This window comes from Thamnophis elegans, chromosome 16 (assembly GCF_009769535.1).
Source record: "Thamnophis elegans isolate rThaEle1 chromosome 16, rThaEle1.pri, whole genome shotgun sequence".
NCBI lineage: Eukaryota > Metazoa > Chordata > Lepidosauria > Squamata > Colubridae > Thamnophis > Thamnophis elegans.
In genome coordinates, this window is record NC_045556.1 from 17,048,349 (window position 1) to 17,192,527 (window position 144,179).

The window sequence follows — 144,179 nt, forward strand, 5'->3', positions numbered from 1 at the left end:
TGACCTTAAAACTCAAATTTGTCAGCATTCCAGAATTCAATTGCATGTCTTCCGAAATACTATCTAATTTAGATATGAAACAGAATTACGATTTCACTCCAAGGAAAAGTCAAAAAGAAAGCAGCCAGTGACTGGCTCACATTTACAGTAAATCACATGTTCAGATAGACTATTTAATGTGGTTACACACAACTGGAGTTTCTCACAACTGGCTTCCCTGCATATATCCTGCCAGACTCCCAAGTTCAAAGCAGTTTTTATTGTGTCAAATGTGAACTGATCCACGGGAATGAATTGTAGGTGAACTGCACTGCAGGATGGGTTAAGCATTGCTTGACGATCAACAAAAGCCATTTTGGCCAAGGGGATGAGTTCCTTAGATGGCAGAAGAGAAAGCACTGAAATGAAATGGCTAAAAGTGAACGTGATGTTCTTCTATGCTCAACTCTGTGAGATACTGACACAGGAACCCACCCGTATATTGTACACAATAAGGCCAAATTTATGACCTGGTGTGATGCTGTCTTTAAGTCTAAATTAGTGCAAATGAAAGTCACGGAGCAGCTGTTGGGTCCAGAGATTTAAATATTCTAACGTGTGCTCAAAAATACAGATCGGATATCTGAACACACTAGAGCAGAGATGTCAAACTCAAGGCCCAGGGGCCGAATCTGGCCTGTGGGGTGCTAAGATGTGGCCCCAGGGCCACCCTGGAAACAGCGAAGGACCGGCCCGCAGTGCCTCTGCCAGCGAAAACAGACTCCCGAGCTCCATTTTTGGCTGTGACGGCCTTCTGCAACCTTCTGACAATGAGGGTTGCAGGAGGCTGTTGCAGCCAAAAATGGAGCTCGGGAGCCTGTTTTCACTGGCAAACTGCTTGGGCCACCATGGGCACTCCCGACATGAGTGACATCGAGCTGGCCATGCCCACCCGAGCCATGCCCACTCCAGCGAGATCAAACAAAACCCTGAATGCGGCCCTCAATGAAATTGAGTCTGACACCTCTGCACTAGAGGAAACTCCTATATAGCTGCCCCCCTCGAAGGGTAAACTCGCTTTCTAAATAACTTGCATTAGCAAAATGCTTGTAAAATATACCTTGTCCAAAACGTACACAAACCCACTTCAAAATCCCTCTTCTTTTTTTGCTTCTCGGTGTATGTTTTCATGACATGAACAATATGATAGTTCCCTCAACCCCAAGAGACATTTGTGAATAATGCCTTTAAAAACCATGTTGCAATATCTTTTTCTATTTATGCAGGATGAATTTAGTATCAGATTTCTATAAGAGGGATTAGGGAAGGATTTATCACTTTACTATCTATATACATATATATTTTCATATATATATAAATATTGATATATAGATATATATACACACACACATGCACACACAAATGTACACTTATACATTATATATATATATATATATATATATATATATATATATATATATATATATATATATATATATGTGTCTCTCTTGTGTGTATATATTTATAAAACGTGTAAAGAAAGCTTTACTATACAGCACAAAAAAAGGAGTACAATTTTAACAAACATATTCACTACCAGTGAAGGGGACAACCCCTTTTTAAAACACCTTTTGAAAAAATCTGAATATTAATTAAATCCAAAAGAAAGTACAGCATATTGAACAAAATAGTAAATATGAAACAGTGAATACTCTACTAATAAGGACCTCGCCTTTTCTTCTTTTTTCTTCAAGTTGGCGTCAATCCACAAAAATATACTTTTTAATCTGGTGAACGTATAGTACATACGTACTTACACCAAAAGGTGATCATATATTTCAGATGCTATATACACAAAATTTGGCTCAAATTTTAATTTACATAAAGAATATTCATGGCTTATTTTTCCCTAAGGTTCTGCCCGCAATATTTTTTTCCTTCCTCCCCTGAAAATAAAAACAATAGACAAGTCAAAAAATCAAGTTAGAAGTATACGCTACAAATTTAAAAAAAAAAAGCTACACCATTCAACTTTGGCTTGTATAAATAATTCATAGCAGAATGTGTTCAAAAGTACATATATAACTTTCTATATAGTCTTCAAGGGACGTATGGTTTTCTTTAATAAAAAATATACACGAGCTAAAATTGGTTCTCTATATTTTAAAAAAGGTACGATTAACATAAGAAAGCTTTTTAAAACATATTCCAATTATAACTTAATATATTAATTCTTTTTTCTTCTTTATAGATATCTCATAGGCTAACATCTTCTGAAGATTTCATGCGTATTATTCATGAGTCTGTCTCATGTGGTTTAAAAAGAAAAAAAAAAATCTTATCAGACCCAGCCTTGTTTTGCATGTGCAAAAACAGGAGTTTGAGTATGCGTGTTTTTTTTTAAAATAATACCAGCCCTTCTCCATGCATTCTTTGCAAGAGACCCATGCTAAGACTGGGTTAGAGAGAGGTCATCCTATGTACAGTATTGCTTTCTTTTTCTACTGCTCTGCTGCTACAAAGCATAATTTTAATTACAGGAAACCACACAACTGTTAAAAAACACACAGGAACACTACTAGAGGCAGGCCCTGATGGTTCAGCCATCTAACTGGATAGTTTATATAAGGGGAGAACATTTCTTTTGCACTACCAAAAGTCCAGCGTTAAGTGCCAGGTGAGGCCAAGGCCTGCAAAAGGGGGGGGGGGGGGGGGGGGGGGAAGAATCTTCTGTTATACTTGTTTAACCCACAAGGGCATCCACAACCATATAAAAACATTGGTGTCAAGTGCCCAGTTTTTCTTTTTTTGTGTGTCTTTCTACACGTTCACACACATATATATGTATACAAAGATATATATATGCATGTATATGTGTATATATATATATATATATATATATATGATATAATATAATATAATATATACACATATAAATATTTATTTGAGGTCCTTATTTATAAATTTAGATATGTCAGGACTGTTCATGGGGGAGTGGGGGGTAACTCAAAAGCGGGAACCCGACGTGTGGAGAACGGCGGGCCTAGGTCACCCAGGTGTCCATTCTCATCCGCTTGACCGTCGGGCTCTCACGATCTTCTGAATTGGGAGGCCTTCCCAGCCCCACTGGCGAATGGAAGTCACCCCGGGGGTCCTCCCGGTCGCTGCCGTCGTAGGAACTGCTAGAGCTGCTGAGACTATCCACCGGGGAGCGGCCCATTTCTTGCCGCGACGGTTGAAGAGGTGGTGGCGGTTGCTGCGGCAGCTGTTGAGATGCCTGGGGCTGTGACTGGAACGTGGACGGGGTCACCCTTTCTCGGGGAGGTGAAATCGGTTCAGACTTAATGTTAAGATTCTGATTGGTGTTGATGGATAAACTGGAACCCTGGGATAACTGGCTTCCCGTTCTAATTAAAGTCGGAGAGGGGAGAAGGGGGGGAGAGGGAGGAAGAGAGAGAGAGAGAGAGAGAAAGAAAAATCATGGTTTGTTGTGGTTGCTGGAGCCAACATTTAAGAAACCCAACCTTGCATCCAAGTGTTCTGACCTAGGCTTCCCAAGAGCATTAAAACCAACTCTTTGTCCCGATAAAACCTCTTTTATTTAGGTTAAAGGGAATTCCTCTCCAGCAAAGTCCCAGCAAACAGTCTTTCATGAGATTTCACAACTACAGATCTTTATCAGGCTTGGGGAGCTGCCAGGCCGATATCTTCCAAACGCCACTTTGTAGCAGACAATACTTGGCAAGAAGTCAGGAACAGATCTTCACCATAATGAATTGAACTAATTGTCTCCTGCAAACTCCCCTCCTCTTTCGTTCCTCTTTATTCCCTATGGGAAGGGCCATTCACCATCCACCTGTTTTTTACTCCTGAGTCGGCCCTTGTACCTTAGCTGTTGACTTCTCCTGGCAGGTCTGCGCATGCGCGCACATCGGGAACAGGCTCTTAACTATTCTTCTGCCCCACTGATATTTGACTCCAAAGGCTGCTGATAACTGTTGGACGGCTCTGGCCCCATCTCTGCCTCTGACACAGAGCCCTCATCAGAGCCTCAAGGACTGGCCCATGTTCCTCCCCAACCTTCTGTCTTGAGTCTAACACCAGCTTCGCTGGCCACTGGCGGGCCACAACACAAATAAATTAAAATGGAATGGTTGTTGTTTAATTTATATCCCGTCTTTGTTATTTTTTTTTACAAAGAACTCCAGGTGACAAACATATCCTACACACCTCCATCCTCTTATTTTCCCCAATAGCCACCTTGTTTAGTCAGGGAGATGATGTTTGTGTGTGTTTGTGTGTGTGTGTGTGTGTGCGTGCGTGCATATTTGTGAATGTGATGCATTACTAGAGAAGACAAAGGGCAAATGTGACAACATGGAGACAACAAGCCCAGTTCCTCTATAATCCAGTTGTGTTATTTGCTGGATTCTCCAAACATTTTGAGCATGGAGACCTAGTCTTAAAAAAAATCAATTGGTTTGTCTGTCGTATTAATCAATTAACATTAATCAGCAGAGTTGGCTGAATATACTACACCAGGTTGGGTGGACTTATCCCTTAAGACAAAGGATATAAATCAGATTATGATTTAGGGCAGTGTTCATTCAAAAATGAGTGGAGTTCTATCAGTAACCAGCTTTTACTGCCACATATTATATCTCGTATATTTCAAATGAATTAGAATGGGAACAGTAATTGGAAAATCATGTACCTGCATTTTAATCACTTTGAACAGTCAGTAAATGGATGGTTGTAAATTAAGGACTAACTGTAATTTTCCAAATTGCTTTTTAGTCTTTTGAGTCAAAAGGAGTGTATTAAGAATTTTGATTTTAATCCAATTATAGGAAATTGTAAAGAAACTAAACAGAATCTTCTTTTTCATGGCCTCTGGCAATTTACAAAAAATATTATTATAGGCTGCTCCATTTCTCTTGGCTATTTTTTGAAATGAAGAGAAAAATACTGGAGAGTGGCAAGGATTTCCTTTGGAAATTTTAGAATAGAATAATGTTGTGACTCAGCAGCAGCTTGCTGTGAGTTGCGTTGGGATGCAGGACTAATGAGCAGCTGTTGCTCATTAGGGTCGTCTTCTGCAGATAAAAGGTGGATGGTGCCACGCCTTAGTTGCAGAAGTCAACGTTCGTTCGTGGTTCGTGGTGTGTGGTTCATCGTTGCAAGATTCAAAGAGGCACTTGGATAAGTGATTTGCTTTCTGTAAACCTGATTTGCTGTAAGAGCTTTTTGTTTTTGCTTTTGCTGTGTAACTTTTTGCCAGAGACTTTATCTAAGTTTGTTTTTGGGCTCACAGCCAGCTTGAGCCAGGACTGATAAAGATATTTCCTTTGAAGTTCTGTCTGACTGTCGTCTGTGAACGAGCGAAGAAGGGGGGTCAGAACAGAATAACAGATTTGGAAGGGACCTTGTAGGTCATCTACTCCAACCCCCCTCTTCAAGCAGGAGACCTTACACCATTTCTGACAAATGGTAGTCCACTCTCTTCTTGAAAGCCTCCAGTGATGAAGCTCCCACAACTTCCAAAGGCTGATTGTTCCATTGGTTGATTGTTCTCACTGTCAGAAAGTTCCTCCTTATTTCCAGGTTGAATCTCTCCTTGATCAGTTTCCATCGATTGTTCCTTGTCTGGCCTTCAGGTTCCTTGGAAAATAGCTTGAACCCTTCCTCTCTCTGGCAGCCCCTCAAATGTTAGAAGATTGCTATCCTGTTTCCCCTGGTCCTTCTCTTCACTAGACTAGCCATGCCCAGTTCCTGCAACCGTTCATCACATGTTTTAGCCTCCAGTCCACTGATTATCTTGGTTGCTCTTCTCTACACTCTTTCTAGAGTCTTGACATCTTTTTTGTAGTGTGGGGACATGATTTTTCCTTAAACCAGCAAAAATGCAGGAGTTTTGCAAATCATAACTCGGCATTCTTCCCGAGAAAACAACCATGCGCATCCAACTAACTTTACACTAGAAAGTAAGGAACACGACACTGAACTTGAATCAATCCAAACACGATCAGAGGTTGTGGAGTTCCTACTGGGACCAAGATGGCGAATCCAAGGAAGCTGCAAGAATGATCTCCTACTTACACAAGAGAGCTGAGAGCTGCCTGTCCTAGATGATGCTGTTGCCAGGCAGAAACTTGTCCTAATGACAGCATTCCTGGGGAGTTAAACCCCTGCAGGGCTGACAGGTCTGCACTAGTCAAGGAGTAATCTGAAAGCGGAGAGAAAAATATTTTGTATTAAGCATTTGTGGCAAAGTTATAAGGTTGGTTTAAAAAAAAAAAAAAATTCTACACCTCACAGACTGATTGCTAACAGCTAAACAATTGTGAGGTCCTATTTACTGCTTTTGTAGATTGGGTAAATTGGTACAAAGATGCAAGCCAAACTAATTTGTCCCCCATCTCTAAGGATTAACTCTTGAGTTTATTTTTATTTTTTAATTGCTCAAGGAAAGTGTACGGGAGGCTTACTTGAGATGCTGAAACACGGGAAGCCTCTTAAGACCATCTTTCATTTATGAGCAGAGAGTGGATGCAGAGTCCTTGACACAACTCTTGCACAAGAAATTCAGGTGGGCTCCCAGGAGAAAAACCAAGATTATTCCAAAGAGTAACAGGGTCCTGTGAATTCCTTGAAAAGCAAACCCCGGACGGATCGCACTATCCAATTTCTGTTTGTATCTACACACAATTTTGTGAATTGCAAAATAGCCAAGGATGCAAATCTTATTAGCGACATTTGCTCTGCAATTAAGCCTTCAAAAAGCTCTCTGAATAGCTTACAAACTTCAGAAATAAAATTAGTCTCTGCTGCTTTTGGAAGGAGGGAGGGAGGAAGTGAGAAGGAAAGAGACTGGAAACCAACTTGAAAGAATACCAGTTAAGATGCAAACAGTTCAGGAAGCCCATCTGAAGATTAATGGTAAGTCAACTGAAGAATACTTAAAGCTGTTGTCTGATTATTGTTCCAGAAGTAATGGCAAAATGATTTCCCCATCCCCACTTTTGCAGGGTGGGGCCCCCAAAGCCTTATGGAACAGATGTCTCCAAGGTTTGATTCAGGAACTTAAATATTAGGTTTTTAAAATCAGGGCTTAAATAGCTGTCGCTTCTGATTAACATGCAAGAAGTTATTTCACTTCATGATTGTCACTGCTTTTTCTCTCACATATGGAAGGAGAGGGAGCTGCAAACGTTTTTCAGCACTTAATCACTTTCTAATACTGTTTTCTTAATATAACCCTTTGCGTCTTGGGGAAAGAATAGGGATAAAAATGGGCTCCTGTGAAAGAGCAATGATTTATGCTGCAACTTTTCTATCTATTAGTTCAGGGGTCGGCAACCCACGGCTCCGCAGGTGACTCTTTCTTCCCTTTGCTACAGCCCCACAATTGACAGGGCTTTCGGTTAGGACACATAGAGGAAAAAGGACGCTGCGCTAGGAGGAGACTCTATGGTGGGGGAACCGGACTTCAAGTCAGCAGAGGAAAAAGGACGCCGCACTAGGAGGAGACTCTATGGTGGGGGAACCGGACTTCCAGTTGGCTCCAGAACTGAATGGGGGACTTCCCATTGGGACCTTTGTGGCTCTTTGAGTGTTGCCGACTCATGTATTAGTTGATACTGGCTAGGTAGTTTTTTTTTCCATGGGCACATGGAGATTTCTAAGCATGTAAACCAGGCACAGTTTCATGTACATCAGGGGGAACCTTAACATTGGGACTGTGGGATGAAAGCACCATTGCTTCATTTCCCCGTTTCAGAGGGAAGCTGAGGCCACTAATTCCTTTATATAAATTTTCAAAGTCCCCAAAAGTAATTCCTCTCTAAAATATACCAAACCCATCTCATATTTTTCCCCTCTTGTTTAATTGTGTCAAATTCTCAGAGACTGCTTGAACAAGTCCCTGCAGTTTTCTTAGCAAGGTTTTTCAGAGGCGGTTTGCCATTGCCTGCTTCCCAGGGCTGATAGAAAGTGACTGGCTCAAGGCCCCCTGCTGGTTTCATGCCTAAAACAGGACTAGAACTCACAGGCTCCCGTCTCTATCCTGATGGTTTAACCACCACAACAAATGGGCTCTTCCATCATAATTTCCCTCAGCAATATTTACCAAGCCTTTCCCATGTACTACTACATGATTTAGTTTTAGGCTACCGTGATTTTTTTAAATTGTACTATTTGTTACGTGTTGTACCAGATCATTTAATTTAAAATATTTATATTTCTATGAAGAGCAGCACATAATTTTGAGCAATAATTCAATATTTGTGACTTTTGTTGGCAGCAGCCATTCAGAAAATAGAGAGATGAAGAGCCAACAAATGTTTAACTGTTCTGACCTAGGCTTCCCCAGCAGCATGAAGCTGAGTCCTCGTCCCCTTTTATTTGATTTATAGTGAATTCTCATCCAGGAAAGTCCTGGCCCACAGTCTTTCGAGATAGTTCACAATTACCAATCTTTATCAGGCTTGGAGACTGGCCAGGCTGATATCTTTCAGATGCCGCAATACTTGGCAAGAATGCAGGAATGAACTAATTGTCTCCTGCAAACGCCACTCCCCTTTCGCTCCTCTTCTATTCCCTATGGGAAGGATCATTCACTGTCCACCTGTGGCCTTACTCCCAAGTCAACCCCTATTCCTTAGCTGTTCCCTTCGTCTGGCAACACATCAGGAACAGGCTCCAGCTGTTTGTCTGCCTCACTGATGTCTGACTTTGAAGGCAGCTGATAACTGTCAGACGGCCCTGGCCCCCTCTCTGCATGACACAGAGCCCTCATCAGAGCCTTCCCCAGACTCCAGGACTGGCCCATGTTCCTCCCCAACCTCCTCTCTGTCTGAATCTGCTGCCATCTCCACTGGCAGGCCACAACAGTAACTTACCAGTATTGTAAGCTGTAGGCATGGCAGAATAGACCAGTCCTTGTGGGGGCAAGCTTGGAGTTGTCACAGATACAACGGGTGTTGCAAGAGGTTGCGTGGACTGAGAACTATTTAACCGCTGTGTGTTCTGTGAATGGTGACCAGAAAAATGAAAGTGGTCAAACAAAATAAAGATGCATTGAAGTGAATTCAGACATGCACTGGCCAAATACAAACGCTGAAGTCCTATTCTTCCAGTACATTTTTTAAATATTAAATCAATCTCCATTCAGGTAATCAAGCAGCACTTTTTTTTAAAATTAACTAGATAAGAGTCACAGAATTGAAAGGGACCCTTTGGCTGAACACTGGAACAGGGTTCAACTTCCAACTTGATGAATGAATCCAGATTAAAGCACTCATCACAGCTGTTCAGCCTCTGTTTGAGCACATCCATTAAAGGAACTGGGCTCTAATATACTGTTTCCCCGAAAATAAGACCTAACCGGAAAATAAATCCTAGCATGATTTTTCAGGATGCTTGTAATGTAAGCCCTACCCCCAAAATAAACCCCAGTTAAGATTGTCAGCCAGATGGATGCATTTAGTACCGTATTTCCCCAAAACTAAGCCCAAACTAGAAAATAAGCCCTAATGCATCTTTTGGAGCAAAAATGAATATAAAGACCCAGTCTTATTTTCAGGGAAACACGGTATTTTCTAACATTCAACCAGATTAACAGCTAAACACATTTCAGGGAGGGACAAAAATTAAACCATAGAATAGAATAGCAATTTAGTCAAGATGGGGAGAGAAAATGTTGTATTTTGACTCATTCCTATAAACTTTGCCTTCCCAGGGATCTTGTCACATCCAGTTTTGGGGAGAAAAATTGCCAACGAAACTACTTGAATTTAGATAAAATTATCTAAATAAATGAATTTCAAATCCTTTCCTCTCCACAATTTAATTTTTTAAAAAAAAAAATTCCACTCCTTTCAAATTGCTATACTGATGACATCATACTCAATCGGATAAATTGACACGGAAAGTTGATCCATGGTAGAGCGTACCATATTAATATAACAAGGTTCCACAATACTTAAAACCTCTTTTTTTTCTGAGCAGCAACATAGATAGAACCAGTTTTGGGGATTTAATTGCAATGCTAAATGATTTAATTGTCTGGAGGAAGTTTCGTCCCTTTTTTTTTCTTGGCCTGGTATTAAGAAGCTGTGAGGCCACCAGAGGGTGCTCTCCTCCTGTAAATGCTCAAATACAAATTGATGTTTACCCTTGTATAGGAAAACATAGAGCTCATTCAAAATACGTTTTGACATATGTTGAAAAAAACTTAGCAGACATGCCCTTTAACTTACAACAAATGGATCCATGCAATTTGCATGCAAATTATAATTAGGGCATTGTTTATGGGAAAAGAAATGTAAAATACACACAGGCATCGTTTGAACAAATCACTGCAAACCTACAGGTATCCATTTTGTGTTTGTTGGATGCAATTCATGATACTTCAACTACAGTGCCCCAAATTTAAATTGGAAACTATGTGGTACTGTGTAAGTCTTAGCAACTTTAGGATTTGTGGAGTTCGACTCCCGGAATGTCTCACAACAAGGTTGCTTACAATTTTATCCATCGGAAAATATATATCTTGTGACTTGCTAGCAAAACACTTAGCCTTTTCAGATTCTGTCTGTGAAATGGGAATATCTTAAAAGGCTAACAAATAGGAGGTTATGGAGATGAAAAATGTGGAAAGTTTCCTCTCCCTAAGCTTTGCAAAAAAACAAACAAACTATAATTTGACAGAGGACAATAAATGAAAGGACGTTGAAGAAATCCAATTATTTTTTTAAAATGTAATCAATAAGATCATTCTACTACAGATGTTCTTACAAAATGCTCATTATTAGCTACACTCATTTTTGTTTCTGGTGATTTGGTGTGTGTGTGTGTGTGTGTGTGTGTGTGTGTGTGTGTGTGTGTGTGTGTGTGTCAGAATTTTCCTGGATTGTCCTGAAGGACGAACTTTTACCAGGAGAAAATGACAATTGCTGTTCTCTTGTGTGAAATCACTATATTCTCCTGAAATAGCTTTGGATCACGGAGTAGTTCCACTCTTACCTACAGACTAATTCCCAGAAAAAGACACTGGAAGCCTGTGGCTCAGCTCACTAGTAATCTTAATGAAATTTGCCTCAGAAAATACTTTGTCTCCAGAGCTATTTAATTCCTATATGAAAGTGTTGGGTATGCAGTCAGCAGAAGATGCAGACCCCTCTGCATTCCCCTGATATTATTATTCTTCCTCCTCCTCCTCCTCCTCCTCCTCCTCCCCCCCCCCCTCCTCCTCCTCTGTCTGAACCAAGAGTGGTGCGTCCTGATTCCCGGAAGTGTTTCAAGCTCAGAACAGACTGTTTCCCAAGCTTGAAAGGCTTCCAAAAGGACAGCCGGTTACCTTCGGAACAACTGCTTTGACCTTGAAACAACTGTTTCGGAATCGAGCCAGGCATTTCAAATTCAAGACAGTTCAACTTCAAAAGACTATATACACCAACAGCGTCGGAATTGCAGCTGGCCCAGAGAGTAGCAGATACGAGCAACAGGGACTTGGGCCTCCTTCTGGTGCCCTACATTTACCCCTGGGTTGAAACTACCGACTGCCTGTATCTCCGAGGTCACCTGAAAGCGGCTTACGGTCCTCTATAAAGCTTTACAAGGCTTATGACCAAGCTACTTACTGGACCACCAATGCCCAAATAGTCTGCTCCACAATTTATGGGTCATCATCACCACGTACAGAGCATCCTTTATGGGTCTCTCAATAGAGATGTTTTCTCTTCGGTGATAAATTCAGCTTTCTCCATAATGGGTCCCACATTATGGACTAACTAGCAAAGGGAAGTACAATCCTTTGTTCCCTAAGTTTTTTTTATGCTACTTTAGGGGTTCATATTCAATTTTCCCTTGCATTTATTTTTAAAGCACTGATCTACTGTTCCTTATAAGTCACTTCAATATAATTGATTGAATGAAATGGGTGTTTAACGCTTTAGCTTTTCAAAAACATGTGAAAACAATTATGTAGGAAACTTAGCACACTAGATATAATAGACATGATACTTTTGTCTAAAAGCATAAATGTATTATGTTACTGGATGCATTCACAAGATATAGAAACACACAAACACAAAACACACACACACAAATCATGCTGCCATGCATAAAAAGCCCCATATCAGCAACTCATTGGGTTTAGATTAATTGATAAAAAGCATCAAAATTCTTGTTCTCTGTGTGGTTTACAGAGGTTTATCAAGATGCGGATTTGCCGTAATGCTGAGAAGCATTATTTTAGCCGTATTTTTTTTAAGGCTAAACAAAAGAAATTACATCACACATTGTTTTGTAAAAAGTCTTCTTAAGAGGAAGGAAGCCTTTTCCACTAGAAACGGACAGCTTGCAATTGTAGTTTCTTTTTGGTAAACAGGGAATCCCCTTGTGGCTTCCTTCTCTTGTGGAGCATGAAATTAACTTTATCTCCAGCATGGTGAGCTCATCAGGAGTGATGTAATCTCCGAGAAGGAAAGCAGCAGCCACAAGAATCTGTTTCTGTATTTGTAGAACTTGGTAGGCCAAATTGCTCTTTCGAAATGCCAACGTATCTGAGCCATTGTGCAAATAATCATTGAAAGATATATCCCTGATGTTGCTGTTAGAGGTTTGGTTCCAATGTTCCCCTTTCAATTAAAAGGAAAAAGAAAAAGCTTCCCTTGTTTAAGGTTTTTTGATTTCCCCCTAAATGAATTTTTTTCTCTCCCGACAAAGGGAACATTGGTATGGTTACATACACAGTTGACATGAAAGGTCTTCGGATTTTGATGTTTCATACCAAGTAAGAACCCAGACTCACCAACTCCAATTCATCCTCCTCCGACTGTACTCAGCAAATAAGAGGAATAATAACATTACTAAGAATAGATTGTAATTCAGAATGAAAGAGTCACGTTCGGGCTTGAAAAGCTAGCTATATTTAGCCTCGCTAGTATTTCACATTTACATAGAGTATCAGGCATAACAGCATAATTTAAGAAGCCTAAATTAGACAGATTGACAAAGATTTTACCTACAACTGGTCTGGAGCCTTCATAAGCAAACTACTCAACTTAACAAGCATTCCTTTACCAACCAAAGTTACCACAGCACCAAATATAGTGGCCAATGACTAGTCCTTGCACTTAGAACCACTACATCATCCCTAGTCACATGATCAAAATTTGGGTATTGGAAACTGGCATGTCCCGTTACAATGGTTACAGCATCCTGGGCCATGTACAGGTAGTCCTCGACTTACGAGCACAATTGAGTCCAGAGTTTACGTTCCTAAGTGAGAAATTTGTTAAGTGAGTTTTGCCCCATTTTACGACTTTTCTTGCCACCCTTGTTAAGTGAATCACTGCAGGTGTTAAAATTAGTAACACAGTTGTTTGGTGAATCTGGCTTCTCCATTGTCTTTGCTTATCGGAAGGTCGTAAAAGAGGATCACGTGACCTCAGGACTCCGCGTGTCATAAATATGAACCCATTGTCAAGTATCTGAATGTCAATCATGTGACCATAGGGGTGCTGCAATGGTCATAAGTGTGAGAATGGTCATAAGTCACTTTTTTCACTGCCCTTGTAACGTTGAGCAGTCATTAAATGAACTGTTGCAAGTTGAGGACTACTTGTAATCACCATTTGCAACCTCCCCAGCTGGCTTCTAATAAGCGAAAGTCAATGGGAGAAGCCAGGTTTGCTTAATGACCACACTGATTCACTTAAAAACGGTGACAAAAAAAAGATCATGTGACTCACTTAACCGCCTCCTTTAGCAACAGAAATTACCGTCGGAAAATTGCGGTTGCAAAATTTTGCGACCACAAAATTCTCAATTGTGGTTGCAAGTCAAGGACCATCTCTTGCGTTATTCTGACACAGAACATTTAATTTATTATTGTTAGCATAATTCATGTTAATTAGGTTAAGCCAATTTGGCAGCTGGCAATCCCAGATTGCAGGGAGTGCTAAAAAATAAATAAATTAGTGGATGAACTAAGTTCCACTTCAAACCCTAATCAAAATGAGGATAAATAGCAACAATTTGGAAGTTTAGAGCCTGCTTTGTGAGAAGGAGAAAAGCAAATGAAAACTGCATAGCTGACAAATGGTACCTTCACAGACCAGATGGCTCAAGGTCAAAAGTTAAGCTTCAACACCCCCCCACCCTCCCCCCCTAGTAATCTGTCTACCCCTTGAGAAAGTAAAGCCTGAAGTTATGAGTCAATTCTTGGTTCTAGCTCAGATGCTATGCCAAGATTCCAATGCCTTGCATAATTCTTCACTTTTTTCCCTACGAGTGGAAATGTTACATATGCAAAGCAACATACATTTACATTGATAAAAGAAATAAAAGTTTGTCACAGTGCAGACCTGTGAAAGGCCCCTAGTAGCTATAACCTTGGATATCTACCGTACATAAAATTGTTCCGCATTAGAATAGATCTCTTTTCCCACAAGAGATGACCACCGGCTTATCCATTAGAATTCGAAGAATTGAACAAATCTGTGGTGCTTATATCTAACTGGCAACAGTGCTCTTCAAGATTAAGTGCTGGGAATTGGAGATGGGAAATTGGGGAGGGCTCTTGTTTTCATAGAGTCCTGATTGTGAGCCTCCGAGAAGCAGCAAGTTGGCTGCAGTGTGAAACAAGAAAGCAGGGCTACAGATAACTCTGATCTGTACTGGCAGGGGTTTTCTTTGTAGTTTGGTGCATTTAAAATGAACTTCAAATGGACAAGCAAATCAATTGATGCAAACAAAGAGTGTGTGTGGGGGGGGGGAAAGTGTGGGAATAATTTAATAGAGCTGGGTTAAGAAATGTTAGTGCAGTGTTGTTGTTTTTTTTAAAAAAATTCATATTACGTTTCACTGAAGAAGAAGAAAAAAAACAGCCTAGGCTGGATTCCGTCTTTGAAGTTAATCAATTCAATCCCACTTTTTGGATAAAAGGCAAATGAACAAGCCAAGAAAATGAGCAATTAGCAGCATTCACACAAATAAAACAAAGGGCAGGCCACTCCTCTGAGTGCTGGGATTCTGAAAAATTAGACCCTGAAATATTTTTGAAACACGATACTTATCGAGGTCAACCCATGGGGTTATACGTGTAAAGAATGGCATGAATAATACCAAAATATGGTAGATTTCAGAGCAACCACTACTAAGTCATATTCATGTCTAAGAGCACTTTCCCCATATAATCTGCTCCAGGTGGATGCCCAGAATTCTCAATCATTATGGTCAGGTGACGAGACAGCAGAAGTCTAGAGTAAAAAGACTTCTTGCCTTCAACAAAAAGAGGAGATTGGATTAAAAGAGCTCCAAGACCCTATTCTATGTTTTAACTAAAGGTAGTCCTCAATTTACAACAGTTCGTTTAGTGGCCGTTTGAAATTATAATGGGACTGGAAAAAAGTGATTTTTTACATCCGTTTTTCACACTACAACTGTTGAGACCTCTCCATGGACACGTAATCAGAATTCGGAAGGTTGTCAACAGATTCATATTTATGACGGTTGCAATGTCCTTGGCTCATGTGGTCAACTTTCCTGCAACTCACAGGAACCAGATTCACTTAACTGTTACTAACTTAACAACTGCAGTGGGTTTAGTGGTGGCTAGAAAAGTCTAGCTGCAATAGTGGCAGGAAGGGTCGTAAAATGGGGCAAAACCCACATTAACAAATGTCTCACTTAGCAACAGAAATTCTTGGCTCAATTGTGGTCATAGGTTGAGGACTACCTGTTTGAAAACTTTTTATGCATGAATAAAGAAAAGGAGAGAGAAAGCACACCAACTGGCATGGCTCATTTCTCCCTGCAAAGAAGAACTAATCCTTAATAGCAATAGCATTAATACTTAGACTTATATACCGCTTCACAGTGCTTTTACAGCTCTCTCCAAGTGGTTTACAGAGTCAGCACCTTGTCCCAATAATATGGCTCCTCATTTTACCCAACTAGAAAGGGTGGAAGGCTGAGTCAACCTTGAGCTGGTGAGAATCAAGCTGCCAAACTGCAGGCAGCCGGCAGAAGTAGCCTGCAGTACTGCATTCTAGCCACTCTGCCACTACGGGTGGTTAATGATTGGCTATTGAAGGTACCTTCAAATATGGGATCAAAGCAGCCTTTGAGGCAACGTTTTCATCTGTAGAACTGTACTGTTAATCCCTCTAAGAATACAGTCCATGCACAAGTAGTCAAAGGAACATCTTACCAATGGAGGCATCATGCCTTTGCTAGACGGAGGAATGACAACCCGGAGATCTGGTTTGCGACTGTTCATTCCAAGATTGCCCCCACCCGGAGGTGGGGGAGATTTTGTAGGCATCACTTTGCTTAAACCGTTCCCACCACCGGTGCTGCTAAGCAGACCAGGGGATGATCGTGAGTTCACGAAACCGTTTCCTAAGGCGAGAGGTAAAGAAAAAGGGGAAAGGGCGTGAGAGAACTATACTGATGCTTTTGTCAATAAATATACAAACAGGTGATTCTTGTAATTGTTGCTTTATGGGATCTTAACAAAGATACAACTTTAGAGATGATCTTTGGAAACTTCCTCAGAAAAAATAAAGAACAGTACAGAAACTGCCTGCAAAACGACTTTATTTTTCCCTACATTCAATTTCAAGAAGAGGATTGTGATATTCTGAATGTTCAGATGGTGCCCGATAACGACAGCCCAGAACCCACAATTGCACACCCTTCAAAACTTCAAATCTGCAACTCATAGGAGTACTGATAAACAATACCATGTAGGAGAAACAAGTGTCAAAAAATATTAGTAAGTAAAGAGAACCACGCTTCGGGGAATGATACATCAGTTCACGGAAATGGAATGGTGGGTGAGAAGGATGTCCTACTGTCTATTTTTTTTAAAACACAGTATTTAAAGGTTTTTTTAATCAGTCTTACCTAACAAATGGTCTTTCATACTCTCACAGAATTACAGGCCAACATTCCTGCTGGTAGTAGAATTATTATCAAGTCAAACTTGGCTTATATTATCTCTGATTTCTATGGTGCGCCAAGGCACTGCTGCCAATAAAGGCAATGCACAAGACTTGGGACATCACTTTGTAGTTTGCCAACTTTCTAAAAATCCCTTCTAATGAAAGACATTTTAAAAAGTCGAATGGGTCAAGGAGGCTGATAGACAGAATGGGATATGTACAAAAGGGTGGCTTTGGGAAAATGCTTGCCTCCCCCGCAGCAAAATACACAAGAATACATTAAATAAATGTAGTCACCAAATCACCAAACTCTTTGAAGGTATCAAATTTCCTGCTCAGAAAGTAAACTAACTGCTGCCATGCTCCCCCCCCCCCATCCCCAAACAGCATTTATTCAATTGTGGCTTTTTATTGTTGTTCAGCCGTTTAGTCTGGTTTAATTTTGGGGAGGGGGAGAAAAAACAAGGGGAGAACCCCCAGAACATGCCTTGAAAAATGTGACTGATTAGCGACTAAAAAGTACTAACTGTTGCTAAGTGAGAGCACCAAAGTTTAGGGGAAAAAGTTCAGATTACTGTAACCTAGAAAATATTGATTAAGCTGATTAGAAAATGGAACATTCCAAATTGCCATGATACGTTTATACATATGTATGTACTATATTGGATGCTTGAACTGCAAATATTACTTTGTGTACTTGAATAAATAAAAATTCCTGTCACTTGCTAACAAATATAAGTCCAGGAAATACTTTCATAACCCTCAGTATTTGGATTACTGCTGTAACAAGGATCTACGAATATAAAAGTGCCCAGGGCATACATGTTTCTTAATGCAGCCCTAATCCTGGAAAACTGTTTCAAAACCACAGAACACTTTCCTGTATTGGATTGCATGTGCAGTGATAAATAAAATAGAGTCCCAGAATGTTTGCATATCATTCTGTACAAAAAGTTATCTTCCTTGGTTTTATTTGGACGCATACGTAGGGAGGATTCACACAATACTATGTTAAGCATATAGAAAGTTTTTCCCCCAATCAGCCAGTATTTTTAAACATCAAGAACCTGAAACCAACTTTCTCTAATATGGTGTCTTTCAATTATTGCCTTAAAAAGTGAAGTCATACCTAATTCACAGATTAAAATCAGTTCATAAATATTTGGCTCCGATAAGCTTGACAAACACCAGGTTGGAGATTCTTGTATTATCATTATATTGAACCACAGCTGCCCCATGTCTGAACTCAACGACATGCACACTCAATGCTCTAATATGGCTTATTTTGTTTAGTGGCATGTAAGAATATGGCCACCATGAAGTACATGACTCTTCCATTTGTGTGAATCACACTGCCACAGCTTGTTCAACATGATGTGTAATGTCACATGAATCTGAATGGCTTTAACAAATCAGATAAGATTAACTTCATTTTAGGACTCAGAGGTAATACTAAGCAGTAGCAAGTTGGACCCAACAGTGGAAAAAAGGAGACAGAACACGAGCCCAAGCTGTTGAACTCTGGCCTCATAATTTTACGATGAATTCAACCTATGCCCTGAAACTAGCTTGTCTGAGCAAACCGTAGTTAACTACACATTTGTCTATATATGGCTATTACAAGTAACTGTGGTTAATTCAAAACAGAACAAATAATCCAGTGGGTTTTTTGTGGCTGCAGTTAAGAAAAAGGCTGATCTACTTTTTGGCACCTAAACTGTTGTTTACAATGTAAACCTTACTCCCTAGCCCAACCCTTCTTTTTTATGTAGGTTTCTTTTTAACATTTGTACTTTTCTATCTTAGTATGAATTTTAAAGAACTTATCACAATGCATCCCAAATTCTGCAAGGGTCAGCGGAAGTGAACAATAAATAAGCAAACTTGAGAAACACATTTAATTTAGTAAATGCTTAAATGTTACTGGATCCCTCTCCCCAAGCAGTCTCTTTGGTAATTCCATTCATATCTTGTGCTTCTTCTAAATTATGTACTAACCTTTACAATGTTTAACTTTATGCATTAGTTATTATTAATCCTATTTTCACTTTCGTGCATATAAACATCTTAACCATAAGGCTACAATTTCATCTCTCTAAAAGCAACTTTAATTGTACTGTGCTTGTAACTTAGCAACGGCATTGTACAAATTGTAAATAATCTTCCATGTGGAAGAACACAGTGTAATTTTAACTAGTCTAAAAAAGATGGGAATCTGGTCAAACATTTGTTTCTGGCCACACAAACACAAACACTCACACACAGACACAGAGATGGTTGGACCTGAGACAAAAATGAAGAGTCATAGAAGACTGGTTGGCACACACAATCAACTGATAGGCAGTGTTTACATAACACATGCAACTGATTTTTAAGAAATTGATGCTAAGCATCTAACCCCCATCTGTGCTCTCTGTTTGTTATAAAATTAGTTGATGTGGGCAGCTTAGAAAAAGCCATATAGATTGAGCTACTGCATCTACCAGTGCAGATTTTACATATCGTTCCTTAAATTGTCTCATCGTAGCACCCTTCAGGTGTGTTGCCATCTTTCATAAGGACGAGAGAGACTAGTATCTCAGTCTATCATTGTGCACTTCCTTTAGGCTTTAACTTAGAAATTTTGTAAATAGAACATATGGAGCCACCTACTAATTTACAGTCATTTCTTTTCATGAAATGGAGGTGAACATCAGCTCTCTGAAACTTTGCAGTATGGCTACATTTCAACTTCTGAATTTTGAAGAAATGTGATGTATGTGTTTGCACAAGTGCTGCTGGGGAGCCTAGTCCCTTCACAAAATGTTTGCAGTTGATTGCACAAGGCTGCAATCAACTGCAAAGCATGCATTACAAGGATGCTATTTTCCCCTCATTCTAGCCCCCTACCCTGAAATCTCCCCTATTAGCTCAGTTCATCCTTGTTCTCTGGGCCAGATTTGAACATGAGCTCCAAGCTGTAGCCATCTATCGTTTCTCCCAAAGTTATTTTTTCAAAAGGCAATTGGACTTCCTTTTTTTTTCTTGAAAATGTTTCACTTCTCATCCAATAAGCTTCTTCAGCTCTGATTAATGGAAAGAAATAGATGTGGATAGATAGATAGATAGATAGATAGATAGATAGATAGATAGATAGATAGATAGATAGATAGATAGAATAACAAGAGCTGGAGGGACCTTGGAGGTCTTCTAGTCCAATCCCCTGCTTAGGCAGGAAACCCAATACCATTTCAGACAAATGGTTATCCAACTTCTTCTTAAAAACATCCAGTGTTGGAGCATTCACAACTTCTGGAGGCAAGTTGTTCCACTGATTAATTGTTCTCACTGTCAAGAAATTTATCTGTTTTAAGTTGCTTCTCTCCTTGATTAGTTTCCACCCATTGCTTCTTGTTCTGCCCTCAGATGCTTTGGAGAATAGTTTGACTCCCTCTTCTTTGTGGCAGCCCCTGAGCTATTGGAACACTGCTATCATGTCTCCCCTTGCCCTTCTTTTCATAAGACTAGACATACCCAGTTCCTGCAACCGTTCTTCATATGTTTTAGCCTCCTAATCATTTTTGCTGCTCTTCTATGCACTCTTCCTAGAGTCTCAACATTATATTCTTTGTCATCTGGTTGTTTCCTTTTGGAAAAGCACCTATGGGATGACCATCACCTGGATGATGGAGAACCTCCATAGACATCCATTTTTTCGGTGTCTTAAGAAAGCTTATAGAACCTCTTTGAGATCCCAAAGACTGACACTTGCTTTGTACTATGCCAACTTCCCAGTTTTTATGAAGCTGATACACATGTGATACAATGGGTGGAGAAGAGCAGGCCCCAAGGGAACTTCTGCAGAGAAACTGACGCACTTCTAGTTCTCATAAAAGTTGACAATTACCAGGGGGAGAAAATAAAGACAAGCACCCTTCATAGTATTAAGCACTCTGTGTTTGTGTCCCAACTGTCCTCCAGCAGTAGAAATCACCAAAAATCCACCAAACATCCTCTCACAATCTGTTATTATTTGGGGATCAAGGTACAGTACTCTACACAGAATGGAAAAGCTTGTAAGAAAGTAGAGTAATGCCATGCCAGAAGCTTGCAACATCTATTTAGGAAAGCCTGTCTTTCCATTTAAAAGGCCAAATACGTCACATGCTTGCTTCTCTCAGCCAACCTGTTTAAAACCAAGGCCAATTCAATACAGCACTCAAGATCACTAATATTATAGCCCTAACTCACTCAGGAATCTACCAATGAGGTTAATTGTCCATTACAATTTTCTGGTAACATCACAAATCTGTTTATACAGGGGAGTACATTAGAAAGAGAATTTTGGCAGCAATGGATACATCCAATGTAAACAACTGCCTGGAATGTGTGTATTGTTCAGAAGTCTGACCCAGCTCTAAGCAGGGATACCTGAAGCAATCTCCCATTAATTGCAGTGGGGATTTTTTTCAAAGCAAGCGGGCTTATGAATATTTATTCAGCCGTTTGGTTTATTGCAAGAATTACATCAGTGCGCAGAGCTAATCTTTCTTCTGCCCCCCCCCTTTTCTTTCACACTACACCCATCTTTTTCTTTCTGTGAGTATGCAGGCAGCTCACGAGTTAAAAGCTGTTCTGCTTTTGCTTCCACACCCAATGCAATCATTTCCTGAAGCCCTTCTTACAAGGGACTGTCAGTGGAAGAGAACATTTTATACCCTTTCATGGCACTGTAAGACATAAGATCTTTCTCCACTGAATATTCTGTGCAGAGCTTTTAGCCAGGCAGGCAGATTCATCTGACACACTGCCAGAAAGCTAGAGCCATTTTCTAGATAAGGCATCAGCATAGGAAGGACTCGGAACACAATTTATCCTGGACACTCAAAAGATTTGCAGGGCTTCTCTTTTGCTCAGACTTTATGAATTGTTTGCTTAAGTTGCAGCAACTTCCTCACAACACAAGAATCTGCTTGGAGACAGAAAAGTCTCAGTTTTCCAGTACCTGACAAGATGCTCTAAATAGAGGCACATGTTGTTAAAAATAAAAATATCTAATTATAAATTGAATTGGAAGAACAAAGAATGAGATTTTTTTCTCCTTAAGGTTAGGGTCCACAGGTAGATAATGATTGTAAGATGATGTAACTGTCCAAGAGCTTTGTCAAATGAAACTGCAGTTAACCCTTTCCATGCCAACTCTGTCTTGCACACAAGCCAAGCCAATAATCTGCACCTTTAAAGAACAGGTGCAAAAAAGGAAGAATGAAAAGAACACAAACTGTGCACATCTGGATAACTATTTGGAAAATGCAGAGAGACAAGCTTAATCATTCCCCAAAATATGTTTTTAACAAAAGTATATTCGTATTAAAAATAACTCTACTGGATTGCACAGCATTTCTACAAATGTCAGAAAAAATACTTCTTTTCAAAGAAACTTGTCCACCAGGTTAAACCAAATAGCACATATTGCTTACCAGTTATTAGTTATCCCAGAAAGAGGTGTTGGCCTCTAAAATAATTTAAATCCCAAGCCAAAAATAGTAAGAGCTTCAACTATTTATTATCTTCAGTCTTTTTAATATGGTCTTTCTTACTTAATAATCCATTATTAAAGTAACATAAAATTCTATTTCCCACCCTAGTATTTCACAATAAAATTGCAATATATTGCTATATTAAAGAAACTTGACTGGAGAGCTCTTCAGCTTTTAAATGAATTAAAATCTGACCAAAAAAAAAGTGAAGGCATATGTAGTATAACCTATGCAATATAAAGTAATAGGGGAAAAAAGACTTTTACAGTTTACAAATATACCCACTATTAAAACTGATAATTAAATGTTATTTATCATTAAACTGCATCTCTGATTTTTAAAAAAAGGTGGGGGGGGAGGTGCTCCTGAAGCAGTTTGTGCAGTTTGACTAGAATAAAATATCTGGTTCACATCAACACACATTTGCCTGAATAGCTTATCTCTAGCAATAAAAAACCGGGTTAAATCGGAGCGACTTCAAAAGCTGCCTGGTTTTATCAATTTGTTGGGAAGATATTTCTCATGCCATGACATTCCAAATGAAATCACTTGAGACTTTCAAGAAGAGATTGGGCTGCCATTTGTCAGAAATGGTGTAGGGTCTCCTGCTTGGGTGGGTGGGGGGTATTGGACTAGATGACCTAGATAGTCCCTTCCAAGTTTGTTAACCTGAAAAATGGCTGTTTCTTAAGATGTGTTGTTTAGACATAGCAAATGGAACCTTTTCCTACTCAGGCCTGCAGTTATATTCCTTTTAGGATCTTTGGCCTCCCAGACTCTCTCTCTTTCTTTACTATGCTGTTCATTAGTGGGGAATTGGAAGGGGGGAATAGTAAGGAGTAGAATGTGTTTGTTTTCAAAATAAAAAAATCCTTTCTAGAAATCAAGGTCATTCTTTGTCTCTGCACCTCTGCATCTCACCGGAACTAGATGGGTGGAAATGCTGGCGTGGCAGAGGAAGATTGGACCATGTGATGAACTTGTGGGTATGGGGACAAGATCATGAACTTTCAACTGGGTGGAAACCCAGGAAGCTTTCAGATTCAGGTTTCCACAGTTTGTACCAACATGTCTGTCTTATTAAATTGGAACTTTGATGAAAGCTATGCCTTGAATTCTGATTTAATTCTGGATGATATTTGGAACGCTGACAGTAGATACATTCTTCTACAAACATAGAAGCTTTGCTCCTTCTGCCAATCCAAGCCAAAGTAAGAGTGACAAGAGGATCCTTCAAACAGAGAGCTCTTCTAAGTTAACCCCCCCAAAGGCATGAAAGAGCTCTTGTAAGGAAGGGCAAACAATCTACAGCTTTTGAGTATGCCCCCCCCTCCCGCTTACAAAGGGTACAAAGTATATGGTAATGATATAAGAAGAAATGATGATCTTGCCCTTTCATTGATGGAAAAGAAAGGTATTACAAATGAAGGCAAAAATACCTGTCACAGGATAATGTTGCAGGATCCTTGAGTTAGAGTGCAGTATTGCAGGCTACTTCTGCTGCCTGCCGGCTGCCTGCAGTTAAACAGTTCGAATATCACCAGGTTCAAGGTTGACTCAGCCTTCCATCCTTCCGAGGTGGGTAAAATGAGGACCCAGATTGTTGGGGGCAAGAGGCTGACTCTGTAAGCCCCTTAGAGAGGGCTGTAAACCACTGTAAAGCGGTAGATAAGTCTAGGTGCTATTGCTATCCTATCTGGGTCGGTCACCACAACCAGGGGTTTTGTCTTCTGAACTTCTGTACTAGTGCTGGAGCCCATCCTTGGGGAACTTCTCTCTAACAGTGTGTGTGCTAGAGAGAAGTTCCCTGAGGATGGGCTCCAGCATGAGTGTAAAGGCTTGGAAGACTAAACCTCTGGTCCTGGTGACTGACCCGGATTGGATCCTACAATGAAGGTGTTTTCTGTTAATGTAAAACAGATGCATTAATTCTAGTGGATTTCTTACTAGACGCTTGTTTTGGTTTTAACTACTGCCTCTTTCATTTTACCAACATGCTTCTATATCTATCACCGACCTCGAGTGGCATCACTGCCCGGGGAGGGAAGACTAGGGGTATATGTATGAGCCAAACTGACTTTACCTGAACTATCTATTTATCTAGGTAGGCTTTTTCACATGAAATAGATGAAATCTGTTCCTGCTGTTTTATATTCCAAGCAAAGACACAGGTATAACCAAGTAAAATGTAACAGTGCAAAGCATCCTCATACAGGCAGTTCTCAACTTAAAACCATCCATTTAGTGGCCATTTGAACTTACAACAGCACTGAAAATAGTGAACAGTTACGAGCAATGCAGCATCCCCTTGGTCATGTGATCAAAGTTCCGGCTCGTGTCAGCTGACATATATTTTTGACAGCTGTACTCTCTCAAGGTCATGTGGTCACCATTTGTAATTTCCCAGCTGGCTTCTGGCAAGTGAAGTTAATAAGGGAAGCCATGTTCGCTTAACAACCACATGATTCCCTTAACAACTGCAGTGATTTGCATAACAACTGTGGCAAAAAAGGTCATAAAATGGGGCACTTAACAACTGTCTTGCTCAGTAATAGAAATTTGGGACTTCATTTGAGTACCATCTCTACAGAGTTTGCTGGTTTATCTTCAAGTAAGTATTTCATTTCACTAGATTTTAAAATTATTTTTCTTCCTCAAATCTTACAGTTGTAATTAACTCCCTTACTTCATTCACAGGGCTGATGTAAATGTTTATGTCAATTGTTCTGAGGACAAAGATGGCTGGCAGGGTACCAGGGCCTCAGCACTTGTTTAAAGCAGATTGAAATTATCCTTCATCCAAATGATCAAGGAATAATATAACCTTCCATGCAGCAAGGTGAATGATGAGAGGTGACAAGAACTGTACATTGGCAACAGCTGGGGAGGGGAAGGAAGCACATGCTCCTTACTCCTGTTTTAGGGTTCAGCATCAATAAAATATAAAAGCATTTCATGCCATGAAGTGGATTTTAAGCATTATTTATTATCAGGGTTACATTCAGATAAGGTCAATATTTAAATGGAACCGATGAGCTGGTAATTCCAGGAAATGGATGTCTGAATATAGAGTGGGATTCCTTTGGTGGCATTGTTATTATTATTATTTCACATAGCAACCATATGAAAGGCTGGGTTAGTTCTTTCTAATATCAGAACCTATTTGCCTTTTGAATGTGTTAGTGCCCCATCCCTTTCCTATCCAACTCACTCCCAACAGCTGGATGTCAGTGATATTACCTGTCATTGTTCATTGGTTACCAGTTTTGTTTTGGATCTACCATTAACTATTTAAAAGGGGAAGAACTGCACCTTTGCTGAGTTACAAAAGCTAGTAGAATTATCAGTCAGATTCAAAAGTTTGGCTGCCTAATGAATGGTGCAACTAAGAACTCACACAGATTCCCACAAAGCACATTCTCTTCTTCTCCTTCCTTGGTCAGCGTGATGTTTCCGATTAGCATAAAGTTCAGCTCTTGCTGTCTGAAATGTTGTTTAAATTTTAAGCTATAATTTGGAACCCAACAGGGAGTGATAGCTTGTGCAATAAGGATAATAAAAGAAATGGAAGCCTCTGGGCCTGATACTTCTTCCTTATTTGTATCATGGCCACCTGCCTCACGTTGCCCGGTTTATATGTCATACCAACCCAAAATTTGTGATCAGACTTTGCTGAATAAAACATTTATTTGATGGCAAATCATCATTTATGTAATTGTAATCCAGGCTGTAGAGCAAACAATAATGGCTGGATTCATGTCAAATTCAAACCAACCATGTTATAACTTAACAACATGTATTAACACAGCCACTATCTTCTGCAAACGACTACAGCAACTGTAGATGCTCTAACTGAAATCTCATCTTAGTTACATAAGGATTAAACTACCTAAGATAAACTATTACCCCCTCCATGCCTAATTCCTATCTGAGAATAATTCTACTGTATATTTAAAGTTGTTGTAAAAATTACCCAAAGCATATGCAAACACTCAAGGTCCGATTGCTTTTGATGCTTGAATTAACAAACCATTGCATAACCATTTCATGAAGTATAGCTTCAGATATACATAAGGCTCAGATCTAAAATGTGGGTAAAATCAACCAGTTGTACAAAATGCCAGAGCAAGTTTTGAAGAATTCCATTTCCCATGTCTGATGGGTCAAACATAAACTCAGTTTTACATATACATATACATATACATATACATATAGGTAAAGGTTTCCCTCACATATATGTGCTAGTCGTTCCCAACTCTAGGGGGCGGTGCTCATCTTCGTTTCAAACTGAACAGCCAGTGCTGTCCGAAGACGTCTCTGTGGTCATGTGGCCGGCATGACTCAATGCCAAAGGTGCACGGAACACTGTTACCTTCCCATCAAAGGTGGTTCCTATTTTCCTCTTGCATTTTTACGTGCTTTCAAACTGCTAGGTTGGCAGAAGCTGGGACAAGTAACGGGAGGTCACTCCGTTAAGCGGCGCTAGGGATTCGAACCACCACACTGTCAACCTTTCTGATTGACAAGCTCAGCGTCTTAGCCACTGAGCCACCATGTACGCACACACGCACACACATTCCAAAGGACTTCCAACTCTATACATGACCTACAGTAAGTACACCCAAAGACCTGTTTCTGAATATCAATGGCAGGAAGGATCAATCTCCTTCCCAAGAGAGATTCTACGCTCTTCATTCCAGGCTAGCTGATCCTTCACCACCAAGGGATACTAGGAGTAGGCAAGTAATATTGGCAGCAGGTGTTCGTGCCATCTTCCGGTAATTTGAGAATTGGAACACAGATGCCTCCACACTGACTGAAGCAAACAGCACACCTCCCCAATGTCAACAAGTACCAAGGGAAAAAATAATCACTCTTCAAAGTCCAAGCTCACATGAAAGCTCACAGATTCTGTTTCCCTTCACTGATCGCTGCTCTCCTTAATTAATATGTACAAAGTTATGCATCCCGTACCGTGACAAAAACAAAAAGCCACTGGCCCACAAGAAGCACCCAACTATCAAAATGAAGACAGGGAAATGTCTTACAAGAATCAATGGGCTAAACTTTAAGCTACCTATTTTTCAGCACATATACCTATTTTGGTTGCATGTATCCCCAAAAACTTGCAAATCCAAGGCAATCCTAGAATAAGCAAAGGTCTTCAAGAGAAAGAAGGCATTTTGTTGTCCGTTAAAGCTTTGCTTTCTTTAGAAAGTGCCCACATGCCAAGTAATCAGTGGTGGGATTCAAATAATTTAATAACCGGGTCTCTGCCTTAATGACCAGCTGTGTAGGCGGGGCTCAGTGGTCATGTGACTGGGTGGGCATGACCAACTCAACATCACTCACGTCGATGGGCGCTTCAATGTAATAAGGGTTAACCGGAGTGGCAGTTTCTGTAAACAGAGCAATCAAGATTAGGCTAGAATGTTTCCTTCCTGCCTTCCTTACAGGATTAGCCCTGTAAAGTGGGAAAGAAAACAAAAGGAGATTTCTTCCAACAACTAATTTTCCAAACTGCTTAGAAAGTTAACAGCCAGTTTTCCCAAATAGGTGCGAACCGGCTGAATCCCACCACTGCAGGTAACCAGTTGGGCCTTTTGTGATAGTGAAAATACAAAATTTTAAAACTTACCCACTGGACTAGAACCAGTTCCATTTGGCACTGAGAGATCACTGGTGGTCAACATCCCACCTAGTTAAGGAATGAAAAAAAATATGTATTACGTTCCATGTTATATACTGAATGGAGGTAGCACAAGGTGGAATTGGTTGGAAAGAATTTATAGCCTTATCAAATAAGTCTTACCTGCACTACCTGTACTTGGGGGTCTCTGAGGACCTCCAGGTGATACATTTCGATGCAATGAAGCTTGAGGAGGAGTTAGCAGGGTGGGATCTGTCAAGGTAGAGCTTGCTGCCAAGGCTGGGGATACAAGAGAGCTCCCAGGGCTACTATAGTTTAAAGAATTGGGGCTGGATACAGGAACAGTGACCGACATTGAGAAGTTCTGCGGAGGCAACCCAGGCTGAAAAGGGGGGAGGGGGAAAGGAGGGGAATTAAAGTGAGACAGAAAAGTACAACTTTTGAAATCTTAAGTTGCAATCAAGTGTTAAAATACTAGCTTTGACATTTATAAAATACACAGATTTAATTATTTGTTTAATGCAAAGTATTGCCATCTGTTACATAGGACTATTCAAAAGTTTCAAAATTAGTTAAGAGCTTTTAATTCCTTCAAATTCATCAGTTTAGAAATGGCTTATTCAACATTGCAAGTAGGACATGAAATAGGTTAATTGATATTCACATGTTACATTCAAGCAAACATTCAACCAAAACATATTGGCTTTAAAAAAAAGAACCCACAAACAAGTTGTACGGCTACAATCAGAAATATCATGCTGATAAAAGTAGGCTATTCATAAAAATTATCTAATATTTATTTTGTTATTTTTAACAGTTGAACATAAATTTGATTTCATACATTGAAAGTTTAAAAGTTGCCGGGAGGCTAATAAATTGTTAGTGTGTGTTATGATATTGTAACAGTATTTGTGTGTGTGTGTGAGTGAGAGAGAGCAAACATTAGCTTGTGGAAGGAATGTATTTGAAAGAATGTTACACTAAAGTCATCTACACATAGATAAACTTTATAAGCCCCTCTATTTATAATCATCTCTTATGGCTTTCAAATTCTTCCTCAAAACTCATCTTTTACATGAAGCTTTTAGTCCTTCATTTATATATTCCGTTTTAAGTACAGCCAAGCATATAACGATCAAGTTCTCCATATTTTTCCTAGGCCGGGGGTAGGCAACCAGAGGCTCTGGAGTCACATAAGGCTCTTTTATCCCTCTGCTGCGGCTCCCTGCCGCCTGTCAGCTCCACAATTGATAGGGCTTTCGGTTAGGACAGGTAGAAGGAAAAAGGACACCACGTTAGGAGGAGACTCTATGGTGGGTGAACCGGACTTCTGGTCGGCTCCAGAATTGAACGGGGAGCTTCCGGTTAGGACTTTTGTGGCTTTGAGTGTTTAAGGTTGCCGACCCCTGTCCTAGGCTGTATGGGATGTTGCCATTTTAAGGCGCCTACGACAGACATTTTTCTTCTTATAGTCTGTTAAGTATCAGGCATTTGAATGGTACTATGTGTCATGACAAAATTAAGCAACGAATGATTTAATATGTACAATTTGGGTAATTATGTAAATATATGAATGAGGAGTTTAGCTTACAAGGTGCACTAGAGATCCTCCTCCTCTGGTAACAGTTTGTCAGTTTCATGCATTTATTTATTGATCAAATTTGTACAGCCAACCCTCTCACCAAAATCGACCCAACAAAAGTGACTAAGAACAGATCTGTGACATGTTTTTAAACATACATATCCGTATGATTATGAAGTAACACTCCTTAACATAAACAGTTCCTTAAACTAAAAACAATGTTATGGATGCTCTCTTGGAAAAAAAAGAGAATTGTTTTTCATCCGTCCATAGGCCTATGACTTCAGGTCCATGAGGAGATACCACAAAGGTCTATGTATTTTCTAAATTCTCATGAGGGCTAGAAGTTTCTTTACTAAAATGTACTAATTTCCTTGCTTTCCTTGCTGCATTCTACACCAAAGAAGATGTACCACTCAAACTGCATCGCTCAGCAGAATTTACATAATAGGATTATAATGATAACCATTCAAGGGTTTCTACCTCAGATGGACACACCTAAGGCAGGTACTTCTGCTTTTCAAAGCTGAAATAGCCACGGAAGGTGGTGTCACAAAATCTTCTCATGCATGTAACAAGAGCGCAAGGCATACCACAGTACTCACTGCGATTTTATGATTCCGCATCATATTATCAAACTCTTCATTAATTTTTTTATATTTTTCTTCTGTATGTGGCGTGAGCACATAGGAAGTATCAGGGTCTGGGCTGTCGCACCCTCTGTTTTCCTTCTTGTTCAGAGCCTAAATAATGAAGTTAATAAAAAGAATCAACAAATAAAAAGTAGGAGCCAAGAGAAGTACTTACAGGGCCTCGCTTGAAAATAAAATCACTATCTTCACTTAGTTTGCTGAATCTGTCATCCGAGAGTGGGCTGTGCTCAAAGTAATCGTCAGCATCTGGACTCTCACAACCATTAAGGCCTTTCTTTCTTAAAGTCTGAAATACAATTGGAAAATTCACACACACAGGAAATACTACACTTGCCATGTTGTTTCATTTCAACTGCAAAGCTGCATTAAGAGGGCACCGACTGTTGCACAGCCAAAGCCACAGGAATACTGGTTTCTTAACACACTAAAACTTTTCAACATTTGTAACAGAACTATAATTCCCCATTTCCTCGGTAACCATCCCGAATCCCCCCCCCCCAATTTCTGGAATACTTTACCCCCCCCCCAAAAAAAAGTTTAAGCTAATTTAATGGGGAATTAGGAATAATGCATTTCATTATTAGTAGCGGTATTCATCTGCAGGTTAAATCTCTGATGATTTATGAGCATTCCAGTGTTCCCTGTGTCAACTGAACCCATGTCCTAGAACAAGAGTGGGCAGGAGATTGCCTGCCCTCTATCAGGTGGGTACACAAAGGATCGCTGTGCTCTCTGTGCTATGGCTTTAGCTTCAAGAGATCTCGAGCATCAAACAGCTTGTTACAAGACATTCTGTGTTACTCTTCCTTCTGCTTTTATTTATTTTAATGCCAAATAAGTCTGAGAACTGGAATGGAAAAAACAGCAAGAGAACGAGGCTCTTAACCCCTTCCTACCTGCTGTTCACCTCCCCATTCATTATGCAAACTCTTAAGAGAAATGGAACAAGCTATCCTTCTTCTCACTTCTGAGTAGGTAAATAATTGTTCTTCTCACTCAATGAGCGAGAACACTCAATAGGTAAACAGATGATTTCTGGGCTATAATATAATATTCAATAGAAAAAATGAAGCAGCTTAAACTCCAGGTTCTTTCTCTGTGTAAACCTCTATAGTTTACAAGTCTACAGAATCAGTATTATATTGACCATTCAAACATTTTGTAATAACATTTTCATTAAAATTATGTACGTTCTCATACACCAAAGGTAGTCTCTGCCTCACATTCTCTACAATGCCCTGCAAAATGCAATTGCTCCTCAGAAGACAATCATTGTGAAAAAGCAGTCCTCAGCTTGGAAATTACTTTCTAAACGCTAGTTAAAAGCTTGTTGCCAGAAGAGCTACAAGCTTAACATCTCAAAGATATGACAGTACGTTCTGATCTCAGACCAATTTTTTTGTCCTGTTCCATGAGTCCAGCAACTTAAGTTTACAAACCAAAAATGCATTATCAAATATACTCATTCATTACAAGTACAAAGAGGACCCTGAAAGGAACATAGTACACCCATTCTATTCACCTTTAAAAAGGAAACCTCAATCTTTTATTTTGAAAGGTGAGCTTGTACATTCAAGACGTTTTTGGGGCATGGCTGGCAGAAAGTTTTCCATTTTTACATTTTAGAGCAAAACCCATCGCTCTCATTTCATTACTGCTTGCAGTTTCTTAACAATAATGAAGCCGTGATTAAATATCTTGTCTTTTAAGAAAAACCAAAATCATCATTTTTGTTGAAACAAATTTAAAACTCTTAAAATAGTTTTAAAATCTAAAAAGTGTCTGTGTCTGTGTGTAAATAATACCCACCCACCCCTGCTTTATTAAACTTATGGTACTTCTTCAAGACAAGTAGAACAACTAAAACCAATACACTTTGTGGGCCGGTTGCATTTCCATAACAACTTTTAAACCTTAGAACTATTGTACATTTAAACCACATTTGGCTTGGTGTTTTTCCCCCCCTTCAGCAGCATCAAAGTGCTCTCAGCATTTCACATAACACAATCAGATTCATGTAAAGATCACAAGGCACTGTTAGGAAATAATTCCTTCTCCGGTTACTTGGCATAATATCTGCCCCTCTCCCCCCTCCTCAGTGCCTTGAACTCCCACTAAATCAGCCCACATTGGGAAAACAGGTGTAGCTTTCACCAACACCTGTCACAGTACTTATCTTTACTGTCTAACCAATCAGGTGGATACTTATATGGACTTAACCATACATGGTCCTGCAGTCTAAGACTCTGAAAGCTGCTAGCCCTCCCAAACCTCCAACAAGGGTAGGCTGCCAGTCTTTTACTCTGTGATATCAGCAGGGAAAATGCTAACACTACAGTCTGGATTACATTTAACCTTTACAAATTATTGAATACTATAAATAGACTCCGAAAGCATTTCTTCTGGCATTCATAAAGGAATGAATACATTTTGCCCAACATGACCTGACGCTCTAAAACTGCATACTGAGAAAAAAGGAAATTATTGATGTTACAGACTGCAAAGAAGTTTTTTTTTTTTAAAGTTTATATAAGGCAGAGTTTATATACTACCACCGCAACACAGCTACAGAGTTCTTCATTATTCCCAAAGACACATTCCAATCTCATACATATTGCGTGCAATACATGGCTGCCCTGGAATCTATAGGTATTGTGAATTGTGAAATGAAGCTCAATTTCTGAACGAAAGATAATTACCTTCTTTTAACAGTTGTTTTCAGAAGAAAATTAACCCTTAGCTCAGAAGGAAAGGAAAAATCTGATTTATCTCCCACTTCTACCCTCTCCCCTCTTTGGAAGAGCTTTATAGCTCCCGTTGCCTTAAGAAAGTTCAAAACATTATTAAAGATCCATCTCATCCTGGGCACCCTTTTTTTTAGCTATTACTATTTGGCAGACTTACAGGCTAATAAAAATAAGGACAAATAGGTTGAAAAACAGCGTGTGAAACTCAATTTCATTGTGGGCCACATCAGGGTTGTGTTTGACCTCACCAGGAGGGGGTGTGGCCACGGGGATTGGCGTGGCCCTCTACCAACGAAAATAGAGCTCATGGGCACCATTTTCAGGCAGGTCAGCCTCCTGCAGCCCTCTGCCAGTGAAAATAGAGCTCACAGGCCCTGTTTTCGGCTGGGACAGCCTCCTCCCAGCAAAAATGGAACTTCAGGGGGCTGCACACAGCCCACCCGAGCTCTGTTTTTGCTGGCAGAGTCCTTCCCTGTTTCCAGGGTAGCCCCATGGGCCAGATCTAAGCATCCCACGGCCTGAATCTGGCCCATGGACCATGAGTTTGACATCCCTGCTTTAGACAATCCACCTTATCCATAGCATTCTAGATTAGTAGTAACATACTGTGTGTAGGAGACACTGTGCTTTTTATTGGTGTGTGCAATGTTAAACAATTGCGTAGTTAAATCCTGGCATTCCTTCATATATATTTTTACCTTACCAGTGGTGCCTCTAACCAAACTGTTGCCGTAACTCTTTTTCTGAGAAATTGGAAGAGAAACCCAAGATTCCTCCCCCCTTTGTAATCTCATAAGTAAAAATTCAAGATCCCCCCCCCCCCCACTTTGTAATCTCATAAGTAAAAATCCTGGTCGACCTTCTGCCAACCTCTCTAACAGGATGCCATCATTTGGATGCCTGTAATCTCATCAGATATAAAACTCAGTGGCTATTTGACAGGAAAGGACTTTATATACAGTAGTTTATATACAGCGGTATCAGGAAAACTAGCTTTAACTCAGTGGTTTTCAACCTTTAAAGCAGTGGTCCCCAACCTTTTTATCGCCGCGGACCAGTCAGCCTTTGATAATTTTACCGTGGCCCGCTGAGCGCGCGCAGGGGTGGGGGGGCGAAAATGGGGGAATACAAACATACTTTTTAAATCCACCTTCCCAATTCAACACCTGAATCATATCCCACCTTCCATTTTGTATGTAGATTTTAAGGAATAAACAGCTGAATTAATCAAGGTCAAAGATAAAAAGAGCAAGGGCAAAATTAAATAAGCCAGAGGATAGCAATGTAAAAAGAATACAGTATTAAGCCCATTCACTCTATCTAAGCCCCCCCACCTCACAAGGTTGTGGTGGGGGAAATAGGGGGTGGGAGTATTAGGTATCTTCACTACGATATATAAAAGGAGATACTATCTTAAATAACAAAGTGGGCCCCCACCTCCAAAATATACTAAAAGAAAAAAGATTCCATGTGCTCAACTAATTTTTTTTAAAATCATCACTATATTATGGACTATATATATATACATACATGCATATATACATACCGTACGTACGTACGTACGTATATATATAATGTCCAAATAACAGGAAAAGCGCTTCAAGGACCAAAGTATATTCCTTTTTTGCAGCCTTAAGAGAACTCTCGTTTTTTGAGGCTCAGAACCAGGCATTCTCATGGGCTGCAAAAAGGAAACACGACCCGGGAGCGCAGCCTCCAAGAGTCCATATCGCCAATAACTACGCGTGGGGGGAAAGGAAATGTGTTTTGTGAGGAAGAGAAAGAGCGCGCTTCACCACCGATGCCCGTTGGCGAAATTTTGGAAGAGAGGCAAGAGACTTCAGACACCGAGCCCCCACCCACAACTGGAGCGGGCGGGAGGCAGGGAAGGGGTGGGCAAGACCGCCGTTTTTCCACCGTGCGCTGCAATAGCGGCAGCGGCGGCCTGAATCTGGCGCCAAAATCACGCACCCCCCATCTCCCCTCAAAAGACCCCCCCCCCGCCCTCGGCTGCCCGACGTTCTCTCTCTCTCTCTCTACCTCTCCCGCCGTTCCTTCTCACAAGCCAAGGCCGGGCGGGAAAAAGAAGAGAGCAGCCTCCAAGGGCTCCGCTTCCAACGCATGGTCCGCCCCCTCCTCTCCTCGCTTCCAGGCGAGCCGACTGAGGCGAGAAAGGAGAAAGAGGCGGAGGCGTTCACTGAGGGGACGGCTGACTCGGGGAGGGGGCGGAGGTGGTGTAGTAGCGGGGGATTCTTCCTCCTCGCCTCACTTGCTCCTGTGCTTCCGCGCAGCTCCCCCCCTCCGGCGACGGCACTGCATGAGTGAAGTCAGCCGTTGCATGGCCCCCAGCCGCTGCGCGGCCCAGTGCCAGGTACTCCGCGGCCCGGCACCGGTCCGCGGACCGGGGGTTGGGGATCACTGCTTTAAAGGACCCCCTTTAAATACCTTTTGTGGCACTGGACCATGGCCATGGAGCCTCAAGACTAACTCAAGATTTAAATCACAACATTTCTTCAAGCCTTTGTGGACCTCAGGTTGAGAACCACTGGTTTAGCTGCATCATTTGGTGAGACTTTCATCATAACCTCTTGCTGTGTTTATTTGAGGCTTGGCTGATCCATAGCATATGTACACAGGGATGAGCTTCTTCTTCACTGCTCATTATGTTCAAGTTGGGGTAAGTCAAGTAAGCTGGCACATTTGTTACTTCTCCAGGGTCAAACAGTCCCCATCAGAGGAGGAGATATGTCCCATTCCCAACAAATGTCTTCCTCTCGGATATAAAAATCAAGGTCTGAGATATCTGGATCATTACTCTGTGTTGTATGCAGGGGCAACTAAAAACAAAGTTGTGGCTTTTTATTCCGGTCATTGGCTCTACATTGTACTTGACTTCATAAGTAAACATTTAATTACATAACCCGCTAAACAACTAAAATTCAATAGGACTAGGTCATTCCTGTTGTAATTAAGGCATACCAGTCACATTCTTTGGGATATTATTGCCACAGACAAGTTACACTGTGGCACAGAAAAAATCAGTAGTTTTTTTTTTCTCCAACCGATGCAGAACTTCAGGCTCTGCAACAAGATAATTATGGTGTTAATGCATTTGTACAGTTATAATTGCAAAGAGTGGCTGATTGTGTTATGAAATTGCCGGGCAGCTAAACTTTTAGAGGTGAACAATTATTACAGTTACACCTCGTAAATAATTGGGGGAGGAGGTATATGTGGTCTGAATCAGGATATTCCTGATTAAAAATATCCAGTTAAATGGACATATCCAAAGAAATACCAGTATTTTGGCCTAATAAAAATGGGATGCCTAAAATTCTGCAAACAAAGGGAAAAGGGTACTTACTGCTCTTTCATGGCTATTTTTGTGCTTATATCTCATCCAATTCAACCATGAACTGATTTGAGATATTACCCTGAAGGAGTTACTGATCTGTGGACATTGCAAACCAAAACTGCTCTAGGACATCACTTCAAAAAGATGAACATGTGTCCACTGAGGGCAATGAAGCAGCTTTTCTTTGGCATGGCGCAAGTCTAGATCAACGTGCACTCAATGCCACATTTCTTCTGCATAATCGCAAGACCACTGTGGACCTCTAGAGGTCTGGTTTTAAAAACTATGAGTTAACCGTCAGTGAAAGTGCTGGTGCAAATGCCACCCGATAACAGCAAATTTCTTTCAGGAATTATGAATACCACACGCTACTATTAGAATTTTTATGCTGGAAGTAGACCTAGTTCTAATACCATCTGCACAAAAACTCTGGGACACTGCCACCATCATAAATATGAACCAGTTGCCAAGCATCCAAATTTTGATTTACATGACCATGGTGATGCTGCAAAGGTTGTAAGTGTGAAAAATGGTCAAGTCACTTTTTTCAGTGCTGTTGTAACTTTAAAAGATCACTAAATGAACGGCTGTACATACATATACATTAAATGCAGTGATCTGAGGCATGGTGAAACACCTATTAAGCTGGGAAGCTCACCAGATGGCCAACTGATTATACACCAGCTTGCATCATACCATTTACGATCAAGAACAAAAGGCAGAATTAATTCTAGTCGTATTTAAGACAAAAAATAAGCAATCGTTCTATTGAATTTTTAAGTACATTGGCACACTTACAAAGGATTTCTCCATCTTAGTGCCACTCCAAAGCCAACATGCTGCCTATACAAATGCAAACATATTTTAAGAGAAACAAATGTGTTGCATTACTTTGTAATCCCTAATTATAATGCAAGAATTTGACTGATCGAGAAAAGCAACCTACTGGAATATGCATTAATTTAACCTATCTTCACTGACCAAGATAGCTTAGTTTTCTAGTTGTTTAAGAATGAAAAAAATGTAGATGCTTAACCTTCAAATTCTATTGTTCTTAAATTTAGGTCTGGCCATAATATATAGTTCCTGGTACAGTCATTTTTTTTTCTAGAAACAGAGCTTCTCAACTTTTCCTATCTCATTTCCTACAAATTTCTCAAGAAATCTGTGTCTCAGAATTATTATTTTTTTTAAAATCACATTTTCCCCTAAACAGATATCCTGTTATTTTTACATTTTAAAATGCCCTTAAAAAGTATAGATGAGACTTGTTAAGGACATTCTAAAATTTAATAATACAAATAGATTTTATTGTTACAGCAAAAACTCAAATAAAATACTAGGTTTCCCCGAAAATACGACAGGGTCTTATTTTCTTTTTACCTACAAAATATGGCTTGGGCTTTATTATGGGGGGAACGGTTTATTGTTTTGGGGTTGCCGGGCGGCTGCTCTCTTGTGAGTAGGTTCCCGGATTGTTGGGGGCAATATGCTGACTCTCTGTAAACCGCTTAGAGAGGGCTGAAAGCGGTATATAAGTCTACTGCTATTGCTATTGCTATTCCCAAAGAGCCGGGCACAGCCTCATGGGCGAATGGCTGTGTTGCCTGTCACAGGAGTGCAACACAGCAGCTATGAAGCGACCACGCTCACGAGCAGCCACCCAGCAAACCCCCTTTGCAGCCGGGCACAGCACCATTCACTGACCTAGGGGTATCGCCAAACCTCGTGAGCGTCTGTTCGCTGCCCCCCCCTGGCTTGGCGCCTTCCAAATGCCAGTGAATTGCCCTCTGCATGGCTGGAGAGGAGGGTTGCGCGAGCGGCTGTTCCGCTCTTGCTCACCCACCTCCCAGCCTCACGATGCATGGCCCAGCTCTAATTATGGAGCCAGGACACCGCCACCGCCATCTCAGCCTGGCTTTTTCCACGGCTTCCAACCCGAGTCTTTCGGCAGTGGCCGCTCTGGGGGCACGCTCTATGGTTGTGGGCCAGTTGCCTGCACAGCATACACGGGGCTTGGTGATACCCCTAGGTCAGTGAATGGTGCTGTGCCCGGCTGCAAAGGGGGTTTGCCGGGTGGCTGCTCGGGAGCGTGGTCGCTTCATGGCTGTTGTGTTGCACTGCTGCAACAGCGCAACACAGCCATTCGCCCATAAGGCTGTACCCGGCTCTTTGGGAGCCCGCTCGCAAGAGAGCAGCCACCCGGCAACCCCCTTCTTCAGCTGGGCACAGCGCTGCTCACCAACCTAGCGGTATCCCGAAGGCGCCAAGCAATGTGATCACCTTTGCCTCCCCCCAGGTTCCCGTGGCTTAGCACCTTCGGGATACTGCTAGGTTGGTGAGCAGAGTTCTGCCTGGCCGGAAGTGGGGGGTTGTCCAGGGGGCCTATTTGCGGGGGAGGGCTTATTGTTTTTTCCACCAGAAAAATATGGCATGGCTGTATTATGAGGACATGTCATATTTTCGGGGAAACACAGTAATTCTGTTAGCCTTTGAAAAAGACAAAAAAGAGAGGCTGAGAAAGCACAAACCAAGTGCCGTATGAAATAGCTGTTTCTTTGCAAACAATGGTTAGACACAAAGAAAACAATGGAAGCAGCGAAAAAAGGAAAAGCTTTCTTTCCTTCTAGCTTGCAACGCAGCAAAAGAGTGAAAAGACACCCTTGGGAGTTCTACTTGTTGCAGACACACAGACAAAAATGAACTGAAAGCAGGAATATTCAAAAAGCAGAAGCTGAATGGAAAAAAGGACACTCGCTGCTTTGCCAGGGTCACCCACAGCCTTTCCCGCTTCTTGCTACTTTGCAAGAAATGTCTGCAAGGAGGAAAAATGGTGAGAAAAAGGCTTTCCTTATTCTTTCTGTAACTTACAAAGCGGTACTTTAAATTGTCTCTAACAAGGAAAATACTGAAAGGATGGAGAGCTACCATATGCCGGACCTGGTAGTAAAAAAAAAATGCTTAACAAAGTAACAAAAAGTTTTGATCATCAGCTGTGCTGTGTGATGAACTATTTTTTTAGCATTTGGGGTCCGTTTTTGCTCCCAGGTAGTTTCCTTGAGGCCTGCTAGGCCAAAAACAGGGGGTGTGGGGGTGCTCCGAAAGAAAGAAAGGAGGGAGGGGGAGGAAGGACCACAAACCTGGCATTAGACACAGCTTCAGAGGATACCTTGAAAGAGTGCAGCAATCCAGGGCTGGAAGGAGCCTGGGGGTCATGTAGTCCAACCCCCTGCTCCAGCAGGATATTGTTAAAGTGAGTTTCTGTCTTTTCACACACACACACCCGTCACATGAATACATAGCCACGCCCATGCAGTCACATGACACCACCACCACCACCACCAAGCCATGCCCACAGAACCGGTAGGGGAAAAATAGATTTCACCACAGCTCTAGAGTCCATTGAAGCTCACGTCAACTGCTTCGGTGACTCCATCCAGCCACCTCATTCTCTGTCGTCCTCTTCTTCTTTTGCCCTCAATTGTTCCCAGCATTAGGCTCTTCTCCAGGGAGTCCTTCCTTCTCATTAGGTGGCTGAAGTATTTGAGTTTCCTCTTCAGGATCTGGCCTTCTAAAGAGCGGTCAGGGTTGATCTCCTCTAGGATTGACCGATTTGATCGCCTTGCAGTCCAAGAGACTCACAGGAGTCTTCCCCAGCACCATAGTTGAAAGGCCTCCATTCTTTGGCGCTCAGCCTTTCTTGTGGTCCAACCTTCACAGTTGTCCATTGCAACTGGGAAAACCATAGCCTTGACTATACACACTTTTGTTGGCAGGGAGATATCTCTGTTTTTTTAGTATGCTGTCTAGATTCACCATAGCTTTCCTCCCCAGGAGCAAGCGTTTTTTAATTTCTAATTTGTAAAGGGTAGAGATTCACTATTTCATTCCACAATGAGCTTTATTTTTGATACAATCAAGATGCTATACTTTTGCAAGAACTAGTTATATTCATTAGCAAATGTAGGAACAAAGTATCTTTGTACTGCAAAATATACGGTATTAAATATTCATTATGCGCTAGTATGCCTTTTTTGTTACAATGTGTACATATACTGACTTCTAAGACTGAAGTCCTAAAATAATACCCCCAGATCACTTAAACAAGTGATTTGTCAAAATATTACTTACTGCACTTATAGTAGTTGCAGTACTTAACAGACCACTCAGGTACTTAAGATATTACTCTGCATTTACCTGGCTACCTGTATTCCTACTAGTAATTTTGATAAATGTTATCCTATCAAAAATTCCATTTCTGTATGATGTATATTTGCAAAAGTGTTCAGACTTATACTATCATATACAGAAGGATTTTTTAAATAAAAAACACTACTACTTTGATTTCCTACAAATGCAATGATCAAGGGATTTTAAATCAATCTGGTGCTACGCTATGAAAAATTATTATGATTAAATCCATAAACATTTGAAGAGGTATGATATGACTGAAATTACAGTCAAGCTCCTTGACTTTAAGTACAAAGAAATTAGAATTATGCAGAAAAGTTCATGGATAAGGCCAGATAAGGAATATAGCATTTCATAGTTTTACAGATTTTTCAACATGTATGAGGAGTTATTGGGTGGTAAACTATACAATGCAGGAAGCCATTTTTATTCTCAAAGCACTGCACTTAAAAGAATAATTCACAGTTCTTTTTCTAGGCCTTTATTTCATGAAGAAAATAAAGAAAATCAAGAAGGTGGTACAACCAAATTTCATCAAGCATTTAAATGAAAATACCAATTTATATAAATAGGATATATTAACAAACATTTGCTGCTGTTTATTCATCATGGTGGCAATGCCCATATATTGTCATATTTCATAAATATGTATTTATAGGCTATTTTTCATGCACATATTAGTTATCTAGACATTACAAATAGAAATCAAACTCCCAATATTAACACAAACTCTATTCCCAATGTTGCACCATTGACACCTGACTTATACAGCACACATAATCGATGGTGCACAAATTAGTATGAATTTTTATACCAAACACCAAACTATGTGAAAGTTAAACGGCATAAAAGTGTATGTTCAAACAAGTCATTGTACCACAAGCAGATGTCTATTTTAATGCAATGTCACGAATATGACATTGAGGAAAAAGTTTGGTGAGACTTTCTGACTTGGGCTGGTTAAATTGAGTTACATAATATTTGTTTTTGGTTAGCTATTAATAACATGTAAAGTGTGAATTTAAACCATCTTTCTTTTTAAAAAAATGAAAGAACGTTGGTCCTTACCTGAACATTTATTTTCTGTAGTAAAGACGGGAGGGGCTACAACAGGGTTTAGTCACAGCCTGATTGGTCCAGAGACCAACCCTGTTGTAGCCCCTCCCACCGAAACTACAGGAAAACAGTGATATCCAATATTCTCCTAACTGCAATTCTCAATATTAAAAAAATAACAATTAAAAGATCTATTTATACTTTCTGCAGCCTCACAAAATTATTTTCCTTTCTTTTTTTCCAGCACTGAGAAAACTTGATTATGCAGAATGAAGAAACCTATGGCTGTTTCAAAAACCTTCAAAATAGCTCAGGGATTCGCCATTCGTAAAAATTAAAAGTCCAGTGCATAAGGACAAGGCAAATTTATAAGTAGCTCTTTTGACTCTCAAAGTCTGAATACAAAAAAAAAATACTATAATTTATTTCAAAGTCAAAATGAGAATGTTGTTTACTATATACATGTGTTAAAGACAAAACTTGTATATTTATTCTTTTTTAACAGCCAACTCAATTAACTTACTTTAAAAAAATCCTAAATACTCTATCTCTATCAAACCACATGTAAGGGTAACTCTTAAATGTAATTGGTTTATTCTAAAATGTAATTGGTGGCTCATAATCAAATGAATACATCACTTTGCTACCCAAAAGGCAATTATACAAAGTCAGCAGGGCAATCCTTCCTACACCTTTGAAGAAAACAACATCAGTTATTTTAAATCATAATTAGGAATTACTAGATAGCTATTGAATGCCCCACTTACAAAGTCATTGAAGATTCCCTACATATCATCTCAGCAGTTTTGTGCCCCTGGAATTAAATTTCAACTTTGCAGTTTGAGCAAAATCCATCACATGCCACTGGTTGCTCACTTGAGATAAGTAAATTAATCCTGATGTATTCCCATTTATTTCTGTCCTGATAATATCTTATTAGGACAAAATAATTGTAGCTGCCTGGATGATCATAGAAATCACCCAGGCCTATAAAAGACTGCAGTTTTTGTAGAACTTGCCAAGAAATGTATTAAATAAGTATTCACTTCTATAAAACCATAAAAGGATCATTACTATATTATATTTGATCATCATAAAATTAGAGGATTGGAAACTATCATTTAGGTGATTGAGTTTAATTCCTTCCTCATTGTGGGAATCAAAATTCAGGAAATTCCAACCAGAGCTTGCATAGGTGTAAGAACAGGGAACATTTCTCAAGAGGTTTTGTTGCCCTGCCATTTATTGTTGAGTGTTTTCCCCTAATATCCCACCAGAATCTATTATCCTGTTCTTTAAGGGCTGTTACTCCATGTACTGCACCATGCGATAACAGAGACTTTCTGAGCAATTCACCCTCCCACCCCCATATTTTAAATGCACCACAGTGCATTATATCAGCCCTTTCCCCAAGAGCAAGCATTCCAGTCCCTTGCTTCTTCAGTAGGTAAGATGCATCCCTCTTCCCTCCTTTTCAAACATAAATTAGCTTCTTTTTAAAATGAACTTACACTCTTGCCAAGTAGTTTCTAACATAGGTTGTCACCTGGGGAAGCAATTTGTGGGAGGCACTTCCAGGGCAGGATTAGCCCTCCATTTCCTGCACATAATAACCTGAAAATTCATGCACACACATAGTAAGTATGCTTGGAAAATGCATATTTCAGCCAATATGAACTGAAATGCTTCTCAAGGATAATTTGCAATGGGCGGTTTACATTGGGAACAGTAAAGCATCAAGCCCACCTCTCCTCCCACACAATATGACACACCTCTGCATACCTGGCCCAACTGGGAAAAGCCCCTGAGAAGAGCATTTTTATTCAAGCTGAAGCGCCAAATGAAGACGGCAATGGATGTGTGATGAGAGGGAGAAATGTTCTGACCAGCACACATTCTCTAGTTGGCAAGGCATATAAACATTTCAGTTCAGCTGTAATAATACTTGATTTATAAGTCAAAGGCCACCGTTTTTGCAGATAAAATGTTCTTTGCACTTGGCATTGAAAGACACATAAAAAACACTGTTTGTGATCCTCTTCTTTGCTGATGGTGCAATTTACTTGTGCCCTGGTGACCTAGAGGATGCAAGACCTTCTACATGGGGCTGCCCTTGAACACCACCCAGAAGGTTCAACTGGTCCAAGTTGTGGTTGTAGCATGAGATAAACCTTTGCCCATGTAATATGTCTAGTTTTGTGAACCATAGTGTTGCTAGTTTACTTCCAGGTACAATTCAAGGTGCTGGTTGTTACCTATCAAGCCCCAAAAGCAGGGGTAGGCTGCTGGGGGTTTGGACAGGTTGGGCAATTCTCTAGCTAGGATTCTGCCCAGTTTGGTGAACCCCCAAATGCCACACCTGGCTGACCCCACCCACCCTGCCCCTCCCCTCCCAGGAGTCTCCATGCAGCCTGTTCATCATGCCAGGTAAGTGCAGGGCCTGCGTGGAGGCTTGGGGAGGGGAGAAACGGGCCTACCAGAGGTTCCAGAAGTCCAAAAACGAGCCTGTTTCTGGCCTCTGGAGGGCGTCCGGAGCTTGGGGGAAGCAGTTTTCACCCTCCCGGAGGCTTGAGAAAAGCCTCCGGAGCCTGGAGAGGGCGAAAAACGCCCCTCCCTGCCATGGTGCAGGAGGCTGACTAGGCCACAACCACTATGGCCATGCCCACCCAGCAACAGGGCAGCAAACCGATTGCTGCCATTTTTGAAGCCCACCCCTGCCCAAATGTAGGACCGCCTATCTCCCATAATAGCTGACTGGTTGGTTCAATCTGGTGGGCTAGTGCACTCTGTGCTTCTTTCATTAAACAATGTCATCTATTGGGACACCGGAAGCATGCCTCTTCTATAGTAGACCTACTCTCTGGAAAGAGTCGTGTCCCCCGCCAAAAAATCTGAATCGTTGATTCTGCTGCTGTTTAGGAGCGCCACAAAAACCTGGCTCTCTCCACCCAAGACATTGGCAAAGAAGAGTGAAACCTCTTGTTTCATTGTACTAGCCATCTTTTATTTTTATCTTTTATACTTTATTAACTTAACTAGGTTTTTTGATTGGTGTACGCTGCCCAGAGTCAGCAAGTTCCATAAATTATTATTATGTTTGTGTGTATAATCAACCAGCTGTTTAGACTGGATTTGGCATTTTTATCTACCTATAGAATCCTTTCCAAGGACTTGTGAATAGCTAGGTGTTGTTTGATGGTGTTAAAAGTATCACTGCAGGATGTAGTATGAAGTAATTTTTGCAATTGACTGATGGTGATTTTGTTAATGCTGATGATATTCAAGTGGTGTTCCAGATGTTATGGAATTGCACCTAAATCACCCATTACTATTCTACTATCTTTGCTATCTTTTGCCACTGGCATTTTACTTTTATTTGTGGGACTGTGGATTTTGCAATTTTCTTCAGTTCTTTCTTTTCTATTCTGCTGTCTCCAGGCACCGCAATGCAAATTTTTGGCTCTGTTTTTGTGGGCATATTATTATGTACGCAACAATGTGAAATCACAGCTCTCGATTCTTTAGCCTACATAAGTATCAATTTCTATCCAAGAACCTAGGATGTTATAATATACTGGCGCAGTACATGTGCTGATCCAAGCAATGTGGCATTTTGTAATTGACAGATGGAAATTTGTCAATGCACAGATTTGCTAAGTGCTGTCCAAAGTATTTTTGGTACGGTACCCAGGGTGCTGATAACCACTGCGGCCATCACGACCAGTTTGAGATGGTTTGCCAAGAACTGAGTCATAATCAGGTGATGCGGGGGTGGTACAATAGCTGGAACTTCAAAGGCTGGTTGTGAGTACCGCTCGTTCGGTGCCAAAGCAACTTTGAATGGCTGCTGCACTAGTGTCCGGGAAGTGAGGGCTACCTCTGCTGTATCTGGGGATTCTCCTTTCACTCAAATGTGTGCCCTGTTGTAAAAATGGGGAAAGGCAGCTCATCTGGAAAGCTAAAGCAACAATTAACATATCTGATGAATATCTCTAGAATCTACAATTCATGTTCTCCAGGAACACAAGTCTATCTAGTTGGTAAAAGTACACTCCTTCACTCACTCACTCATTCCCTCCTTCCCTTTCCTTCCTTCCTTTTCCTTCTTTCCTTCCATCTTCTTCCTTTCATTTCTTACTTTCATCTTCTTCCTTCCTTCCTTTCCTTCCTTCCATCTTCTTCCTTCCTTCCTTCCCTTCCCTTCTCTTCCTTTCCCTTCCCTTCCTCTATTCTTTTCCTTTTTTCTGGTGCTGCAAACTCTGCATGTGAAAATTAACTCCAATATCATATCCTAAAGCTATGCATTTGCAAAACAGTGTTCTTAGCAGTGTTAAAAGGATCTCACTGCTTTTATCAGAATGATGAAACAGTTATTACTATGCCGTTCCTGCGTTTCTGTTGCCCTGCATGCAAGGTTGCAGCTCAAACAGAAAAGGGCAGGGCTGCTCTGGTAATGCCGCTTTAGCTAGGCTGCCCTTTGACCCATTGCCTCTGTTTGCAGATGCCACTGGGTGTCCTATCCAAGGATGGCAAGAACCAACAAGCCAAAAGTGCAATGGGGGGAATGGGTTGCCCAGAACAAATAACAGAAGGAGCTTCCACAGCTTGTTCACCTGCTTCTACTGAAGATAGAAATAGGAAGGTGGCATATTTTGCAGGCAGCAGGACTTAGTGTACCTAATCTAGGCTCAGAAGTTAAGGAAATCTACAGGGCTAACTGTCTGGATAGGAGCCCATCAGAGCATCCCAGAACTATTAGAGTTAGGCAGGAACGCATTTCTGAAGAAGGCAATAACCAGCCACTTGCATACTGTGCCGAGAAAACTGCATGAACATGCCCATGAAGTCATCGCTGTCAATCTTCGAATCCCTTTTTTATTTTAGCAATTTAAAAAAGTCAAGCAGCAATAGCCAAATCCTACAGTATGCCCAATATACTCACAGTAAACTAGAATTCGTCATAGAATTCTTTGCTCATCAGCTTATGCAAATATATTGACATACTGGGAAAATAAATTCACTGGGTAAGTAGCAGAATGACAACCTCCAGTCTAAAGTATTCAAGGTTTTTCTTTTTTTAAAAAAAAAAAAAAACATTATTTAAGTCACAGTAAGGCTCATTCTTTCATATGAGTAGCATTTTTTTAGACTTGTATGCACAAACAAGGAAGTCGGATAATATTTAGATAATCACCTGAATTGTGTCAAATTAAATTAATTTGCAGAGTTATACTGAATTTGTCACCTCTTCAAAGAAGATAAGCTTCTAGCAGAAAATGACATATAATTATAGCACTTCGTAACTAGACTGCTACTCACCAAGAATAAAAATAAATTATAAATATAGCTTCACAGCATTATTCTTTAAATGCATTATGCATTCTTGAATCAACCCATATATTCAATTTCAAAAATCTACAATAATTTTTTTAAAAGATCCAAAAAATAATATATCTAATAAAATGCTTTCTCATGGACAACGAATTCTGCTTTGAAAGAGCAGATCTGGTTATCCTGATTCATATACTAGTCACAAATGAACTAGATTACTACAATCTGTTATCTAGCACATTTCCAAAATACAGCAATCAAATTCCATTATGGATGAATGGTAACATTGCTGAGTTTATTTAAATTAAAATGCTATACACTAGTCTTAATTTCTGAAATGTTGATACATTGGATATGTTTTATTCAAGTCAATTATAGGGGCAACAAACATAAAAACAGCAAGAATTTTCAGTGAGATAAAAAAGCTCTCCTATGAACTAAACCTCATTATAAAATATTCTGTTTCTCTGTTCACACAGGTCTAGTATTTCTAGAATTGCAATGACATAAAAGAATCAAATATCTCCCAATAGACAATTTATTTAGCAGATCATTTAGTAAAAATCGGTACTCTCCACAATTGGCCAGTTATTGTAATTTTATATTAATTATTATTTAAATAGTAACTGCTAAAACATAATTATTTCATATCCTTTTTCTATCAGTCTAGGTAGGAAAGCAAACAGTATGTAACCTGGCAGCAAAACTGAAACCATGAGTTTGATCGTACCATTGTTCGATATCACTTTCTTTTGTGCTTAAAAACTATTAATCTATATAGTTGCATAGTTGCTTAGAACTCTGACATCCATCCTTCATCTAACGACATCATGTATCCAAGAACCCTTGTATGATCCAGTGGATGGAGTCCTTCATATCCCAGATTTTTCATGATGCTGGCCAGATCCCAGCCACTGGGAAATGTAATTACAAAGTTATATAAAATAAGGTTTGCTGAAGGTCAGTAAAGTGTTGCATTTCATTCCATTTTAATCCACTCACTATAATTTGTTTGGAACAAACACAGAATCCGTACCAACTGTTCATTACACACGCTGATTTTTCAGGGAGGAAATGTCTTTGTGAGAAGTTCTCTGTGTTTTCTAGAAATACTAAGTGTCTAATAGATTGGCCTTCCTAAACAATAACAAAAAAGCTTTGCTAGACCTATTTTTAGCCCTTGCCATTTCTAATTGCAGCTAAATTCTACTACAAAAGAACATTAACTTCTAATACACAAATGAACCAAAATATGTTGGTTTAGTATCAACAAACATTTTTCAAATGTTTATTTATACTAAATGCATCCCACTTTATTCAAAACTTTATAATTTATTGGGGGGAGAGAGAGAATTTACAATATCTTCCCAAATTAAATCAATGACTGCTGGAAATTTTAGTATGAATACATTCAATAATGTTAACACTTTTGTAAGCTAGGAAGAAAGATGAATATTCATAAGAGCAGCTATACTTTCTTCAGGAAGAAATCCACATGGGTGAATTGTTTTCCTGAACAGAAGCTTTACATCCTTAACTAAGAAGTTAATCCCTGCATATCATCCAGCATGTTCCCAGTTCTACACGGTTTTTAAGGTTAAGCCTCCTTAAAATCAAGCTCAACTACTAGTGACTTCATAGATCTGCAGTTTTCTTGGCAGCAATACAGAAGTAATTTGTCACTATCTTCTTCTCGGAAGATTTTTTTTTCCATCTTCTCAGCAGAGCCTATAGAGTAGCATCTATAGTATCCTCTGAAAATCACCTGCTGAAGTATTAGCCACGACTGACTTGGCTTAGGTGCTTATACCAAACAAGGTTAGCCAACTGCTGCCATCTGCTCCACTCAATAAACATCTTATAGATGTGTCATTTTCTACAGCATCACCTTAAAAAAGCTATCTCACCCATCCTCAATGGGGAGGCAGGGAGGGGAGAAACCCTCATGGGGAAGGTAAGGGGGGGGGAGAGAATGGAGAAGAGAAACTTGAAGGGATAGGACGCAAGGCTGAGGAGATTTTAACAGCCTGAACAAAAATAACATTTTATTGCCACACAAGTTGCTTTTCTATTCTTTAAAAAAAAAAAGAACTCTGGGTTGATTTGTAAATAGGATTATTAATGAGGTGGGGGGGAATCTGTTTTAGAATGATCATAATAATTAAATCAGTTTTTGTTTTAGTTACTCTACAAAGAGAACAGCTGATCTGCGGGGCCTACAAAAGATCTCTGACTATTATTTTTTTCATTATGATTGGGATTCTGTTTAAGTTATATACAAAGAGAATCTTATGCAGAAACTCACTCTCACCATATATAAGGAAAAAGAGGTCACTGGAAGCAAAACAAGTTTGAAGGTTTTTTTTTTTTTTAAAGCCCTGCAGATATGAAGAAAGGAACGAACCTTTCTTTGCTCAGCTTAGTATTATTCTAAAGGCAGCATTTATTTTGACTCTCTTATTTGCTTGGGTCCAGACCTCTAGCTAGCAGGAAGCAGTGGGGCGTGGATTTGCTCTTCTCTTTACAGAGGGAGAAGGATACCCTATGCAATCTCCCATGCAATTAATAAAAAATGGCCTTTAATTTATGAACACAAACGTTTTGATCAGCCAAAAACATGACATAATGTTAAACTACATATAGAGAATTATCACATGCTTCAAATTACTTTTACTTTTAAATCAAGAAATCATATACTGCTCATGACATGTATGCACACCATAGCAAATAAGCTATTTCAATAACTACAGAAGGAATCTGTGCATGACATATATTATGGCAGAAGTATTCCTGCAAAAAGGAAGACTGAAAAACTGACAGATTGGAGGATAAACATGAAATATGGCCCTATGTCCTGAGAAGCTTCCTTTTTCTATGTACATTAAACAGGCCTTCCTTGGAGACAGGAAAAGATTAAGTAACAATCAGTTTTTTTTAAATCTCAAGAAAAATCTTACGTTTTGTAGAAAAATCTTAGTTCAAGATGTTACAAGGTTGTCTTTTTTTTAAAAGAAAGAATAAAATCCACCTAATTACACATAAATACTTGAATATGGAACATAACACATTTTCTTTATGGTATTGTAGCAGGTAAACTGTGCTGATATCATTTGCAAACATGTCAAAATGGACCAGGAATTGTTTGAAAATTGTGCTTCAAAGTACTGGCTGTTAAAGGATGTAGCCAGAAGAAAAAACTCATTATAGCTTTTTATCACCAAGAATGAAAGAACTGGAAATAGGGAAGAGATCCCCAGATCTGTGGAATTATATCTGACTATTACGTTTTTAGGGACACGGTGGCTAAGATGCTGAGCTTGTCAATCAGAAAGGTTGGTGGTTCGAATCCCTAGCACCGCGTAACAGAGTGAGTTACTTGCCCCAGCTTCTGCCAACCTAGCAGTTTGAAAGCACATAAAAATGCAAGTAGAAAAATAGGAACCAGCTTTGGTGGGAAAGTAACAGCGTTCTATGCACCTTCGGCATTTAGTCAATATTGTTAAAGAACCACTAAAGCCTCTACTTACTTAAACTATCAATAACTTGAACCTAGCCAAATAAATCTACTGTATTTTTTGAGTATAAGATGCCCCAAGATTTTGAAGAGACAAAAAAAAAGTTTTTGTATTCTGCAGATCTCCTCAAAATGGCGCGTTTTTCATGAAAACGGCCTCCTTTTTTTTAAAGAGGACATGAATATCTTTAGGAGGATTGTAGAGTGCTTCTGGGGGTGGGGGCAAAAACAAGCAAAAAATGGCCTGTTTTTCACTCATTTCTGCCCTCCATGGCACCCAGGAGCACTCTGAAAGCCTCCTAAAGGCTACGCACGGCCATTTTGGTGAAGGGGAGGGGTTTCAGCAGGCAAAAAATGCTGTATTCAGTGTATAAGATGCACCCAGATTTTCAGCCTCTTTTCTGAGGGAAAAAGGTGCGTCTTATATTCCAAAAAATACAGTAAGTCCCCTAAATCTAATGGCTTATGTCCCTGACTCATCTCCAGGATTGTTTCTTTAGAGGGTGTTCAAGATGATGATGATGATAATGACAATGGTATATTTTTTATATCCCACCTTACATTCAGAAGGTGACAGCAGCATATATAGAACTTCCATTTACCCCACAACTCTGTAGCTAGGTTGGGCCAAGAGAGACAGAGTGGCTCAAATTTATCCAATGAGATTTTACAGCTCAGCATAGACTAGAATCAGGGTCTCCACTCAGCCTATTCAACACTTTAACCACTACACCAAACTAGCAATGAGAACCAAAGAGAACAATGATCTATGTCGAAATAAATATTACTACTATTTAATACAATTATGCATGAAGTAGGTAATGGGTAAAATGTTACCTCGACAATATCCGAGTTAGTTCTGCTCTCATGGGGTTCGTTGTATTCTGTGTATTTGAGAAGAACTTTGTCCATATCAGTGCTGGCGTACTGAAACAGCTTGTTAGAGCTGTTGAAAATTATGAGTGCTATTTCACAGTCGCAAAGCACGCTTAGTTCATAGGCTTTCTTCATTAATCCAAACTTTCTTTTCGTGAAGGTCACCTAAACACAAAAGGGGAGAATAAATATTTCAGCTGGACATATTCAATGGCAAAGGTCTGAATATGTTTCCAGAACAGCTGGGCCCACCAGACTTTTGAGGTTACTTTTTATGTTAACAGAGCACTTTTACAGGATATCACAAATTGCATTTTGGAGTCTATGTTTCAAAACTGTACAATTATTGTATTGTATAGTCTTAATACTCCAGAAAAATATGAACAAACTGTATTTTAGTGTGTGTGTGTGTATTCTTTTGAGAGCAGGCATCAGAATTTCATTTTTTTAATGTGTACCAGTGTGTTCACAGAAAAAAAGTGACAATAAAGATTATCATATCTTTACTCAGATAGATTATTCTATATATCTATTATTTTTATCAACAGAGAAACTGATCAAAAACAGAAATAACTGAATACACATAGACATGAAGTCAACCATGAAGTTAGGACGTTCTCCCCCAAAATAGACCATAAAACATTATTAGGCAAAATATCCTTCAAAAGTTGTGGGTGCTCCCTCACTGGAGATTTTTAAGAAGCGATTGAACAATCACTTGTTCTGAAATGGTAGAGGGTCTCCTGCTTCAGCAGCAGATTCAACTAGAAAACTTCCAAAGTCCCGTACAACTTCTTGTTCTTTTTTATTACAGCTCGTCATCAGCATAGAAACAAAGAACGGCTGCTTCAGAAAAGAAAGGTATCAATTTGGACAAAAGTTAATCCGGGCGTGTTACTAAAAATCATCATTGCGGAAGGTCCATCAGGATGAATAATGAAAGACTTGAAACGAACTAGATGGCAGAATCCCTCTGAACTGCAAAAAACATAATTCTCACCATATTCCAATGTTAATTTGTGCTGTCCACTGGAAGAAATACTAATCACATAATTTGAAGTATATTCTCTAAACGGGAAGGATCTACTTGACCTCTGCAAATATTTTTCATTCCTCCAGTATTTTCTGCGGTTTCCCATGCCAAGAAGCTTGTTTGTTTTGGGGATAACATATAATCAGATAAACATATTAAACTGAAACAATTTATTACTTGTAAAAGAAAATACTGGAAAAACACACACACACACACACAGCACAGCACAGAAAGACCATAATGTTACACAAAGGCTAGGAAGAAAGCATCTGACTTTCTATGTCCTCCATCTCACTAAGGATAGTCCAGCAAATTAAAACACATATAATGGAGCCATTAGTTACAAAATACATCTGCAAAATCAGTTTGAACTGGGAATATCACACTTCGCTTCAAGCAATGACTTTGACAGATTTTAGGTTAACCATAAATAAAATTGCACAATTGGCTATGCAATTCCAACACTATATAGCACAATGTATTTGAGAAGAAAAACCACAGCATTTCCTTCTTACCCATTATATTTGATTTTCTTTTTTAAAAAAAAACAGGAACAATATGGCTCAGTACTTTAAAGTAAAGAAGCTGCTCCATCTGTTTTTTGAAGGATTCCCATTATCTAAGTGACAGATTGTTTTAATGAACAGTACAGATACAGAATAACAGTTCATTTAGTGACCATTCAAACTTACAACCCTGAAAAAAGTCACTTATGACCATTTTTCACACTTAACAACTGTTGCAGCATGGTGTTGATCATGTGATTAAAATTCAAATGCTTGGCAACAGGTTCATATTTATAAACATTATATTCTTATTATGACAGTTGCCATGTCCTGGTGTCATGTGACCTCCTTTTGCGACCTTCTAACAAGCAAAGTCAATGGGGAAGCCAGATTCACTTAACAACCGAGTTACTAACTCATTATTAAATGCTACACTATTGTACAAGCAGGGATGTGGGGACAGGTAAAGCTTGGCAGTTTCCATAGGACTACAGAATGTTTAATGCAAAAATATGAGTTTCAAAATGATAAAGCAGTTCTTCATGTAAAGCCATCCATTTGCTCATTCTTACTTCCTTCTGGGATACTGGCCAAACATGTGTAATAAGTGGGATCAAGAGTCAAATAAAGCACACAGATATACACATATCTGGCAGTTGTCCCAAAAGTGAGTTCACACAGCTCTGTCAGGAAAACATTCCTAGAGGATATAATTTTGCTGCAAATTGCACCAGCTAGGAAGTCTCGTCAACCAAATACTTTACCTAGTAAAAGCTAATTTAAGGACCTAGTTTAAAGCATTTGTCTCAATGTCCTCCTGGTGAATTCATCTGTATAATTTAAGATCATAGAAGGGAGCTCCAAAATGGATGGATGGCCAGACAGATAGATAGAGCATGAGCCAGATAGAATTTCTGCCAGCAGCCTGCAGGGCTGTTTAATATCTTATTCAAGTTCCCAATTATGGGTTTTCTTTCGAGTTAATCAGTCAAAATCCCATCTCCAACTATTTTGACTTTTAAACTAAAAAGGCAGCAGCCATTTCAGCACAACTATGCATAGGTTGCTTGCTTGTTCCCCAATCTATCATCTTTCTGATAAAAGCTGCCTTCCTCAAGTTACTTTTTACCTACAAAATAAAATATACTGGGATCCTGGCAATGTCTCAATGTAAGTAGGAAAAGGGCTAGGATGAAAAATTAGCCTTTGCAAAACTGAACAAGTCACCAAGCAAAAGGATTCTAAGCATCTCAAATTGCTGCTTTTCAGAGACATTTAATTGTTTGTGCATCTCCCACATAAACCAATGTCTAAACATACTCCGGTTATAGTTATGAAGTTTAGATGTTCACAGTGGATCTGTTCCAATAGCCATGTTCTTACGTGCTTCTCAGAAACATTCCAAAAACGTCACCAGAGTTTTAATGTCCAAATATTGTCCAGGGATGTGGAATTATAATATTTTTATAGTGTACAGGAAGGTGGCTAAGACGCTGAGTTTGTCAATCAGAAAGGTCGGCAGTTTGGCGGTTCAAATCCCTAGCCCCGCGAAACTGAGTGAGCTCCCGTTACTTATCCCAGCTTCTTCCAACCTAGCAGTTCGAAAGCACGTAAAAATGCAAGTAGAAAAATAGGAGCCACCTTTGGTAGGAAGGTAACAGCGTTCCGTGCACCTTCGGCATTTAGTCATGCCAGCCACATGACCATGGAGACATCTTCAGACAGTGCTGGCTCTTCGGCTTTGAAACGGAGATGAGCACTGCACCCTAGAGTGGTATCTGCAAGAGGAACCTTTACCTTTTTATACTATACAGACCTTCCTCCGAGTAGCTCAGGTGATTATGCTCTGCTTCCAGGTTACTTCCCAAAAGCCACACTGAGGCAATTGCTTTGTGTCATAACTGATTGGTTGATTATTTACTTAACTGTAGCCAGATACAGAAGTAACTCTTTGAAATGCTACATAATGACAAGAAAGTAAATTTCTCAGATTGAAACTGTTATTCCTTTATGTTTTAGCAGATTGAAACTTTTTATTGAAAACTCCCCAGAACTTCATTTATACTTTACTTTTTTTTTAACCAAACTCACTAAAAATATAATTTTCTGCAGTCACCTATATCTGATCCAGTTAAAAATGGAACTAAAAAAATGACTTACTTAGAAATAACATTAAAATAAACTTCTTTTATGAGAAACACATGCAAATACCTAGAGACAATTTTGCTTTGGAGCTTTAAAGGTAAAAGATAGAAATGATGATAAAATGTGATTAGTGGTAATCTTTTATTAGTAATTGTAAGATAAAACAAGATTCATTGTTCTAGTAATAGGGTTAGGATTGGGGGACAAAGTGGAGAGGAAAGGAAGTATAACAACAATAAATAAAACTGGGATAATTTGCAAGGATGGCCAAGAAGTAGCTTTCTTGAAAACAGCAAGTCAAAGCATTCTGTTCATGCTGTCCAGTGATTAATTTAATTCTAAAATATGTCCCTGCACATCACATTGGACTAATCTGTACATTTAGATCACCAAACTTTCCAACTTAATTGTAAGTATGGTCAGTGCAAACTCTGTTGCAATGAAAACAGATGAAATCTACACAGTAGGAAAATGACCGTTGGCTTACCTGAATGGTCGTTCTCTAGGTGCTGCGGGAGTGTCCAAGCTTGCTGCCCAAGGATTGAATTCAAAGTTTGTGTAGCCATGCCGTATGTATGTATGTATGTATGTATGTATGTATGTATGTATGTATGTATATGAATGTTCTATGCCCTCAAAGCTGGTACACATGCACCCGCGGGCGACCCCAGGGTGGGGTTGGACACTCCCGCAGTGCCTAGAGAATGACCATCCAGGTAAGCCAACGGTCATTCTCCTAGATGCTGCTTGGAGTGTCCAAGGATGGGACATACCCAAGCTATGTAGTCCCAGGGTGGGAAGAAGAACTGTCCAGGCCCGCGGGAGTTGCGATGACCTGTTGTAAAACTCTTCTCCCGAAGGAAGCCTCCGCAGATGCAAAGGCATCCAGTCTGTAGTTCCTCACGAAATGAGATGTTGACGACCACGCCGCGGCTCTGCATATCTCCTTGATGGGCGCTTGAGTGGCCCACGCGGCCGAGGTCACGGCACTCCTCGTTGAGTGTGCTGTAATGCGAAGAGGAACTGGTCTAGCTTGTTGCTCGTAGGCTAGCTTGATACATGCCCGTATCCAGAGTTCTATGGTGGAAGATGAGACTTTCCTGCCCATGGAAGTGGGCTGAAAAGACACAAGGAATGATTCCGACCTGCAAAAGGAAGCAGTTCTTTTCTTGTATATGCACACAGCACGGCGTACATCAAGTTTATGCCACACGTGCTCTCTTGGATGTCTGGGTCGCGGACAAAAATCAGGAAGAATCACCTCCTGTGTCCTGTGGAAGACACTGTTGACTTTCAGCACAAAAGCCGGATCCAGTCTGAGAACGACCCTGTCCAGATGCACAACACAAAGGTCCTGTCTGACTGAAAGAGTGGCTAGTTCGGAAATCCTGCGGGCCGATGTGACATCTATAAGAAAGGCCGTCTTGAGAGACAAGTGGTGCAAACTGACGGATCGAATCGAGCCGCGGTCAGAGACTGTAGGACGACAGACAAATCCCAGGTCGGGTATCAGTGAATTGTAGGAGGGCTGAGGTTGGTAGCCCCCTTGAGGAAGCTACGAACTTGAGGATGTCTACTAAAGGACAGATGTGAGTCCATGGACAGAATGGTGCCCATCTGCCAATGGACCATGTTAGGCGCGAGGCCTTTGTCCAAGCCTTCCTGAAGAAAGTCCAGAAGTTGCAGAATGGTTGTGGAAGTGGCGATGACATTATGAAACTGGCACCAAGATGAGAAAGCAGACCAAGTCGCCTCGTAAATCGTGACAGTGGAGGGCTACCTGGATGCCTGGATGGTACGGATGACCTTGTCTGAAAATCTTCTGAGCCTCAGGAGGTCCCCCTCAAGTACCAAACGGCTACTTGCAGCTACTGGGGATCCGGATGTTGAATGGCCCCTTGACTGAGGGAGATCTGCTCCTGAGGTATGTGCCAGTGCTTGGTCACCAACAGGCTGACAAGGTCGGTGAACCAGTACCTCCTCGGCCAGTGGGTGCCACAAGCAACACTTCCGCTCCCTCTGCCAGAATTTTCCTGATCACCAGTGGTATCAATGGAAGCACAGACTTGGGAATGGGACAACGGACAAAGGTCCATGGGGGAATTGAGAGGAATTCCAGGGTCAAACCGTGACGGACTGTATTCAGAATTCAAGTGTCCGTCGTCGTCTCCTACCATTGAGCAGCGTATAGTTGGAGACGACCACCTATAGGAGGGGACCGGTGACGGTCACTTCGACTTCCAAAAGGAATGGTTGGAATACCCTCCTCGGAAGGGCCTGAGGTTGCCCTATTCTTGTCCCTGTAAGATGACCTGTTTTGGGCACGATTCTGAGATTGGGAGTATGACTGGTTAAATCCCCCAGAGGAGTCTGTGGGGTCTGCGTTCCAAAAGGGCTGCCACGAAAAGACTGACCCTTGCGGTCTGACTTTTTGGTGACCGCTGGCAGGATTTTACATTTATCTTTGGATTCAATGAGGACCGAATCCAAAGCCTCCCCAAAAAGCTTTCCTCCCTTAAAGGGAGTGGAAGTGAGCGTCCACTTCACCTTCATGTCCGCCTGCCAGTGGCGAAGCCAAGCAGAGGGCGCGAGATGACGTTGTAGGCGAGGGCTCTGGAGGAAAATTTTGTGGCATTAAGCGAGGCGTCGGCAGAGTACTTGAAAGCTGCTATGATTTTATTCACATCCTGGAGCACTCTGGTGTCTCCCACCGGCAGGATGGACAGCAGTTTGCGGAGACAAAATAGTGCCGCCCTGCTAAAGTAAGAAGAGGAAGAACATGCTCTCATGGCCCATGCAGTGGCCAGTTGAGTTTTATGAGAGGCCTTCTCCGCCCTCTTATCCTCATCCTTTAAGCCTTCCAGGAGGTCTGTTGGAAGCACTGAATTGGAAGTTAGCGCTAAAACTGGGATCATCCACCTGAGGAAACTTTAAGAGAGCTTCAAGGCTACTCTCCATGGTATACAGCTTCTTATCTACCCCACTGGGACTAGCTATCGAACCCGGTTGGGCCCATTGGCGCTGGATAACATCCAGGAACAGCTGGGGGGCTGGGGCCAGATCCTGAGGAGTGGCCTCCTTGAAGAGCCCCGCACCAGGATCCTGGGGCCCAATAGTATCTTTATTGCCCTGATCGGTGGAAGGCTTGTCTGCCTGAGCTGGTAGACCCATTTGGAAGGGGGGGGGGGGCGGAAGCCCTGGCCTTGGTAAGGATAGCTCTAAACATTGAGGGCTTGAATAGCCTGAGAAGGTGGGCATATTGGGGAAAGGATTTCCGTCCTCTGATAGATCAGGAACGTCCTGCTTGCCTTCCTCCGCCTCGGACACCTCACTGACTCCCAAAGGGGTCAGAGAGGAGGCTCTAGCCGGTGGGTTCTTAGTTCCAGCAGCGTGAGCCCTGCTCGAGTTGTTGGCCTGTCTAGGTACTGTATATACTCGAGTATAAGCCTAGTTTTTCAGCCCACTTTTTGGGCTGAAAAAAGCCGCCTCGGCTTATACTCGAGTCAGTGAAAAATTTGCCCGGAATGGAGGAGAAAAAGGGGCGGGGCCATGCCGCTGGGTGACACTCGTGAATGGCCCAGTGCCCCTGTGAGTTTCCCCTCCCTCTGTGTCAGTTTGCCGCGCGCACCGCACCATCCCCCCTCCTCACGTTCTAATGTAATGCAGGGCTGTCTTACGATTCCCCTTCCTCCCCCTCCTGCCGCTCTGCAACGATGTCCCACCTCCTCCTTGTTATGGCAAGCAGCCACATAGCGATGTCCCACCTCCTCTGGTACAGTGATCCAATGATAGGAATCACTGTGCCGTGTGTCATAGGAGGCGGGACATCGCTCCCGCGGCTGCACGGGACATCATCATCACAGCGGGACATCAGCATCATGAGGTGAGTGAAGTATTTCATTGAATACACCGCTAGTTTACTGTTTTTCTTTGAAATAAATATTTAAAAACATTATTGGTATCTATTTTTATTTTTGAAATTTACCGGTAGCTGCTGCATTTCCCACCCTAGGCTTATACTCGAGTCAATAACTTTTCCAGTTTTTTGTGGTAAAATTAGGTGCCTCGGCTTATATTCGGGTCGGCCTATACTCGAGTATATACGGTAAGTTGATCCCTAACTGTTGGATGCCTTCTGCAATCCCCTGGGAAATTGCACGGGTGACTACTTCTTGAGTTTCCCTGGACAACTGAGGCCCTTGGTCTTCTGGAGGGCACAAGACCCTGGGTCCGGCCTCAGGTGGCGGCAAGGATTCCTTCTCAATAATAGAGCAGGCCTCATTCATGGACTCCTCTGGTAGAGATGGACAGGGAGATCCGGGAGAAGCCCTAGAGGGATTGGGTGAAAAACCAAAGTCCTCTTCCCCTGCCAGGGATGGGACCTATCCCGCTAAGGAGTGGGAAGGGAAGGACTTGCAATCTCCTCCGTGAATGGAGAGGGAACCCTTGCAGGTCTCTGGGCCGACTGAGCCCTTTGGAATTGCTTTTCAAGGGCCCTTTGGCATCTCTCAGCCATCTTCTCTGCAACCTTGGACGCCTTCCTGAGCTGCTTCCCCTTGGATGGGCAACCAGCCCCCTCACCCTTAGCAGCAGGGTTGAGCCTGCTGTGCTTACTGGTGGTAGGTCCCACCTAGGAATTGGATTCAGCATCCGTGGTGTTAGCCATGGTATCAGGCACGGAGGCAGAACTGGCTTACTGTGCCGAAGAAATTAGGCTTTAGGACAGAAGATGGGAGCTGAATGTCTTCAGAAACAATGCCCCAAGTATTGAAGAAAAGGCAGGACAAAATGGCGCTGGTCAGAATGTGTCCAGGGCGCTCAAAGATCCATGGTAGATTTAAATACCAGGGAATGGCCAAGCAATAACCAAAATCCCTGCAGCCACCCAGTTGGAAGTCCTGGGGAGGGGGAGGTCTGTCTGGAGCCCCGGAGCGATGCCAGATAATTAGAACACCCCCCCCCCCGGCAGTGATCTGCAAAGGAACAGGTGGCAGCTGCTTGAAACGGCTCAGAATAAAGCGCACAAACTTTTTTCCTTCTCAAAATGGCCACCGCATGCCTGGAGCGGCATTGGGGAAGCTGTCGGCTATTCGGAAGGCTCAGAAGAGCCTCTGGCTATCAAGAAGTCCTCTGACAGGGGGGTTCCTAGTTGTCTACCTGCCCCCGAAGCTCGCCAGCAGCCGCTAACCAGCCATCCCATGGTGTAGCTGCAATCGCAGCAGCGCGGAAGCCAGCCACACTCCAGGCAGCCTGTTCCATGCGTCAGAAGTCAAGACAGGCAATCCACACTTTTGACAGTTGAGAGGAAACAATAAGGAGCTAAAGAAACCTAACCTAACTATGTACAAAAATAATAAAGGCTACACTACACTGAATTGGAGAGTCTATCTTGCTGCTCAAGGACTGGAACTCCCCAAAATATGTCCTTTTAGGGCGCCTGAGTTTTTAAACTGAGCTTCTGAGGGGAGCAAGCGGCACAAACTTTGAACTCAGTCCTTGGGCAGAAGCTGAAGTTAACCCATGCTTGGACACACCAAGCAGCGCCTAGGAGAAAAACAAAGGTTTTAAAACAGATTGCAACACCTTTAGAAATGTTACAATACCTGTTTTCAAATATTATGAGGCTAATAAAAGTTTTTTCATCCACTGTAGAAACTGATAGTGATCTCTAATTCTCACCTTCAGAAAAGTGATCACTCAATTTTCAATTCCTGGAAATTCCCACTGGATTTAAAATCTATCTCTAGAGAGCTGAAATGCCACATGTATTAAAGTTAATTAACAGACTTTATTAGGAGGTCTACAAAGCAAAGTAAATATTAAATTAATCACTCCTAACTAACAGGGGCAATACAACTTTCTCTCAATTCCTCTCTACATATAGTGGGAGTGCAGTAATTGTACATATACCTAGAAAATGCATTTATTCAATTTAAGGACTTGGATTGCACAAGTCTACAAATGAAAAATCAACCATTTTTTTATTTTCTCTTTTATAGTTCCATTCCACATAAAGTGCTATCTGTTAACACGCAACTCCTAATTTCCCAACTGGCAAGTGTGCCCATTAGAAAGATTGAAGATAGATACAATTACTAGTTGTTCTTTTTCTATAGCTTTACTAAACTTAGTGTCCTTAGCTGCCTTCACTTGTTAGAACTGTTAGCCAGAACAATAGTTCTCAAGGATACACAGAAAAGGGCTTTGGTACTTACCTGATATGCCTCTTCTCATAATGGGGGCGGGGGAGTATCCAGGATGGGTTGACTTTATCCTCTCGTTGATTGGACTGAGTCATCAGAGCTCTTGGTATAAGCCCTGGTCCACCAGGCTCCACCCAGTTTATAGACGAAGAACTCTATCCAACTCGTTGAACCATCCACTCCAGACCTTGTTAAAGCTTCTACTTTTTATTGAATCCTACTTTGATCATGTTATTACAACCTACAACATAGTAAACGTTACTTTATCATGACGGGGGGGGGGTCTGGATACTCCCCCCCCCCACTATGAGAAGAGGCGTATCAGGTAAGTACCAACGCCCTTTCTCCATAGTGAGGGGAAGGAGTATCCAGGATGGGACGTACCAAAGCCAAACGTCCCTAGGGTGGGTAATAAGTTGAAGACCCCTGGCCAAACTAAGCCTGGTGAGATGTATCCCCTGCCCTGTGCCCAGCCTGTAGTACCCTGCGCTCAAACGAAGCCTCCACCAAGGCAAAGGTGTCCAGCTTGTAGTTCCTCATGAAGGGTGAGGAAGAAGACCCTGCGGCTGCCCTACATGTCTCCGTCAATGAGGCCTGTGTAGCCCAGGACGCCAAGGTGACTGCACTTCGTGTGGAATGTGCTGTGATGGGGTTGGTGCCTGCATGCCCTGGGATTGGTATGCTGTAGCGATGCAGATCCTCACCACCTGCCTATTGTGGTGGAAGTCACCTTTTTACCCAGAGACCCCGGTTGGTAGGAGACCAACTGGGCCTCGGACTTTCTATTTGGTCAGGTTCTTCTGAAGTAAATCCTCAGAGCCCTCCTTACGTCTAGGGTGTGCCACTTCCTCTCTAGGGGGTGAACAGGGTCCGGACAGAAATTGGGCACACCCAGGTCCTGTAATTCATGGAAACATGAACCAACCTTAGGTATGAAGGAAGGGTCCAGCCACAACACCTCTCTGTCCTGGTGAAAGATGCAGAGGTCGCCCTCCACGGCAGGGTCTGCAGCTGTGATGTCTGCCTGGCAGATTGATGGCCACTAGAAACACCACCTTAAGGGTTAAAAACTTTAGAGACATTGTTCGCAATGGTTCAAATGGAGCCCCCTTAATGTGTCCAGCACTTTATGCAAGACCCAGGAAGGGCACCTGTGTATCGTGGGTGGTGTGAGGTTGGATGCCCCCTTCAGAAACTGCCTTGCCAAAAGTTGTTGACTGAGTGCCTGGGCTCTACCGCATAGAAGCACCGAGGAAATGGCCGAGACTTGTCTCCTAACCATGTTAGGGTCTAACCCCTTGTCCAGGCCTGCCTGAAGAAATTTGAGCGCTAAGGGCTCTATCCCCTTGATGGAAAGTCTTTCCTCCTTCAGGATGCTCCGCTCAACTGCCAAGTGGTCAATTGGAGCCATTGGGGTTCCGGGTGTTCCAGTGACCCCTGCCTGAGGGAGATCCTATCCTGAGGAATCCTCCGTGCTCTCTCCCCCAATAGCGACTGAAGGTCTGCCAACCATGGCCTCCTGGGAGAATAGGGGGCAATCAGTACCACCTCCGCCCCCTCCCAAAGAATGTTTGGATGACCCTAGAAATCAGGGGCAAGGGTGGGTAAGCGTAGAGCATGCCCTAAGGCCAAGGCCCTAGGAGGGCATCCGCCCCTTCTGACCCCTGGCTTTGGTACCTGGCGTAAACCTTGGGAGCTGGGTGTTGTGGGGGATGGCAAATAGCTCGACTTCTGGGTGGCCAAAGTGGTCCATCACTCTCTGAAGATCGCTGGGTGCAATCTCCACTCCGAGTTGTCCACTTCTGCCCAGCTGAGCCAATTGGCTCTGATGTTGTCCACCCCCGCTATATGTTCTGCCCTTAAGGAGAGAACATTCCTTTCGGCCCACTGACCCGGCCTTTTGGCCTCCCGCATGAGGGCCTTTGACTTGGTCCCCCCCTGTCTGTTTAAGTGGGCCTTAAGTGGGCCGCTTCTGCTGCCTGCCCCTCTGCTGCCTATCTTGGCGTCTCTGCCTGCCAGAAGAGCCTCCTGGTAATGTCTGGCACCTGAGTACCCCGCCTCTGAACCCCTGAAGGGATCCTGACCCCAGAAGGAAGACCCGAAGTCTTGTCCCTGGGAACAGGGCCGTCTAGGATAAGGCGCTGTCCTGAACTGTCCCCTCTTAGGGGCTGTGGGGAGCCCCTTCCTCTAGTCCTTATTCTCGACCAGATAGGGGTCCAGAGCGGGTCCAAAAAGGACATCTCCTGTGAAAGGAGTGGATGCCAGGTGCCACCTGGGGTGAACCTCCGCCTGCCACTGTCTCAGTCACAGCAGCCTGTGCGATGCAACAGTGGAGCAATTGCCCTGGAGGCAAACCTGGCTGCGGACAATGAGGCATCTGCCGCAGATTGGATGACCGCCCCCAGCTTATTGATGTCCTGGTGCGCTCTGACCTCGGTAATGGGGATGCGTTGTTGCAGCTCCTGCCACCAGAGTAGAGGAGACCTGTTGAACAATGAGGCAGTGGTGGCGGCCTTCACTGCCCAGGCGGCTGCCTGATGCCCTTTTCGGAGGGTGAGGTCCGCCTTCCTGTCTTCCAACGTCAGAGCCTGCTCAGGTTCCCCTGGCAAAATCGGGGGTATATGCAGTGCCAATGTCGGGGTGCCCCTGGTGGGTGGGATAGCACCCCCTCCATGTCTTGATCCACATTGTAGAAGGCCTTGTCTGTGGATGTGAGCGTGGGGCTCAGCATGGGGGTGGCCCCTTGGCACTTGACCGATTCAAGAAAGGCCCTGGGAGTTGGCACTGTGTCGGTCTCAATGGCCTGCTCCTCAAATATGGTTTCCGCATAAAACCCCTGCTGCTGAGGTGGTGCCTCTGCTGCTCTGTTCCCAAGCCTGGCGGCTGCTTAACCCTTAAAAAGGAGGGATTTATATAACAAAGGCTGGAACAATCCGGTGAAGGTCAGCTTAGGAGGGGACAAGCCTATGTCATTGGATAGTTCATCCTCCCTGACTTCCCCCTCCTCACAATCTAGCTCACCTTCCTCCCGTGATAAGGCTGAGGATCTAAAGCAGTCCTCCCCCTAGATTTCCAGCCCTTCTGGTATCCTAGGTGAGGATACCACTGAGGCAGCATTTGTGGCTGCTGCAGCAATGTCAGGCATTGCCTCCTTTCCTATTTAGATGGCTTGGGAGGCTTGTGGGGCTTGTGACCCCCTCCCTGCTTCCAGCTCTGTCCTGGGGGAGAGGTGCTTCTTTTTGTCTCTGCCTTTCCTCCTCCCCCCCTTCTCTGGGCCGCCTGAGGGGTGGTCACTAACCTGGTGGGACTGCCGGCTGTTGTTGCCAGTACCTGTGTGCTGCCAGTCTCCTGTTGCCTCTGGGCGCCACCATCTTGGAACACGTGGTCCCTTTTGGCTTCAAAATGGTGCCTGTGCCAAGAGATGAAGGCGCCCCTTTTGAATCTTCTGGCTGGGCAGCTTGTGCTCCGAAGAGCTGCCGCGCGCCTCCACTGCCATTTTCTTTGCTTCCCATGCCGCTGGAGTCCTTGCTCTGCCTGTGAGCCCCCTCCAATGAGGTCGGTCATGTACCAATGGGGCAGGCACTCCGCAGCATTTACAAGGCTCCCTTCCAGGGGGCGGGGGACTCAACGCCGCCCTCGCCTGTCCCTTCTCTCGATCCACGGCTCTTGGGGAAGTCTCCAGCGCCGCTGGCGTCCTTGCAGCAGGGCTTGCCTGCCAGAGGCTTCTGCCCTCTGTCTCCTGCTCGCCCGGCAAATTCCTTTCTGAGTGTTGCTTGTCTCACTCAGAAGCCTGGGCGGCGGGCCGCCCCCTGGGGGGCTTTTGACCGATCCTTACAGTCCAGGGAGTTGCCAGCTTGCCTGGGATGCTGTAGGAGGAAGACACTGGAATTTTCCTTCCTTCCCTTTTTTGAATATCTTAGACCTGTCGGAGTTCCAGGATGGTCAACCGTCCATGAGTGGACTGAGTCTAAAAACTGGGTGGAGCCTGGTGGACCAGGGGCTTATACCAAGAGCTCTGATGACTCAGTCCAATCAACGAGAGGATAAAGTCAACCCATCCTGGATACTCCTCCCCCTCACTATGGAGAACAAATGACTTAGTTGGCTGCTGCAACATGATTTTAACACTTCAAATTGCTACCTTATTTCTTTTTTCCCCTATAGAACACAATTTTCTGCAACACCCATCCACATCTGCTTTGTCAGCAAAGGAGTACGTGGAACCAGATGCTATTAAATCAGATTTCTACTATTTTAACAGTACAATCTTTAATTTTAAAATAGTATGCACCTGCACTTTAGCCAAATGGTTTCTAGATAGACCAATAAAAATAATGTAGTCATTGAACACAAGCTTACAATACAACATCAACAATAATAAATTAATAATAAATAAATAAAATAATAATGAATAAAATAATAATGAATAAAATAATAATGAATAAAATAATAATAATGAATAAAATAATAATAATGAATAAAATAATAATAATGAATAAAATAATAATAATAAATAATAATAAATAATAACAAATCCGGTGAAACAACTGGCCGCCGTGATACAATTGTATAATAATAATAATCCAATTAGAACCAAAAGTCAAAAGATTAAGGGCAGATGCTAGTAACTTAAAGAACATGCATGAGCAACGGCTTAAAAACAACAAAACCATAGATCTGCTAATCAGAAGATATAGATTGGATACAAGAAACATCAATGAAGCCGTATGAGGCACGAATCATCCAATATAAACAAAATCAGCCATTTCGATTAAACCAACGGCGTTTTTATCAAAGTCTTAATGTGAATGGTGACACCAAAAGTGAAAAACCAGAAAAGCAGGCCACAGTTGAATTCTGGAAAGAATTGTGGGAAAATGCAAAGGACTACAACAAGGAAGCAAAGTGGATACATGACTTTGAGAAAAGCATTGGCAACAAACAGTATTAGAAATAACAACTGAGATGGTCAAAAATCGAGTAAAAAAGGTAAAGAATTGGACATCACCTGGAAAGGACCAATTACATGGTTTTTGGCTCAAATATCTGACCAGTTTACATGCAATATTGGCCAGGCAACTGAATGAAATTTTACAAAAGGGCCAAATTGATGAATGGTTGACAACTGGAAAAACATACTTGATTCAGAAAGATGCAACTAAAGGAACAACACCTGAAAACTACAGACCAATAACATGCTTGCCAACAACCTTCAAATTACTCACAGGCATTATTGCAGATAACATGATGGATTATTTGGAAACAAACAACATCTTGCCAGTAGAGCAAAAAGGCAACAAAAGAAGGAGCAGGGGCACAAAAGATCAGCTCTATGATCTTTTCTAATGATATTAGAAAATTGTAAGAACAGAAAAATGAACTTGAATATGGACTGGATTGATTACAAAAAGGCATTCGACTCATTGCCACATAGTTGGATCATAAAATGCTTAGAAACAACTGGCATTAGCAAAAATATTGCATCCTTTACTGAAAAGGCGATGAAACAGTGGAGAACTGAGTTGGCAGTAGGTAATGAGAACTACGGAATGGTTAATATCAAGCGAGGATTTTTCCAGGGAGATTCACTTTCACCTCTTCTCTTCATCATCACAATGATCCCACTATCAGTAATCTTAAAAAAAAAATGAAATTAGGCTACCAAACAGCCAAAGAAGCTGAAAAAAATTTCTCATTTATTATATATGGATGATTTGAAACTCTGACAAACACAGTCCGAGTATTCAGCACCGATATTTCAATGCAGTTTGGCATGGAAAAGTGTGCCACTGTATCCATAAAAAGGGGCAAAATCACTACATGTGAAGGAATTGAAATGCCCAATGGTCAACTAATTAAATGCAACAAAAATGAAGCCTACAAATATTTAGGCATTCTGCAGTTGGATAACATCAAGCATGGAGAAGTAAAAACTATTGTCAGGGGAAAGTACACCAACAGAGTTAGGAAAATTTTGAAATCTAAATTGAATGGTGGAAATACAATCAAGGCCATAAATACCTGGGCAATACCAGTTATAAGATACATACACAACTGGTATAGTTAACTGACACAAGCTGATTTGGACATTTTGGACCGAAAAACCAGGAAACTAATGACAATGCACTACAATTTACATCCATGTGGTGATACTGATAGACTCTACCTGCCCCAAAAATCAGGTGGCAGAGGATTATTACAAGTGAAGCAAATAATTGAAGAAGAAAAAAATGCACTGGCTGATTATTTAAAAGAAAGTCAAGAACATCTATTAATCGAAGTAAAGAACAAAAATCTATTGAAGGTCCAACAGACGAAACAAGAATACAGAAAAGATGTGATAAAATCAAGAATGGAGAGTTGGCAGAACAAAGCATTGCATGCCAATTTCTGGAAAAAATAAAAGATAAAGCGGACAGTGAAAAAACCTGGTTATTGCTAACAGCAGGTATATTAAAGAAAGAAACAGAGTCACTAATCCTGGCTGCGCAAAAACAAGCTATCCGCACAAATGCCATTAAGGCCAAAATCGAAAAATCCTCTGATGATGCCAGATGCAGACTTTGCAAAGAAGCTGATGAAACTGTAGATCACATAATCAGCTGCTGTAAAAAAATCGCACAGATTGATTATAAATTGTGGCACAATTCAGTAGCACAAATGATCCATTGGAATTTGTGCAAAAATTATAAAATTAAAACAGCAACAAACTGGTGGGAACATAAGCCTGAAAAAGTCACCGAAAATCAGCTGGTCAAGATCTCGTGGGATTTTCACATACAAACGGACAAAATACTGCTGCATAATACATCAGACATCACACTGGTTGAGAAAAATAAGATTACAATCATAGACATCGCAATACCAGGTGATAGTAGGGTCAAAGAGAAGGAATATGAAAAAAATCATGAAATACCAGGACTTAAAAATCAAAATTCAACAATTATGGCACAAACCAGCAGTGGTAATTCCAGTGGTAATTAGCACACTGGGTGCTATTCCAAAAGCACTGGAATTACATTTAAAACAGTTAAAAATTGACAAAATCACCATTAGTCAAATGCAAAAAGCCGCACTGCTTGGATCTGCATGCATATTACGAAAATACATTATGACGTCCTAGGCCCCTGGGTGGGGCCCGACTAGTAACCAATGCCAAATCTGGCGAAACAACTGACCGCTGTGATACAATTGTATAATAATAATAATGCAAGAAGATTGCACAAACTGATTATAAACCAGGACACAACACAGTTGCCAAAATGATTCACTGGAACATCTGTTAAAAAAAACCCAATAATTAACTTACTGAAAAAGTAGTTAAAATGAGCTGGTTAGGCTAGTGTGGGATTTTCTAGTACAAAATCTTAGCTCATAACACAACAGATTTAGCTGTGGTTGAAAAGAAGTAAGTGTGGATAATTAATATGACAATGGGCTGGGAACATTAGAAATAAGATAAATAGATTAGTATGGAAGATACTACCAAGAGCCGAGGTGGCACAGTGGTTAGGGTGCAGTACTGCAGGCCACTTTAGCTGATTGTGATCTGCAATTCAGCGGTTCAAATCTCACCGGCTTAAGGTCGACTCAGACTTCCATCCTTCCGAGGTGGGTGAAATGAGGACCCGGACTGTGGGGGCAAGTTGCTGACTCAATTTGCTAAAAATTTGTAAAACCGCTTAGAGAGGGCTGAAAGCCCTATGAAGCGGTATATAAGTCAAATAAATAAATAAATAAATAAATAAATAAATAAATAAATAAATAAATAAATAAATAAATAAATAAATAAGATATGAAATTCAGAATTGAAAGATTATGGCATAAACCGGCTGTGATTCAGGGCACTGGGTATAATACCAAACAACTCTATACGGCACTTAGAAAATCTGTGCATTGACAAAGTTTCCATCTATCAATAACAAAAGTTCACATTGGATCCTCAAGTATATTAGGCCAATACATTGCAACAGCCTAGGTTCTTGGAAAGAGCTTGAAGCATATGAAGGCCAACACCAACAGAAAAAAAACCTGGCAGTAGTGATATTGCTGCATGTGTAATAATGGCTCCTAATGAGGCACTACCTTGATGTGGTTGTAGGACTTGTGTACTCTGAGAAAGATGAGAGCTATGCCAGTATTCTGTGTGTCATTGCATTGATTCCTCTGTCCATGATACTGAACAAGTCAGGTGATGGTTAACAATTATCAAAAACATCTCACAAACTATCCCACTCCTTTGCAACAATTTGAAGCTACAGTAGAATCTCTGGTCATGAGCGCTTCTGACCACGACCAACTCGGATTCCAACCAAAAAATTCACATGGGGGGGGGGTCAATTTCCCTTTCCGCCCGTTTTTTGTTAGTGCCAAATTTCCAAAATTAGGTTAAGGGTCATGATCAAATCAGTTTGCAAAATTATGGAATGAGTTATGGTTGTGACCAGAAGTTCTACTGTATATGGAAAAACACTATTTGAAATAGAATCGCTGCTCAACATGCTTGCTTATGCCTATGCAGATATATATATATATATACACACACACACACATATACACATATATATATACACATATATACATACATACATACATACATATATATATATATATATATATATACATATATACATATATACATATATACATATATACATACATACACACACACACACACACACACACACACACACACACACACCAGAGGAGTTTGGACTGAACAAATATGGGATCATGAGCATCAATACGGAAAAATAGTGAAAGCTAAAGGAATTAAGATTTCCTATTGAAATATGGTCAACAGTCTGGGTAGACAATTACTACAAAAACCTGGGTATCCTTCAAGGTAATCACATCAAGCACATTAAAGGCAAGAAGAATGTTAAAAGTGAACGTCCAAACTCAGTGGTGGAAGTACAATGAAGGCAATTAACACCTTGACAATTCCAGATACAAAGCTGGGATAGTGGACTGGAGAGAACTAAAAACCTTGGACAGGAAGACCAGAAAAACAAGGACAATGAATCCTTTATCCATGCAGCGATGTTGACTGATTCTACTTACTAATGAAAATAGGTGGATATGGAATGTTGAAAGTACACCAGACTGTTTAGGGGGGGGGGGGGGAATAGCATTGGAAGAATATCTGAAGAACAGTGAAAAAAAATGCCCTAAAGCTAGCACATCATGAAAGTTTACTGAACGCCAGAGAGATCAAACTACTTTAGCCTACAAGAACGGCCAATGGAAGAATAGAGACATGGCAAGGGCGTATTACATGGCCAGTCCATTAAAAAAAAAAAAAAACAGGCAAAGCAGATAACAAGACCTGGCAATGGATAAAAGCAGGAAAGTTGAAGAAAGAGACAGAAGGGCTAATTCTGGCTGCACAAGATCAAGTTTTAAGAACGAACACATAGAAAGTCAGAATTGAGAAGATAAACAACAGATAACAAATGCCGCCTCTGCGAAGAAGCTAAAGAAACAGTGGACCATCTAGTTAGCTATTGCAAGATCACACAGATTGATTACAAACCACGGCATGATATAGTGGCAACAATGGTGCCCTGGAATATCTGCAAGAAATACCATCTGCCTGCAAGCAAGAAGTGCTGGGATTGCAAAATAGACAAAGTAATAGAAAATGAAGAAGCTAAAGTGCTCTGGGGCTTTTTTCCTTTCAAAAGAATGTCAGAATTAAAAGAGACAAGCCCCTGCCACATAACACCTCAGGCTTAATAACTGTTGATAAGAGAAGACAAAAAAATCTGGGTAATAGACACTGCAATACCTGAAGACAGCAGAAGAAGAAAAAAACTGGAGAAAATCACAAAATATAAAAACCTGCAAACAGGAAAAGAACAACTATGGCAAAAGAAAGCAAACATAGTAACAATAAAAAAACACACTTCAGTGCAATGCTAGAACATCGGGAACATCACTTGAACCACTGTCATTGACAACATCACCACCAGTCATTTATAAAAGGCACCTTTACTTGAAACCGCTTACATCCTGTGTCAGTACATTTAACAATATCAAACAATAACTCCCTGTCCCGGGTCCTTGGGAAGGATCCAATAAGTGGCTAAAATTGCCAAATAATAAAGGATGAACATGGTTGCAGCATTTGATGGCCCCCGTTTTGTACAAAGCAGTAGATTATGTCCAGCAATACAAAATTTTACTGTCTTTCCTGGGTTATAATTGCATTTTGCCATTCTCATAAAAGGGAAGTGAATGACATAATTGGCCATCACAGTAATAGAATGGGATGCTGCAAAGCTTCCCAAACTAAGCAAAAGGAGACTATGTGTCCAAACTATGATTATCAAAGAGCTTAAAAAGACAAAGAGATGTAGGTTAAAGAAATAGCTACAACTTCTAACACTGCTCACAAAAATCTATGATTGAATGCTTGCTTTACGTAATTGACGAACTTTTATATATAAATCTGTATTATTGAGTAAAATTCTATCACTAAATAATATGTGGTTCTTCTAAGCAGATTCCTTTCCAGTACATTGGAAATAACATTATGAATCCACTGAGTATTCTGCATTATACAGGGGAAAAAATGAAGTAATAAATCTGAACATATTATAGATGTGTTAACACAGGTTCTCAAACTTTTGCAATATTTTGAACCTACAAAAATTATGAGTTTGTAAATCCTCCTAATAATTACATTAGTATAATTTAGTATAGTAAGAAATATATCACCAAATACAAATACTTTAATCATACTTTCTTCTGTAGCTTCTGTCCACGATGGCTATCAGGATAAAGTTGTAGGGGGAAAACATAGCTTGGAAAAGTAGTCCCACTCAAACATTTACAAAAGTGAATGCAAGCTAAGTATATTTCCGAAGAAGTATTGTTTCTCACCTGTCTGTTCCGCTCATCCATTATTCTTGTGATTTGTATTTTCTTCCTCCCCATTTTGTCCTGTTTCTCTCTTTATATTCCAGAACCACGGAAATAAAAGGATCCACAACCTTGTATCCTAGCACATGGTAGGCATTTCTCTTCCACAACTGAAGCCCAAACACAGAACCATGCACGGTGTTGACTTAGAAATCTAGAATTAAGAAAAGAAGAAAAACAGTTAAAACACTATTTCACATCAATAATGTTTCTACATTAGTGCTGTGCATCTTTCCTCAACAATTAGGTGAACCTGGAAAAGGACATGTCTACTTTAATGAGTTGCACTCTCATTCATGTATGTTGAAAAGCTCTATTTCTAATTTAAGTGCAAAGCATTAGACAACTCTATTATATTGCCTGGTGAATTCAGTCCTATAATGGTTAAATATTAAAGCACTCATATCACATAGGTCTAATTCAGCCACCAAAGCCATATCAATGTTGCAGTAATCTTTCAATTCTTTATGAAAAAAAAAATCAATGGCTCCTTTTTAAACATATAACAAAGTATAATGTAAGGCAAAATATATTCATTATTTATGGTGAGATATTTATATATTTCAAAGAGAAATTCCTTTAATTTCTATATTTTATATTAAATCAAAATATGTAGCCTTTCTGTTTCACTGTCAACATGGTAAAATTCCTTCCAGTATTGGAAGGAAGTATCATTCCAATAACTTCCCACAAAAAAGTCAAATTAAAGCCCAGAATTTCTGGGTCTTGTTCCATTTTCAGTATTTTTCTGTACTTTCTTCTCTAACAATGGTGTAGGCTCACATATAAGATACTATTCAAGAACTAACAACTTTTGAATGCTGTTTAAAAATAAATCCATTTGAGACTTTTTATGCAGCACTTCGTTTTCCCAAAAGGCTATTTCACAGGAACATACGGATTGACAAATAGCTGAGAAATTCAAGGTTATATTCATTACTGTAAAACTTGTAAGTTTTCACACATCACTAACAAGCCAATTACCAATCTGAACATTTCTTTTCTGCTTGCACATTTTTCCAACTGTAACACTACGTCATTGGCCACAGAAATGGAACCAAAGACTTGTAAATTTATTAAAAGATGACCTATACCTAAAAAAAGTACCTGTGTTTCTGATTTCTAAGGTTTTTACACAAAGGACTGCAATACATCATGATGAAGCAGCAAACAGAACAAGATTCAAATTAGCCATTCATAATGAAAAAAAAGTAAAAAAAAATCATAGACAGTGGGCATATTGAGCAACAGAATCAAGACACTGTTATCTAGCAAACTGTGGTAATGTTTTTTAAGCATAAAATAGAGAAAACGGGAAACAGAACTCATTCATGGCAAGAAGCAGAGAGCCAGTAGTCCTTTAATTATTACAGAACTTCACCTTCCAGGTATCTTTCACTATAGGCTATGAGGATTACAGTGACAGGGGTTAACTTCAACAGCACTTAAAGAATGTAGGGTTTTCCATTCCTTGGAAAACTGTAACATCAAGGCACATAGCACAGTACATAGCAGATGTGACAACCTTGGAGAAGAATAAGCAAACACTGATCACAACATTGTTCAAATCGGGTATTATCTTCAAAAGCATAGGTTAGAATAAGACCCTGTATAAATCACTTATTTGAACATATCCTTCCTTCCTATTGGCTGCAACACTATCTGGTCTTGAAGAAAGTTAGTACTTTGCAAACAATTCATAAAGAATGAAGCAAACTCTTTCACGTGCTGGCTTGTTCTTCTGAAGTCAGTCTGGAAATGCCTCTTTCATAATTCTGATTGGAGTAATCTCAATCCACAATGCAGAATCAGACACTGGGATTGTCTAAAAAATATTGATATTCAAAGTAGTCAAAGTATTCAGGAAACAACAAAAATTATCATTCCTTTCAGATTCTTTTGGAGATTCATGGCCTTCGGTAGGCTCAAATGTATTTGGCAATCTTTACAATTATATCAGGTTATATTATTATATTATTATAATCTTATACAATTATATTTTAGTTGTATGATCATCCATGGAAAATTTATTTCTGTCTCTGTGCTCAAGAAATTAGCATTTCTTAGATTTGCTGAAAGTTGACTACATCAATAGGTTTTTATTTTTCTTCTTACAGGAAGTTGGAGGCCTATTCTAATGTGAGTGGGTGTGTATTTCCAATTTTGTAATTAAGAAAGCACACTAGGAGTGAAAAATTGAAGACTGCAACTATCAATGTTTCTGAAGCATGCCATGCCCCTGGAATGACCCACTGGGAATTTATTCTACAATTGGATTGAAACTATGTCTTAAAACAGGAGACTGGTCAACTTTACTTCTCTAGAATACACACAGTTTATCAACGTGTTTCCAATTTGTAAAGAAACATGGAAACAATTCTACAACACTGACTTGATATTAGCAGAACTTCCAAATAATAATCACCCTAAAAATGCAACTCGCAAGTCTCACTGGTACAGTTTGAAGGGGAAAAATGTGAGCTGTATTTCTTCCAAGAGAGTTTGATTTCCTGCTAAATAGCTACTGTACTCTGCCAAAAAATATTTCAGTGTTTCAATGCTGATTGCTAAGTTCTAAAGGACTGGGAACAACACCAACTCTTGAAAAGGAGTAACTGCACATTTTGCATAGAATAGACATCCGATCTTGCAGTAACTGCTGTCCTCTGACAAAAGCCATTTTGGGGGATTTTACAAGCAGTTTTAATCCACAGTTGATGTCACAGAATAAAGACTAAATGAATGCTTCTACTCTGATTGATGAAATGTCTGAAAACATATAAAGCACTTTGTTATTTTCTTCTTAAACAGCCAAAAAGCTTTGAACCTGCTTAGTACATGGACACACCTGTCATTCTTTCCTTCAAGGATGTTTCTTTGATTTCCCACTTTAACCCAGAGTCCTGCAGTGCCATCCATTCCAATACTAACCACCTTGTTCACATTTTCAGGGAAAACTCAGTTCAGAGAGCTGCTCCTGTCTGCAGTACAAATATTTATTCAATCAAAATCAACAACTAAAGCTTCCTGTAAAGGCCTCACTGGCATCAAGCAGAAATATGCTGTAGAACACAGAATAATAGAGTTCGATGGGATATTTGAGGTCTTCTAGTCCAACCCGCTGCTCCAGCAGAAGACACTACACCACTTCAGACAAATGGTTGTCCAGTCTCTTTTTGAAAGCCTCCAGAAATGGAGCAACCATACAGCACTTCAGAAATTGTTGAGAATAGTTCCTTTAGTCCACACAAAAGTGCAAACATAGCATGGACCTACAACTCTTTAAAGTGACTGTGTCATTTCTTAGCATCACATGGCTGCTACCCTAAGCTCTGAAAATGATATTGCTGTTTCAAGGCTCATAAGCTATAGTCATGTATTCTAATACAGAAGCATAAGCAGTGGTGGGTTGCTGCCTGTTCAGCCAAACTGGTAGAGGTGGCACCAGGGGGCTTGTTGCGCGCACAAGCACGTGAGCAAACCATTAGTAAACCAGTTAGCAACCCACTGAGCATAAGTATATATTGAGTTTATAAGTATAAACTCAAATATTTTTTTTAAAAAAACACATATTAGTTATTTTTAAAGAACCTACAATAGCCAAGCATGGAATATCAAACAAGACAAAGATCCTACATGGATTTTACATTATCTTTTTAAAATTAGACACAGTAACAGGCTAGCATTAAGCAGAAAAACAGAATAATAGAGTTGGCTCTTGGAAGTCTTCTAGTCCAACCCCCTACTCAAACAGAAAACCCTACACTATTCCAGACAAATGACTGCCCAATCTTTTCTTAAAAACGTCCTGTGATGGAGTACCTACTATTTCTGGAGGCAAGCCATTCCACTAATTATTTTTACTGTCAGGAAAATATAGATGTGTAAGAAGCTACAGCAGAAGCTATGAAATCACTTAGAAATATGTAACTGTGTGATTCAGGAAGCAAAACTAGGTGGCAAAGCATGGGTTCAAGGTAATTTTCCTTGGAAATGCTTTTTCTTGTACAAATTTATTTACACTTCTATAAAATTCTTATCAGTTTATCTCAAGGAAGACATTGCTGAATTGGAAAAAGTGGTAACCCCAAAAAAGGTTATGATAAAAGTTCATAGCATTTAGGGAATTTGAAAAATAAATTCAAGAGAGGGATGTCAGAGCTGTATAAAATTATGTAGGATGTATTGAAAATGCAGTTTTCCCCTCTGCTTTTAGAATAATAGGAGTTTCAGAATAGAAGAAAATTCTTCATCGAGCTTAGAATACAATAAATGAAGTTGAGTGTTGTATGATGCATAATATATAATGGCTACCAAGTTACATAACTTTAGAAGAGCAGACAGCAAGATTATCACTAAGAATTACTTATAATTATGACATGCCAGCACCAAAAGCAGATATGAATTAGAGATGTGCATTAGAAGCTCTAGCAGTAGCCAGAAGTTGGCTACTGTGAGGATCCAAATTAGGATTCTAACACAGCTCTTCATATGAACAACCAGCCAGTCCCTGGTAAAATGTTTTGTGTGGGGCTACTGTAAGGAGGAGATATATCACTGTGTTATTTAAATTCCACAAAGCTATTATTTTCCCTATTAAGAAAACCTAGGTGGATTTGATTTAAGTCAAGTCAATTTAAATCACAATTTAAATGATTTAAATCACTAGTAAAAAGGCTTGATTTAAATCAATTCAATTTAAATCATAATTTTTAAAGAGCAACTGTCATCCCTGTCCCGCAGTGGCTTCTCTTCTGACCCACTGTTGACTCACCAACTGTCCCTTCACTCTAATGGGACGGCTGGTGATGCAGCAGCGACACATGGTGAGGGACGTGGCAGGCAGCAGGTGAGTGGATCCCACTAACAGGGGCTGCCATGATGGATCAGAAATGGCAGATGCTTTTCAATATTATATTTATAAGCTGCTTAGAAGATTTCACTTTTATTTTTACTGCTTGCCCTTCCTCCTCACACTTGGAGCCTGGGGGTACAGATGCGTTTCTCTTCAATCATAGAGTTTGTAGTGTACATAGATTTGCAAAACAAGGGGATAAAGGAATATTCATGAACTTTGTTTTATGATTAATCTCATAGTTACTGTAAAATTGTGTGAATGCATCAATGCAGTGCATGTTATCTCAGCTTGCAGAGCTTGGATTCATTGAATGAGTTTACCAAAAATGTAAATATTGCAGAATATACAGCCTCATGCTACATAAGCTCCATTTCATGATGAATAAACTAAATTATTAATGTATCTTAAAGAGAAAACTATTTTAGATAGATTTTTACCCCAAAAGCATTTTATTAAAATAAATTTGATAAAAATAAAAAAAAATCCAATTTAAATTTTTAAAAATCTGATTAATTTTTTTTTAATCATTTTTCTCCATCCTGAAGAAAACTAAAATATTTGGGGGGGGGGGCATTCTTTTTTTAGTAGCTGAAGTTCCATGAAAGCCAACATGTGGAAAAGGCAATTAATCTCACTTTCTCCAGAGACACAGCCACAACTAAAATGCTCCTACCAAAAATTGCTTTTAAGTCTAAAAATAGGAGATGTATCTCCCGCCTTCTAATCTTATCTAAATGATTAGGCACAGAGCGGGGAAAGAGGTATAAAACAGACATCAGTTTTAGAATACTACAGGGAAGAGGTGTCCAATTTTCAAGAATGCATTTTCAGGCTCTGCAGTTTGTAGTTTTATACAGATACATCCAATATATTAAACTTTGTATACTTATTTATTTGTGTTTTCTAGTCAGTATTGTCTCCTCGTGATTGCCTGGGCAAGTTTCCCTGGCAAGATTTCACAAGTTATTTGCCACTGTTTTACCCAAGGCTGGGTATGTGTCACTAGCCCCACATTGTTAGAAATTATACTATCTTCTGTTCGCAAATTGTTTGTGATAATATTGTATTCAACAGTGGGTCCTTGAAAAGTGCCTACACACCTAAACAAAAAAGCAAATGAAAGTCTACAAGAAAACAAAGAGTCTACAGTTACCTTCCTCAAACGCACCCCCCTTGAAAAAAATTCACCCCAAGTGATCCCATTTTAGGTGGGCAAATCCATTCACAATCTAACACAACTCTGTGTTACCTAACAAGTAGATTGCGCCAACAGGATCATACTCACAACCAGGATTTTATCAAGTGTGCTATTCTGCGTCCCACATTATTTTATTAATGCAAAAAGGCATTCCCTCTGAAATACCCTGTGTCTTCCATCTCTTCTATTTAATTTTGAATTGCTAATATAGGATTATGTGTAGGTGGATGCCCAAATTCTTTAAGCAGCAATATTCTTAACTAAATATTATAGCTTAATGGAAAGCATGGATGTATCAGAACACCTAAGAAAAATAATTTATCTTTACCTTTTAACTTTTAGTCTGTATATTTCATTAACGTGTCATGATGAGCTTTAGAAAAAAAGGCCTTATAATGCATGACATATTTTATCACTCTACCATTGTAACCTTACCATGTTTTAAAGTGTACGTGTCATTTTTTTAACATGATTAATATCATAAAATTGAACTTTCAATGTTTGTATAGTAAGTTTAATTAAGATTTCACTGACCACTTCAAGTGCAAAAACACAACAGTTACTCATATAAATAAGCTAAGGTTGCAGTATTTCACCATGATGAAATATTTTAAAATATGCAAGTGTTATAATCCAAGTAACTTCAGTGAAGGATACCTGATTTAGTTTGACATGCAAAAAAATTTTTTTTGACTAAGCAAAATCAGAAGAACAATCCAAGGAGTTGCATTCAATTTTCTTCTCTAAGTATATATAAGTTCACAGTTTGAAGCACTAATTTTGATACTTAATGGCTACTTCGTTAAATGTAAAACCTATATGTGAGCTGTAAGTTCTCATCTTCCAGTCACTGTTGACTCCTTATGACTGCTTGACCTAGTTCCTAAAGTTACCTTGGCATAGTTTTGCATGCCATTGTCTTCTTCCTAGGGCTGAGAGAGAATGGCTGGCCCAGGGTCACCCATCTGGCTTCATGTCAAGGCAGAAAAAGACTCAGTCATTTAATGCCTTGACTGCTAAGCATACTAGCTGAATAAAATTTAACTTTACAGGCTTTAATTATATGGCAATAGTTTGTTTTAATAGTGATGGATTTCTGACAGTATTGTCAAAATGTAGGCGCTCCTAGATAAAATTGTCAAAATTCCCTCTCTCTGCAGATTCTTAGTGGAAAAATTATACAGGGAAAAAAAGACACTTCTCTGTTATTTATTCTCATCATAAAACATTGAACTGAAAAGCTATTGCACCAAAGAAAGGAGAAAATTTGTGTTTGGTAGACATCACAAGATTCAAGAATACAACTGCTTAGCAAATTAATATGGCTTATATTTTCATTAAAAATCCATTTCAAAAATGTTATTTTTCTCCATATTTGCTTTAAAATAACTTTACATTAATAGTATATATAATTATATTTAAAGAAAATAGCTATGAATAAAATGAGTTATTTGCCTAAGGTTGAGCAGAAAAACAATTTTAAATAAACAAACCACCAACATTCATTTATTTACGGTCCAAGACCAAGTCACAAAATTTAAAATACAGCACATCACTAATAGTTGCATATATAATCATACATACATACATAAGAGAAAGAACCCCATAAAATTTATTTATTTATTTTTTATTTATGCATTTATTTTTTCCTATCCATGTTCAAGTGGTAAACTAATATCAAGATACAGGAACTAATTCAGCAATATATATAAAATAAATTGTACTTGTGTTATCTTATTTTACTAAAAGTGTAACTGCCTTCTTCTAAAGCTAGAAACACTTTTTCAGTTAAAACATAAAGCTTTTCGCTTTTAGTTGAAAACTTCCTGGCTTACTAGAATGGCAGAGAAGAAAAGAAAGAAGTGACAGGAAGGTGGGGTACATAAGATATAAAAATTATGTTTTTTACTCCTTTACTTTTCTCCTTTGTATTGGGTCTTTGCCTCAGCTGGATTATAAGAAATCTATCCATTAATATTTAATACATTTTAAATAAAAATAACCCTCTGTTTCATGGGACATTTTATCACTTAGATATTTGCCTCTAAAGGTATTCAAACTGTACAGGGCTGTCCATGTATAGCACTTAAACACTCAGTTTTAAAGTTGATCTTGATGTTTTATAATCTTAACTCTATAAAAATAATCTGTTTGGAAGCTTCAGAATTAGCCAAAATCAAAACCGCAATTTGAAATTGTCTTTAATGGCAACAATTCAGCCCCCTCCGAGACTCACCTCCAGATACATTAAAATTAAAAGGTGATAATGACTGTATTTTCCAATATCGTGTTTTATGTGAACAAACACTATAAACTGGTAATAGTGGAGTTACAGTGCATGCCAGATGCTTCTGCAAATCTAATGCAACAGAAGGAGGAGTTCCTGCCAAATAATTCAAAGTTGGCAGTACATCTTCAAGTCTTTCACTATCTCCTTGCCTGAAGAGCTAAAGCAGCTGAAGCAATGTCTGCTTATGATCGGCTGGCAACAGCTGAAATATCAACAACCACACTGATCTACTATTTCAACTTGCATCAGCAAAAAGTGGGGGCTGGTGAGGATCAGCATCCCTTGAAAGTGTTATTTGTTGTTTTTTTTAATTGCTAATTCACAGCATGCCTTTGATTGGGGTTCTAAATCAAATTCTTACTCTATCAATATAGTGACAAATTTTAGCAACCTATTTTTTTCTTACCAGTTAATAGCTTCTCTTTTTCTTCCATAATCTCCAACTAATATTTAATCAGTTAAGAAGTGAAACATTATTTTCCACAATTAATACAACAAACAAAACCTCGCTAAAATGAGTAACTGAAGTAGATTTTAATTTTTCATTAGTCTATTAAAATCACCTCTCATATATCATTCCATACATGAACTGGAAGCACAATCTCAATATTTGCATGCTAGGTTTTGTTTGATTCTGGCTTAACATAGGGAATGAACCTTGTTATTGTGATGGTTTGTATACTAAATGAAGTTAGGTATGATTGCCTTCTTTATTGTTTTCTGACTATCTTAATCAATATTTTATGCAGGCACTTGTTGCAGTTACAGAAAAATAAAACATCTACACAGAATTTAAAATGCATCTAATGCTCAAATCAGTTTATCATATCTTAAGATACCAAAAAGTTATAAATTCCAAAATGTTCATTAACAATTTAACTGCAGCTAACTTTAGGTTATTAATAGGAAAACTAGGGCATTTCAAACAAGTAAAGAAATTACTAGATAGCCCATGTGTTTATACATTTCTTCTGATTATCTTCTAGAACCTTTAAATGAAAATATCATTTCATGAGAATAAATTATTGGAAGGAGCATACTGCACTCCTGCTAAAATATTCATTTTGTCTCCATTTTTTAGCATTTAAAACCCTAAATTACTTACATTAAGGCTGCCCCAGCACAGGGAAGTCATATAGGGCTCCTTTCTGTCAATGTAGAAAATACATACTGTATTCTCAATGATAGCATCTTTATTATAAAATCTCTTGTGGAATTCACAGAGTCCTGATTTTTCAACATCACATTTGAGACAATTTTATTGGCATGATCACTAGTGACAAAAAAATATTTTCCTCCTTTTTTTAGTAGATTCTGCTTTCTGATAAAATCTTTGTTACTCTGAAGTTTGTCAAAGTCTATTAATATTATTACTACTCATAAATACTATTAAATAAATGATATTTAACTGCCACTGCCAGCAACAGAACAAGTGACTGAAACAGGAAATCTGAAGTGGATATCCCCTTACTTTTACTGGTAGAAAATGTAAATGGAATCTTTTATATTATAATGGTTGACATTTACAGATCTATGAACAAAGAAAGCACAAGAAAGCAATGCAGTTTTATTTCTAATCCAAGAAACTTTATTCTTTTAATCCTGATCAATGCTGCTTTTCAGCTGTTTGCAGTCCATGCTGGACAACTGTATGCCCTTCTCACCAAGCAAATACTCTACAAGCAGGTAATCCATTAAAAGGTGTTTTAATGCTTATGCTGCCAAAATTGTACAGAGCAATATTATTTAAATATCTAATGATTTTTTAGGTACATAGTGTCTAAAATTGGTGGTATGGATAATGTTTTATTAAACTCTTGCTTACAGTTTTTCAGTGTTTTGTGGAAAGGAAATAACGTGCCCTTTTCACCTAAACTTTTTGCCTCATACGTCTTGCATTTTGAGGAGGTAACTACTTACCACACATTCTTTTGTGGTTTCAGGTTGTTAGTTCCTGTGTGAATGTTTGCTCTTCCAAGAAAATAAATTAGAAAAATGACTTATTTTCCAATTACAGATATAGTAAGATCAATATCGTTCTATAAAAGTCTGACTATGCACATGCACACCCACTGACATATGTATGTATGTGTATGCTAGACTAGTAAAATGAGAAAGATTACCAACTTGCATTCAACCAGTGTGCTAGATTATAATCCATAACTTTCATTGATGAAACCTTCATCAAAACCGATTTAAATAAATTGTATATATGCATACATGTTTACATACGTGCAAATTATTATACATATACACATACATACCCACCCTAATGTGAATGTCACAGTGAGGTACAAACAACTGCTTAAGACATTTGGATGACTTTTTCTTACATCTTTCTAGCAATGCTTGTTTTTGAACTTTAAAAATGTTGCAAATGCACAAATTATTGTTGTTGTTAGTTGAGAAATTGTGTCCAACCCATCGTGACCCCATGGACAATATTCCTCCAGGCCTTCCTTGTCCTCTACCATCTTCTGGAGTCCATTTAAGTTCACGCCGACTGCTTCGGTGACTCCATCCAGCCACCTCATTCTCTGTCGTTCTATTCTTCTTTTGCCCTCTACCGTTCCCAGCGTTAGGCTCTTCTCCACTGAGTCCTTCCTTCTAATTAGGTGGTCAAAGTATTTGAGCTTCATCTTCAGGATCTGGCCTTCTAAAGAGCAGTCAGGGTTGATCTCCTCTAGGCCTGACTGGTTGGATTGCCTTGCAGTCCAAGGGACTCGCAGGAGTCTTCTCCAGCGCCAGAGTTCAAAGGCCTCCATTCTTTGGTGCTCAGCCTTTCATATGCACAAATTAGGTGATGTTTATTTTATCTCTACAGGTATCTTCTGGGTACACAGTTTGGGGTAGTTATTAAAGGCACTGGGCTAAAAATGAAAGATTGTGAGTTTTAATCCTATGCTAGCACAAATCCAGTGGGTGAAATAGAGATTCCTAACTTTACATTCCTCTGTTCTCTGCCAAAACATCTGACTTGTTTCTTCCTACTAAGCTGTGTAGTGTTAATCACAATCCATGCCAACTATATGTAGCATTGCTGTATAAATTGCTGCATTTATAAAGCCAAATATATCTTGGTTTGTTTTTAAGCTTCTGAAAGAGCATCTGATCAAGTTGTTGATCACAGCATAGAGAAAGTGAATAAGAAGAAATTGCTGCCCTTTCTCAAAACACTTCAATGAATAAAGCTGATTATAGGTAGCCCTTGACTTATAATGGAGCCCAAAATTTCTGTTGCTAAGCATGACAGTTGTTAAATGACTTGTGTCCCATTTTATAACCTTTTCTGCCACAATTGTTAAGAGAGTCACTGCAGTTATTAAGTGAATCAAGAAGTTGTTAAGTGAATCAGGCTTCCCCCATTGAGTTTGCTTGTCAAAAGCCAGCTGGGAAGGTTATGAATGGTGAGCACAGGACTCCAGGACACTTCAACTATCATAAATAAAGTACATGCTGGTTGCAAACTGCTCAAATCTTGATCACATATAGATGCTGCAACCATCATAAGTGTGAAAACTGGTCATAAATCACTTTTCAGTGTCATTGTAGTTTTGAAAGACACTAAAACAGTGATAGGATTCAACATTTTTTACTACCGGTTCTGTGGGCGTGGCTTGGTGGGCGTGGCAAGGCAACAGAAGAAGACTAGGGAGGCAGCGAATAGATGGAGCGGGGCCAGCTAGAGGTAGTATTTGCCAGTTCTCCGAACTACTCACAATTTCCGCTACCGGTTCTCCAGAACTAGTCAGAACCAGCTGAATACCTCTGTACTAAACAAATCGTTATAAGTCGAGGGCAACGTGTATAATAAGGTAACTCACAATAGTCGAAAAAGTACTTATTCAAAGAGCCAGGGAATTAATTTAGACAGGATATGGTAAGATCTACCAATTTGAAAGGCTTTAAAATATTATTCAATAAATTCATGGAGGCCGAGTCTATTGAGAGATACTAGAATGGAAGATATGATTTCACACAAGTTGGGAGGTCCCATGGTAGAAGTGGAATTTATTTCTCCACCGCCTGACTAAACGCATTCCAAAGGTATCATCGCAGCTGCTCTAATATATGATATGAAATGAATTAATATCCAATGCTTGTACTTCTGTTTTTCATGTTTGTAAGCCACCCAGAGTTGTAGCTAGTGAAATGGGTGGCATATAAATTCAATAAAATGAATAAATGCAGAACTAGAACAGACTGTCATCTAATCCAGCAGGGCTGTTTTAATGTTCTCTGGGCATAGAAGACAGATCCAATTTAGAATTACCAAAAACAGTTGTTTGTACTGTGTTTCTCCGAAAATAAGAAAGGATCTTATTTTCTTTTGACCCCCAAAATAAATGCTTGGCCTTATTTTTGGGGAGGTCTTATTATTTTTGAGGTGCAGGAGGCGGCAAGCATAGTCACTTCATGGCTGCTGCTGTATTGTAATATTTTGGGGGAGGGCTTATTTTCAGGAGAGGGCTTATTTTAGTGCATGCGCTCAAATGCCCAATTGGGCTTTTTATTTAGGGAGGTCTTATTTTGGGGGAAACAAGGTTTTAAAAAAAGCTAGTCAGTAACCCAACTATATCATAGCTTTTGGATCATATGGTTGAAATATTCTATTCAATGCATATCCACAAAGGGATAGATTACTATTCTTTGCTTCAAAAGGTAAGGGCAAACAACATTATGTGACAAGTATTATGAGATTCTGAGAAAATCTGACTTAATGATTTCATTTCTGTAAGAGTTTTAATGACACTGTAACAAATCTTCCATTAATCTCTGTACAAGGAAACATGACTGAAAACGAAACAAACAAAGGTATAAGTAATATGATTGGGCTTTCAGTCACTTTTGCCAGAATTTTTAGCACTCTAGGCTGAATCTCATAAATAACTAGAAACATATATGATGATATAATATATAATGAATTGTTTCATAACTTGTTAAGCTTACTTACAACAAGGAGGTAGTTATGCAGACACTTACTCACACTCTGGGAGCATATTAAAACTTCTCCCACACAGTAGGCGAAAAATTGCTGTAGTTCAATGTTTGTTTTCAACTGTCACTATATTTTACTCATTCATTGGATACTATGCCAGATACACTTCTAAATCAGACAGTCAACCACATGTAGTACATTTCAGCAAGTGTTATTTAAGGAAAACTCAGGAAGCAATATCTTGTAACAAGCTTGTTCCAACCATTAGCAAGAATTAGGATAGAATGAGGAAGATAAACAAGTGTACTGATTATACTATAATCAAATCTTTCTACTGCAATTATACATGCATTTATTACAAATTGGTTATATGTTTTAAATAAAATACTTACAAACAGGTACTCTATATCAACTGATAAACTTACAGAGTTCCCATAGAACAGGAAGAAAACAAGTTTCATTTATGCTTTTTACACTACATTTACAGTCATTTAATCTATTCCAGCCATTGATCTGTTCAAAGAACTTTCCTTGAATCAGGGAACTGCCTGGACTTTATCACAGCTCATATCAAAACCACAGTTCGTAGGCTTCTGCGAAGCCTCAAGAGGCAGTGGGTTTTCAATCAATACTTCCCCGATGCACCACCCCCTTGAGATGTGCTATGGAAAATGAAGTAGCACTTCACTCTGAGCATCACAACAGGACATCTGTGTCGTGTAAAACGCAGCTTTGCTGGCCTCCAGGCACTCTTCTCCACCTGCTTTGAGTAGAAGCGTAGAGCAGAGCACCTAGCTTATCTCCATCATGGCATCAGCTGTTAAGTAGATCATTGCAGGTGAAGGTGGGGGATTGGCTTTAGAATACACCTAGGCTCTTGTACTATTTACTTTTAACTGCAGAAGGTCAGTATTACTGAGTTTCGATCAGTTATGATTTCTCAGATAAGCTATGGGGGGAAAAGAGAAGGAGGAAGCATCGTGTAAACCGCCTGGTTCTCCTAAATAAAATTTAAAAAGACAAGCGCCTGGGATGTTATGTTAACAAGTAATTACTGTAAGAGGGAATCACACTTTATACAGCCCTAACAATTTGGGCATATGAATAGCAACTCCTCCTGCAAAGCAAGAACTTTAGCAGCAACATACATGACTAATAAGCTCTCTGTATTGTGTTCTTTATGGCTGATTCCCAGAGCCCAGAATTCTGCCTCTTCTTCCCACCTACTGCTAGGAACACCCATACTTATTTTCAAAGGCCCAAAGGTCAGGGATCAGTACCAAAACACTTGATAAAGGGACAAACTTTTTCCACCCCGGTTACTGCAGAACAACTATTCTTTTGACAGCACATTGTCACTTGTAGATATTTACTGGAATACAATTTATTCCACCTAATTCATACTGTCCTTTCCTATCATTTTGCACTGAAGTTTATATTCATATTATTGAATCAGCTGAATCGTTAAAAAAAGGTCAAAGCAGAACACTGTTGCTAAAGCTTTGATGGACTATCCATAATTTCCTAAAGAATCCCAAATCATAGCAGGTGTTTTATTTATTCATTAATCTCCAACTTTGACAACAGCAACAATCAGACTGAAAACATAATTAAGTATAAAACAGGAAGGCTAATATAAAGAAAATTAACTTCACCTTCATAGTCTTCAAATTTCAGCACATATGCTGTGGAGGTTTCAAAAATTCAGAACATTTTGTTATACACTTGAGCCATAATGTAGACATAAATTATCAACTGCTATCAGTACAATCAGCACCAAAACAAAATAAAAAAGCCTATGAAGACAAGAAATAGGTAGGAATGGACATGAGGAAAGATGGAAATTTGAAGAAAGAGAACTATTTCAGAGTAATTTGTAATGGGGGTATAAATAAAGGCATATTCAACTAAAAGTAAATCATGTGAAGCAACAATTAGTCTTGCAGTTCTTGACATTTTCCAGCTTGCTTTAAAAATGGAGGATTGCAAGGAGAGAAGCAACAACAAAGGAGGAGGAGGAGGGGGGGGGGAATTGTTACAATTGTTGCTGTCGCTTTTATCAGCTAGCCCAGACCTCTCTTGAAGGAACTCATTTGAAGCAACTGCATATAAATAGCAGCTGGCCTACCAGAGATAGAGGTCACTTCAGCTTTACCTGCAGTAACAGGAATTAAAACGACTTGCAGCTTCCAGCATGATCTTAGTAATAAGACAAATGTTTAGCTTCGTTTTAGATTTATGTGATAGTTGAAATCACTGTATTGTTTACTCAAGGTCATTAATATCTGAAGTTATAGTGTATACCTATATTTTAATTGTAATCAGCATATTTCCATGTTGGCCATTTTAAGACTCATGATATTAAGAATTAGTGTCTAAGTTCTCTACATCTTCCTAACCGGGTCGTTCTGGTTAATTAGTTAATGAGAACAAACCAATTTCAAATTCTGATTTTGAAGCAAGCGTATATGCATTAATAACTGCAGTTAAGCAGTACTTGCTAGAATTAAACAATATACTTTAACAAGTTACAAGACATCTAAATAAAAATGTAACATTATAATATTGCTCCTTTGCAAGAACAAATGGAAGAATTCTTACTTAATAATCAGTGGTTTTCCATAACAGCAGGTTGCTAATATATTTAGCATCCTAACCAAAGACATTTGACATTTACTATATTTGGAAAAATTGTAGGCAGTTGTTACGTACAATATACAATACAATATGTGAGGAAGCTCTGGAACTCAAGATAACACTTCCTTGTTTCCTCAAGTATAAAGGCAGTGACAAAAAAACTATGTACATTTGACCAAATAGCTATGATATAGAGAATCATTACTAAACTAATAAAATTATGTACATATTAATCTTCAAAGGTTCAAAGCATAAGAAGTATGAAACTTTATACGATGTACCATGATGTAATACTCTAATGCTTAAGCGTTCACATATCATTGTCAGTTTTTCAGAAATACTGGACAATAGCAATGAAGAAACTATAGAGCTGAGTGCTGTAGTATTTATACTAAAGGAAAAGCAAAGTCTTCAATCCTTAAATGACTGACTGGAGAACAAGCAACTTCACTTAGATCATCAGCCTAAATTTCTTAAATAGTTAAGAGTTTCAGACAGATAGCAGTAATGAAAGCAGTGTTAAATTGTGACTCACAGATCAGACTCTCAAGTTCTCCAAACAAAAATCACACCCACCTTCTATATTTAATCCACCTGCTACACAGATCCAAATTAAAAATGCTACTGAACATATCTCATCATGTCACCTCACCTATTTCCATTTCCAGATGCCACTTGTCTGCTCTCCCCTACCCCTTTTCCCCACATTATTTCAAATGCAGAACAAACATTAGCCAATAGCAGCAAGCAAAGCATTCATATCCTTGTAACCATTTCATACTGAGCAATTCCACTTTGCAAAGTCATTTGCCAAGTAGTCCAACACATTTGCTTCCAGGGCTCCTCTTATTACATTCATGTTAGGTATTTCCAAGACATGTTTTATAATTCATTATCATGGGATAACCATTCTTTTATTTTACTCCTACTTCACTCATCAATAGATATGCAAAATTAATCTTAGAGCCGTTGCATTTTACAATACAATACAATAGCAGAGTTGGAAGGGACCTTGGAGGTCTTTTAGTCCAACCCCTGCCTAGGCAGGAAACCCTATACCGTTTCAGACAAATGGCTATCCAACATTTTCATTTTATAATCTTCCCAAGCAATTTGCTTTAATACTGGTTATCTTCCGCAAACTTATAAGTGTTCCCAATATTCATAGCAACAAATATGTTAATCCCACTATTATTAAACTTCAGATGTTACAATTCCATCATAACTATAATCTAAAATAAATACAAATCTATTGCTGCTGGCTCATAATACCAAATTGTTTTTCTTCATCTTTGATATGAACAGCAACTAGCCTGAAAATGAGTAAAGGAAATCATATAATTTTCAACAGGAAAAAAGGTAAATTTTGGGTTAATTAAAAAAAAATGCTGCCATTTCTTTTAAGCTTCATATTAAAAACAATTAACTATTAAAATATACCTTTAAAATTTTCTTAAGAAATATGGCAACCTATATCTCACCCACTGATGAATCAAAATACACCAGTATCTATCAATACCATAATCTGGAACTGTTTTATATTTTTATTCAACACAAGGTTGACTTTTTTCTTAAGATTGCCACATATTAGAAACATTGTTTTGGCTTTTTAGGTTTTGAAGTAAAAACATTGAAAGGAAACAAAATTCTCTTGTTTGGAAGAACTAGTATTATCTGAGAAGGGACACTGTTGCAATTCTGGGGGAAAAATACTCCCTTCTATTCACTTCCTAGAGCTAAGTCTTTCACAAGGAAAACCTGTGAGCTAAACAGCACCCGTGGCAAGGCTTACAGGTTTTACACCATTTTTATATACTAAGCCAGAAAGACAATACCAAACTATCAACACCCATTGAAAGAAAACGCCTACTGCCACTCATTAAACACTTAATAAAGATAGATTTCTAAACACGTGGGTTCTCCAATCACCAACAGGGCACCAACATAAGCAGGAACAACGTTTTGCAATGAAATAAAAAGAACTCTTAGTTTGTCATGTTTTTTTACTGGCAGAAAAATCAAGCCTTATTTTTTTTAAAAAAATATCTTAGTATAACGGTTGCGTTTGTTTTTTTATTTTTAAGTACTAACTTTAAAGTTGAAAGATTAAATTGTTTGGCAAGCATGAGAAAATGTTTCCATGGTTGTCTTCTCCCAGTAGACCAAAACAGGTATCTCTATTGATGTTACAGAATGTGGATAAATATTTCCAGCTAGAGTTTGCCACTCTACTCAAGGCCACCTTGACATTTTAAATAAAAGCAAAAAGAGCAATGTGCTCCTCTGTTTATTTGATGAGAAAGCATCCCTTCCATTACATCTGCCATAATGTAGTAGCTCTTGAAAGCCTAAAGCCCTAAATTCGGAAAAGATTCTCCTGTTCAACTGATTAACTCTTCCCTCCTTATTTCACAAACATGCAAACTAAGAATTAAAAACATCCCAAACTTAGTCTCAGCATTCAATAGTTCTATTTGACAATAGAAATTTCAAGAAGAAAAAAAAGGTACATCACTCCCAAATAACATACCGTCATCACAAAACACACTCTTCCTGTACACCCTTTGCTTTTTATATTAGTTTTACATTTTTTTTACATTATGGAATGGATGCTGGTCTTTGGCCATTACAAAGTTTTTGTGTGTGACTCTTCTCAACTTCATAGACAAATGAGAGTGGGAGTAAGGTAGGAAAAATAAGGGTATAGTCAAGAAAGCAATTAACAGTTCTGTGAGAAGGAGCAAGAGTACAGCAAGAAAAAAACATCCTTCCTCCCCCACCACATTTTTCCTGAAGAGCTAATACTAGGAAGATTGCCATTTATATAACTTATTCCCTCCACATTTCTTTTACTCACCAACCTCACTATTTCCAAAAAAATACCCTGAAAAATCAGACATGGCATGAATTTAAAGAAAAACCCCTGAAGCCTGCTTCTGACATCTTAATATGCTTGTAAATTGCCTTGAACATCTTGTCCTGGACAATAAAACAAGAAATAAAGAGATGTAGAAAACGATCTTCCCAATTTCTAAAAGACCCTATTGAAAATGACTTGGACAAAAGGAGAGGGTAAAAAACAACAACACCTTTCTGGTTGGATATAAACAAAACATACAACCTCTGGAGAAGTCACATTTCAGCCCTTATTCTTGAAACTTCACATTCTGCTAACCATACAAAAAAAGAATATTCCCATCAGTGTGAAAAATCCTGAACACAGATCAATTCAACTGCAATTCAGAATAGAAAAAATCATGCCTGTATCTTAAATAGAGAATCAAACACAGGTAAATCCTTCACCCACAACCACAAAGGAGGCTTATCATTTATGTTGCTATGTGAGAAATCTGTTGTGAGTTTTGTCCTGTTTTACAACCTTTCTCACCACCTTCATGAAGCAAATCACGGCAGCCGTTAAATCAATAAGGCAGGTTGTCAAAGCATAGCCACATAAATCACATGGCTGCAGAGAGGCTCCGACAGATGCTAAGTGTGAAAAACGGTCGTTCAGTCACTTTTCTCAGTGATGTCGTAACTTCGGTCCAGAAAGAAATGGCTGTAAATGCAGGCACATTTCACATGAAAATGCACCTACATTCACACACCTTAAAAGCACGCACGTTTACACTGCCAGATATTTCGATCCAGACATTTTGATTACTCCCAAGGTATCCCCAGCTGTTTACAAACCTGCGGATATACAGATCCACCTGGGAATATGCTTTGATTGCCACCACCACCACCCCATTCCTCTTACCAACAGGGCTCTACTAACCTTCCTAACGCCAGTCCCTTCAGACCAGCGGTCACCAACCAGTGGTCCAAGGGAAAATTTTGGTAGTCCGCAAAAACATTGTTTGCATTTGTTTATATATTGCACAAAATACTATTGATCTTTTTTTAAAAAAAGAAATTCATATCAGTGGAATTTAAAATTATGAATTTAGTGGACCCTGCGGTGCAAAAGATTGGTGACCCCTGGTTCAGATGATGCCCTGGGACACGTGTGTGTGCCTTCTGACATGCCCAGAGCATCCCCCACAGGCTCCCTTAAAGCCTCCTCTCCCCCCCCCACACACACCTAGGGAAGACTTTCTCCCCCCCTCCCCTCCCCCAAGACACAGGTCTGGCCATCCCCACATCCCTTTACGCCACGCTATCTGGGTGGCAGCGGCTTTGCTTTTTCTAATGTATTTTTTAATTTTCTTTTATTTCATCAAGCATGAATTAGATAATAATTCTTTACTGTCAAAGGACAACCTATGTACAATGAGATTGGCTGAGCTGCCTCAGTGCAGCTCCCCCACCAAACACAATACAGACATAGTCTTATACTATGGATAGAAGTATATCGGATAGAAGTACAAACATGATTATGAATACATGAAATGGATACGAATACAAGGGAATATTAGGACAGGGACGGTAACCCCCTCCCCCCCCACACCCACCCGAACTGAAGTTGAAGAGGGAGAACTTGCTGGCTCACTCCTCGCTTTACGACCGTTTCCCCCACCCCACCGCCAAATGTGAGGCCGTTGCTGCGCGCTCCTTCCTAACTCAGGAAGACTTGAGGGGAGGCAACGACCATCTCTCTCTCTCTCTCTCTCTCTCTCTCTCTCTCTCACACACACACACACACACACACACACACAAATACGCCCCTTTCTGAGGGGTTTTTGGCGGCCCTGACTTCTTCGCAGCCGCCTCAGCCTTTGGAGCCCGGCCTCCTTTCCTTCTTTCCTTCCTTCCCGGGAAAGCGGCCAGACTCACCCATCCGCCGCCGCTGCTTCTGCCGCTTCTGCCGCCTCCTCCTCCTCCTCACCTCACCGCCGTCTCGGAGACACTGACACGGGCGCATGGATATCCACGGGGCGCTATTTTTAGGCGGCGCGGCCGGGACTACTTTCGCTCCTCCTCCCCCCTCCCGTTCGCTTGGAGCGGGTTGGACGGATCACTGCCCGCTTTCGCGTGTGTGTTCTTCCGCGGGCCTACTTGACTCCATGAGTGGGGGCGGGAGGGAGGTTTATTTTTTTAGAAGAGGCCGAGGAGGCTCTTCGCTGCCTTTTTTCCCCTCCCTCTCTATTTGAAAGTTCCCCCCTCCTTTCCCTGGCTTGGGACTATATTTACTGAACAGTAGGGGAGCGGCTGGGGCTGTGACGTTGCTCATGACGTCAGGGTTCGAAGGCCCGAGCGGATAGGGCGGTGGGCGGGAGCGGAGGCAGCAAGGATCCAATCGAGGGGTGACGTAGGGGAGAGAGGCGCGGTGGGCCAATCGTGGAAATGTTGATAGGTGGATCCCCCTTCCTTTGCTTGACAAGGCGCAAGGCCAATCAGAATGCCGTAAATCGGATAAAAGCAGACAAATCAGAACTAGAAGGAACGGGTCCTGTTCGCAGAGACCTTGACAGCGATATGGAGTGGAAATAATTGCGCGCATGCGTTCAAAGCGCCTTCCCTTTTTCCTTAAGGGAACGAATGACGCAGAAGCGAGAAAGGATTCGCGCATGCGCAGAAGTTATTCGTGCTCCCTTACGAGTCTCTTCCCTACGGAGGAGGCCTCCTTCGCGGGCACCAATTCGTTGCCAGCCTTTTCTTTTTGTGTAGCGCCATTAAAACTCGCTATGCACGCATCATATCACTCCTTTACACGTGTCCCACGCACACGCCTTGCGGGGACATGGAACGTGGCTGCTGGGAGAGAAGAAGCGTGGTTGGTTGAAACGCGTCTAAAGAAGCGTCTGTCAAGAAGACTCCAGCCAATCACGGTCCTCCGATGAGCACGCGTTCTCCCAGTCCTACCCACTCTGTATGTAAAGCAGTGCTGGCTGGAGAATTCTGGGAATTGAAGTTCACAAGTCCTAAAGTTGCCAGCTTTGAAGACCTCTGATGTAAATAATTGTTAAATGAAAATACACAGGAAAATTTAGGGAGAAGGGATGAAATAAAAATTGCAAAAAGCAACAGAATCAGAGAGCAAAAATAAATAAATGACTTCTCGTCTTCTTTGCAATCATTTCAAATAAACTAATTACCCCTCCTTTTTAAAAATTTAGACTTTTGAAGACAGATTCTACTCTTCTCAATCTGCAAATCCAGAACTCAACATTTCTCTTTCTTTCTTCAAGAAAAATTCCATGCAAGATTTCCAATCTTTTATAAAAGTACTTATTGCTTTATCCCTGCAGCCCTGCCCAAGCAGATCAATTTTTGTGAGAATAGAATAGAATTTTTGTCACTTTAAATGTACACTAATCAGTATAAAAATAAATTTCATTGCATTCAGCTCTCAAAAGATAATTATTATGCATATGCCCACATACACACACACACATATATATGACACATCATAGTCGAATACATGGCAGAAAAAAAGATGTCTGCTAATTCTGTCCTCTTTACAACCTCTATAACACCATTGTGGGTACGGTATTACAATATTTATCCTTATGCATATAATAATGTTACCATAAATAAAATCAATCTTCCATCAAGTTTCTAATTGATTATTCATAAGTCCTAGTAAAAAACAGTCCCTCCCACTCTAGAAAAATTCTTAAGAGCACAAAGGTGTAAATGTTGATGCGGATTTTAAGGATGGAAGAAATTGCAATGCCAATTCCACACGGAAGCAATACTTTTCTCCTGCCATCGAACTGCAGGCGGGTGTATGAGTTTCCAGCAACTCTGAAAATTCCCGGGAACTCCCAGGCTTGCATGCAACATTGCTAAATCTTGACTAGCCAGGTGGAATTTTGTTTCTCTGTCAACTGACAGAGGACAATATGACCTATATTTATGCTGACCATATATCCTTTATTCATTGGTTGGATTTACTTAACTAACTAATCCTAATCCTACCGGTTTGCAAATGGGGGATTGGACTAGAATACCTCCAAAGTCCCTTCCAGCCTCGGTTTCGGTCACCACACTATAAAAAAAGATGTTGAGACTCTAAAGAGCAAAAAGCAACCAGGATAATTAGGGGACTGGAGACTAAAACATATGAAGGAACTGGGTAGATCTAGTTTAATGAAAAGAGGGACTACGGGAGACATGATAGCAGTGTTCCAATGTTTGAGGGGCTGCCATAAAGAGGAGGGGGGTCAAGCTATTTTCCAAAGTACCTGAAGGCCAGACAAGGAACAATGGATGGAAACTGATGAAGGAGAGATTCCACCTGAAAATAAGGAGGAATTTTCTGACAGTGAGAACAATCAACCGATGGAACAGAAGTTGCTTTCAAAAGTTGTGGGAGTTCCATCACTGGAGGCTTTCAGGGGGAGATTGGACTACCATTTGTCAGGGATGGTGTAGGGTCTCCTCCTTGAGTGGGGGGTTGGACTAGATGTCCTACAAGGTCTTTTCCAACTCTGTTAATCTGTAATCTAGTCCATTCTTTTGAGATCGCTTTAATATCCAAGAATAATTTGGTCATATCATTGTTTTATCTACTGTTTTCTCATTTTTCATCCTGCCTCCTTTTCTATATCATAGTAATGCTATTAAGAGTTTAATATGATTATCCTTAATATTTCCAGATGTAATACCCAGAGGATTAACTAATGAATCATATAATAATAACAGGCCCCGTTACTACCTGGGTGATATTACCGTTCTCCCCTAAGGTTTCTTCAAGTGGGTTTTCTACCAGATGTGAATATTTTAATGAATCTTGACAAGAAAGCTCCTGGCAATATTATAATCTGGGTATTTCCCATTGCACTCCCATTAGAAAACGTTTTTCTGAGTCATCCTCAGTATACACTCTCATTCAACTAATGTTTGAAGTGGGTGTGTTCCCTTCTCTGCTCAAAATAGACGAGTCTGAGCTGCATTCTTGGGTCCAGCGTGAATATTGGGAGGGACATAATCAGGGGTTGGTTCCTGCCAGTTCTAACCTTGTCTATAGAAGAGATTCCACATATCTACAGTGCCGTTTAGAACCGGTTCCAGCTTCCTCCCCCGCCCATCCGCCCATCATCAAGATGAAGAGCAAGAGGAGGAATTCTGGGAGTTGAAGTCCACAAGTCTTAAAGCTGTCAAGTTTGAACACCCCTGTGGTTTTTTTCCCTAAAGAGTTAGGGGTGCGAGGGTCTTGTAACCTGAAAGCTTTAAGACTTGCGTGCTTCATATGCCACAATTTCTGAGCCAACATTTTGGTTGCTAAGCAAGAGCGTTGTTAAGTGAGTTTCACCACATTTTACAAGTTGGTCCACCCAGTCACATGACTGCCAAGCCACTCCCACTCGGTCACATGGCCAGCAAGCCACTTTCACCTGGTCACATGGCTGGCAAGCCACTCCCACAAAGCAGGCCACAACTACAGAAGAGGTTCTAAAAATTTTTGAAATCCACCACTGGACATAATGACATGGTATCACTAACTAAAGCAGGGGTCCCCAACCCCCAGTCCGTTCACCAGTGCTGCAGTGGTGGGATTCATTTTTTTTTTTACTACCAGTTCTGTGGGCGTGGCTTGGTGGGCGTGGTGTGGCTTGGTGGGTGTAGCAGGGGAAGGATACTGTAAAATCCCCATTCCCTCCCGATCAGCTGGGACTTGGGAAGCCAATAGAATCAAGATCACATGAAGTGTTAATACCACTTTCTAATGCCTTGGTAAGGCACTTGAAATCCTGCATTCAGTTTTGGTCGCCATGATGTAAAAAAGATGTGGAGACTCTAGAAAGTGTGCAGAGAAGAGCAACAAAGAGGATTAGGGGACTGGAGGCTAAAACATGAAGAACGGTTGCAGGAACTGGGTATGTCTAGTTTAATGAAAATAAGCACTAGGCGAGACATGATAGCAGCCTTCCAATATCTCAGGGGCTGCCACCAAGAAGAAGGGGTCAAGCTATTCTCCAAAGTCCCTGAGGGCAGGACAAGAAGCAATGGAGAGAAACAACTTAGAACTAAGGAGAAATTTCCTGACAGTTAGAACAATTAACCAGTGGAACGACCTCCTTCCAGAAGTTGTGAATGCTCCAACACTGGAAGTTTTTTAGAAGAAGTTGGATATCCATTTGTCTGAAGTGGTGTAGGGTTTTGTGCCTAAGCAGGAGGTTGGACTAGAAGACCTTCAAGGTCCCTTCCAACTCTGTTATTCTATTCTATTCTATTCCCGAATCAAAAAACTACCAACTCAAACAACCAACCAAGATGTATACAACAGCCTAATTATGTAACTGTCCAAAGGAAAACAATACTCCCACCAACTCTTTTTTTCCATTTTTATTTTATTATATAAAATGCAAAGAAGAAAAGAAAAAAATAGAAACAGCCCTACCAATTCTTGATAGAGCAAGCTACTTATACATAGAGAGCCGAGGTGGCGCAGTGGTTAAATGCAGCACTGCAGGCTACTTCAGCTGACTGCAGTTCTGCAGTTCGGCTGTTCAAATCTCACCGGCTCAGGGTTGACTCAGCCTTCCATCCTTCCGAGGAAGGTAAAATGAGGACCCAGATTGTTGGGGGCAATATGCTGACTCTGTAAACCGCTTAGAGAGGGCTGAAAGCCCTATGAAGCGGTATATAAGTCTAACTGCTATTGCTATTGCTATAAAGAGAGACCAACCTCCACTCTCTTCTAACACTGAAGTTGTTGCCTAGTCTGATAACGAAAGGTCTGGCAGCAAACACAACCAAGCTTAGAGAGCACCAAGAACTTGGCGATATATAACCCTGTAGATCTCAGAAGTGTCCAGGTTTCAGAAGCCAAAAAAAAAAAAAAAGTACATAGAATATATCTCTTTCACCTTTCCTTTCTTAGGCTCTGCCAAGAGTGCTTTTAAGATAACCTAATGCCTCTAATCAAGCCAGCATGATGCATTTCACCTTTAACCGCTTTTCCAAAGTTGTCACGAGGAAAGAGCCATTTCTTTGAAAGTACACATACGTAAACATTTATATAGAACTAAGGAATTCCCCAAGTATGACAGAGCTTCTGTGATTTTGAAGAGTGACTCCACTTTCAGTTTAAAGTGATAGTTGCCCAAACCACCTCCCTTACAGAATTAACAGAATTGCCTCTAGCCTCACACACTGGCATTATAATTATCTACTGCACTGTCTCTTCGTGTCTTTTAAAAAGCCCACTTCATTCTGGTTTGTTATGTATTCTTCTCTTCTAAGCCACCTTCAATGTGGGTTCAAAACAGAGGTGGTCTTCAGCAGGTTCTGACCAGTTCTGGAGAACCAGTAGCAGAAATTTTGAATAGTTCGGAGAACCAGCAAATACCACCACTGACTGGCCCCACCCCATCTATTCTCTGCCTCCCGAGTCCCAGCTGATTGGGAGGGAATGGGGATTTTGCAGTATCCTTCCCCTGCCACGCCCACCAAGCCACAGCCACCAAGCCATGTCATGACCACCAAGCCATGCCCACAGAACCGGTAGTAAAAAGTTTTGAAACCCACCACTGGTTCAAAATATTTAAGATTTAAACAGCTTTGGAACAATTTATTATAGGCCATCGATGTTGAGTCTTAGTAACCACCTAGATAGAATTTCTCCAATTTCTCTATTTCTAATTTGCTCCTTCAGGTTTACCAACAGTGTTCATATTGCTCCTCTGAGTCCATCCACCAGTGGTGGGTTTCAAAAAATTTTGGAACCTACTCTGTGGGTGTGGCCTCCTTTGTGAGAGTGGCTTGCCGGCCATGTGGTCTGGTGGGAGTGGCTTGCCGGCCATGTGTTTTCTTTCTCTCTCTCTTTCTTTCTCTCTCTCTCTCTCCCCCCCCCTCTCTTTCCTTCCTTTTGTCTCTCTGTCCCTTTTTTCTTTTTTTCTTTCATCTATCTCTCACTCTTTTTCTTTCTTTTTTCTTTCTTTCTTTCTTTCTTCCTTTCTTTCTCTCTCTCTGTGTCAGTCTGTCTGTCAGTCTGTGTGGGGGGGGCAGTGGTGGGTTTCAAAATTTTTGGGAACCTCTTCTGTAGGTGTGGCCTGCTTTCTGGATCCACTGGTGGAACCTCTTCTAACTGGTTCGGTAGATTTGACGAACCGGTTCTACCGAATAGGTGCAAACTGGTAGGAACCCACCTCTGCCATCCACGTTGTGGTTGGTCATCTCTTTCTTCTCTTTTCTTCTATCTTTCCCTGCCTTAGAATCTTGTCCAGAGAACTGAGACTTTGCATAACGTGTCCAAAGCAGAATACTTTGTGCCTGCCATTTGTTCCTCAATTTGCTTTATTTGTATGATGATAGAATAGAAAATAGAACAGAACAGAACACAACCTTAGAAGTCTTCTAGTCCAGCCACCTGCTCAAGTAGGAGAACCTATACTATTTCAGATAAGTGACTGTCCAGTCTCTTCTTAAAAAAGATCCAGTGATGGAGCGCCCATGATTTCTGGAGGCAAGCTATTCCACTGGTTAATTGTCCCCACTGCCAGGAATTTTCTCCTTAATTCCAGGTTGCTTCTATCTTTGGTTAGTTTCCAATCTTCTTTCTTATCCTGCCCTCTGGTGCTTTGGAGAATAATTTGACCCCCTCTTCTTTGTGGCAGCCCCTTAAATACTGGGATACTGCTATCATGTCATCCTTAGTTCTTCTGGTCTTTAGACTAGCCAAACCCAAATCCTGCAACTCTTGGATGAGAGGCGAAAGGTCTTCAAGGCAAAACACAGTCCAGTTGCCTTTTGAAAAAAGCATCTTTGGGACAACCATGATCTGGATGACTAAGAATCTTTATAGACAGTTCCCTTGATTGGTTTTCTTGGTTATCCATAATATTCTGAGGAATCTTCTCCAGCATCGAAATTCACAAGCATCAAAGATCTTCCTATTCTGCGTCTTCACATATAACGTGGCACGACATAACCGCAAACGTCAAAAGCGCGCCAACAACACCGCAGCGCTAAAACCGCGATGTCAAAAGCGCGCCGACAACAGCGCGCCAACAACAGCGCGCCGACAGAAGCGCGATTTAACTTAAGGTAAGGTTTAGGGTTAGGTTTAGGGTTAGGTTTAGGGTTAGGTTTAGGGTTATTTTTAGGGTTATGTTACAGCGCGCTTCTGTTGGCGCGCTGTTATCAGCGCGCTGTTGTCGCGCGGTTTTGACGGTGCGGTTTTGTCACCGCGCTTTAGTCACACGCGCTTTAGTCTACCGCGGTTTTGTGGTGGAACCCACATATAAAACCTACAGAAGCATATTCATTGTATTAAAGTTTCATTGGTTAGATATCTCATTGTGGCTTCTTGAAGAAAAAAACATATTTAAATTCCAACATTACGGTGAAAAATGTCATTTTGGCTAAATAGAAGCTCTACTTCACAAATTCCTAGTTCTGGGCTGCTACATGAATGTTATGTGTGGCATTCAGAACACTGAACATGACATTTTATATATGACATTCAATCTATCATTTGCTTGGGGAATGTTTGCTTTTCTAAGACAAATGGCCAAAGTACGTAAGATTAAATCAGACACCGCTTGGATAAAAATATTGGCATAGGAAGCACCGATTTCCTAGATTGAATCAAATGGGGGGGGGATCCCTCCTTTGAACACTTCCAAATACAGATTATAGATCTGATTTTTGGAGTCAGTAGGGTTTCCTGTATGTTTTCTTCGATCTCCTGCTGCTAAACCACAGGGAAGTATTTGTACTCCTGATGTTATCTGCCTTACAGACTGGCCTATATTCAAGTAAAGCTGCTGATATTTTAGGAAGGGAAGGGGGGAGGGAAGGGAGAGCAAGGGAAGGTGAAATCTGGCTGCATAATAGAGTTTGGAGGTTTTTTTTTCTTTAAAAAAAGATTTACAGGTTTTTGTTTGGTTTTCAGAACTAAGGATGGAAATGGAAGGAGGCAGGGGTGACATTCAATTTTTTTCCCTACCGGTTTTGTGGGTGTGGCTTGGTAGTGGGTTCCTGTAACTGAGTCCTGGGCAAAAAGGCACATAGGGGAGGGAGGGAGGGAGGGAGGGGGGAGAGAGAGGGAGAGAGAGAGAGAGAGAATTTATACCCTCTGTTGGGCTTTGAATTTGAGCTTGTATTCTGATTGGTTGTCAGACTCCCATGGGGCCATGCAGGGGCAAATCTGTAGGCTGTCCTGAGTCCCAAGCTTGGTTGAGCCTTGCTGGGTGATGATGTAATGAAAGGGTTTTGGGATTCCTATTGTGGCTCTGTCTGAAGGAGGTAGATCTTTGTTATGTAGAATAGTCTGGCTCAGGCCTTAATGGCCCATTGACAGGGGGGTTGAGTTTCTGTCTCCCTTTTAGGGGAGATATTCTGTCCTTTTAATATTTCCTAAAATATCTCATTTTTATAGGAGAGGGGTGGGTGCTAACTTCCTACATTTCCAAAAACCAAGGTTCCTGCTGCAAACTTAACCAACCCTCCTCAGTGATTGTAGTCCCTTAAGCCGTGACAGAATCCCTCCCCCTCCTCTGAATAATGCTATCTGATTTTCTTTCTTTCTTCTGTAATAAATGACAGCTGTCCTTGACTCATCCCTTGGGCATGCCAATACAATTTTCTTGGCAAATCTATGGAGATGCTTCATTTGTTTATTCAACTATAAGATTTCTAGTGTGCATTTCATGGAAGAGTTTAAGGCCGGTCCTATGTAACTCTGCCTTCTATTTTCCCCCCACCCACCCACCCTGAGTGATGGCCTTCTGAAATTGCCTTCTTTCTCAACTGTGATTAATAAACAACTATACAGTATAGTAGGGTTTTTAAAAAACATTTTTAATCATGATGTTTCAAAATCTATTTGCTGTTTTAGTGATTGTTCTACGCTTTCCAAAGTCACATTGTCTGGCGATATAAAAATGATAAATAAATCTTGTTTGTTTCAGTTTGTACAGAATAACAGAGTTGAAAGGGACCCTGGGGTTCTTCTAGTCCAACCCCCTGCTCAAGCAGGAGACCCAGACAACGAGCTGTCCAGTCTCTTCTTGAAAGACTCCAGTAATGGAGCACCCACAACTTCTGAAGGCAAGCCATTCCATTAAATTTTTTGAGATCAGCCAATCTCCCAATATGCTGATATAAAAATGTAACATGGTATTGATGCCTTGTAACTTTGAACAATCATTAAATGAACTGTGTAAATCGAGGACTACCTGTACCAGCTGTTTCCTAAGGGGCAGTTGGACATGATTCTTGTAATACAGGTGAGCAACAATAAAGTATCGACTTGGACTTATTCATGAGTGGTTCTGGTTGCTTTTCGCCTGACATTGCCACTGCATTGCTGCTTACTACTTCTCTTTGGTTGACCTCCAAGGCTGTCAGAAGGATGCTCCCAGAATTCTTATTTGACGTAAGTAGTGATTAGCAATTCAGCAGTCCTGAATTCTTGAAAGCCTCATCCTGCGGTGCTAGCTTTCCCCCTCCATCCTTTGGAGCTCAGTTGGTCCTCTGAGATAGCTGCTCTCCATCATTGGGTTGGTGATGAGGAGGTGGTCATGGTGTTCTCACCTAGGCTTCCCAAAAGCACGAAGCTGACTCCTCATCCTGATAAAACTCGATTTATTTAGTTGAAAGTGAATTCCTTTCCAGCAAAGTCCCGGCCAACAGTCTTTCAGGTGATTTCAGGCTTGGAGAGCTGCCAGGCCAATATCTTCCAAACGCCACTCTGTAGCAGACAATACTTGGCAAGAAGTCAAGAACAGATCTTCACCCTAATGAATTGAACTAATTGTCTCCTGCAAACTCCACTCCCCTTTTGCCCCTCTTTATTCCCTATGGGAGGGGCCAATCATCATCCACTGGCTTTACTCCCGAGTCGACCCCTCTTCCTTAGCTGTTCCCTTCTCCTGGCAGCTCTGCGTATGCGCACACTGGGAGCAGGCTCCAGCTGTTCTTCTGCCCCACTGTCTGAAGGCAGCTGATAGCTGGCATACGGCCCTGGCCCCATCTCTGCCTCCTACACAAAGCAGTCATCAGAGCCTTCCCCAGACTCCAGGACTGGCCCATGTTCCTCCCCAACCTCCTCACTGTCCAAATCTGCTGCCAGATCCACTGGCGGGCCACAACAGATGGTGGCCACCTCTCTCCTGAGGCTCCTAGACCTTGGCAAGCGAGGCTCACTTAATTCAAGCCATGTCTTGCAAGTAATACTGAAGGAAAGTATGCCTGGGCATGCCATGTGCACAGCGGATTCCCCGCTTCTGAGCAACTCTGCCCTCAGAAACAGGCCTTACAGTGTGAGCAATGCATCTCCCAATTTTAGAAATTAATCATTGGTATTAAGTGGTAACTGGTTCATGCCCAGGGAATGTGACTCTCTGAATGTCTCCTTGTAATCGTATATACTGTACACACAGGGATATGAGCTGAGGACTCTGTTTCCACTCCCAGCCATTGGGATTTTATTTTCACAAGCTCCCTCGGCTTCCTGCTTTCCGCCCTATCTTTCCATTCATTAAACTACAGCTTTCAAATTAAACCTTCTGACATAACATGGCTTGAGGTTTTTGGACGGTGAGCTCAACTAGAGCCATTTTCATTCGTTTCCTCGGGGTAATTTTTCAATTTTCACATCCTTCTGCTCGCCACTTTCATTTAAAAGACCAGAAGAGTTTTTTTAAAAAAACAAGGTTCCCCTGCTTATAAGTTTCTTATCCAATTACCGGTATTGAATAAATAAATTTAAAGACGGCTGCCTGCAGTTTTCATTTAAAATCAAAGGAACCTTTTCCAGCATTATGCAAAACTCATGTGTGACATAACAACAGTTTTTCCCAAAAGTCTCGAAAAAGCCCAGAGTAAAGGAGATGAATTGTTTATTTATTTTATTTTATTTTATTTATTATTTTATTTTATTTTATTATTTTATTTTGTTTTATTATTTTATTTTATTATTTTTATTATTTTTATTATTTCATTTTATCATTTTATCATCATTTTATCATCATTTTATCATTTTATCATTTTATCATTTTATCATTTTATCATTTTATCATTTTATCATTTTATCATTTTATCATTTTATCATTTTATCATTTTATCATTTTATCATTTTATCATCATTATATTATTATTATATTATTATATTATATTATTTTTATTATTTTATTTTATTATTTTATTATTATTTTATTATTTTATTATTATTTTATTATTTTATTATTTTATTATTTTATTATTTTATTATTTTATTATTTTATTATTTTATTATTTTATTATTTTATTATTTTATTTTATTATTTTATTATTTTATTATTTTATTATTTTATTATTTTATTATTTTATTATTTTATTATTTTATTATTTTATTATTTTATTATTTTATTATTTTATTATTTTATTATTTTATTATTTTATTATTATTTTATTTTATTTTATTATTATTTTATTTAATATTTATTTTATTTTATTTTATTATTTTATTTTATTATTTTCTGCACTTTTAATTTTCCTCTTTTTCGGATCTTTTCTTTTTCTAATTTTTTAAAATGTTTATTTATTGTTGAAACTTAATAGTTTTATAAAACAAAGTCTTAGACTTCTTTTAATCTATTTTCAGCACGTAATCAAGAATAAAACATTTCAATGATGTGTACTGCAGAATAGATAATGCTATATCTTCTGCACATGGCATCATATTAATCAAAGTCCTTTTAGGCAGTTGTTAGAGATTCAACGTGAAAGGTACTATTTTTTAGCAGTACTTCTTTTTTAACATTTATTTTCTCATTTTTATTAAATTATGTTGAGAAAATGCAAAACAATTGCACAACATTAATATTTAATGCTGGTGTGCCATTATTATTCATTTTCCCCATTGACTTTGCTTGTACAAAATGTATAAAATGGTGTAACAGAAGAAGTTAACTTGTGGAAACATGATGTTAAAGTTGAAATATGTATAATAAAAATTATTCAAAAAAAAGAAAGAAAGAAGTTATTAACTTATTTTTGTTGCTGCCTGGCAAGTCAAAGCAAAACATTTGAAAAATGAAATACTTCTATCTTTGAATCTATTTAGAAGTGTGAGAAATAGCGTCAACCCCCTCAATAAAAATTGAAGTAGCAAAGGGAAATGGGAAAAAAAACTATCATTAAATTATTTCACTTTTTCTTTTTCTAGTTATATCATCAAAACAGTTTCTATTAGATTATATTCATGTGCAGGTAGCCATTGATTTAAAGCAATTCATTTAGTGACCATTCAAAATTTCAACAGCATTGAAAAAAGTGACTTAATACCATTTTTCACACTTATGACGGGCCACTTGGGAGCCATCTCATATTTATGACCGTTGCAGTGTCCTGAAGTCACATGATCCCTTTCTGCGATCTTCTGACAAGCAAAGTCAATGGGGAGGCCAGATCCACTTAACAACCGTGTTACTAATTTAACAACTGCAGTGATTCACAACATCAGAAAGGGCCTTAAAATGGAAAAAAATCACCTAACAATTGTTAAGTGAAATGTTGGTCTGAATTGTGGTTGTAAGTCGAGGCCTACCTGTGTACAGATTTATTTAGGAAAGAAATACTGTGGAAGTAGTAACATTTCTTCAGGCAATTGTGTAGTATTGTAGTAACATTTGTAGTAATATTGTAGTAGCATTTATTCAGGCAATTATGTAGTATTGTATTAATATTGTAGTAGCATTTATTCAGGCAAAGATGTTGAATATCCATTTGTCTGAAGTGGTGTAGGTTGTCCTGTCTAAGCAGGAGATTGGACTAGAAGACCTCCAAGGTCCCTTCCAACTCTATTACTCTATATAATTACTAACAAAATTAACAAAGTATACAGTATGGATCAAATGGATGAAGTGAAATACCAACATAGCAGAAGGTCTTTGTAATAAAAGTGTAACATAAGCTACTACGGTCATGTACATTAATAAACCACACAAATATGTCTGAACCACCTCAGTCTGCATGTCAGCTAAAACCAAATAACATAATCGCAGCGTCTGCATACTGAATTGGAAATGTAGAATAAATCAGAATTATTTATTATGGAATAATCAGAGCTGCTTATTCCTGGGGTCAATTGCACCTTAAAAATGACTCAAATTTTGTGAAGAGAAAGGTGTCAAACTTTGCTGGTTGGATTCTTTCTCGTTGTTGTTGTTGTTAGTTGTGAAGTTGTTTCTGACACATTGCGACCCCATGGACAACGTTCCTTCAGGCCTTCCTGTCCTCTACCATCCTCCGGAGTCCATTTAATCTCACGCCTACTGCTTCGGTGACTCCATCCAGCCACCTCATTCTCTGTCGTCCCATTCTTCTTTTGCCCTCCATCTTTTCCAGCATGAGGCTCTTCTCCAGTCAGTCCTTCCTTCTCATTAGGTGGCCAATGTATTTGAACTTCCTCTTCAGGATCTGGCCTTCTAGAGAGCAGTCAGGGTTGATCTCCTCTAGGACTGACCAGTTGGATCGCCTTGCAGTCCAAGGGACTCGCAGGAGTCTTCTCCAGCACCAGAGTTCAAAGGCCTCCATTCTTTGGTGGTCAGCTTTTCTTGTGGTCCAACTTTCACAGCCATCCATTGCAACTGGGAAAACCATTGCCTTGACTATATGCACTCTTGTTGGCAGGGTGATGTCTCTGTTTTTTAGTATGCGGTCTAGATTTGTCTTTCTTATTACTATCATTTGAAAAAAAAGTTTATTCTTACGCTGTATTGTTTTTAATTTTTAGTGATTGGTCAATCCTGGAGTGTTTAAAGAATTTTTTTTTTTGAAAGAGGAAAAAAAAATCCAGCTTCCAAGCCTTTCATAGGAATTGTTTCTGCTGTTATCTTAGCACATGTATCAGTTTCAGAAGGCTGTGATGACTTTGTAGATAAGATCGTGGGCATGCAGAAATGATAAACTTGTTGTTTCAGGTAAGTAAAGTAAGTAAGTAAGTAAGACAGACATCCAGCTGCCAAAATATCATTTCCAGAGAAGTTGCATTATGTTTAATGTTACTGCTGCATTCATAATAGCTCCCTGCTTTCATTAGAAAGCTGAAAATGATGTTGTGACATAACTCTGCCCTTGGGGGCAAATATGTGGGGAGGGGGGGTTGGATGCATTTGGAAAAAATGCCAGGATTTGCTTTGCCAAAGGCAGTATTGCTTATGTCATTTTGGGGTCTCCTTGTTAAAATTAAAATATAAGTAATCCTCAACTTACAACTGCAACTGAGCCCAAAATTTATGTGGCTAAGTGAGAAATTGATTAAGTGAGTTTTGCCTCATTTTACGACTTGGTTGACTCAGCCTTCCATCCTTCTGAGGTGGGTAAAATGAGGATCCAGATTGTTGGGACCAATAGGCTGACTCTGTAAATTGCTTAGAGAGAGCTATAAAAGCACTGTGAAGCGGTATATAAGTCTAAGTGCTAGTACTATTGCCTGCCCTCTCTCTCTCCCTCCCTCCCTCCCTCCTTCTCTTTCTTCCCGGTGATTAGTACCACAGGCTAACTCTGCACACTGTCAACAGTTCAATCCCGACTGGCTCAAGGTTGACACAGCCTTCCATCCTTCCGAGGTGGGTAAAATGAGAACACAGATTGTTGGGGGCAAAAGGCTGACTCTGTAAACCGCTTAGAGAGGGCTGTAAAAGCACTGTGAAGCGGTATATAAGTCTAAGTGCTAGTGCTAGTGTTAGTGCCCTTCCTCCCTTCCTTCGTTCCTTCCTTCGTTCCTTCGTTCCTTCGTTCCTTCCTCCTTCCTTCCTTCCTTCCCAGTGATTAGTACTGCAGGCTAATGTTGCACACTGCCAACCGCTTAGAGAGGGCTATAAAAGCACTGTGAAGCGGTATATAAGTCTAAGGGCTCTTACTCTTGCTATTTGTAAAGTGAAACACTGCAGTTCTTAAATTAGGAACATAGTGGTTAAGTGAACCTGGCTTCTCCCTTGATTTTGCTCATTGTAAGGTCGCAAAAGGGGATCACCTGACATTGCAACTGTCATAAATGCGAGTCAGTTGTCAAGCATCTGAATGTAAATGACATGGCCATGGGGATACTGCAACATCGTAAGTGTGAAAAATAGTCCTAACACATTTTTCATTGCTGTTGCAACTTCAAACAGTCATGAACTGTTGTAAATTGAGGATTACCTGTATTACCAAGCATTACACAGGCTCCAGGATTTTGTTTTTCCATGCAACCCATTGGAAATGGGGATGAAGGTGACACTGGTAGTTCCCACGCCTAATTTATTTACAGTAGTTACAATTATGGCTGCCCATTGTAACAAGCATGGCTCTGGGTGGCTCACAACTAACTGAGGTTATTTGTATCTCGCAAATTGTTCCATGCAGTCTACTTGGAAACAACTGCTGGCTCTTTAGAATAAATAAACAAATTAATGTAAAACTACAATCGACACTTCCTCAAAAGCGATGCAAAGTGAGGGGTAGGCAGAGTCACCCAATCATAAAAATATTCCAATGAGATCAGCACCCCAGTGCTAATTCCAACAGTGTGCCAAGCAATGTTTCACCCCCCCCCCCAGACTGGACAACTTTAAAGATGCGTGGACATCAACTCCCAGAATCCCCCCAGCCAGCTGGCTGGGGGGATTCTGGGAGTTGATGTCCACGCATCTTTAAAGTTGTCAACTCTGAAAAACACTGGTTTTAAAGGAATGAGAACTGATCTTGGGGAAGGAAGGAAAACGTTCAGAGGTGGTATTCAGCCACTTCCGACAGGTTTGCCCAAACCATTAGTGGAAATCGCAGGTGGGCCCAGGTGGGCCCGCCCAACTGTCCCGGCTCTATGGCCTCCTATTTAACCACGTTTTCAAGCTAAAGCGCAATGTGTGGAAGGCGCATGCTCACATTTCCGAATTGGTAGGGGAAGTTTGTTAGTAATTTGATCTCCAGTTCCTCGGCGTCTTCAAAATTCTGCGTGTACTTCTGGTAGTTCTCAATCCACATACTGCTGGAGCCTACCCTGACTGTTCTTTAGAAGGCTAGCTCCCAAAGAGGAAACTCAAATACTTTGGCCACCTAATGAGAAGGAAGGACTCCCTGGAGAAGAGCCTGATGCTGGGAACGATTGAGGGCCAAAGAAGAAGGGACGGCAGAGAATGAGGTGGCTGGATGGAGTCACCGAAGCAGTCAGCGTGAGTTTAATTGGACTCCAGAGGATGGTAGAGGACAAGAAGGCCTGGAGGAATGGCGTCCATGAGGTCACGATGGGTCGGATACAACTTCACAACTAACAACAACAAAAGGGAAAGTAAGTGAATGCCACCCCTGAACACGTTGTTCAAAAAGGACTTAGAGAAGAGAAGGCACAGCCCCGAGGAACAGGAAGCAGGTTTAATGCAACATGAATGAGAGGGAAATCTGATGGCAACCCTTGAAAACAAGCCAGGTTAAGAAACAGGCAAGGCACGGATTCTAGCAATGAGGGTTCTCCCTTCCTTGTTGCATTTCTTCCTTAATAGAGCCAAGGTGGTGTCAAGTTTTCTTCTCAAGCTTCTTTCTCTTCCACATACCACACTGAGATCTTTTGATACAAGAACTGCACAGATACATCAATAGCAAATGCCAAACGCTGAACATTCCAGTTTGAATAGCACCCAAAATGTAGTATCAGCTGTGCTTGTAGCAACTGTGGAGAAAGCCCATGCTTGAAAGAACTACAAAGCATCTTCATGGTTCATGGGTATGGATTTGGTATCTGATTCTAGAAGAGGGAGATCAACTAGGAGGGATGGTTATCTGGCATCATGGATGAAAGCTTTCTTGATTGGTTGAAAGCCCAAAAAGGAGAACTGTGCCTTGCAGTGATTTCTTAGAACTCCTTCTTGGAACGATAGGTTGTGATATCTGATCAATGACTGGACGTTTTAACCTCTAGAGTCTAGAGTGAACCCTTTGGGAGGTAGGAATAAGCTATCCTAAAGCCTAAAAGAAACAATGAATGGAAACTAATCAAGGAGAAAAGCAACCTGGATTGAAGGAGAACAATTAACCAGTGGAACAGCTTGCCTTCAGAACTTATGGATGCTCCATCACTGGAGGTTTTGTCACCCAGTTGTTGAAATGATATAGGGTCTCCTGCTTGAGCAGGAAGTTGGATTAGAAGACCTCCAAGATCTCTTCCAAGTCTGTTATTTTACAATCTGTAAATTATTTGGTAAGAACTTGGCCAAATGACAGAGTCAATGCTTTATGGCACTTTTAATCAGGGAGGTAACTATAACACCGACAGAAGCCAATTCTGTAGATTGTAGTTGAGTTTCTTCCGAACATAATGACATCAAATCAGGCAAAATGAGAAAACAGCACAGAACGTCAGCATTAGAACCAGAACACTATAACTAATAATAATACTAACTAACTAACAATTAGCTAACTAACTAACGTAACACTAGAACTAAGGAGAAATTTCCTGATAGTAAGAACAATCAACCAGTGGGACAACTTGCCTTCAGAAGCTGTGGATGCTCTATCACTGGAGACTTTTAAGACAAGACCAGAAAACAAAAATTGTCAAAAATGGTATAGGGTCTCCTGCTTGAACAGGAGATTGGACTAGAAGACCTCCAAGGTCCCTTCCAGTTCTATTCTGATTATAGCCATGTGCAGAGGGCAAAAGTCATACACTTTACACTTGCATACACTGGAAGTACAAATGAAAACTTGGGATGACACTGGACAGTGATATTCTGACTTCCAAGGAGGTTTGTTTTATAATGTTTTGCCTCCACATGCATTTTATCGCACACATTTGTTTGGACATAAAGTTAGAGCTAAAAAGATCCAATGGCTGTCATGCCCATGCAACTCAAAAGGTGAAGGTCAGGAAACAAGGACTGATCCTGATGCCTTCTCTTCCCTGAGCTGTAGGAAATATCAGTGGATTAACCTTGAGGCAATTGAATCTAGGGATTTACAAAGCAGCACCTGTTCCCTCAAAGGAAATAATATGTACTTGGAGTCAATTGCCACTGACTACAAGGATTTGTGTCTTTCTGGCAATGTCTCTTCCAATTTGGACAATTCCTGTCTAGTCACTGCCCAAACAATCTTTTTCCCCGTATTATCAGCTGCGATCATAAAAAGCCATCAGTACTAATTTGAAGGGGTGGATGAGAGAGAGAGAAAAAGAAAAGAGAAAAAGACAGAAAAGAGAAATGAAAGAGAAAAAGAGAAAAGGAATGAAAGAGAAAAGGAGAGATATGAAAGAGAAAGAGAGAAACGACAGAAAAATGGAAGAGAAAAAGGGAAATGATAGAGAAAAGGACAAAGAGAAGCAAAAGAGAAAGAGAGAGAGAAGACAAAAAGAGAAGTGAAAGAAAAGGAGAGAAATGAAAAGGAGAAAGAAAGAGAGACAAAAGAGAAAGAGAGAGAGAGAAAAGATAAAAAGACAGAAAAAAATGAAAGCAAAAAGGAGAGATATGAAAGAGAAAGAGAGAGAAGAAAGAAAAATGGTTCACCGACAAATGCGCGCCTGACAAATGCGTGCCAACAAAACCGCGGTGAGAAAACCGCGATGTTGAAATCGCGCCCACAACAGCGTGCCAACAACAGCACGTTGGCAAAAGCGTGCCATCAACAAACAACGCGAAAACAACGTAATAACCCTAACCCTAACCCTAAACCTAACCCTTACCTTAACCGTAATTGCGCTTTTGTCGGCGCGCTGTTGTCGGCGCAATTTCGACATTGTGATTTTATCGCCGCAGTTTTGATGGCACGCTTTTGTCAGGCGCGCATTTGTCACGTCACGAAGAAAAATGGAAGGGAAAAAGAGAAACAAAAGAGATGGAGAGAGAGGAGACAAAGACAGAAAGAAATGAAAAAGAAAAGGAGCAAAATGAAAGAAAAATGGAAGAGAAAAGGAGCAAGAGAAAAGGGAAACAAAAGAGAGAGAAAGAGAAAAGAGGATATTGTTTATTGTTGAATTACTTTGGCCACTAGATATTTACTAGAGGTGTGTTTCTTCTTCTTTTGCTATTTGTCTTTTAAATATTATCCCCTAAGATTGTGCAGCTTTATTTTCCGAATCAATGTGTTGATGAGAAACCTGTTTAAATATTTCATACCAGAAGGCTGGGACAGATTTCACACTGAAATACTTGCCAGATGGAGGCTTAATTCCAACGAACAAATGGCAACCAACGATCTGTGGGTCTGTAAAATTCATCAAAGAGGAGCTGAAAAGCAAGGTGCCCATTCCGATAAGGAGCAAGGACAAGCGGTCCCGATACCAGAAGGGGCCCATCACTGTCAACAGAAGGCATGTTGTTGTGCATTTCATTCATTTCATTCATTTTATTGAGTTTGTATGCATGACTACAAAATGGTCTTCCTTGCCTCCTCTTCGCCAGATACCCATGAAAGGTAGAATTGGAGATCTCTGTTTAATCTGATTTTATGATTAGCCTCAACATTGAGCCACTGAGCCACGGTGGCGCAGTGGTTAGAGTGCAGTACTGCAGGCTACATCTGCTGACTGCTGGCTGCCTGAAATTTGGCAGATTGTATCTCACCAGGCTTAAGGTTGACTCAGCCTTCCATCCTTCTGAGGTGGATAAAATGAGGAGCCAAATTATTGGGGGCAAGAGGATGACTCTGCAAACCACTTAGAGAGGGCTGTAAAGCACTGTAAAGCGGTATATAAGTCTAAGTGCTACTGCTATCCTTCATATTCTATACAATTGAATTGACAACCTCTGCACTGTAATATTGCACTATACAGTAGAATTTAATATAGTTACTGCCCTGGGATAGAAGCTGTTTTTCAGCCTATTTGTCCTTGTTTTTATTATCCTGTACCGTCTGCCAGATGGTAATAGTTCAAAAAAAGGCTGCCCAGGATGAGATGGATCTTTAAGAATGTTTTGAACTTTCTTAAGGCAGCGGGAGATATAAAGCTCTTCCAAAGAGGGGAGAGGGCAGAAGTGGGAGATAAATAAGATTTTTCCTTTCCTTCTAAGCTAAAGGTTAATTTTCTTCTGAAAACAACTGTTAAAAGAAGGCAATTATCCTTTATTCAGTGGGTTGCCAATCTTTTTACTACTGGCTTGGATGCGTTCCTTTACACGCTTGCATGCGCAATGCTTTGTCCAGGTGGGTGGGCGGAGTCTCCTGCTGCCGCTACTACCAGTTCGATCAATCCGGGCCAAACCAGCAGCAACCAACCTGTGCCGCGGGGGCTATAAAGCTGTAACAAAGAGGGAAGAGGGCAACCAATGATCCTCTGGGCAATGGCGTTAACCCTCTGGAGCGCTGTCCTATCTGCCACTGTGCAATCGGCATACCATACGCAGGTTCAGTAAGTTAAAATACTCTCTCTAGTGCATCAGTAGAAGGTCACCAGCAGTTCCTGGGCTATCTTTGTACCTGCTCGGCCAACAATCTTAGTATTTGCAAAATTGAATGCCTGTCCTCTTTGTATGTTTTTCTTCATTCGTGACTCGAGTCTCTTTAACTGAATATCTTTTGTTTGGGGAGCTGACACACTTTTTAGCTTTAATGATGCGTGCACTTCAGTGGTGGGTTTCAATTTTTTTTAGAATTTCTTCTGTAGGTGTGGCCTGCTTTGTGGGAGTGGCTTGCTGGCCATGTGACTAGGTGGGAGTGGCTTGCTGGCCATGTGACTGAGTGGGAGTGGCTTGGCAGTCATGTGACTGGGTGGGTGTGGCCAACTTGTAAAATATGGTGAAACTCACTTAATAACGCTCTTGCTTAGCAACCAAAATGTTGGCTCAGAAACTCTGGCATTTGAAGCACGCAAGTCTTAAAGCTGTCAAGTTACAAGACCCTTGAACTCCTAACTCTTTAGAAAAAAACCCCAGGGGTGTTCAAACTTGACAGCTTTAAGAGTTGTGGACTTTTAACTCCCAGAATTCCTCCTCCAGTCATGTTGGTTCAGGAACTCTGGCATTGAAGTGTTCAAGTCTTAAAGCTGTCAAGTTACAAGACTCTTGCACCCCTAACCCTTCAGGAAAAAAACCCCCAGGGGTGTTCAAACTTGACAGCTTTAAGACTTTAAGGTTTAGATAGGGCTCTTAGAGGTGGGTGGGGCGATTGGTGAGACAGCCAATCAGTGAGTGGTGGGCGAGACAAGCGTGGTGCGGATGGGCAGGGGGAGGGAGCTGGAAGCGGTTCTAAACGGCAAGGTAGATTTGTGAAACCTCTTCTATAGAAGAGGTTAGAACTGGCAGGAAACCACCCCTGGTGCACATGGATATTACCGCACCTTGATGCCATCTGAAAAGGCTTGTCCTGAACCTAGCAGCAGGATCTGGAGACCTATTCATCATCCAGTGACAGCAGAAAACAGGTGAGGTGTCTTTGTGCCAAGTTCTGCTTTTCAACTCCCACAGAGGTGAAGGATTAGTTTTGCAAAACATGAATAAATAAGCCTTCTCATTTCACATTCAGTGCTCAGCATAAAGCAGTGGGTGTGGAGGGGGGGGAGAAGAAGAGAGATTTGTTTATTGGCTTATGACAGAAATACAGAACTTCCATTTTAGATCAACAAGACAAAATGCAAAAAACAAAAATTATCTTCGGTGTGGCGTTGAGCCTACAAAGTAAAAATGAAACAAAATTGCTTGCGATAAAGTTGGTGGCAAAGTTTTTTTTTTGTGGGGGAGGGGGCGGACTTTTGAAGCCTCCTTTTCATGTGGCCATAGCACATATTTCCTACGAAATGAAGAAAACCAACCATGATAGCCGCAACTAAAATTGGAAAAGCCTAGTTACAAATATAGACTTGGTTGTGGGTTTTGGTTTGAAATAACCATGGGGTTTTGCCTTGGAAATTCTCAATTGCTGACTCTGTTCTTCCTTTCTTTGAGTTCTTAGTCCTTGTTCCACCCACTCCCAATATCTCCTAACAGGGAGAATTTCCACTTCTAACTTGCTCATTTAATCATTTTTTTTAAAAAAAGAGTTAAGAAATAGCACCACCTGTTGGCAATTAAAAGATTTACTGCGCCGTGCATGCCAATGCCATGTTGTCCCACGAAGTTTACATACAACCTCAAAGAAACATAAAAGACAAGTTATAGTAGATTTCCCCCCCTAAATTTTCTACGCTATTAAACAAACAAATAAAAACCCTAGCCTTCCCTCATTATTTAAATTTGTTAATTTAAGGACCGCAAAAATCCAGATAACCACCAGATGGGAGTAATGAGATTCCAAAATTAAATCAGCTGCCCTCTACTGGTCATTTTTATTTTTGGCAGCCTGACTACAACAATCCTATGTCTGTCTGTCTGTCTGTCTGTCTGTCTGTCTGTCTGTCTGTCTGTCTGTCTGTCTGTCTGTTTATGTATGTTCCAGGATAACTCTGGAACACCTCGAGCAATTTCAACCAAACTTGGCACATAGATTACTTACCCTCTGGAAAAAAATACTGTGGGGGGTAAGACACCCCTAACACCCCTGAGGGTGCATGTTCTGTTAAGATACAGTCTGTTGTACTTTAAAATGGCTTCTATCGTACTGCCATAAAATGGCTTCTACTGTGCAGCGCAGTGGAATTGCCATGATAACGGCTTCACAGTACTTCACAAGGGGGCTCCTTCTGGTAAAGGGGAAAAGCCAACATTAGAAATTACATTTGGTCAGGATATTTTCAACAACTTTGATTATTTTTTAGGACAAAGGTATGGCTTCTGGGGGCACAGGAAAAACATTTGTAACTAATTTAATTGTCACTGAAATCGGGGCTTTTTCTGTCTAAAACAGGATTAGGATAAATAAATACCCAGGCAACGCCAGGTTATCAGCTAGTTTTGAATACAAATCACATTTGGCTTGATTTTCCTTTGCTGTACTTGTTCTCATGCTTTTAAGTGTCATCAGAAATTCTAAATAATAACACTGAAAATAAAGGATAAAGAGGAATCGGTGTACTTCAAGACATGGGGAAGATTTTATGATTTGCTAGAGAAAAGAAGCTAGAAAAGAAAGTAAGGAGAAGATACAGAACCCAGACAATGCACTATTAAATGAAAAAAAAGGGGGAAGAGGGGAAAAACAAAAAAGAAAATATTAAATATGCAAGTATATATTCAAGAGCGATATATAGAGGAGGAGGAAAACATAGTTAGGATAGATTAGCAAAGGTAAGGGAATAAGAAATGATGCTAAATTATATTTGGGTTTGCAGAAATAGCATCCCAAGAAAACATAAACTGAGATTTGAAAGAGACACCTATAGCAACAGAAAAAGAAAGGGAAAAAGAAGGAGAGAATGAGAGGAAGAGGAGGGAAAGAAGAGAGAGGTAAAGAGAGGAGGGTGGAAGAGAGAGAAAGAGAAGGAGAGAGGGTAGGAAGGAGAAGAGGAAGAGTAGGAGTAGGGGAGGAGGAAGGGAAGAAGGAAGAGGAAGGAGAGGAGGAAGGAAGAAAGTAGAGAAGGGAGGGAGGGAGAAAAGAAAGAGAAAATAAGGTGGTGTTACAACAGGCAAAAGGGATGGTAAATAAAGCAACCCAAAATGTATGCTATAATCTATTAAATGGAAAAATAAATGTATAAGAATGACAAATGTAAAGAAGAATAACAATTATGTGAATGTATACTTAAAATGGTATGTAAGATAATAATTAAAAAAAAATTGAAAAAAATTCTAAATAATAGTTTTGTAGAGTCTGTCCTCCCTGGGATGTTTTATCCCGCTTAAAGAAAAAATTACTTGTACTTATAAAAAACGAAGAAACAACAAAGCAAGTAAAAAGAAGGAGATAACAGCAGCAATCAGAATGCCAGCTGTAAAAGGTTCAGACACCCAGTCTTCCTCCAGCAATTTAGACTCATCTTCTTACTAAATCTAACCGACATCTCTTTTAAAAAACAGAAAACACCAAATTGACTTGAAGTAGTTGTTTTGTTTTTATTAAAAGGGCAAATTTATGTTTGCTTCTGCCAAAGAATTCTGTGCTAGTTAGGAAATAAATGTATGATTCCAAAGAGCTGTACAAATATTTCTGAGACAGCCAGTCAATTAAAAAATGTTTTATTAGTCGTGTTATAATTGATGAAATACGTACAATGTTAGTGTGTGGGAGATTAATAACAATAAAACAATTTTTTTAAAGCATCATCTTAGACAAACTGTCATCTTTCCAATCAGCCTCCATGTTTCCAGTGTCTTTTTCCCAGCTTGTAATTGAACCAGTTTGATATTTCTTCCAACAATGTCTAAGGCAAGACTCACAGTCTCCTGGTTTCAGGTCTGATATCTTAATTTCTACAGCAGTGTTTCTCAACTTTGGCAGCTTAAAGCTGCGTAAACTTCAAAGTTGGCTGGGGAAATCTGGGAGATACCCAAAGTAAAATTAATTAACAAATAATATTATGGTTTGATATCAAGTGTCTGTCGGGGTTCCAAATAGCATCCAAAATTAAATCAGAGTGCGAGGCAAAGCATTCCTCAAAGTTCCAATTTATTAAGAGACCCAGGTTGGCGCATCTGGAAAACCCAAATCTGAAAGCTTCCCAGTTTTCCCCACCCAGTTGAAAGCTCAAGATCTTGCCCCCTACACCCACAAGTCCATCGCATGGTCCAATCTCCCACTGCCATGCTGGCATTTCCACCCATCCCATTCCGGTCAGGTGTAGAGGTTCAAAGACAAAAGATGACCTTGGCTTTCTAGAAGGAATTTTGTTATGGCTACATATCATCTAACTCCATACAATCCCCCTTCTATTTTTCCACAATTGAAAATGCATAGTAGAATCATAGAAAGTGTGGCAGGCCAAAGATCCAAAAGAAAAGATGGCTGCAGGCCTGGTCAGTGTATGCATACTGTATGTTCAGAAAGATCTCAAGTCAACCTCAGTATAGGTCTTGGAGAGTTCCAGAAGGTGGAGGATGTTGGTTGGCTGGTAGTTGCTCTACCAGCTCATCACCTAAAAACAGGTAATTCATTTGCCTTCCTTGTGAAATGGCTCCAGCTAGCCCACATCGGCAGTCCCAGAGCAAGAGCTATCTCCATTAAATAACCAGCAAAATTAAAGGAAAGCAATCACTGTTAATGAACCCTCAAGTGGAATCAATGAGCCAGCATCAAAGAGGCTATGTCAAATTAGGGGTGGGAGGGGTGGGGATGGATCCTCTGATCCAGTCTTCATGACATCCTTTCAGTGGTGGAGATGTCCCGGGCAGAGAAATGCTCATCTGGCGGCATCCAGAAGTTACGGTTGCTCCATCACTAGAGGCTTTTAAGAAGAGACTGGACAACCATTGTCTAGAATGGTAGAGGGTCTCCTGCTTGAGCAGGGGGTTGGATTAGGAGACTTCCAAGGTCCCTTCCAACTCTTATTATTCTGTTCATTTCATTTGACTTTTAAAACGTGTTATCTTTCGAAAAGCAGAAACTGTGCTTGTCCTTAAATAAATGTAGTCAGCATCTAGGTCAGTGTTTCTCAACCTTGGCGACTTTAAGTCCTGCGGACTTCAACTCCTGAACTCAATTCTGGGAGTTGAAGTCCGCAGGACTTAATAGCAATAGCAATAGCAGTTAGACTTATATACCGCTTCATAGGGCTTTCAGCCCTCTCTAAGCGGTTTACAGAGTCAGCATATTGCCGCCAACAACAATCCGGGTCCTCATTTTACCCACCTCGGAAGGATGGAAGGCTGAGTCAACCCTGAGCCGGTGAGATTTGAACAGCCGACTGAAGTAGCCTGCAGTGCTGCATTTAACCACTGCGCCACCTTGCCAAGGTTGAGAAACACTGATCTAGGTAGTGGAAGGGTGAAAATTTCCATTTTGTTCCTGCTGTTGTGATGGCCTGCTAGGGTTTAGGAGAGTTGGACAGCCCACGGATTGGATTGGATTGGATTTATTACATTGATATGCTGCCCTTTTCCCCGAAGGGGACTCAGGGCGGCTCACAATTCAGTCAGGGGAGAGGGTACAGACAGGGGGATAAAAAGATGAACATAACAATATAAAATTTAAAAACACACAACAACCATACCATTCGAGAAGGGGGGCAAAAGCTCTTTAGCCCCAGGCCTGTCGGAACAGCCAGGTTTTAAGGGCTTTTCGGAAGGCCTGGAGGGTGGTGAGGGTTCGAATCTCCACGGGGGTTCCAGAGGGTCGGAGCAGCCACAGAGAAGGCTCTCCTCCAGGTAGTGGCCAGTCGGCATTGGCCGGCAGATGGAATTCGGAGGAGGCCTAATCTGTGGGATCTGATCGGTCTATTGGAGGTAATTGGCAGTAGGCGGTCTCTCAAGTACCCAGCATTGCTCACAGCAATTGTTCATTTCCTTTTCTTCATTTGAAAATACTGGGTTGCAGAGCCGGTGTGGAGGCAGGGCACCGGGTAAGAAATGTTCTTGTGCTATACGATTACGCAATGCAGTCTACACAGGCAGACCACCATGAAATGCAGCAGAAGTAATAACATGGTGCCTATGGAAACCGGTGTCTCCATGGTCACCTCTCTGCCATGCGCCCAGATTCCTGCTCCACCTGACTTGCATTTTTTGCTCGAATTTTAGGGGGGGGGGGGAGAAAGCAGGCTGAGCAACCCAAACAGCATCCTCTAGCCTGGGGTGGGCCACCTTTTGAGGCCTGTGCTTTACACATGGGGGAAGCGGCCAAGAGCCACCAAATGGTTCAGAGCTGCACTCCACGCTGGTGAGGCTGGGTCTGGTGGAGTTTCTTTGGGTGGTATGTGCATTTTCAAACAGGGATCATTCTGTTTTAAGAGTAAGGCCATAGTTTTCCCTGGATCAGGAGGAGGAGGAAGAGGAGAAGGAGGAGGAGCAATAATAGCAGCAGCAGCAAGATGAGAAAGAAGAGGAGGAGGAGGAGGAAGAGGAGGAGATGGAGGCAGTGGAGGAGGAGGAGCAGCAAGAGGAGGAAGAGGAAGAGGAGGAGGAGGAGCAGTAATAGCAGCAGCAAGATGAGAAAGAAGAGGAGGAGGAGGAAGAGGAGGAGGAGGGGGAGGAGGAAGAGGAGGAGATGGAGGCAGTGGAGGAGGAGGAGCAGCAAGAGGAGGAAGAGGAGGAAGAGGAGGAGGAGCAGTAAGAGTAGCAGCAGCAAGATGAGAAATAAGAGGAGGAAGAGGAAGAGGAGGAGGAAGAGGAGGAGATGGAGAGAGTGGAGGAGGAGGAGCAGCAAGAGGAGAAAGAGGAGGAGGAAGAGGAAGAGGAGGAGGAAGAGGAGGAGATGGAGAGAGTGGAGGAGGAGGAGCAGCAAGAGGAGAAAGAGGAGGAGGAGCAGTAATAGCAGCAGCAACAAGATGAGAAAGAAGAGGAGGAAGAGGAAGATGAAGAGGAGGAAGAGGAGGAGATGGAGGCAGTGGAGGAGGAGGAGCAGCAAGAGGAGGAAGAGGAGGAGGAAGAGGAAGAGGAGGAGGAGGAAGAGGAGGAGATTGAGGCAGTGAAGGAAGAGGAGCAGCAAGAGGAGAAAGAGGAGGAGGAGGAGGAAGAGATGGAGGCAGAGGAGCAGCAGCAGCAAGAGGAGAAAGAGGAGATGGAGGAGGAGCAAGAGGAGAAAGAGGAGGAGGAACAGGAGATGAAGGAGGAGGAGGAAAAGGAAGAAAGTAGACGATGACTTGGTGGCTTTCCCATCCCAGCTCTAGTTTGATCTCTAAGATAATGGAATGACTCACTGAGACAGAAAATAAATATGGGGGATGAGTCAAATACTTGTTTGGAGGTAAGCTCAGCTACCCAGAAGAAGACAACTAAAATAGATGAGATGAGCTGGTTGAGAAACTCCCTGAATGGCAGGGAAACAACTTTCTAGTTCACTCCAATAGTGGTTAGGGTGCAGTACTGCAGGCCACTTCAGCTGACTGCTATCTGCAGTTCAGCGGTTCAAATCTCACCGGCTCAGGGTTGACTCAGCCTTCCATCCTTCGAGGTGGGTAAAATGAGAACCCAGATTGTTGTTGGGGGCAATATGCTGACTCTGTAAACCGCTTAGGGAGGGCTGTAAGCCCTATGAAGCGGTATATAAGTCTAACTGCTATTGCTATTGCTATCATCACACCCACACCTGATAGGGCAGCCATTCTGCAAAGAGACAAGTCCACCCCAGGTATCCATTCTGCGAAAGCGTCTCCAGGGTGTTGAGGAATGAAATGATGACCCACTTGCAATCTGAAAGTCTGTTGTTCACCCTTCAGGGTTGCCTATCTATCTATTGTAGGAAGTTATCACCCAGCCCTCTCCCAGAAAAATGAAATATCCTAGGAAATATTGAAAAGGCAGAATATTTCTCTGCATGTGAAAAGAAAGAAACATGTTTTAAAAGACAGAATAGCTGCCTGTAGCTTCCTGCCCATCCCCACTTTGTCAATGGGCCATTAAGAAGGCCAAGCTAGTCCACTTTACATAATAAGGACTTCCCCACTTCAGCTCCAGGGGAGATGGGATTAAAGCATGATAATATTGGCCCCAACTCACCACATGGCATTTGAGAACTCAACCAAACCTGGATTCAAAACACAGCCTATAGAGTTGCCCCTACATGGCCCCATGGGAGTCTGACAACCAATCAGAATGCATTTCTTACACAGGAACAGGAAACAGAGAGGTGGGACTGAACAGGTTATAAAAAGCCTAGCAAGCCCTTCTCTTCTTCTCCACAAACATTGAAGCATGTGATCACCGTTTCTGTTCAGGGCTCAAGCCATGTGACCCTGCCCAACAATAAACCATCTTTCCAAGCAGCCTCCATGTCTCCAGTGTCTTTTTCCCCACTTGGAGCCGAACCCAGAAGGACATTTCTTTCATTAATATGAAGCCCCACAAAGTCTCCAATCCTCAAGTTACATCTACTGAGTACCTGGTAATCCTGCATTGACGTCCACAACTGAACCCAAGATTTCTGTTGCTAAGTGGCACAATTGTTAAGTGAAATTTGCCCCGTTTTAAGCGAATACTGCAGTTAAGCGAATACTGCAGTTGTTACGTTAGCAACATAGTGGTTGAAGTGACGCGGGCTTCCCCATGGCTTCTGAGAAGGTCATAAAAAGAGATCAATGACCCTGGAGCACTTGCAACCGTCAGAAATACATGCCAGTTGCCAAGCATCTGAGCTTTGATCACATCACTGCAGGGATGCTGCAAGGATCATATGTGTGAAGGGTGGTTATAAAAGTCACTTCCCCCCTCCTTAGTATCCTTCTCACTTCAAATGGTTCTTAAATGAGGGATTACCTGTTGTGGTCCGCCAGCTGCCAGCGGAGCAGGCAGGAGACTCAGATGATGAGGAGATTGGGGAGGAACTTGGGCCAGTCCTGCTGTCTGGGGAAGGATGCTCTGCATCAGACACAGAGATAAAGCCAGGTCCGTCTGACATTTTCCAGTCAGAAATAAGTCAGAGATAAGTGGGGAAGAAGAACAGCTGGGGCCTGTTCCAGATGCACATATGCGCAAAGCTGTCAGGAGACGAGAACAACTGAGGAACAGGGACCAACTTGGGAAGAAAGGCACACATGGACGCTAAATAGCCCCTCTCGGGCTGGGGAATAAATAGAAGCAAAAGGGGAATGGTGGTTGCAGGAGACAACAGTTCGTATTTCTTTTGGAAGATTTGCTTGTCATGGTTCGGACCTCAGCGACCTTTTGCCAGGAATTAATCTACAACTGGACTGGTAATTATCCAAGGAATTGATAAGGTCTGTACTTCAGTTAACCCTTGGAAGGATTATTGCCTGGACTTTTCTGTGTGTGAATGCCATGAATTCACAGTAGCTAAATAAAGAGGGGATTTTCGGGACAAGGAGTCTGTTTCTTGGTTCTGCTAAGGCTGGGTCAGAACACGACCTATAGAGCAAAAGCGATTGGAACCCGCTTCAAACTGAATTGCCTAGCAGCCACGGAGGAAAGAAATCAAAAAGTGAAAAATTTAATTCAGTCAGGATCAGTGGTGGGTGTAAATTTTTTTTACTACTGGTTCTGTGGGTGTGGCTTGGTAGGTGTGGTATGGCTTGGTGGGCGTGGTAGGGGGAGAATACTATAAAATCCCCATTCCCTCCCCACTCCAGGAGAAGGATATTGCAGAATCCCCATTCCCTCCTGATCAGCTGGGACTTGGGAGGCAGAGAATAGATGGGGCGAGGCCAGCCAGAGGTGGTGTTTGCCGGTTCTCCGAACTACTCAAAATGTCTGCTACCGGTTCTTCAGAACTGGTCAGAACCTGCTGAATACCACTTCTGGACATGGTGTAGAAAAAGATACAGATGACTGAAGCCACTGGAGATGGGCTAGGTGTGAGGGAGGGGGGGGGTCAGACATACCCAACCTGACATACCAGCAGGAAACAGAATCCAGGTTATCGGAAAACAGACTTTGATCTCCTTCGATGTTCTCCGTGCACGTAGCAGGATGTTTTCCCAGCCTTGAGATGGAAGTCTGGAAAGCCTTACACAGAGGTCCTATGTTTTCATAAAAAATGACTCACACGGCCCTGAAATACACAAATATATAAAGAAAACAAGCAGGTGGCCAGGCTGCTAATGTCCTTTCCAGAATAGCTATTGAGAATTTCCCCCGTTCCTTCCCATGCAGCTATTTCGTTCCCCTCCCCACAGACAGACCCAAGGGTTCCTCTAGGACCCTTGTGAGTGCTTTTGCTGCTGTTGTTTGGACGGGCAGTTGTTGTATGTTCTGGTGCCCCCAGGGCCCGTGGTTGGCAGATGCTGCTTCATGTTTCCCAGCTGGGCTCTTTGCTTTCCAGAGCTTTCCATGAGCGCACTCAGTGTGGATTGATGATGTCATGGAATCGCAGACCAAGAACACTTTGGGGAAATAATTACTTAGCATGAAACTTATTCCCTATGGCAGGGTTCACCAAACTGCGGCTCTGGAGCCGCATGTGGCTCTTTCCTCCTCTGCTGCAGCTCCGTCACTGGTTGGCACCACAATTTTGAGAGGAGCTTCTGGTGGGGGGCAGGGAGAAGCACAGTGCACCAGGAGAAGACTCTATGGCAAGGGGAGGGTTTTTCAGTTGTCTCCACAATTGATAGAGCTTTCAGTTATGACAGGTCGAGGAAAAAGTACGCCGCACTAGGAGGAAACTCTATGGTGGGGGAACTGAACTTCCGGTCAGCTCCAGAATTGAACAGGGAGCTTCCGGTTAGGATCTTTGTGGCTCCCAGTATTTTCTTTTCTGTGGGAAACGGGTCCAAATGGCTCTTTGAGTGTTTAGGTTTGCTGACCCCTGCCCTAGCTCAATGATGACTAACCTTTTTGTCACTGCATGTCAAAAGCGTGTGCACCCATAATGCAATGCGTGCATGACCCCCCTGTGCTCCTCCTGCCCCCTGCGCATGCATGCATGACTCACATGGTCCCCCCTGCCTCCCCCACATACATGTATGACTCCCCTGCATGCACCCTGCCCTCTGCGCATGCGTGGCAGACCTGAAAGCCCGCTGGGCGGCGGGAGGTGTACACCATGTGTGGTGGAGCAGAGCTGGGGTGATGGCTTGCATACATGCAGAGAGGGCTCTGTGTGCCACCTGTGGTATGTGTGCATAGGCTCATCATCATGGCCCTAAATCATAAATCATAGAGTTGGAACGGATCCTAACCAGGAGTGGATTGTTGCCAGTTTTACTACCTGCATATACATGCGCTGTTCAATGTAAATTGTTCTTCGCGCATGTACAGAACAATTTACAGTGAACTCTGCACGCGCAGTTACTAAAAACTAAAATGGTGGTAGCCCAGCGGCAGCAAGGGAACCTGTTCGGGCACCTGAGAAGCCTGGGTCGCTGCCGGTTCTGCGAGCCAGGCCTAAATTCCACTACTAGTTTGGCTGAACTGGGTCAACCCACCTCTGATCCGAACCCTAACCCTATCATTGATATGTTGCCTTTCTCATGAAATTGGGACTAAAATTACTCAACGGAAGCTTTTCGTTGGTTAATATACCCATGAAGGTATTTAGCTAGGTTTAAATGTTTTAATTTATTTGCATAATAATAAATGATGGATTGGAATCGCTGTACAAGAGAAGAAGGGAGAAAGTCTAATTTTTACTATAGCCCCTTTCTTTAAAAGCAAATTCGGATTTTACAGAATGACAGAATGGGAAAGGACCTTGGAGGAATGTCTGTTTAATTCAATCAGTCCATAATATTTATTCAGTCAACGACCAGCAAAATTGAAAAGAGCAAGACAAAACCGGAGAAAAGCAAATAAATTCAAAAATATACTAACAGTTAAATTAAAATAAAAATAACAGAATTGGAAAGGACCTTGGAGGTCTTCTAGTCCAACCCTCTGCTCAAGCAGGACAATTGGTTATCCAGGCTCTTCTTGAAAATCTCCTGTACTGGAGCACCCACAACTTCTGAAGGCAAGCTATTCCATTGTTTGATTTCTCTCACTGTTAGGAAGCTTCTCCTTAGTTCTTACTTCTCTCCTTGGTTAGTTTCCATCCATTGTTTCTTATCTTGCCTTTTGGTGCTTTGGAAAATACTTTGACAACCCCCATTGTCTTTGTAGAAGCCTCTCAAACATTGGAGCATTGCTAGTATATCCCCCCTGGTCCTTCTTTTCATTAGACTAGACCTGTGATAGCCAACCTATGGCACGCATGCCAGAGGTGGCATGCAGAGCCCTCTCTGTTGGCATGTGTGCCATCACCAGCTGCTCTTCTGGTTTCCGGCAGGTGGTCTTCGCGAGCACTGGAGCCCCAAAAATGGCCAAAATTGCCCAAAGAACAGGCTGGTTTTCAGACCATTTTCTGGACCATTTTCAGGCCATTTCTTGGCCTGAGAATTGTCCGAAAAATGGCCAAAAAAGACATGCGCATGCCAGCCAGCTGGTCTTTGGGTTTCCACCACTCTGGCAAATGTACATGCTTGAGCACTCGATGCCGAAAAGGTTTGCCATCACTGGACTAGACATAGCCAATTCCCGTAACTGTTCTTCCTGTGCTTGAGCTCCCAATGGTTTTTAACCTTGCCAACTTGGAGAGGTGTGGACTTCCCACCCCCAGAATTCCCCAGTCATCACAGCCAAGCTGGTTGAAGAATGCTGGGAGTTGAAGTCTACGCTTTTTCAAATCGCCAAGGTTGAGAAAAACTGATCTAAGGCTTTTTGGCTCTCGCTCGAAAAAAGACTGTAGCATTAGCAAATGCTGTTTGCTGAAGGGAAGGATCAGCAGTAAAATTCTGGCCAGGAGCCCAAATGACAAATACTATACACAAAACACTGGAAGCTATATGCAAACATTTCTTTTTTTTAAAAAAAAATACTGATTTGCGATGTATACTGAAAGGGCTTTTGCTTAGCTGCAACCATCTTTGGACTTAACTTGATGATATGACAGCTGTGTGTGCCATGCCATCCCTGTCAGGTTCCGATACAGATGTAAACATATGCTAATCCAGAGTACAGATTCAAATTGTGTTCAGGGAAGGAAAATCTAATCTCCCTTCCCCAGCTTGTAGTTGGTTCAAAACACACACACACACACACACCAAACCCCACTAGCATAGAGTTATTAAAGAAAAAAATACATTAAAAATTAGTTTAAGGCTTACTCATGTGCCTTGATAAGGCCACACTTGGAATATTGCATCCAGTTTTGGTTGCCATGATATAAAAAAGATGTGGAGACTCTACAAAGAGTGCAGAGAAGAGCAACCAAGATGATTAGGAGACTGGAGGCTAAAACACATGAGAATGGTTGCAGGAACTGGGCATGTCTAGTATCATGAAAAGAAGGACCAGGGGAGACATGATAGCAGTCTTTCAATATTTGAGAGGCTGCCACAAAAAAGAGCAGCTAACCTATTTTCTAAAGCACTTGAAGGCAGGACAAGAAGCAATGGATGGAAACTAAACTAAAGAGCCGAGGTGGCGCAGTGGTTAGGGTGCAGTACTGCAGATCACTTCAGCTGACTGTTATCTGCAGTTCAGCGGTTCTAATCTCACCGGCTCAAGGTTGACTCAGCCTTCCATCCTTCCGAGGTAGGTGAAATGAGGACCCAGACTGTGGGGGCGATATGCTGACTCTGTAAACCGCTTAGAGAGGGCTGAAAGCCCTATGAAGCAGTATATAAGTCTAACTGCTCTTGCTATTGCTATAATCAAGGAGAGAATCTATCTAGAACAAAGGAGAAATTTCCTGATAGTGAGAACTGTCAGGCGTGCCTCATTCAGTATCCAAGAAAGAAAACACCCAACTCCATTTGTGTAGAGATAAAGGTACTTTTACTGGACATGAAATGAAAACAGCTAAAGTGAAGGAAGATCTGAAGCAAAAAAGTGCCAAAGGGTACATTTCAAACTTTTGCCCAAGACCCTCCCCCCCCCAGTTACCCCAACCCAATGTCCAATCTGCAACTCCCAAAGGTGTCATGTGGGGCGCATCTTCAAGTGGCCTCATTCATTTGGTATGCAGAGACAGTTGACCTTGACCAAGGCCAAACACGAGCCATCAACATGCACAGAAGATGGTGAGAACAAAACTCCCTTCATGATAACTCCTCCAGTACCTAGTAATTTCCCCCCAAATACCACAAGCCTCCAGCCTCCCCGTTACTCTGGCAGCCGATAGCAAGCAAGCCAAGTAGAGGCTGACATTAACAATTAATCAGTGGAACCAATTGGTTCTAGAAGTTGTGGATGTTGAAACACTGGAGGTTTTTTAAGAAGAGATTGGATAACAATTTTCTGAAATGGTATGTATATAAGGCAGTGTTTCTCAACCTTGGTAACTTGAAGATGTCCGGACTTCAACTCCCAGAATTCCCCAGCCAGCGAATGCTGGCTGGGGAATTCTGGGAGTTGAAGTCCGGACATCTTCAAGTTGCCAAGGTTGAGAAACACTGATATAAGGACTCCTACTTGAACAAGGGGTTAGACAAGAAGACCTCCAAAGTCCTTTCCAATTTTTATTTTATTTATTTAATTTAGTTGTTAGTATATTTTTGCATTTGTTTGCTTTTCCCTGATCTTGTCTTGCTCTTTTCGATTTTGCTGGTCATTGACTGAATAAATATGATCGAGTGAATTAAAGAAACAAACATCGATCCATGCAACAAGAGACATCCGTACAATTCGAGCTACTTTTAGAGTCATTCGTCAGACCTCACCTCAATGTTACGGCACACCATTATAAATTTTATGCAAAATTTTGCCACCTGATAAATGACTTTCGGGTTTCTGTCTGTTAGCTGATAATTTAGGGGAGGGGAAAAAATCCATCCGAATGCCCAGGGAAAATTTTAATTAAAGGAAGCAGCAGCAGTTGAAACAGTCTGCAGCCTACGAACTGCAAAGCCAGCACCTATTTCTATCCTGATAAACATCAAATAATTAGGCCTCTCAACATGCCTGAAAATGTCTGATGAGGCCTTATTAATTGGTTGGCCTTCATCAGTAAAAACTGATGGGAACAGGCAGGGGTGAAATCAACTGACCTTCACTACTGGTTCACAAATATGAGCTCAGTGTCCCAGGGTCACGTTCTGAGAAGCCAAATCAATGGAAAAGCCATTTGCACTTAACCACTGTGTTAACCAACGTAACAATTGCAGTGGTCCATTTAACCACTGTGTCAAGAAAGGTCGTAAAATGGGGCAAAACTCACTTAACAACTGTTTCACTTAGCAACAGAGGTGGGCTCAATTGTGGTCATAAAGCAAGGACTCCCTGAGTTGAGCTTGTCCCATAGTGGATACTTAGGAGGGACGTGATGGCTCAGTGGCGAAGACACTGAGCTTGTTGATCATAAAGGTCGGAAGTTCAGTGGCTCAAATCCCTAGCGCTGTGTAACACAGTGAGCTCCCATTACTTGTCCCAGATTCTGCCAACCTAGCAATTCGAAAGCATGTAAAAATGCAAGTAGAAAAATAGGAACCACCTTTGGTGGGAAGGGAACAGCGTTCCATGTGCCTTCGGCGTTTAATCATGCTGGCCACATGACCACGGAGACGTCTTCGCACAGCACTGGCTCTTGGGCTTTGAAACGGAGATGAGCACCGCCCCCTAGAGTCAGGAACGACTAGCACATATGTGCGAGGGGAACCTTTACCTTTATAGTGGATACTTATCATAGGCTAAGAAAACTTTTCCAGACTTGTGTTTTAAACACACACACCCGCCCCCCCTGGAGAGATAATCCTGATCTCTGCATTTTGCAAGGTCTGTAATTACTTTGCTTCAGGGACCAATTTTTTTGTGTCCACCTGTGACCTTCCTCCCATCACCAAAGACATGGGAAAATGGCTCATTTGTTGACGTTTCTAAGGAATAGCTTCAAAGGAAGAAAAAGGAGTACTGTCTGCCAATGATATTCTCTAATTTACCCTCCCCAAAATGGATAGAGAAACTCCAAGGACTCAGTGATGGCTGAGAGCTGGTTCTATTTACCGCTGTGATGATTTTGCCAAAGAATGTGTCAGAAAGGATGGCCAAGTCATCGCAAACCACAGAATAACAAGAGTTGGAAGGGACCTTGGAGGTCTTCTAGTCCAACCCTTCTAGTCCAATCCCAGCTCAGGTAGGAGACCCTATACTGTTCTGGACAAATGGTTGTCCAATCTCTTCTTCAAAATCTCCAGTGATGCACAACTTTTGAAGCCAAACTGTTCCACTGGTTTATTGTTCTCACCATCAGCAAGTTTCTCCTAAATTCCAGGTTGCTTCTCTCCTTGGCTAATTTCCATCCATTGCTTCTTGTCCTGCCTTCTGGGGCTATGGAGAATAGGTTGACCCCCCTCCCTCTTCTTTGTGGCAGCCCCTTGTTCTCTCCATAAATATGGGTTTATATAAGCAAGAGAAGACTCCTACGAGTCCCTTGGATTGCAAGGCGATCAAACCGGTCAGTCCTAGAAGAGATCAACCCTGGTTGTTCTTTAGAAGGCCAGATCCTGAAGATGAAACTCAAATACTTTGGCCACCTAATGAGAAGGAAGGACTCCCTGGAGAAGAGCCCCATGGTGGGAACGATTGAGGGCAAAAGAAGAATAGGACAACAGAGAAGGAGGTGGCTGGCTGGAATCACCAAAGCAGTTGGCGTGAGCTTAAACGGACTCCATATTAGAAGGAAGGTCTGAAGAATAGCCTAATGCTGGGAACAATTGATGGCAAAAGAAGAAGGGGACGGCAGAGAATGAGGTGGCTGGATGGAGTCACCAAAGCAGTTGGCGTAAGCTTAAATGGACTCCAGAGGATGGTAGAGGACAAGGAAGGCCTGGAGGAACATTGTCCATGGGATTACGATGGGTCGGACACGACTTTGCAACTAAAAACAGCAAACAAGAGATTGAAGACCCTGCAAACTTCACACAATTTTAGCAGAAGAAACCGAATGGCAGGATTGTTTCCTTCAATTCTTGTGTTTGGTTTCAACTTGCCAGTTTAAAATCTGGCCTTTTTTTTGTCTGTAGCATCTCAGTACCAAACTGGAAATGTTTTACTTAATGCAATGCTAGGCTAATTACAACGGTGGGAATACTGTGAAACTGATGCTTAGGAGAACAGTGCTCTCCCCATAGAGGCATTGGATACAAAGTCTACTGCACTGCCATTTTCCACAGGAAATGTATTTGGTTCCGTGCCTTTGGAGTTATTGCTGTTGACAGCTGACTTTTCCCCCCCCAAAATGGTGTTCAATACTATAATAAATAAATGAAGTTTTTTTTAAAAAAAAACAGCAACCCAGAATTGATATAAAACAGAATAAAACTGCAGGTTAGGAAATACGTAAACTTCAACTTCGCAATTGAGGCCAACATTTCTGTTGCAAAGTGAGACAATTGTTAAGTGAGTTTTGTCCCGTGTTAGGCCCTTTCTTGCCCCAGTGGTTAAGTGAATCAGTGCAGTTGTTAAATTGGTAACAAGGTTGTTAATAGCAATAGCAGTTAGACTTATATACCGCTTCATAGGGCTTTCAGCCCTCTCTAAGCAGTTTACAGAGTCAGCATATTGCCCCCAACAATCCGGGTCCTCATTTTACCCACCTTGGAAGGATGGAAGGCTGAGTCAACCCTGAGCTGGTGAGATTTGAACAGCCGAACTGCTGAACTAGCAGTCAGCTGAAGTAGCCTGCAGTACAGCACTCTAACCACTGTGCCACCTCGGCTCCTAAAGTGAATCTGGCTTCCCCATTCACTTGGCTTCTCAGAAGGTCACAAAAGCGGATCATGTGACCTTTTGATCACATGACTCCGGGACAATGCAGCCATCCTAAATATGAATCACTTGCCCAGCAGCTGAATTTTGATCATGAGACCACGAGGATGCAGCAACAGTCATTGTCATTAGTCACTATTTTCAATGCTATTGTAACTTTGATTCTCTCCTTGATTAGCTTCCATCCATTGCTTCTTGTCCTGCCTTCAGGTGCTTTGGAGTCAACTTATTCTTCAAAGCACCTGAAAACAGAACAAAAAGCAACAGATGGAAACTAATCAAGGAAAGCCTTAGTAAGACCACAGCTAGAGTTCTGTATCCAGTTTTGGTCACCACACTATAAAAAAGATGTAGAGGCTCTAGGAAGAGAGCAGAGAAGAGCAACCAGGATGATGAGGAGACTGGAGGCTAAAACATATGAAGAACAGTTGCAGGAACTGGGCTTGGCTAGTCTAGTGAAGAGAAGGAGCAGGGGAGATATGATAGCCGTCTTCCAATATTTGAGGGGTTGCCCCAGAGAGGAGGGGAGTCAAGCTATTTTCCAAAGCACCTGAAGGCCAGACAAGGAACAATGGATGGAAACTGAACAAGGAGAGATTCAACCTGGAAATAAGAAGGAATTTTCTGACACTGAGAACAATCAACCAAAGGAACCGAAGTTGCCTTCAGAAGTTTTGGGAGCTTCATCCCTGGACGCTTTCAAGAAGAGAATGGACTGCCATTTGTCATAAATGGTGTAGGGTCCCTGCTTGGGTAGGGGGGTTGGTCTAGAAGACCTTCAAGTTCCCTTCCAACTCTTGTTATTCTGGTAGACAGCAGTAGTGCAGGTGACATTCACGGCAAGGCTTCTTCTTAAGTGTTGTGGCCTGCCAGCGGATCTGGCATCAGATTCGGACAGTGAGGAGGTTGGGGAGGAACATGGGCCAGTCCTGGAGGCTGGGGGAGGCTCTGATGAGGGCTCTGTGTCAGAGGCAGAGACGGGGCAGAGCCATATGTCAGTTATCAGCTGCCTTCAGAGTCAGACATCAGTGAGGCAGAAGAACAGCTGGAGCCTGTTCCCAGTGTGCACATGCGCAGTTGCCAGACAAAGGGAAGCTGAAGAACAGGAGTCGACTTGGGTGTAAGGCCACAGGTGGATGGTGAATGGCCCCTCCCAGAGGGAATAAAAGAGGAGCAAAAGGGGAGTGGAGTTTGCAGGAGACAATTAGTTCATTCCTGCATTCTTGCATTGTCTGAAAGATATCGGCCTGGCCATTCTCCAAGCCTGATAAAGGTTGGTAATTGTGAACTGTCTGGAAAGACTGTGGGCTGGGACTTTGCTGGAGAGGAATTCACTGTAAATTAAATAAAAGGGGTTTATCGGCACAAGGACTCGGCTTCGTGTTGCTGGGGAAGCCTAGGTCAGAACATTAAGGTCCCCTTCTCTTCAATTCTAAACCTATAAACCCTCAGCCTTTAGCTCTGTCCTGACTAAGAGAAAGCAACGGAAAAGTCATGTTTTATGTCTCTCGATGTGAGTGGCGGGTGAGAGAGGACGCACTTGACCAAAAGGAGCTGCAAAATGGCTCTCCGCCATCCCTCTCTCCGAAGGAAAACAAACAGCCTAGCTAGATCAGGCTGAGGACGAGATTAAAAAGAGCCAAAATGTAGGTCACGGAAAACTATTGCAACACAGTCGGGAGTTCTTTTTAGGCAGATTCAAAGCTGAGGCTCCCATGTTCTGGAAGCGCCATTCCCAGGGATTGTTCTCGGCTCCCCCTTTATTTCCAAGCAGGATGAAATATTTTATCAGTGGGGGAGTGGAAAAGGCAATTTATCTGCCTTATTTTTCAGGCATCTACATCCTGGGAATGAACTATGTGGGAAAAAGCCCCTGAGGTTTTTTTTTCCAAGGCACTTTATGTTTTCCAATCCCACCCCCAAGTTGTTGTTATTGTTTGTTGTTTTTCCTCCACCTCCTCCTCCTCCTCCTCCCTCCTCCTCCTCCTCTTCTCCTTCCCCTCCCCCCTTTCCCCCTTTCCCCTCTTCCTCCTCATCTTCTCCTCCTCCTTCTCCTTCTTCCCCCACCTCTTTTTCCTCCTCTCATTCCCCCTTCCTCCTCTTCTCCTTCTCCCTCTCGTTCTCCCTCCTCCTCCTCCTCCTCCTTCCCCTCCCCTCCCCTCCTGTTCAACCTCTTCTCCCTCTTCTTCTTCCTCCACCTCTTCTCCTACTCCCCCTCCCTTTCCTCCTCTTTCTCCTCCTCTTCCTCCTTCTCTTTTTCCTCCTCTTATCCCCCTTCCTCCTCTTCTCCTTCTTCTCCTTCTTCCTCTCCTTCTTCCTCCTCCTCTTCTCCATCTTCTTCCCCTTCCCCACCCCACCCTCCCCCTTCCTCCCTCTTTTTCCTCCTCTCGTCCCCCTTCCTCCTCTTCTCCTTCTCCTTCTTCCTCTCCTCCCTCCTCCTCCTCCTCTTCTCCTTCTTCTTCCCTTTCCCCACCCCACCCTCCCCCTTCCTCCCTCTTTTTCCTCCTCTCGTCCCCCTTCCTCCTCTTCTCCTTCTCCTTCTTCCTCTCCTTCTCCCTCCTCCTCCTCTTCTCCTTCTTCTTCCCCTTCCCCACCCTTCCCTTCCTCCTCTTCTCCTTCTCCCTCTCCTCTTTTTCCTCCTCTTGTCCCCATTCCTCCTCTTCTCCTTCTTCCTCTCCTTCCTCCTCCTCCTCTTCTCCTTCTCTCTCGCCCTCTCCTTTTTCTCCTTCTTCCCCTTCTTCCCCCTCTTCTTTTTCCTCCTCTTATCCCCCTCTCCCTGCCCCCCTCCTCCCCCCCCCTTTGCATTTTAAAAATATTTTCAAGCAAGTTGCATTGCACAAGGGTGGAAAAATTTAAAGTGGCTCCTTTGATAGAGACAGCTGAGAGGAAGGTCCCACTTGTGTACTTAAATGTTTGAACGCGCCGTGAAAATAGCTGGAGCTGCTGGCACTTTCCATCCTTCATTCTTTTCATTAAAAGAGTTGGAGAATCCACTGGGGAGCAGGGAGAGAAAGAGAGGGGCGGAGGGGGTGGTGGAGAAAAGTGGGCCATTGTACTGCAAAGGCAATTCCTCCTCTCCCGTTGAAGCAACTTTCCGGTTGCATTCCATCTTGTGACGGTTGGCTTCCTGATCCAAGAATGGCATGCGGGAGAGACACGGCAGAAGGGGAAACAAAGGAAAACATGCTGCCAAAAACACCAGCATGCAGAGACAAACGTGGAATTAAGAAGAAAAGCTGTCCTTGACTTACGGTCACAACCGAGCCCCAAAATCCTGCCGCTAAGTGAGCCATGTGTTAAGTGGATTTATGACCTTTCTTGCTACCATTGTTACGTGTATCACAGCAGTCGTTCAGTTAGTGGTAGGTTTTTTTTTAAGTGAATTACTGTAGCTGTTAAGATAGTGACATGGTTGTAAAGTGAATCTGGCTTCCCCATTGACTTGGCTTGTCAGAAGTTCGTAAAAGGGGATCGCAGGACATTGTTAAGAGCCGAGGTGGCGCAGTGGTTAGAGTGCAGTACTGGAGGCTACTTCTGCTGACTGCTGGCTGCCTGCAATTTGGCAGTTCGAATCTCACCAGGCTCAAGGTTGACTCAGCCTTCCATCCTTCCGAGGTGGGTAAAATGAGGACCCAGATTGTTTGGGGCAATATGCTGACTCTTTAAATTGCTTAGAGAAGGCTTTAAAAGCACTGTGAAGCGGTATATAAGTCTAAATTCTAAGCTCTATTGCTATTTTCATTTGAGCAAGGTTGACTTGGCCTTCCATCCTTCCGAGGTCACTAAAACGAGGACCCAGATTATTGGAGGGCCATGTGCTGACTCTGTAAACTGCTTAGAGGGGGCTGTAAAACCCTCTCTTGCTATTATTGTAGTAATATTAATTAAGATTAGAGGCAGTTTGGGATAATGGTTATGGCTAGAAAGTTGGAGGCTGTAAGATCTATTTGTACCATCGACACAAAACCAGCTGGGTGACTTTGGGGCAATCTCTCTCTGTCTCAGCTCTACAAAGCTGGTAATAGCTGGCCACTTCTGAAAATGCTGCCTAGAAAGTTTCAGAACTTTGACGTATTGACAGCCAGTTTGGTCTAAGGGTGAAGGTATTGGAGTTCCATTCCTGCATTAGCGATGAAGCCAACTGGATGACCTTGGGCCAGTCACTCTGTCTCTCAGCCAATGAAAGGAGGCAAGGATAAACCATTTCCTAAAATCTTGCCAGGAAACTGTATAGAGAGGAGTTTAGGCAGTGCCAGGAGTCAAGATTGATAGGAAGAGGAGAAGGAGGAGGAAGAGCAGAAGCAGAAGCAGAAGAAGAAGTAGAAGAAGAAATTATTTTCACATAATAAATGTTTGGGGCATTGATGAATAATCTGAAACTTCATGAAGGGATTGATAAACAGAAAACAATCCAGGGCACCCCTGAGTCAGTAAATTTCTTTTTCTGAAAAGTTTTGCCCACAGCTCCAACCAAAGTACAGACCACTTTCTTCAAACTCCCCACAGCATCTTTCCCTACCTCAGTTTTGGTCCTGTTCTTTTCAGTTTTCAGAGAGTTCTGCTGATGGGCAGGGAAGGAGAGAATCACAGCTCTTGTTACATATTTTTATTCCAAAATTCCTTTGAGCTGGAAAGGTTAAAAACAGAACGATGAATGAATAAACAGATCATACACTCCTTAAAGGAGAAATGACTTAAAAGCTAAGAATCCCTTAACTAGAATTCCCTTTACTAATTTAAAATCCTCAATATCTGCCATACATCATGTAATATTAAAGAAACACAGGGCATCATAAGAAATTGGGTTTAATTTAATAGCCTTTTAACTACAAAGATTCTTGCACAATTTCAATTTGTTTGCAGAATCAGAGTAAATGTGAGTATTTTGACTCTGATTCAGCTATTCTTAACTGCATGTTTCATATACTCAGCTATTCTGAAATAACACTCACAGTTCCTGCCCAAAAAGTGGCATTTAATCTGAATTCATAATAATACACGGAGAGTAGAGAAGAAAAAAAATCCGCAAATGTTTTTCCATTACAAGTGACAAAATCCTAAATAGGTATGCTTGTGTTTGGAAACAGTAATTCTTTCTATAAACAAGAAATGAAAGAGCCAGCATTCATTTTAATACTCATGTACATATTTATAAATAAAAAATGTTTCCACAATTAATTTTAACAGCTTTACACTGGATAGCTTCTTTTTCACTGAAGAAACAGGCTAAAACATTATGTACAGTTGATAAAGAGGTCACTATGATGGAGGAAGGCAAAGAGAAAAAAATGGGAAAAAGTAGAAAGTTCTATTTAATTTACATAGTAATCAGATGATGAATAAAGTGGAGAACTTTCATTCTATGTGCAAAATTTCCTAGCTGCTAAAATGCTCAAAATATTGTATCAATAAATTGAAGCTGAAAAGTGAAGTCAGACGTAATGACACATTACATACTATTTGTTAGCCATCTTTTACATTATGACAGAGAGCTAGGGACAGATGTTCAGAATCCATTCTGTCAATAAAAAAAATAGAAACTTAAGTGTCCTTAAATCCTGGAAAGTGAGATTGTATTAAGAAAAGGCTCAGGCTGATTCCTCCCTAATTCACTGGGATATAACAGGGAGGAGAGGGGTGCAAGATTCTGCTATGTAGCCTATCTCGATAAAGTACAATTCTAATATTCCCATCGAGTCAATTGCCTGATCCGATTGACCTTGTAAGACTGACAATCGTTTGTCTGTTAGTCTGTTTGCATCTCACATTTATTACTTTTACAAATATGGTATCTAATCCTTCTTCCTCCACTACTTTCCCCAAAACATCCATCCATCCATCCATCCATCCATCCATCCATCCATTAGTTAGCTTTTAGGTATAGATTTGAAGCAGAGCCAATAGCATACCTGTTAGATAACTTTTGAAGTGTTTAGAATTCTATAGAATTCTTTATTGGCCAAGTGTGATTGGACCCACAAGGAATTTGTCTTTGGTGCCTATGCTCCAGGGGTGGGTTTCTCGCCCCATTCCAACCGGTTCGGTTGGAACGGGGCCGGCGGCGTCCTCGTGCACGTGCGCGGTGCATGCATGCGTACTAGCGTCTGCGCGACGCTCCAGCTGCTCCTGGATGATCACGCAGGCGCTGTATGCGTCCTGCGCATGTGTGGAAGCGCAGAACTCGTCAAAACCGGGTAAGGACCGCGGGCGGGCATGCCCTTCACCGTTCCCGGAAGTTACTTACTTCCAGGTTCGGCGACCAACCGGTTCGCAGGGACCGCTGCGAACCGGTTGAAACCCACCCCTGCTATGCTCTCAGTGTACATAAAAGAAAAGATACATTTGTCATGAATCATAAGGTACAACACTTAATGATAGTCATAGGGTACAAATAAGCAATCAGGAAACAATATCAATATAAATCGTAAGGATACAAGCAACAAAGTTTCAGTCATGCAGTCATAAGTGAGGGGAGATGGGTGATAAGGATGATGAGAAGATTAATAGTAATAGTAATGCAGATTTAGGAAATAGTTTGACAATGTTGAGGGAATTATTTGTTTAGCAGAGTGATGGCATTCAGGAAAAGACTGTTCTTGTGTCTTGTTCTGGTGTGCAGTGCTCTGTTAGTTAAGACTTAGAAACAGGAATGGCGTGAAACAATAGGGGACCCTTTAGATATGTTTCAAACAGTTTATTATCCAATATTTCTTTATCCCGCCTTGAAAAACTATATAAAAGCTTGTTGAATCCTTTGTTCTGGGTCCTGGCATTTTTCTGGCTGGGACCCCTTTTATTGAAGTGCTTCAATACCAGCTATTATTATGGTGTAGCGAACAGATTTTCGTATTTCTTCGTTGTTTAGCAATATTTACAACCTGCCCTATCCAAACATACAACTTGATGAAAAAAGAAACAAAATCAACAAAAATAGGAATAATTTAAAAATCTCAAGAAACATAGGCACTATGAAGTTAGAGTAAATCAAAGGTTAAAGGCTTATCGAAGCACCTTTGCTTTCGCCTCTGCCGGTAGAATTGCCTATTCCTTTATTTCATAATCAGGTCTGTCCTTTTGCACAGATGAGAGGTAAGAAGAATGCAAAGGTATTATTTGGCTGGTTCAACCTGGTGTTTGCAAAATGGTTGTTAAATTCTTCGGCTTCCTCCCTGGAGGTGACCAAGGTCTAGATTGAATACAGAGCATATGATTGCCTGCAACAGATCTGAGCAACTCCCCCGGGACACTTTGAGCTCAGTGCTTAAATTCTCACTATCTGCATCAAACGTACTTGTGACCCCTGTTAACACAGATATGTTGTTGTGGTTAGGAGGAAATTTAGCCCAGTTTCTCACCGGGCAAGATTCAAGAGGAGAGTTAAGTTAATGCTCTGACCAAGGCTTCCCAAGAGCATGAAGCAAACTCCTTGTCCCATTTTAAATAAACCCCTTTTATTAATTTACTGTGAATTCTGCTTGTTCACATCCAGCAAAATCTTTCGAGGGATGATTTACAGCCACAGATCTTCTCTGGCTTGGAGAGCTGACAGGCCGATATCTGCAAAACTTGGCAAGGAGTCTCGGAGAGTCACGAACAAATTAAGCAAACTAATTGTCTCCTGCAAGCTCCACTCCCCTTTTGCTCCTCTTTTATTTCCTCTGGGAGGGGCCATTCATTGTCCACCTGTGGCCTTACTCCCAAGTTGACCCCTGTTCTTTAGCTGTTCCCTTTGTCTGGCAACTCTGCACATGTGCACACTGGGAACAGGCTCCAGCTGTTCTTCTGCCTCACTGAAGCCTGACTCTGAAGGCAGCTGATAACTGGCATACGACTCTGGCCTCCACTCTGCTTCCGACACAGAGCCCTCATCAGAGCCTTCCCCAGACTCCAGGACTGGCCCATATTCCTCCCCAACCTCCCCACTGCCTGAATCTGCTGCCAGCTCTGCTTGCCGTTTGTGTGCCACAACAGTTAAACAGAAGTTTAGTTTAGTTTAGTTTAGTTTTATTGACATTCGGTTGATAAGTTGACCCACAAAGTTCTTGCTAGATATGCACAGCTTCTATTGCAGACCTGTATTCTACATGAGCCAGAAAGATGGCTATGAAAATGTCTACAGACCCTTCACATCCTGGGCATAAACTGTTCCAACTTCTTCCCTCAAGATGATGCTATAGGGCTTTGCATGCCAACACAACTAGACAGTTTTCCCCCCATGCCATCATTCTGCTAAACAACTAATTCCCACATTGTCTTATGCCCTGGGATGTCAAGTAGTAGGGCTGTATTACTATTATCCTTTCCATCTTTCCTATTACCTATTCCATTAGCATCTTACTATTATAACTGTGTTATTTGTATCTTAGGGTTTATATTGATTGCTTTTATTTAGTATCCTATGACTATCACTGAGTGTTGCATCTTATGATTTATGATTATTCTATTTTATGATTATAATCATGATTTATGATTTGTTGGTTGTATGTATACTGAGAGTTTATGCACTGGAGGAAAATTCCTTGTGTGTCCAATCACACTTGACCAATAAAGAATTCTGTTCTGTTCTGTTCTGTTCTGTTCTGTTCTGTTCTATTCTATTCTATTCTATTCTATTCTATTCTATTCTATTCTATTCCATTCCATTCCACTCCACTCCACTCCACTCCACTCCACTCCACTCCACTTAGTTCAGCAGTTCAAATCTCACCAGCTCGAGGTTGACTCAGCCTTCCATTCTTCCAAGGTGGGTAAAATGAGGACCCAGATTGTTGGGGACAAATATACTGACTTTGTAAATCACTTAGCGAGTGCTGTAAAAGCTCTATGAAGCAGTATATAAGTCTAAGTGCTATTGCTATTGCTATTGCTATTGCTATTGCTATTGCTATTCTATTCTACTCTACTCCAGTGTTTCTCAACCTTGGCGACTTTAAGTCCTGTGGACTTCAACTCCCAGAATCCCCCAGCCAGCACAGCTGGCTGGGGGATTCTGGGAGTTGAAGTCCACAGGACTTAAAGTCGCCAAGGTTGAGAAACACTGCTCTGCTCTGCTCTGCTCTGCTCTGCTCTGCTCTACTCTACTCTACTCTACTCTACTCTACTCTACTCTACTCTACTCTACTCTACTCTACTCTACTCTACTCTACTCTATTCTTAGTATGGGTGAATGTTTTTTTTTAAAATTTTACATTAAAAATGTAGATAGATTGGGTGGTGGGGTTTTTTTTGCCTTCCAAGTAAGTCTTCAACTGACCCTCTGGCCCATGGATTCTCCACTGACAGTTCAAGAAGGAATTACAAATCAAGAAAGACACCCCCCCCAGCACCCACCAAGTTTTGAATCCTGTCCCCCTTCACCTTCAGGCGCACCACAATTCTGCCTAGAACAAGTGCTGGGGTTGAGCTTTCCAGAAGAGCAAGACAGTTGCTGAAAATAGGCACCTTCTTCTTGCCACGTTTTAGTTTGCTCTCATTTCACTCACCCCCACCCCCAAATCTGGTCCCTACTCATCAATTCCAAGACTCCCCCACAAGTCCATGGCTTCCGCGGCTCATCGCGAAGTGGCGATGCACAATTAAGTATCATCAGCATGCTGATGAAGCCTCATCTCAAACTGTTGGATGACCCTCTCAACAGTAGTTTCACATGCATTTGGAATTACATGTGGGAGAGAAATTGGAGAGCACGGGGGCTCAATCATTCTTCCCCCCCATAGCCATTAACTGGAACTGCATGCTCAAGGTGGAATGAAGCCCCTGCAAAACAGCGTCCCTGACTCCCAACTCTATTACAGAAGGTGAACCTCCAAGTAGCTCATGCGCGGGAAGCATAATGGGGACACCTCAGATACGGTAGACCTTTCCTGCTGCTAAGGTGAAATGCTATCTACCCACTTCTGAGTCTGCAGAAAACTACGCCAGCAGGAATCTGCCTGTCCCCTTTTCTCTTCCCTAGCTTTACGTCCATCAGCCTCTGTTTCCAGTCACTGCCACCAGTTGAGTTCCTCCTTGGCAGTGGGTTTCAAACCCAATAGACTTTGCATATCTGGAGACTGTTCTTGGATGGGTTCCCAAACAACAGGAAAGATGCTATTTTAATCTGGATAGAACTAAAGGCCACTTAAACTTGTTAACGATGGGCTGGGCTGGGAATGAGGCGAAGGCAACGTTAGCAGGATGTGGCAGGGGGAAAAAAGATGTTGGAACTATGGAGAGATACACATATGAAAAAGCCAATTAACAGAACAGCAGAGTTGGAAGGGACCTTGGAGGTCTTCTAGTCCAACCCTCTGCTCAAGCAGGAAGCCCTATACTATTTCAGACAAATGGCTGTCCAATTTCTTCTTAGAAACTTCCAGTGTTGGAGGCAAGCAGTTCCACTGTTTAATTGTTCTCACTTTCAGGAAATTTCTCCTTAAAAAAGATGTTGAGACTCTAGAAAGAGTGCAGAGAAGAGCAACCAGGTCGATGAGGGGACTGGAGACGAAAACATATGAAGAACAGTTGCAGGAACTGGGCCTGGCTAGTCTAGTGAAGAGAAGGAGCGAGGGAGACATGATAGCAGTTTTCCAATATTTGAGGGGCTGCCACAGAGAGGATGGGGTTCAGATATTTTCCAAAGCACCTGAAGGCCAGACAAGGAATAATGGATGGAAACTGATCAAGGAGAGATTCAATCTAAAAATAAGGAGAAACTTTCTGACAGTGAAAACAATCAACCAGTGGAACAAAAGTTGCCTTTGGAAGTTGTGGGAGCTTCTTGAGCTCACTTGAGACCTTCAAGAAGAGACTGGACTGCCATTTGTCAGAAATGGTGTAGGGTCTCCTGCTTGAGTGGGGGGGGGGGTTGAACTATATGACCTATAAGGTCCCTTCCAACTTTGTTAAATCTGTTTTGTTCTAGTTCTTCTGTTCATTGAAGTTATTGTTATTGTTAGTTGCGAAGTCGTATCCGACCCATCATGACCCTATGGACAACGTTCCTCAAGGCAAACTGTCCTCTACCATCCTCTACCTTTATTGAACTAGACACACCCAATTCCTGCAACCAGAAATTAACGGTAGACAGGAGCATGTAAGGTGTAAGTAAAAGCTCCAGGTGAAAGAAAGAGCTGTAACAGTGGTAGGATCTCTGCTTTGCATACAGAAAGCCCCAGGCTTGGTTCTCCAACATTTTCTAGATTGCAAAAGGCACACCTGCCTGAAGCTTTTAAGAGATACGGAGTCACCACCCATGTTGACAGAGAAGCCATAAATAATTGAATAAATGTCCTAACATTTATGTCCTAGCATAAGCCCTGTCCAAGGCTTCCCGAGAGCATGAAGCAAATTCTCCAATCCTGACAAAACCCCTTTTTATTAATTTACTGTGAATTCTGCTCATTCACATCCAGCAAAGTCTTTCAAGGGAGGATTTACAGTCACAGACCTTCTCTGGCTTGGCGAGCTGCCAGGCCGATATCTGCAAAACTTGGCAAGGAGTCTCGGAGAGTCACAAACCAATTAAGGGACCTAATTGTCTCCTGCAAACTCCCCTCCTCTTTTATTTCCTCTGGGAGGGGCCATTCATTGTCTACCTGTGGCCTTACTCCCAAGTTGAACCGTGTTCTGTAGCTGTTCCTTTCATCTGGCAACTCTGCACATATGCGCACTGGGAACAGGCTCCAGCTGTTCTTCTGCCTCACTGATGTCTGACTCTGAAGGCAGCCGATAACCATCAGATGGTCCTGGCCCCCTCTCTGCCTCTGACACACAGCCCTCATTAGGACCTTCCCCAGACTCCAGGACTGGCCCAGGTTCCTCCCCAACCTCCTCACTGTCCGACTCTGCTGCTAGCTCCACTGGCGGCTGGCAGGCCACAATATATCCATTTCAAGGTACTGACTTTGGCAGGTCAATTGAATGTTTTCAAAATACTTTCCTGGTGTCTGAGTCTTGAGAGGTCTTCATCAGGAAGATAGTTTACAAGCCAGAAAAATGGAAAGTGTGGTCAAGGAAGTGTTAGATCGTGGTGGTAGGAAAATGTACTTGATGTTTAAAGCCATGCACCAGGGTAGTCTTTGATGGATAACTGGAGAGACACACTGGGTGCTTTCACGAATCAAGGTTGAGGTAGGCTGCACTAAATTCTTTCCTTCAGGACGAACAACAAGCAATAATTATTGGTTGCCCATTTTGGGGAATATAAAAACCATCTCTGTCAATACAGCTTCTTTGCTTAGCAAAATATATTTGGTTAGTGAAAAACAACAGATAGACTATAAGTCAGCCGTACCAAGCTGGATGGTCCATAAGAACTGGAGATAACTTTCTAGATCAAGATAGTCTTTCATTTACAACCATTTATTTAGTGACTGTTTGAAGTTATAACGGCACCAAAAAAGTGACCATGTTTCACGCACGACCATTGTGTTTGGTCCATTTTCACCCTATAAATAAATACCCGGGCAATGCCGGGTTATGAGCTAGTAGTCCATAAAACAATAGAAAGTTTCTCCAACAAGTAAGTCCACCAAACAAATTTAAACCCACCAGGCAAAACTGAAAGTACATCAACGAAGGCTCACTTGGCAAGAGAAGTTCAGAGTCTCCAAAGCACAAAGTCAAGCAGGAAGCACAAGCAACAAACACATGGCCATAAACCAAACACATTGTTCCCAGCAATGCTTCCCTCTGCCTGCTGTGATAAATAGCTTTCTGGTGCCTCTGGTCAAGACGAGCGGGGTCTTCTCTTGAGTAATCTGGCAGATCTCCTTTGCTCTTGTCTTTTCTCTGCCATGCATGCTCTTGGATCCATGATGCAAGGCAACTCCTCCTCCTCCTCCTCCTCCTCCTCCTCCTCCTCTTCACTGACCTGCAAACTGTCCCCAGCCCAAGCCCCCTTTTGGCCGGCAGTTCAGTCATTAATTAAACCAGTTCCTGATGTGCCAGGAATGAACTCATCCTCCCACACTTTGAGGAAGAGTCCAAAGGAAACATCACATTACAAAAGAAACAGAAAGCCTATCAATGGATTTAAAAGCTGAAGATTCC

At 41.1% G+C, this 144,179-nt stretch overlaps 1 protein-coding gene across 3 annotated transcripts; it reads right to left on the minus strand.

Moving 5' to 3' along the window:
- Positions 1 to 2,848: 2,848 nt before the first annotated feature.
- On the minus strand, positions 2,849 to 93,029 carry MEF2A (myocyte enhancer factor 2A). Of its 3 annotated transcripts, none has more exons than XM_032232634.1 (10): positions 92,920 to 93,029; positions 72,183 to 72,375; positions 51,370 to 51,573; positions 30,291 to 30,428; positions 28,266 to 28,485; positions 28,092 to 28,151; positions 16,199 to 16,389; positions 8,880 to 9,006; positions 6,079 to 6,205; positions 2,849 to 3,377 (listed from the first exon to the last, which is right to left on the minus strand). In XM_032232634.1, the coding sequence occupies exons 2-10, from the start codon at positions 72,234 to 72,236 to the stop codon at positions 3,023 to 3,025; spliced, it is 1,476 nt and encodes a 491-aa protein (XP_032088525.1). In that variant the 5' UTR covers positions 72,237 to 72,375; positions 92,920 to 93,029; the 3' UTR covers positions 2,849 to 3,022. The 3 variants fall into 3 exon arrangements, with proteins under 3 accessions (XP_032088525.1, XP_032088523.1, XP_032088524.1); XM_032232632.1 differs by having other exon boundaries at positions 2,849 to 3,386; positions 92,920 to 93,022; XM_032232633.1 differs by lacking the exon at positions 30,291 to 30,428 and adding an exon at positions 30,493 to 30,624 and having other exon boundaries at positions 2,849 to 3,386; positions 92,920 to 93,022.
- Between the last annotated feature and the right edge of the window lie 51,150 nt (positions 93,030 to 144,179).

Excerpts from the sequence above, each read along its gene's own strand:
- MEF2A (XM_032232632.1), bottom strand. The coding sequence starts at position 72,236 with ATGGGGAGGAAGAAAATACAAATCACAAGAATAATGGATGAGCGGAAC. Across the intron at positions 6,206-8,879 it reads GCCTACAGCTTACAATACTG|ATTACTCCTTGACTAGTGCA; the intron begins GTAAGTTACTGT and ends CTCCGCTTTCAG. Across the intron at positions 3,387-6,078 it reads GCAGCTCTCAGCTCTCTTGT|AACGGGAAGCCAGTTATCCC; the intron begins GTAAGTAGGAGA and ends GACTTTAATTAG.